This window comes from Rhinoderma darwinii, chromosome 3 (genome assembly GCF_050947455.1).
Source record: "Rhinoderma darwinii isolate aRhiDar2 chromosome 3, aRhiDar2.hap1, whole genome shotgun sequence".
In the NCBI taxonomy this organism is placed as follows: domain Eukaryota; kingdom Metazoa; phylum Chordata; class Amphibia; order Anura; family Rhinodermatidae; genus Rhinoderma; species Rhinoderma darwinii.
This window is the reverse complement of record NC_134689.1, coordinates 25,714,979-25,834,364: the sequence shown is the minus strand read 5'-3', so window position 1 is coordinate 25,834,364 and position 119,386 is coordinate 25,714,979. Positions and strand designations below refer to the sequence as shown.

At 43.6% G+C, this 119,386-nt stretch overlaps 3 protein-coding genes across 9 annotated transcripts; 2 read left to right on the top strand and 1 right to left on the bottom strand.

The window, feature by feature from the left end:
• Nucleotides 1-24,390: 24,390 nt before the first annotated feature.
• MYOZ3 (myozenin 3) lies at nucleotides 24,391-31,426 on the top strand. Its single transcript, XM_075859904.1, has 5 exons — nucleotides 24,391-24,469; nucleotides 27,072-27,226; nucleotides 28,250-28,454; nucleotides 30,368-30,545; nucleotides 31,240-31,426. Exons 1-5 carry the CDS (start codon nucleotides 24,391-24,393, stop codon nucleotides 31,424-31,426), a joined length of 804 nt encoding a protein of 267 aa, XP_075716019.1.
• A 13,382-nt stretch (nucleotides 31,427-44,808) lies between these two features.
• On the bottom strand, nucleotides 44,809-76,136 carry DCTN4 (dynactin subunit 4). Of its 4 annotated transcripts, none has more exons than XM_075856153.1 (14): nucleotides 76,117-76,136; nucleotides 72,591-72,661; nucleotides 70,321-70,499; nucleotides 68,336-68,379; nucleotides 66,581-66,688; nucleotides 65,355-65,375; nucleotides 65,096-65,169; nucleotides 61,594-61,706; nucleotides 53,663-53,772; nucleotides 53,502-53,575; nucleotides 53,103-53,157; nucleotides 52,279-52,386; nucleotides 49,718-49,815; nucleotides 44,809-48,567 (listed from the first exon to the last, which is right to left on the bottom strand). In XM_075856153.1, the coding sequence occupies exons 2-14, from the start codon at nucleotides 72,623-72,625 to the stop codon at nucleotides 48,345-48,347; spliced, it is 1,242 nt and encodes a 413-aa protein (XP_075712268.1). In that variant the 5' UTR covers nucleotides 72,626-72,661; nucleotides 76,117-76,136; the 3' UTR covers nucleotides 44,809-48,344. The 4 variants fall into 4 exon arrangements, with proteins under 4 accessions (XP_075712268.1, XP_075712265.1, XP_075712267.1 ...); XM_075856150.1 differs by lacking the exon at nucleotides 76,117-76,136 and adding an exon at nucleotides 75,233-75,423; XM_075856152.1 differs by lacking the exon at nucleotides 76,117-76,136 and adding an exon at nucleotides 74,877-74,899.
• Nucleotides 75,542-110,539, top strand: SMIM3 (small integral membrane protein 3). Of its 4 annotated transcripts, none has more exons than XM_075856157.1 (2): nucleotides 75,542-75,685; nucleotides 109,040-110,539. In XM_075856157.1, the coding sequence occupies exon 2, from the start codon at nucleotides 109,067-109,069 to the stop codon at nucleotides 109,241-109,243; it is 177 nt and encodes a 58-aa protein (XP_075712272.1). In that variant the 5' UTR covers nucleotides 75,542-75,685; nucleotides 109,040-109,066; the 3' UTR covers nucleotides 109,244-110,539. The 4 variants fall into 4 exon arrangements, with proteins under 4 accessions (XP_075712272.1, XP_075712270.1, XP_075712271.1 ...); XM_075856155.1 differs by lacking the exon at nucleotides 75,542-75,685 and adding an exon at nucleotides 78,841-78,941; XM_075856156.1 differs by lacking the exon at nucleotides 75,542-75,685 and adding an exon at nucleotides 89,758-89,895.
• Nucleotides 110,540-119,386: the final 8,847 nt, after the last annotated feature.

Sequence of the window (119,386 nt, the reverse complement as noted above, 5' to 3'; positions counted from 1 at the left end):
GACATTTAGTTTAAGGGGCTGTCCAGGAATATAAAAATGAGAGTTCATGTAGGACATTTTCTTACAGTACTTACCAATAAACCATTTGTTCAAATTCTGGCCCAGAAATTGAGCGCTGGAGATCCATAAATACTGAATTATAACAGAGAACATATTAGGACACTTCAGAAAACTGAACCCCCATAATGAGTAATATGCTCTTTGTATAATATTGCTGTTGCGTTTTATAAATTTTTTTTTACTTAAAGCCCCATTATGTTTTAGTATTTTTGGATAATCTTTGACGTGGCTTAGAGTCACTCTATAGTACATATACCAAAACCTCTTTGAGATAACCACCCAAATGGTCTACTAGGGGGGGGTGGTCTTCTCAAAGATGAGGATCAATATACAAACAATGTAAGGGAATTGAAAAATCTTATCCTGTTCTAGATCAGAGGGGGTCTTCCCCAAAAGGTGGTCTTTTGGGGAAGTTTCACTGGACTCCATAAAGGAGGTTAGGGCAATTCCCCATAATGGGCTGTTGGTGCTATATAAATAGTAGCAGATAGTTGTGACTATGACAAGTTTCTCATCATCTCCAGCATAGCCGAAATCCACGACAACTACTGCTGGTCCTCTCGGTGCTGGTTAACACTTCCACACTTTATTCCACTAGTATTAGGGTATGTTCACACTCTTAACCAAAAATGTCTGAAAATATGGAGCTGTTTTCAAGGGAAAAAAGCTCCTGATTTTCAGAAGTTTTTGAATCAAAGACGAATCGGATGTTTTTCGGCCTTTTACGGCCCGAAGAACGGCCAGAAATAAGCCGTGTGAACATACCCTTATAGTCTTGATATAAGTAGCTAATGCTGTTGGGTAGTTACAGGTGCCAATGTTCAGCCGTGATGAAATTTCTTCATTCTATTCTTAGTCCTGTAACCTTTAAAGGCCGAGCCAAGCATCTGAGGCACTTGTGTCATAGATATTCACACAACATGCATTACAGATATTTAGAAAAACATCCATGAGGGTCAATGAGACATTAATAATTGGAAATAGCTAATGCCCAATGCATATCAGCACTTATAGTCCTATATGATTTAAAAGTTTCTGGGTATGATTGCTATTCCGGACTACAGCCCTCATCTGTGTAGATTAATAATCATGATGAGGACTGTAATTTAAGAGCAACTGGTGTTGAAGAAGCCATTTAGTAGAATAAACTATATACAGCCTATAAATTCACTGAGATCCGATGACATCACTGAGCGACAACCGATCTCTTTAGATTAGCTGCAAACTCTATTTGTTTCAGTCGCAAAAATATTTATAGTATGTTAACCAAGAATAGGTAACCTGTTAATCGAGGTCCATATTTTTGCGCCTTGACAATTGACTACCTGACACTAGTTTCCCAGAATAACTATTTATTGCCACTGATGTCTACAACAAATATTATGATGAGCGTGATAGGATCAAATATTGGGTTGTCCATAGATATATATCAAGAACTAGAACTAGATATTGTGTTGTACCCTTTTCTGAGTGTCTGTCATGTTATATGTGTCACAGAACATAGGGGTCAAAGATTTAAAGGGACCCTGTCATCGAACATGATGTTCGATCTACAGGCAGCATGTTATAGAGCAGGTGGAGCTTAGCAGATTAATATATAGTTTTGTGCAAAAAGATTCAGGATAACCTGTAATTTTTTCATTGAAATCCCTACTCACTATGGGCTAAAGAGTCCAGAGGGCGGACCCAACTATTGATTGGCAGCTTTCCCCATATGAGAGTGATTGGCAGATGTTTCTGTATGCAAAGAGTAGGACCGCCCACTGGACTCTTAAGCACACAGTTAACAGGGATTTAAATTTAATTTACAGATTATCCTGAATCTTTTTACACTATATATCAAACTTCTCAGCTCCTCCTGCTCTATAACATGCTGCCTGCAGATCAGACCGGATGTTTGACGTGACAGGCTCCCTTTACATTGAATGTGCACCATCTTTTTCTAAATATTTCTAACATTCTGGGTTGATTAATTTCTTAATATATCTTTATAGTGGTCAGAGGTTTGTTTTTCTGGTGCAGGGCTCCAAATCCCTGACATTAAATTAGTTAAATGATAACATTCTGTCTGCCGTCAACAACCACTAGGTGGAGCTAGGGAGTTAACTGCATACAACATACATTAAACTCAATAATAAAATACTATGCAATAAGTTCCTGACCTCCCCCTATTGGTGAGTTAAGTCAGCCAAAATGTTATCATGTTGCTCTATGTCCATGCGGGGGATTTGGAGCTCTGGATCAGAAAAACTGAGCAGTGACCACTATTAAGAGTTTAATCAGCATAGAATGTTGGACCAAAAATGACATAATGATAAAAGGTGCAGATTATAGTCGACTGCTGGTCGTCCCCTCTAAATTTCAGATTATTTTGTATTGAGTGCTTGCTTACTCCTAGAAAACTGAATCTAGCCATACGTGGGACAATTTGGTCCTGATCTGAAGAATGCGCTCACATTTTTTTACCATCAGAAAGCTTGAAAGGAGCATTCACAGTCAAATATTTCCCCTGACACAAACAATTTTTCCTATGGTAAGTCATTTGTAGGTTGGACAGAATTATACCCTTGCATTGCCCCACATGTATTGTCCTTGGGAAATAGTGAAGTAAAAGCTAAAAACCGAGAACAGATTTTTAAGTCTATACAAAAAGTTTTCGGGCTGATTCATTAAACATCATTTGTCTGTTGATTAATACATAAATCACATTACGCAGCGTGGGAAAAAGGTTGTAAAAATAAATAAACTATGACGCCCTCTGCTGGGGGAGAAATATATATATTTTTTTAAAAGGACATTAAACATGAAGAATATTTTCATTCGCTACACAATTAGGCTTTATCCATACGGCCGTATTATAGATCCATACAAGGGCCATTTATTTAGTGCTGAATAAAAATAAAATCACTTTTGGAAACGTTTATCTAGTCGTGCAACAGTGCAATTGACAGGCTAATGTGACGGGCCCATTGGCAGCTCTTGGACAGGGGCCATCTACTGCCTGTGTCCAACCTGGTGCCATCCAATCCCGCAGATAACCAAATGCGTATGGTGACAGCCTGACTGGATTAAAACATTGGATTTTAACATGCACAGTTCTTAGTTCCCCTGGGAGATAAGCGTCACAAGTGATGTCTGGCAGCTGCTTATCCCCCTCTAAGTCCAATTGAATTTTAGAATGGCGTAATGCTAGAATCTAATTCTAAAGCAGTTATACTCTTTTTAAAGTGATATTGAGCACCATTTAAAGCACATCTATATCGTATTACATGATCAGGTAAACACAGTAAGTTGTATGCATTAATCTGCTGGATGGACCTGCAATGCATTCTGTGTCTTCGTCTTGGCTAAATGCCCGTGTCATGAGGGATCACCTGGTATATGTCCCTAGATGCGATGTATGTGCTTGCATCATTGTGTGTACCTTGTATAGCCAGCTTCTAAATAAACATTATTTCATGCTTTACTGAGTAGGTGTTCTTTGTGTTATAGTCACAATTCCTCTAAACAAGCATCTGTCACCAACGCTCAGCAGGGAACCTGCCATCCATCGGAAAATCTTGACAAGCAATTTAGGCAGTGCAGAAGTACTCACGTGTATGGTGTAGCAAGGAGATATCAGACCCTCAGTTATAAAAAAAAATATGTTTTTGTTAAAACTATATTTATCAATTTCTTGCAAAAACATCCAAATCATGAATAGAATTTTGACGTTTTTGTACAATAATTGCCTGTTGTTATTTTTTTTACAATTTCTGAATCGTGACATGTTAATACCAAAAAAGAACAATATACAAATAGGAAGACAACTATACTTTTGATCATCGTGTTATTTTTAGGTCCACAATTCTGTCCTAATTTATTTAAGGTGGTTTTCCAGTCATAAGAAATTGATAGGCCATCAACATCTGATCGGTGGGGGTCTGACTCCCAGCACCTCCGCAGATCAGCTGTTTTAAGTGGGGCCGCAGCTCTCGTACGAGCGCTGCTTTCCCTCCATTCCTTATCTGCTCATACTATAAATCGATAACACACTTGTAGTGGCGGTTCACAGTATTACAGCCTACGGCCCCTTCAAAACAGTTGATCGACGGGGGTTCCGGGAGACAGATCCCCACCAATCAAATGTTGATGGCCTATCCTGAGGATAGGCCATCAATTTCTTATGACGGGACAACCCCTTTATTTAATCTCTCTTTATAGAGGTTGGAGCTCAGTTTGTCCGATACAGGACTCCAAATCCAATGTATAGAATTTAACAACTTCTCTACGCCAGTTTTTGATGACATAGAACAGTTTGACTTTTGAATTGTTTCCAAAAAGTAGGCAGGAAGGGGGTGCAGCCAGAAACTCTTGTACATTTTAGCAGATTTCACCGTGCATGGTTAGTCGAAGTTGCATCAAATTTATTAAGAGTCATGCGACATGCGAATAAATTTGACAATTTACTCCAGCTTGTTTCCTATTAAGACTGGCATATAAAACGCCAGTCTTAAAAAATTACCCCATAATGTAAAATTATAAAAATCTTAACACCTGCAGCTGCCACTAGAGGAAGCTTAGGAGCTTACTGCTTACTGTTTTATTATTGAGATCAATGTATAAATAGTATGCAGGAAGTTCCTAAACTCCCCTTAGTGGGGTCTGCAGGCAGCAACATGTTATATTTTAAATCTAGGTATTAGAAGGGATAGGCAAGCAGGTAACGGGACTGGTGGCTTGGCCTATAACAGTGAAGGGATGTCCAGAACACCCTGGGCTCAGGACAGAAGTGACGTTGCAACCCCTTTAAAGTCCGGAAAGAACGTCATGGACAACAGTAATACACTTAGGGTATGTGCACACGATAACGTCAATTACGGCTGAAATTGCGGAGCTGTTTTCAGGAGAAAACAGCTCCTGCATTTCAGACGTAATTGCTCGTACTCGCGTTTTGCGAGGCGTCAATTACGTCCCAAGAGTTGTCCTGCACTTCTTTGACGAGGCTGTTATTCTACGCGCCGTCTTTTGACAGCGACGCGTAAAATTACAGGTCGTCGGCACAGTACGTCGGCAAACCCATTGAAATGAATGGGCAGATGTTTGCCGACGTATTGGAGCCGTGTTTTCAGGTGTAATTTGAGGCGTAAAACGCCTCCATTACGCCTGAAAATAGGTCGTGTGAAACCAGCCTAACAGTTCCTTACTTGCCTCTGAAATCTCATACAGAGGTTGAACAATACACTGGTACAACATTCTTTTTATTACCGCAACTATACACACGGGCTGGTGGTTATAATGGCTGCTTCTCCCTTTACTCGACACATTACACCTGTTCGGGCCTGTTCCGAGCGGCTCTCGCCACACTTGGCATATTGCAGGCATCAGTGGCTCCCACCCCGCTTGGCTAATCGGCTATCGCTAGCCCTTGACGGCTTCCACCCCTTCCGGTATTTTTGGCTCTGCACTCACACCTACTAACTGAATTCCGGGTGGCCACCCATAGCAATTACTCCACCAATATGTTTAGGAGAACAGTCCGTTGTGAGCTTCTTAGAGGAGGACATGTGCCCTTGCTGCTCACCGGTTTATACACCCGACTAACTGGCGCCAATACACAGCCCTTTTATAATGTTTCATGGGACTTCACCCCATTAACATCAGAGGGGCGACTACAGCATCACATTTGAGCTTCTAAGAGGCCTTACCATGAGGGACGTAGTACCTCCCCAAAATAGCATTGATCCCACCTCGATCTGGTACCCAAAAACACCAACCACCCAATACATAGCTTTGCTGGTTAACTACAATAAAGGTATTAACCAAAAATACTCCGACACCCAGGGAAATTTATTATCACCCATACTTGTGCGAAACATACACATTATTAGTTACACATACTTTAACTCCAACGTTTACCCCTCTTACATATGTCTAGGGGTGCGAAGTTCTGTATCAGAAAAACCCAGCTCCGATCGCTCATATATATATTAACACAGAATTATGAACCTCTTTAGATTTTTTTAAGGATGGACTGTTACTTGAAAGGGGTTGTCCAGTTTAGAAAACACATTGTCTTATATCGTATTAGGGAATTCTGAGTTAATAGAGCAAGGTCCGCTGTTCAGAATAATAATCTCTCGGTCTGAGCGGAAACAAAGTTTATCTCTCGCTCCGGAGGACCTGTCCTGTCCTGCATTACACAGACAACACATTGATATAAATGGGTACTTGTGTAATGCTTCATTTACCCTGTGGTGGTGCTGCAGGGAACTGGAACACTTACCGCCAGGTTCCCCCATGGATTACAGCTGATCGCTGGGGGTCATAGCAGGGGGGCACTTTGTGATCAGCTTATTGTCAAGGGACCCTTCTAACAAGTAGGGATTGTCCAAAGTGAAGAACCTCTTTAAGGTCATTTTACACGCAATAGCTTTTCAAACAGCTGACGAACTCTCAAAAACAGCGGTGTGAAAAGCCATCGCCAAAGATCTGATGATGATTTTCATCAGGACGATGCTCTCTGTCAGAGGAGAGGAAATTGATGGACGAGTGTCATTGTTGCCTATTGACGCTCTCTCAAGAAGGAAACGGGGCAATTTTGATACAGTAAGTGCATTACAAATCTAATCACATTCCGAGGTTAAAAGCACTGACATATAAAAGTTTTGACTCGTAAAACCCCTGCATGATAAGGCCAACAATGGTCCTAGCAGGTATTAACACTAAACCAAAAGTAAGCAGGGTTAGAACAATGTACCTGTGGGTCACCAGATATTTCAGAGCACTGTTACTAGATCATCAGATTCAGGAAACTGTGGGTAACATAACACCCCTTCATCACCAGTATCAAATTCCAATAGTAAGTGGGTCCATGGAAGGGGAATTTTTTACCAACTTTTCCTATAGAAATAAAGTACTGTAGCATAAAGCTGCACTAAACCACTAATGCTATTGTGAATATTACTTTTGGTTTACCACTTTGGCTAATTAATTATGTAGTTTAAAGGGTTGTACACTTTTAACAATCCTTTTTGTTAAAAGGGTCCAAAAATAAGATGATCACAAGCTGTCCTGCTGTCCTGACAGCAAGTGCTCAGTTCCACTGCAGTGCCACCACAGGAGAAATAAGGCATTACATGGTGCAAATTGAAATCAATGGATTGTGTATGTAAAGCCCAGACATGCAGGTTCGTCCAGAGACATAGATGCTCTTTGTAGTGGCTATACACTCTGGCTAATTGATGGAAGTCCTGAATAGGGAACTTTTCTCTATTAGCTCAGAATGTCTTAACCCGAAAAAAGTAAACAAAATTGGTATCGCTGTGTCCATAAAAATCGGAACTATTACAATATAGCGTTATTTAGCACGCACGGTGAACGCCATAAAAAAATGTAAAACGACAAAATCGCTGTTTAGCTCTCAAAAAAAATGTAATAAAAAGTGATAAAAAAATTACACGTACCAAAACATGGTACCGATAAAAACAGCGTTTTATAGTTGGCAGTCAAGGGACCCGGTACCGCTTCTTACTTAACCCCTTCCCGACCCATGATGTGTCGGCACATCATGGAGCGGGGAGGGGATGTTTGGAGCGGGGAGGGGATGTTTGGAGCGGGTTCACGCGCTGAGCCCGCTCCATACACTGCAGGTGTCAGCTGTGTTTGGAGCGCCGCTGGAGCTGCAGCTAGTCTGAGTTGTTCTGTGTAGTGAATGTTCGTCTGTTTGTCCGTTTGTTGCTGGCGTATGCCGGCGTGGAAGTGCTACTGACCTATTATTCTGATGAGGAGTGGAGGGAGCGAGGACGAGTGTACATGCTGCCCTGGACTGGTCTGGAGTCTAGGAAGGACGCTGAGCGTGCGCAGGTTGGAGGGAGGAGTGCCGAGTTTGACAACAATGGAGACGCATGCTGGGGATGCTGGTTGTCGGGAATGAACATGCTGATTATCTGGTGAGGGCTGCTGTTTCGGAGGTGGAGATTGCAGAGGAGTAGGTGCCCGTGAACCCGGGGGATTTTAGAATATGGTTGGAAGCTGTGACGTGGGGTCTCTTCACTGCACTGCAAGCCACAATGCATGGGAAGGAGCTAGGATTGCGGTCTCTGTGCCTGGACTTGGCCAGCTACCAAGTATAGTGGGAGAAAAAGACTATAGTAAGAGGAATGTGATTGTGGACAGAGCATTATATAAAGTTGCAATTATGTGGGGTTTACTTAGTCCGTACACTAGTGTAGCGTGCTTATGCTTGATTCATTGCAACAGTACCAGTCCAGTTGGTAATGCTTTAACTTGGATTAAGTGTATACCGACTGTTGCAAATATGATTTGTGAAGGGCAAAGTTTTTTTTTACCCCTTCAAATACACAATGGGGCTCCTCATGGCAGGGCTAATGGGTATTGGTCGTGGACAGGGAGTTCTGGAGGGGTTCAAGATTATAATGTGGTTCATCATGTGCAACAACCAGCAGTGGCTAATAAAAATGTACTAAAACGAACAGGCGAAAATTGGAATCAGGTGATACATTTAAGTTATTCTAGGACATAATTATTAATGGTGAAACAATATATGCCAAGTAATATTGTTAAGGATTACAGGGTGCCTAGATGGGTCAGAAAACCCTATAGGAGATGCAGGGCAAGGTTCAGGACCAGATTGAGACTGAAAGGCTATAAACCATTTGTGCCGTCTATTATAATGGGTAATGTATGATCCTTGGTAAATAAGGTGGATGAATTAAGTGCCCTGGTTGAGAGTAATAAGGGTTTCAAGGAGTGTAGTCTTTTTTGGATGAATAACAACCTTACAGATTCTGTAATGTCGGTTCCTGGATTTAGTTTGGTGCGAGCTGACAGAGACGCGCAACTGAGCTGAAAGAAGAAGGGAAGTGGTATAGTGATATATGTTAACACAAAATGGTGCCATAAAGGCCATGTGACATTCGAACAGTATATCAAGTGTCCGACTAGAGGGGTGAATAAATTAGATCTTATGTTCGCTAATATTGTGGGTGCTTACAATTCAGTGGCATTGCCACCTCTTGGTAGTACCATCATTTGGTATTGTTACGTCCGACTTGCAAACCGGGGGTATTAAGAAATAAATTAAAAACAAAGAGTGTTCAGACATGCAGTACAGAAGTGGAGGATGAACTACAAGCATGTTTTGAGACAACTGATTGGGACTTACTGTTTGATTCTGCAGGTGGGTATATTGATGATGCGATGGACATCATATCAGAATATGTTAGATTCTGTACCGACAGTATTGCTCCTACGAAAAAAGGGAAGTGTTACCCGAATAAAAAAAGCCATGGATTAATTAGGAATTAAAGGAGGTATTGAATAGGAAAAAACAAGCCTTCAAATTACATGATGAAGTAACGATTCGGAATGTTCAAAAAGAGGTAAAGATGAAGCTCCGTAAAGGTAGAGAGTCGTATAGGAAAAAATTGGAGAAAATGCTATCAACCTAATGATATAAGACAAGTATGGGCTCGAATGAAGAAAATAACAGGATTCAATTGTAAGAGTAGTACCGGGTAAGGTGACATTGACCGTGCTAATGAATTTAACATGTATTTTAATAGATTTAATGAGGAATGCGAGAACGAGTATAGAGTTGCACTGGGAGCTACCAGTGAAACATCGGGAGGTAATTGGTCTAGAAATGAGGGGGTAGTTGACGCAAGAAAGGTTGTCAGGGAATTAAGAGGGTTGTGAGTTAATAAGGCAGCTGGACCGGATAGTATTGGAACGCGGGTTTTGAAAACGTGCTAGTCAGCTTGGAGAAGTACTATTGAAATTATTTTATTTGAGCATGATGACAGAACGAGTACCTGTATTATGGAAAACTTCATGGATTGTGCCGGTACCGAAAATAAGTAATCCTGGGGAATTAGGAGATTATCATCCTGTGGCACTAAATTTAAACGTCATGAAAGTATACCAAAGTTTGGTTCTGCGGCACCTGTCTGGAATAGTGGGGGAGCATCTCGATCCACTACAATTTGCCTATCGTCGTGAAATGGGGGTAGAGGATGCAGTGATTTACCTTTTGCAGGATCGCCTACTTCAATTTTTCTAGTGCTTTTAATATGATTCGACCTAGTGTGCTGCGAGATAAAATGATTTTATAGGGGGGTTGATCGAATAATTGTGAATGGGGTTTTTAATAATTTAACTTCAAGGCCACAATGTGTTCGCTTAGGGCTATGTATGTCAGAGATACTCTTAAACCATGTAGGAGACCCGCAGGGAACTGTTTTAGCGCCGTTTCTTTTTTCATTGTACACTTCAGATTTTAGATATAATTCATTTACATGTCATTTACAAAAGTATTCAGATAATGTGGTTGGGTGGATTGTTAAAAGTGACGACCGCGAGTATAGGCAGCAGGTGGCGAAGTACTGTGCATGGTCGAAGGAAAATTATTTGGAATTGAATGTAGGGAAAACAAAGGAGATGATAATTGATTTTAGTAAAAAGGAAAGGGAACCCGAGCAGGTTCAAATTAACGGTCAGTTGGTGTCAAGCGTAGATAATTATAAATACTTGGGTGTGTACATGGATGATAAACTGGACTGGAGGAAAAATCTGATGTATTATACAAAAAGGGATGTAGCCGTTTGTATTTTTTGCGCCAACTGAGATAATTTAATGTGTGCACTAATATGATATATATGTTCTATAAATCGGTTGTGGAAAGTGCAATATTGTTTGCGGTGGTGTGCTGGTACGGCAATGCGCAGACTATGGATATTAATAAACTAAACAAATTGATTAAGAAGGGCAGTAGTGTTGTCGGACGCAAAGTGGACCCTGTTAGCGTGTTGGCGGATCAGCGGATTTTAAAAAGTTTAAGAAAATAAGTATGTGTCCAGAACATCCTCTGTTTACCTATGTACATGCCCAACGTAATACATTCAGTAATAGATATATTCAGTCTAAGGCCTCATTTACACGAGCGTAATATACGCGCGTGCGCCGCGCGTGCTTTTCACGCGTGACGTACGAACCTATATTACTCTATGGGACAGTGCAGACAGTACGTGTTTTTTGCTCAGCGCGAGTGCGTTGCGTAAAACTCATGACATGTTCTAAATCATGCGTTTCTCGCTCATCACGCACCCATTGAAGTCAATGGGTGCGTGAAAACCACGCATGGCACACGGATGCTCCTGCGTTGCATGCGCGAATTTCACGCATCACTTGTTCTGTCCATGCAAAAGAGTTTATAAAGCTGGACAAAGCAAACAAAAACCAGGAAGTGCTTGCGTTTTCACTGCGAGTGGGCAAGCCTGTTGTCTGAGATATTACACTCCACTGAGATCTGCTGCCATGCCGCGTGGGATTGACGTAGAGCGCCTCATCAACCTGGTCCAGGGCCATGGGGCTATTTGGGACACTCGCGCGGAGGCGTACCACGACCGCACGGTCAAGGAGGACGCCTGGGAGGAGGTAGCAAAGGAGCTTTTGGAGAGGAATGGGAGAGTGGCCGAACCCGGGACCGCAGTCGGTTGGGTGAGTACCATGTTTTTTCCTGCATTGCAATGTCATCCCTATTGAAGAACTGTGGCCCTGTATGTGTCTTCCGCGCAATTGCCCAATGACCTTTTGTGGAGCAGGCGCATCACCGTGTACCATGTCATTGGCAGGGTAGGGCCCCTCATTTTAGTGAGAGGGCAGAGTTCTTATGGCGTTATATTTGTTTTTCCTCCAACAGTCCAAGATATAAAAACACGGTGGCGGAGCTGCCGTGACCAATTCAGGAGAGAAATGGGGGAAAAAGGACGCAGCGGATACATGTATACCAAACAATTGATGTTCTTGAAGGACATTATGGAGATGCGCACGTAAGAGATTGTGCTTTTGCATGTGTCTAATGTGTGTTCGCCCATGTCCTGTTTGCCATCGTGTTGTTGTGGGCATTGCTCTATATTCTGTTCTAACGCAGTTTTCCCATTATAGAACCACCGACAATTTGGAGGACACCGCTGAGGACACGGACATCGGCGAGTCTCTGCCGCAACCTCCTGCTGCCCATGTCCTGCCCCTTAGCCCGGAGCCAACACCCCCGGACCCCGCCCCTGTCCAGTCTGCACGGGCCGTCGTCTCTCCGGCTGAGGAGCGCCCCCTGCGTACCACAACTCTCCGGCGCCGTGCTCCACAGCCCTCCGCCGGTGTCCAAGTTGATAGCCGGGTGTTGGAATTTCTGAGCCGAGCTGCGGATGAGGACGGCAATGACTTCTTTGGCCGCAGCATAGTTTCCCTACTCCGCCTGGTCCCTATGGATCGCATGGCCCGGCTACAAGCGTCGATCATAACCTTGATCGACACCTCCACACCCCCCCACAATCCAAACCACTGCTTCACGGCCATAGAGCAGTGGCGCGGATTTGCCATGCCGGCCACCACGCCCCAATTGCCGGCAACATACCATCAAGCCACCCAGATGGCACGGCCGCACCCCTATATGCGCCCTATGGCTCCCCACTTCCCTGCCCCAACGTACCACGGACAACATCAGCACTACTATGCTGGCGAGGAACAACCTCCGCAGCTCCAGGTCCAGCATAGTGGTGCTGAAATGCCCGCGTATTCCTCCCCGGGCCACCACTACCAACACCTGTGAGTGTGTTGGTGTCCTGATAGTTTGTTTTACGGGATGGCAATTCGTCCTCTAATGTTGGTTACACCATGTTGGTGTTCTTTTTATTATACAATGTGTTTGTTTATTTTACTGTCCACACCATGTTTCTGTAGTGTGAAATACGAACACATAAAAAACATGGATGTTCATTGTTTCGATTGCGTGTTGTTTTTATTTCACACCCCTCAACACAATCTTTGCCCCACATTTCTTTTGTCTATACCCTCACACACTTCTGGCCTTTGGCCCCAATGCATGCACACGTGTTATGAGGCTTTAGTTCATCTATCGGGGTTTGACATTGTTTGCAACAGGTGAGAACGTTTGGGTGATGTCATGGGACCCGAAGCACACTAAGTACACTTGCAATTGGACTTGCCTAACTTTTGGCCGACCATCATTCTATCTCCAGAAAGCATGTTGCCAAATGTCAAATGTCCTGATAAAACCCCGACAGATGTAAGCTCGCAACCCGCGTCAAGGGTCCTCATGTTTTGCGAGTCCCTAACCCAACACGAACCCAAAAAACTGAAAAAAAACCCTGGCCACATGTGACGTGTGTAGTGAAGCCTCCAAACAACAGACAACCCTTCAAAGGTCATCACGCCCCCACGGTGCGGCTCCTGATGGGCACTCGAAATATGCCACCAAAGTATCCCGCACTCGAAGGCCGGATGAGAGAGATCGGCCGAGAGGAATAACTGGGACAGTGTGGCTGGTGCCTGCATGTGTTAGGATATATTCTGCATCAAAGGTAGCATCATTAATGCGGCAGAAGTTATGCAGAACGACACACGCTTGTATAACACGTGTCACATTCTGCATGGACAATTGCATTGTCGTCAGAAAGACACGCCACCTGTTCGACATAATGCCAAAGGCACATTCCACACATCGACGAGCTCGGCCTAGGCGGAGATTGAACATGCGCCGACGGTCATCCAAGCCCCTTCTTGCAAAAGGACGCATGACTTGCCTTGTCAGGGCAAACCCCTCATCCGCCACGATGACATACGGGATTGGGGGTCCGCTGGAGCCAGGGAGGATGGAAGGTTCCGGCACCGCCAGTCTATTATTCACGAGTCGCTTCCCCATTCTTGATGAATGGAATATGCGGGCATCTGCCGAGCTTCCATACGAGCCGATATCAACAATAGTGAAACAATAATTAGTGTCCGCCAAGGCCAACAATACCATCGAAAAAAACTGCTTGTAGTTATAGTATTGCGAGCCACTGCGTGGGGGCTTTCTCACACGAATGTGTTTGCCGTCTAGGGCACCAATGCAATTTGGAAATTCACTTGCTCTAAGAAATCCCTCTGAAATTCTTAGCCACTGTTCTGTCGTGGGCTGAGGCATGACCGTGGTCTTTAACCTCTGCCACAACACGACACAGGTGGATGTGACAATAAACGAAATGGTGGTCACTCCCAAAAGAAATTCAAAATGTAACGAATGATAACTATTGCCTGTGGCCAGAAATCTAGAAATCAAAGAGAAATAAAAAGAAAGCCACAACACACGTTAGGGGGGGGGGGGGGCTGGTAAAGCAGACAGCGTCATTGACTAAGTAATAGCAGCTGCACACATACCTCAAGGTCACAAGCAGACGTTCCTCTGGCGAAATGCAGCGTCTCATGTTGGTATTCTTGTAGGTGAGACCAGAGCGAATCTGCTCAAGCAGAAGGTCAAATGTGCCCACAGACATGCGGCAGAACGCTTTAAATTTTGCAGGATGCCGTCGTAACTCCTCATACAGGCTATGGAAATGGCCTTTCATCGTACGTTGGGCCACAAGTGGATGAACCCAAATGCGACATCTTCCACGCGTCTGGTGCTGCAGCATGGGTCGACGCTCCCCAAAACGACGCGAGATCATCCAGGCAAGAAGCACACGTGCCAGCGACTGAGAAGGCATAAGTGTGCCGTGCAAAGCCAATTACAACTTCAATGGAGAAACACACACTGGGGTTTCAGCAGAGGCGGAAATTAAGGTGCAAAACCGGCTTTTCCCAGCAAGCAGGGGTTGGGCCAGCTGGCCTATTTGTAGGCTGGCCTCGCATTAATCCCCTCAGCGTTTTTTACGCGCGTTGCAAACGCTGGACGTGCGCGCGTTTAAAACACAAGAACGCTGCGTATACGCAGTGCAAACGCAATGCCAACGCGCGCAGTACGCAGCTTTTTATTCACGCGCAAAACGCACACGCTCGTGTAAATGAGGCCTAAGTGTTTGAAAGATAGATACAGAAGGTCTTTCTTGCCAACTGCTGTATTTCTATTTAATGAAAGTCTTTGAAATAAGTAGGTCTGTAATGTGATTTTTGCTTTTAATTATTTACAACTTTTTATGGTGCTTAATGTATTGTAATGTATGTACTATTGTTATATGTCATATGTTTTGTGGTTACTGTTTTAATTGTTTGTTTTTGAGGAGCAATGAAACGAGTAATTAATTTCCGTTTCGGGGATCAATAAAGTCTATCTTATTTTATCTTACTCTAACGGCCAGGAACAGCGATGGCACTGATCCCGGCCGTATAACTAGTTAAATGCTGTGGTCAATAGCGACCGCGCCATTTATAGGGGTCTTCCCATAAATGTCAGATGTCCACCTCTGGGACCCGCACTTATCTCTAGAATGGGGCCCCCTAAACCACATTCTAGCTTACTCGCTCTGCTGTCTCCCGGCCACTTCCTGGTTAGGTGGTCGGGACTTACGGAAAAAGCCGAGTGCTCACTGAGCTACGCTGTTTCCATAACTCCCATAGAAGTGAATAGGAGTTACGTTAACAGCGTAGCACCGCGAGCTACGCTGTTTCCGGAACCTGGTAGCTCCGAAAACAGCGTACATGGTCAAGTTACGGAAAAAGCGTAACTCGCTGAGCTACACTGTTTCCGTAACTCCCATAGAACTGAATTGTAGTTACGGAAAAAGCGTAGCATGCTACGCTGCTTCTGTAACTGCCATTCACTACTATGGGAGTTACGGAAACAGCGTAGCTCAGCGAGTTATGCTGTTTCTGTAACTCATTCATGTATTGCAGTGTATTGTACCAGTGATCTAATGATCGCTGGTTCAAGTCCCCTAGGGGAACCAATAAAATGTGTAAAAGAAAAAAGTTAGATACATTTTCAGGAGTGTAAAAAAATATTAAAAGTTAAAAAAAACCTTTTCCCATTATTCCCCAAGCACAATGTAAAAAAATGTAAAAAAAGGAATGAAATAAAAAGTGATAAAAAAAAATCATATGTACCAAAAAATGGCTCTCAGAACGTGGTGTAACAGAACTAATTGTTTTTTTTAACAAATAGTTTTTGCTTTGTAAAAGTAGTAAAAGAGGAAATTTTTTCCTATTTTCTGTTATCTAAAGCCTGGGTTCGTCTTATAGTCCGAAAAATACGGTATATGAAAATGAGTTTTTCAAACCAGACAATTCCTTTAAGGCAACACAAGATGGGAAAAATTGCATAATATGGTCACATGTTGGCTGGTAGTATAGGTGGTCACTGGTGACAAAGACCAGGATAGCCAGTTTAACATAGTTGTAAAGCTACCCATGATCTTTTTAAGAAAGTTCCACTCAAAGTGGAAATATTCTTCAGACTCATTATACATCTGTAAAATCTTTAAGTCCAAAGAATTTACAAAAACATCAAAAATTTCTGTAGCACAAAAGCCATCAACTAATGCAAATGTAAATTTCATTGTATGATTCTATATATTTTATTTGAAATATTAACTTTATATTTGAGATTACATTTGAAAATAGTTTTTGACTGTCACCACTCTACGTCAGTAATAGACACCTAGCAACAAGACAGGACAATCTGTAAACTTAAGACCCACTAGAAAGAAGTGGGCCATGATGATTTTTACATGTGGAGTGTCGTCTGGGCTAACTTTACCTCATCAGCCCGTAATAGTGACATTAGGTCATGAGTGGAAGACCCACAACAGATATCCTGAGACAGAGGCAAATGTGAGAAGGGAGAACGAGGAACTAGGCTCCGAACAAGTAAGAGGGTAGAAGGAAAGAAGAGTAACAAATAGAAAAAGACAGTAATAAAGTAACATAGAGGGAGGGGGCACTGAAGAAGGAGATAGACAGGGGCAGATGCGAGACCTAGTAAAGGATAGTAATACAAGAAGTAATACAGCAGGGGACAAGGCATAACTATCTCAACGTCCAAAGGGGATAAAGGGTTGAACGTGAGCAACAGGAGAATATAGGCACAAAAGGAATACAAAAAGATATACCAACGACTATCAAGATCTGAAGAGAAAAGAAAGATCTATAAGAGACATATAGCTGATCGACATCAGGTGAGCTCATCAACTATATTACTATTCCACATGGTGTACAATAAAACGCAGCTATGTGATTAGCACCTTGCAGTATTGGGGACCTGGATGGAGTTTGTATTCCCTACCAATGTTTGTATACGTTCCTTCAATCCAGAAACATGCTTAAGTTAGGTTGACTTACTATAACATTGGTGCAAGTTTCGGAGCATCCTTCATACAGGAAAAAAAAATGATGAGAACTCCTGGGGACTGATGTAGGCGTACATTGAATGTTGTCGCTATATAAATACTAAGCAACTATAATGAGAGTATCGTGCAGTGACACCTGCTCCTTACTATAGAAACAACGAGTGGTGCCAACTTCTTTCTACCGTGCCTGATTTATAATGAGAGTATGTTCTTAGAGTGAATGCAAATATTGAGTATTAATTCATTATCGTTAAAGGGGTTGTCCAGGATGGGTGATGTTTTTTATACTGAGGACATCAGTATATGATCGATGGGGTTCCGAAATCCGGACCCCGCACCGATCAGCTGTTCCAGCTGCCTCCAGGCGTCAGAAGCTATGCAGGGGTCAATGCCAGAAGCAGAAGGCTCTGATCACTGTATAGCAGCCGTACTGGGTTACTGCAGCTCTGCTCTATTTATTTGAACAGGCGCAGTACTGCAGCACGGCCGCTATATAGTGGTCAGAGCCTTCTGCTACCGGCACCGACCCCTGCATAGCTTCCAGGGCACTCGGAGGCAGCCGGTACAGCTGATCGGTTTTGGGTCCAGTTATCGGACCCCCACCAATCACATACTGATGACCTATTCTGTGGATAGGTCATCAGTATTAAAAACAGCCCCCAAACTGGACAACCTCTTTAAGAAGTGGGATTAGTGTCTGGGTTGTTTGGCATTAAATTATGTGACAACATTTTTGGTAAGGAATAATTTTCATCACGCAAAAATTTCACATCAAGTCTGGTTTCGTGGAAGATCTTTTTTAGACCTTGTTCTAAGAGGGACTCTGTGTGCCGCCGTGCAGTCTATTTCCCAATTCTCTTCCTGTGCATGAGGGCTAGGGTTCTGCTCTTATCTATGTCAGAGGGTCTGTTCGGGGCCTCTTACTCTACAGGGAGTAGCTCTATACCATGGAGCCATAGGCACTGTGGGACAGATGTACTAAGACTGGCCAGTCATATAGAAAAGTGTGGATAAATTTGGCGCATCTCTGGCTGTCCTAAAGACAGAAATTTAAATATACGCCTATGAGAATTACTGGCATAAATTATAGTAAATCTGTCAGACCGGTGGTGGCCCCACCTACTCCTGCCTAACCACGCCCACTTTTCCTCACCATTTTTAAAAAAGGATGGAAGGACGAGACATGCATCTTCCGATGGATCATGAGACAATTTATTTTATGTTGGATTTATAAGGAATCCGACATAGAAAAAACCCTCTATGTGACTCTGTTTGAAATTAGAGGCACATGGAGATACATCGGGGCCCCAAAGATGTCTATTGGTGCTCTATTACGTCGCTGTACAACCCAGAGGTTGTTATACGGCTATGTGCATGAAGTTTTATTGAGGCGACTCAATAAATAGACAACTGAAAACTGTATATTAAGAAAAACGTAAAAATCGACAAAACAAAATGAAATGAGAAGTATATTTTAGGTTTCCCTTTTTTCCTAAAAGACCCCTCAATTTAGAGATATCCATTTGCAAGGATGAGGGGCCATCCAGACTGTCTTTAATATGCATGAAACCTGAGGTGATTGCTAAATAGTCATGTTCACGGGAATACATCAAGAGACCAGCGGTCGGGATGTATCAAAACTAGTGCAAAGAAACAGAAGAGTAGTAGTTGTCCATGTCATTAGGTGCTGCTTTCCTTTTCCAAAGGACCAAATTATGGGTGGGTGGGTTGACCCATCATTCACACAACACGTTTGGGTGATCTACCCATTGTTCTTTCTTGGTTGCCGCCTCGGTGAATAGTAGGACTAGAAGAATTGTCATGAGGTGTTGATGGCCGTCTCCTCTATCCCCACTGATGAATTCCCTTCACCTTCTCCCCCTTCTTTTGCCTGAATATTCTTCATCTGTAAAGGGAGTAATTCGGGTAGGAGCTATACGCCAGGGAATTGCTTATAATGCAGTTACCTAATATATTAAGAAGATTCCCTTTTCTATCAAGTAATTGCATAAAACCACAAGTTACTATGTTTTTTTTCAATATATTTTTTATAATTAAACCTGAGCATAGACATTATACCCTAAGTTTATGCTATTAATAGGTATGAGTACATTGTGGGTTATGGACACTATTGCCCTCCATGCTGTGCTGTAATGAAGAAGGCCATAAGACGTCATTGTGCAGAACTAAGCACATTCTCAATGTCTCAGCCAGCTTTATCCAGCAGTCCTAGAAGTCTGTGTGATACAATATCTGGAATCAAATCTGGGGCAAATTTAAAGCTACGGCATAGACTTTTTATGTTCTTTGAAGACAACTTACAGTATCATGTCATAGATGTTACCATATTCAATTAAAGGGGGTTTTATATCTTCTCTTAAGTAAGGCTACAATAACAGAGCACCATGTCTAGTTATTTAACCCCTTCCCCCTGCTTGCATTCTGGGCCCTAATGACCAAGCCATTTTTTACGTTTTTCCATCGGCACATTCGAAGAGCTATAACTTTTTTATTTTTGCGTCGACATAGCTGTATAAGGTCTTTTTTTGGGGGGGGGACAAGTTGTATTTTTTAATAGCACCATTTTTGGGGTACATATTATTTATTGATTAACTTTTATTAACTTTTTTGAAGGGAGGATAGAAAAAAATCAGAAATTTTGCCACTCTTTTTTGAGTCCTAAATCTACGCCGTTTACCGTGTGGTATAAATAACACAATAACTTTATTCAACGGGCTGTTACGATTGCAACGATACCAAATTTGTATAGATTTTGTATGTTTTACTACTTTTACACAATAAATACCCTTTTTTTTCAAAATTATTTCTTTTTGTGTCTCCATATTTGAAGAGCCATAACTTTTTATTTTTTCTCCGATGCAGTTGTATGAGGGCTTTTTTTGGGCGGGACGACTTGTAGTTTTTATTAGTACCATTTTGGAGTAGATGCGACTTTTCGATCACTCTTATCACATTTTTTTAAAGTCGGGATTCACAGAAAACAGCAATTTTTCCATTGTTTTTTTATTTTATTTTTTTACGGCGTTCACCATGCGGGTTAAATAATGTAATAGCTTTATAGTCGGGGGCGTTACGAACGCGGCGATACCAAATACGTGTAACTTTTTTGCTTTATTTTGGGGGGTTTTAATAGTAAAGCAGTTTGTAAGGGGAAAAGCTGGGTTTTAAAAAAAAATCAAATTTTTTTTTATTAACTTTATGAAACTTTTTTTTTACTAATCCCACTAGGGGACTTTGTTATAAAAGCGATCGGATGATCGCATATTACACTGCAATACTTCTGTATTGCAGTGTATTACTGCCTGTCCGTGTAAAACACTACAGGCAGACCTGGGGGCCTTTATTAGGCCCCCGGCTGCCATCTGAGACACAGACACTCGGCGATCTTATTGTCGGGTGCCGGTGGGATGAGAGGGAGCTCCCTCCCTCTCTCCAAAACAACTCAGATGCGATGCACGCTATTGAGCGCCGCATCTGAGGGGTTAAACGGGTGAGATCGATACTAATATCGATCTCACACATTCGAGCAGGGATGCCCCCAGCCCTCAGCTGCCTCTGGCAGCTGAGAGCAGGGAGATTTAACAACTCCCTGCTCTGTTTATTTATTCTGATGCAGCGCCGTATAAAGGCCATTGCATCAGAATAAAGCCCACTAATGACCGCCGTGAAAAGGCCTATCGGCGGTCATTAAGGGGTTAAAGGATTTTTCCGGCTTAGTAAAACCATTTTCATGAGTGGAAAGTGATTACAAAAAGTGTCTTTTGCCCTGGAGGACCTATCCTGCCCTGTATTACACAGATAACCCATAAGCACTGTGTAATGCTCAAAGTCCCCTGTGATGGCGCTGCAGAGATATTAAACACCAGCTCCCAGGTTTCTCCATAGATAGCAGCAAAGGGACACTTTGTGAACTGTATTTTGTTAAAGGTCCTTTTTAGCAAGTAGGGCTTATTCAAAGTAGAGAACCCCTTTAATCCATATACAGTGGAAATAAAAAGTCTACAGACTCCTGTTAAATGCCAGGTTTTTATCATGTTACTAAATCAGTCCAAGATGAATCATTTCAGAACTGTTTCCACCTTTAATGTCACCTATAATCTGTACAATTGTATTGAAAAACAAACTGAAAGCTTTTAGGGTGGAAAAATAGAAATAAAGAACAAAAATAATGTGGTTGCATAAATCTGCACACCCTTAGGCTATGTTCACACGCTTAACAAAAAAGTCTGAAAATACGGAGCTGTTTTCAAGGAAAATCAGCTCTTGATTTTCCGCCCTTTTTTTAAGCAAACTCGCGTTTTTACGGCCGTTTTTGGAGATGTTTTTCTATTGAGTCAATGAAAAACGGCTCCAAAAACGGCTGAAGAAGTGACATGCACGCCGTTTTTCCCATTTAAATCAATGGGCAGATATTTGTATGCGTTCCGCTTCTGATTTTTCTGCCGTTTTTAAGCCGTTTACGCCGTGTGCACATACCCTTAAACTAATACTTTGTTGAATTACCCTTTGACAGTATTCAGTCTTTTTGGGTAGAAATCTATCAGCATGGCACATCTTGTCTTGGCAATTGTTGCTCACTCTTCCTTGCAAAAGCGCTCCAAGTCTGTCAGATTGCGAGGGCATCTACTGTGTACAGCCCTCTTCAGGTCTGGGCTCTGGCTGGGCCATTCCAAAACTTTGATCTTCTTCTGGTGAAGCCCTTCTTTTGATTTGGAGGTTCTGCTTTGGGTCAGTGTCGTGCTGAAAGGTGAAATTCCTCTTCATCTTCAGCTTTTTAGCAGAGGCTGCAGGTTTTGTGCCAATATTGACTGATATTTGGAACTGTTCATAATTCCGTCCTCTTTGACTAAAGCTCCAGTTCCAGCTGCAGAAAAACAGCCTCAAAACATAATGCTGCCTCATCCATCCTCCATAATGCTGCCTCCACCATGCTCCATGATGTTGCCTCCACCATGCTCCATAATGTTGCCTCCACCATGCTCCATAATGCTGCCTCCGCCATGCTCCATAATGCTGCCTCCACCACGCTCCATGATGCTGCCTCCACCACGCTCCATAATGCTGCCTCCACCACGCTCCATAATGCTGCCTCCACCATCCTCCATAATGCTGCCTCCACCATGCTCCATAATGCTGCCTCCACCACGCTCCATGATGCTGCCTCCGCCATGCTCCATAATGCTGCCTCCACCACGCTCCATAATGCTGCCTCCACCACGCTCCATAATGTTGCCTCCACCATGCTCCACAATGCTGCCTCCGCCATGCTCCATAATGCTGCCTCCACCACGCTCCATAATGCTGCCTCCACCACGCTCCATAATGCTGCCTCCACCATCCTCCATAATGCTGCCTCCACCATGCTCCATAATGCTGCCTCCATCATGCTCCATAATGCTGCCCCCACCATGCTTCACTGTGGGTATGGTGTTCTTTTGGTGATGTGCAGTGTTGGCTTTGCGCCAAACATACCTTTTGGAATTATGGCCAAAAAGTTCAACCTTGGTCTCATCAGACCATAACACGTTTTCCCACAAGCTTTTGGAAGACTTGATGTAGGTCTTTGCAAAATATAGCCGGGCTTGGATATTTTTCTTTGTTAAAAAAGGCTTCTGTCTTGCCACCCTACCCCACAGCCCAGCCATAAGAGGAATACGGGAGATTGTTTTCACATGCACTACACAAGCAGTACCTGCTAGAAAGTCCTGTAGTGCCTTCAATGTTGCTGTAGGCCTCTTGGTAGCCTCCCGGACCAAGTTTTGAGGTACGTCCAGTTCTTGGTAATGTCACTGTTGTGCTAAATGTAATCCACTTCTTGATGACCATCTTCAGTGTGTTCTATGGTATATCTAATGGCTCGGAAAGTCTTTGGTACCCTTCTCCTGACTGATGCCTTTCAACAATCAGATCCCTTTGATGTGTTGTAAGCTCTTTTCCCCACCATGGCTTTTGCTGTCATATGCAACAAAGAAAACGTCAGGAAAATCCTAATAGAACAGCTGAACTTTATATGGGGTTACTCAGAATCACTATAAATATTGGCACCTGTGTATTGACTATTATTTGACATGAGTTTAAATGTGATTGACTAATTCTGAACACAACCACATCCCCAATTATAAGAGGGCGTTCACACTTATGCAACTACATTATTGTAGTTTTTTTATTTTTATTTTTCCCCTCTAAATGATTTCAGTTTGTTTTTAAATGGAATTGTACAGATTATGGGCCACATTAAAGGAGGAAAAAGTTCTGAAATTATTCATCTTGTCCTAGGGGTGTGTAGACATTTATATCCACTGTACATATATACTTCACCTCTCAGACGCTCTCTAGACATGAGACTCAGATGTTTGTTCTTAGTATTTATCATATCCAGAGAACCTCTTTAACCATGTAATGCACTCCACAGTAAACATCAATAGATATAGTTCAGTCTTTTCTTTCAAGGAGGGCAAAAGAATCATCATAAAGGGGGGGGGGGGGGTCTGTAAGAACGACTTCCACTCTGGCACATCATGTAATACTGCATTTCTGCTGCAGTGGCTGCAGAAGAAATAATTATTTCAAAGTGGAATTGTTTAGGAATCGCAGCAACTCAGCCAGGAAGTGGAGACCGCGTAAAGTTACAGAGAGGGGGCGCCGAGTGCTGAGGCGCATAATGCATAGAAGTCGCCAACGCTCTGCTGACTCAATAGCTGCAGAGATGTAATGTGTAGGTGTCCCAATACTTTTGTCCATTTAGTGCATGTATGGAAAGGTTTCTGGATACCAAATATGTAGGGATATAACATATATAAAATAAACCGGTCTAGACCAGTACCTATATGACCAATTCTCAATGCATTGTGATGTATAGACCAAAGCAAAGGATTAGTAGATTTTTAGGCAATTTACCAATAATAAGCGACTCACAAACAGAGAAAGATGATGTCACGTATCATCAAAAGAAAGCAGAATTGTCTACTCTGCACTTTCTAATTACCGGCGTTGTTCATAATCCTTCACCCCGAGCTCCAGCACCAACACTAATCCCTCTGCATTCACATATCTTTACTTTCCCATCTTTGCTGTTAGCTCTGTCCTATGTGCACGACAAGAGATAATACATTGTCTGGTGGTAATAAACGGATTAGATAAAATGATGATGCGGTATAATTATTCTTCTTTATTTCCAGGCCGGACAATGTTTCCCACGTATGCAGACCTGGTGAAGGAGAGGAAAGGATTGGCGTCGGCCATAGTCAGGGAAATAAGAGGGGAAGGTAAGAACGATGTGGTTAGAAAATAACTTTACCTGTATGAGAGAGATGCCCCCATAAGTTATAATGCCCTCACATATTCTCCCATGCAGTATAATGCCCATACAGATGTTACCATGAAATATAATGCCCAAACAAATTCCCCCATACAGCATAATGCCCCTATAGCTGCCCCCATACAGTAGAATGCCCACTTAGCTGCCCCTAGTTCCAGTGCCCTTATAGATAGTGACACAGTGCCCATGTAGATAGTGCCACAGTATATTGCCCTCTTGCTGCCACCATACATTGTAATGCCCCCATACAGTATAAGGTCAACACCAATGCCCCCATAAAGTATAATGTCCACATAGATTCTCCCATGCTGTATAATGCCCACACAGATGCCCCCATGCAGTATAAAGCCCAAACAAATTCCCGATTACAGCATAATGCCCTATAGCTGCCCCATGCAGCATAATGCCCCCATAGCTGACCCATACAGTAAAATGCCCATACAGATACCCCCATACAGTATAATGCCCCAAAGCTTTCCCATACAGTATAATGCCCCATAACTGCCCCATACAGCTTAAAGCTCCCCTACAGCATAACCCCCCCTAGCTGCCCTTATACAGTATAATACCCCCAAATCTGCCCCTAGTGCCAGTGCCCATATATAATGTGAAAGTGCCCTCTCGATAGTGTCACAGTGGCCATTTAGATAGTGCCCCTATATAGTGCCACAGTTTCCATGTTGATAGTGCCACCCCCCCCTGTAAATAGCACCATTGGGAGCATAGGCCGGGGATTCCACTCCTAGAGGAAATCCCTGATGTCACTGTCCATATATGGACAGTGACCTCAGTGGCTACTCCTTGAGCGAATCCCCGTTGCCGACTCTGGCTGGGGATGCCGCTCCAGGAGGAGCCACTGACGTCAATGTCTCTAGGAGCGGAATCCCCAGCCAGATCATTTGCAACAGGGATTTCGTGCAAGGACTAGCCACTAATTCTGAAGCAGGGAACTATTAGCTCCCTGCTTCAGAATTAGTTCAGAGCAGAGGGAGCTCCTCCGCTCGCCGAAGTCTCCCCGGACACAGCGCTACTTTAAGCGCTGTGCTCGGGGAAGCCCTTGACGGTACTGTCCATATATGGACAGTGACATAAGAGGCTAATCCTTGAGCGGAATCCCCGTTGCCGACTCTGGCCAGGGATTCCACTCATAAATGGACAGGTACTTCAAGTAGCGCTGTGCCCAGGGAGCCCTCGGCGAGCAGAGGAGCTCCCTCTGTTCCTCCGCTATGAACTAATTCTGAAGCAGGGAGCTGATGGTTCTCTGCTTCAGAATTAGTTTGACAGCGGGACATACCCCCGGCAACCCGGGACAGCGCTTGGACTGTCCCGCTGAACGGGATGGTTGGGAGGTATGCTAACGGGACGCAATTGCAAGGTGATGATGGTTGTCATGGCAGCCTGGGGGCCTACTAAAGGCCCACCGGTCTGCCATATTTGTGTTCCTATTAAGTCCAGAGGCAGGGCTTAATAGGAGCTGGGAAAAAGCACAATATACTGCCAAACATAAGTATAGCAGTATATTGTGCAAGCGATCCAACGATCACTAGTGCAAGTCCCCTAGGGAGACTAATAAAAAAGTAAAAAACTGTTAAATTAAGTTTTTTTTTATATACAAAAAAAATAAAAGCAAAAAAACGTTTTTTCCCTGGAGTAATAAAAAAAAAACATCATTTGTATCCCTGCGTCTGAACTATTATAAAATAACATTATTTAACCCCCACGGTGAACGCCGTAAAAAAACCAAAAACATCAGAATTGCTGGTTAACTGCAAATGGCGTCAGATCACTGTTATGGGTAATTCTCTCACTCTATACAGTCCTCACTGTTCGGTCCTTATAGTGAACACTGTAATCTGGTAATATTTTGAAAAAAATTATATTCGGACAAATCCCACTTCATGGTAAACCTCGCCCAGCAAACAGCGCCCTGTCAAAGCCCTGGCAACTATGGATCGGCTGATTCGGCTCCATAAACGTTTTCAGAAATGTCCGTCAATGACAGCTGATTCCAGGGCAATAGCGCATGTGGTGTAATAAATTTGCTGCACCTCATGACTAGTGTAGATTAGCACCAATATTTTTTAACTAAAAAAAGGTGCATGTCTAAGTTTGCGGAATTCTATGACTCCTTTTATCCACGCCCGAGGTAGGTGTAAAAAGCGTATCAAACACATAAAACATTTGGCTCACGCCATGTACTCCAATTTTTGGTGCAATTTGTGACTGAATTCTGGCGCATAAGACAGTAAATTTCCTCCATATTTTAAAGCCGGATTTTTTTTTTCTGCACATAAGAAAGTAAGAGGTCTCTAAATTTGGGATGTTAGCAGCAAATTGCAGAAAGTGCTGCTAAATTCACTACAGCTAGAAATTTATTGCTACGTCTGGAACTGTAAATATCGAGGCCATAGAATATTCAATGTGGAATGCACGTGTCGTAGAAAGGCAAAGAGCGCCATCTTGTGTTGGAAGCCTGATATAGATTGACACAGTCTACACACCCTCTATACACTATGTTAACTGATTTTAGTTTATTGTATTTTCTACAGCACCTCTGTTGGACCTGGGTAAAAAAGTTAGTGTCCCCCAAGATGTGATGATGGAAGAGCTCTCTTTACAGCGTAACCGTGGCTCTTGTATGTATTTGGAGCGGCAGAAGCGCGTTCAAAGGTTTACCTCAGAGCACCCCTCAAATCGTTTCAATGTAAGTATATACAGGAGAACATTGCACATTTGTAAATGACATTGTGTTCGTGTGAGTCAGTGCTTTGGAGACACTTTCATTAAAGGGAAGGTCCACCTGTTTCAAATAATTAAGAATCTATCATATTGTGTCTGCAGCTCCTATGCAGACCTATGTGTCTTCGTGGTAACAGACTAAAAACGAACCCAGTGTAGTCTGATCCTGCAGCCATACTCCATTCCATCTATTCCCTACTTCTTACTAACATACATTTGGTAGGTAAGCAAGTAGGGAACATATAGGTTTCAATATGACAACAAGATCTGACTACACAGGGTTCGTTTGTAGTCTGTTACCACGAAAACACAACGATATGCATAGGATATGAAAACACAAAACGACAGGAGATTTTTAAAATTGTATAACTAGTAATCCAATCTGCAGTGCAATGCAGAACGCAGACTACTGTACCTTGTTCAGTTGACTACTCTTGCAGAGAAACAGCAATGTTATTCCTGTTAGGCTTCGTTCACTTCTGCGCTAGGGCTCCGTTCCGACTGAGCTTTCCGTCGGAACGGAGCCCTGACAGACAAAAAAGGAAACCATAGGTTTTCATTTCCATCACCATTGATTTCAATGGTGACGGATCCGGTGCCAATGCTTTCCGTTTGTCTCCATTGTGCAAGGGAATAGACTACGCTATTGATTCCATCAGAACGACGGAACCCTTGCAAAATGGAGATAAACGGAAACCATTGGTACCGAATCCGTCACCATTGAAATCAACGGTTTCCGTTTGTGTCTGTCAGGGCTCCGTTCCGATGGTAAGCTCCGACAGAACGTCGGAATGGAGCCCTAGCGCAGATGTGAATGAAGCCTAAGGATTTTATCAGATTTCCCTCATAAAATAATCTCATTGGCATACTTGGTTTTTGCAGTCTTATAGGGTTTTCTGTGTAGGGATTGGTTCAGCCCACAAAATCGCTTTCACCAAAATGTATTTTTGATCAGTACTTCTATTCACAATGACTTTCTGCTTACCAGGTAGGGGGCTATATGAATGCCATTAATGCTGACCAGACAGTTACCAATAATTTAACTGGCGCAGGAGGGGTTGATGGAAAGGAAAACTTTCGCTCAGAAATACACATAGTCCCAGGAAGCAACAGGACTCCACCCAATGTTCCCAAGAAATCGGCAAAGGTCTTACAGATGAAGATGTCTCTGAATCCAGGGGCTATAGCACCAGGTAACTATTTTTTACGCACGGTTTTTGTGAGGATCTGCAAAAAATTGAGGTATTCTGCATCATATTCCCTATTACAGAGATATTCTCCACCAGTATCAAAGCTCATGGAGGCAACATACGGCGGCACCTTGTCCGTATTTAGACCCATGCTTTGTTTTATGGAAATAGTGCCACATGGTGCACAAATAACATGACCAGACAGTTTGCAAATAACAGTGCCATGCAGTAAGCAATTAAAAGTGCCTCACAGTAAAAAACTAATATTGCCACATAGTAAGAAATTACGCGTGCCACATGGAATACAAATAACAAAGCCAAAGAGAATGCAAATACAAGTGTCATTCTGTAAATAAATAATAGTGTCACACAGTACACAAATAATAATGCCACACTGTAAATAAATAATAGTGTCACACAGTACACAAATAATAGTGCCACGCTGTAAATAAATAATAGTGTCACACAGTACACAAATAATAGTGCCACACTGTAAATAAATAATAGTGTCACACAGTACACAAATAATAGTGCCACACTGTAAATAAATAATAGTGTCACACTGTAAATAAATAATAGTGTCACACAGTACACAAATAATAGTGTCACACAGTAAATAAATAATAGTGCCACACTGTAAATAAATAATAGTGTCACACAGTGCACAAATAATAGTGTCACACAGTAAATAAATAATAGTGTTACACAGTACACAAATAATAGTGCCACTGTAAATAAATAATAGTGTCACACAGAACACAAATAATAGTGCCACACTGTAAATAAATAATAGTGTCACACAGTACACAAATAATAGTGCCATGCTGTAAATAAATAATAGTGCTACACAGTACACAAATAATAGTGCCACACAGTAAATAAATAATAGTGTTACACAGTACACAAATAATAGTGTCACACAGTACACAAATAATAGTGCCATGCTGTAAATAAATAATAGTGTCACACAGTACACAAATAATAGTGCCACTGTAAATAAATAATAGTGTCACACAGTACACAAATAATAGTGCCACTGTAAATAAATAATAGTGCGATGCTGTAAATAAATAATAGTGTCACACAGTACACAAATAATAGTGTCACACAGTAAATAAATAATAGTGTCACACAGTACACAAATAATAGTGCCACACTGTAACTAAATAATAGTGCCACACTGTAAATAAATAATAGTGTCACACAGTACACAAATAATAGTGCCATGCTGTAAATAAATAATAGTGCTACACAGTACACAAATAATAGTGCCACACTGTAAATAAATAATAGTGTCACACAGTACACAAATAATAGTGCCACACTGTAAATGAATAATAGTGTCACACAGTACACAAATAATAGTGCCACACTGTAAATAAATAATAGTGTCACACAGTACACAAATAATAGTGCCATGCTGTAAATAAATAATAGTGCTACACAGTACACAAATAATAGTGCCACTGTAAATAAATAATAGTGTCACACAGTACACAAATAATAGTGCCACACTGTAAATAAATAATAGTGTCACACAGTACACAAATAATAGTGCCATGCTGTAAATAAATAATAGTGCCACACAGTACACAAATAATAGTGTCACACAGTACACAAATAATAGTGCCACACTGTAAATAAATAATAGTGCCATGCTGTAAATAAATAATAGTGCCATGCTGTAAATAAATAATAGTGTCATGCTGTAAATGGTACTTTTGGCTGCAGGAATTGAACCGTTAAAAAGGCATTTAGGGTTTGTTTTTTTTTAATTTAAAGTTATAATTTTATTTCCGTCTCTTTTGAAGATCTTTTGACTCCAGTGTTGGATGATATTCTCTTTGCTTGCGCTGGTTGTATGACTACAGTCCATTAGAGCGACTTCTGATTCAGATTATTACTTTTGATCACAGGTTATTCTGGACCATTGAAGGATATTCCATATGAGAGATTTAACAGTACCGCCATCCCGAAATCATACCGATCACCTTGGGTAGAGAGCTACAGTGTTGAGCATATTACAACTGCCACTCAGTCCCTTCCACCTCCCCCACAAACACCCATCAACGTCACATACCGCACATATAACAGGTTTGTATATCTGGGTTTATTGTCTCCTTTTTGTTTATCTGTTCTATTCGGTTATGTCTTTGTTATAGCTGTCTCTGTGATTGCAACATGGCTTCCACCACAGCTCCCGCGGATATGCCGTACACTCTGACTGTTCTTTGTTTATTCTGATATTGCTTCTTGTTTATTAAAGTGAACTAAAATGAGCGGATTCGAGATGGGCCCAGGAAAAAAAAAAACTTTGGACCCTCTCCCTTTAGCTGGTTCCTGCACCATACCATTAACTGCTTATTTACCCTTTACTTTCCCATCACTTCCTATTCCATCTATCACTGCGCCACAAGGACCTAGGGCTTGTTTGCCCCTTACCTGTCCATCTCTTGCCATTACCTAAATTACCAGGACTAGAGGGCTCTGGGTTTTCTTGCTCCTTTCCATCCTTTGTAGGAGAGATGGACTGAGTGTCTCCCCTCTCAATGCTAATGTTGCTGCGATTGAGAGTGATAGCCCTATGCAAGTTCACATTGCCCATAAGGCCCCCTCTATCTGGGCCTCATAACAATTGCCTCGATGGGACGTGTGCCAAGATATATTTACACTCTCATATTATAATATTAGGCAACGTAGGGCACTTCCTATAGACTTCCTATAGAATTTTAATATCAGTGTAAAACAAATTAGATTATTAATACTTGATATTTACTGTTTTCTTCAGAACGCCAATCCCTTTTGGAAGTTTATCCGTAGTTAACGGTGGCGAAGCTCCAAATATATTTGAAGAACTACAGGCTCAAATTGAGGAATCCACCAGTGGACTGGACCTCATGTGTCAAAGACCCAGCTTCAACAGAGCACCACGAGGATGGGCAAATAAATATGTGCCCGAATCTCCGGACTTGTAGGCTTGTACCTGCAGTTACATCATGTTTGTGTTCATATGGAGATTACTATAAGGGGAAAAAAGGCTTATTTGGCATTGATTTGCATTTTTCTGCTTGCTTAATGCGGTCTCTGATGGTAATGTAGGTCAATGATATGTATTCCTCAAAGGGGAGATGGAATAAGAAGAATATTTTGTTAATTTCAACTTTACTGAACCACTTCATGGTCCACAAAAGATGGAGCTGGGCTGTTTGGTATTGGTGAATATGCACGTTGAGGCGGTACTATTGCCAATTTAGGTTGTGTCGGGCAGAACGGGTGTAAATATGGCTCTGTCCCAACATTCAGGGCTAATTCTATATTATACCATGACAGTAGATGTATTGCATGCTACATAAATAATTTCATCTGGTCCACAATTCCATTTGTATAACCAGTTTGAGTTTTAGGAAGAATTAAGATGAGAATTAGGATGAGATGCCTAAACATTCAGTGGTGGCTTAGTCCAAAAAGCTTTTTTGAATGTTCTTTATAGAGACATAAGATAATGTGGTGCTTTGAATGGTCTTCTGGAAGTGTTGGAATTCAATGGATGGATGGACTTCTGCCTAATTTGATACAGTTAGAGACTATCGATCCCTATCATAACATAGAGCTACACAGGACCGGATTATAAAGAGAGCACATGGGGTATGCCCTCGAGCCTCCACCACCTTGAGGATATAGGGGGTCTTCACCTATCTGATAGGTGTTTGGTGATCCTATCCTGTGGGGAAGACTCTCTACTTTAAGGTCTAAGGGAGTCTATAAGTTCCATAGACTTCAGTGGAGAGTGCCATGCGTATGCGCGGCCACCTGTCCTATATGTGGCTGTGATAGGGGCTCAGATGGGATGGGACTTTATAAACCTTGCTCCGAACCCTGGAGGTACACGTTCAATCTCACATGCTATTGTACCATTAAACAATGCCCATTGGCACTTCCGTAATTTTTTGTCTTCCAACAGTTCTTGTCTTCCTAAAATATACAGGGCACAAATCTATGGCTGCTGCTTAAAAAAAACAGAAGTATTCAATCTTTATTCCTGTTTGTCCTAGTTCCCTTAGGACGATTTCACAAGGCCGTAATACACGGACCTCTCACGATTCTACTAGGCCAGACCAATGCAGGGTTCACCTATATCAGATGCATCAGTACAGTTGTTTTTAGCTTGAGCAGAAGACAACAAATTCTGCACCTGTCCGGCGTCCATGGAATGTTTTTCTTTCCGGCGAAGGTTAAACCGGATGCAACTGATACCAGTACTGCTCCCATAGATCAGCGTGGAATCAGTTCTGACATCAGTTTCCCTCCATTCCAGAGGAAAACCACACCAGATCACCGGATATGTGAGCACCCGGTCTTAGATGACCATAGGATCCTATGATAATCTAAGGTTGATAAAGTAGAACTGCAGGAGGTCCAGTTAGGTGTTTCCTAGAAGATAGCAACAGCAAGAGCGGTCATTTTTTACAGTTGATATAGTTGTAGAGCATGAAAAATTGCGGGGGTTCCCCCATGATGAAAAGTTTGGGAGTTCCTGCCCTAAATGGTAACTCTGTGCTATACATATATCTGAACAACCAATACATGATGAAATACCTGTTTACAATCACTGTATTTTCTTCTATCTTTCCTTTATACGTGTATACATTGAGTCAGCCATCTTGTGAACAGCCCATGTACCGGCAGGAGCATGCTCACAAGACATTGGCAATCTCAGGATTATCAAATGACACGAACAGCTAATGTAAATAGACCTAAGACTGCGGGAAACGCAAAGCCTTATACGTCTTTGAATACTAATGAATTTTGGCTGCAAAGGCTCTAAGCCTCGTGTAAAAACAATAGCGCACAAATAAAAAAGGTGGCATATTGCAACCAATCAGATCACTGTTTTACTATACTAAAGACTTGAAAGCTGTGACCTGATTGATTTCTTTTTTCTTGGTTTTTTGTTTTTTTCTATTCTTAGCCTAATGTTTTGTTTGAGTATATATAAACAAAAATTTCTGTAACTTTTTCATATACTTTGTGTTTCCATTCCTAACCATTTTCAAGACCTCTGCTTGCATTTAGTGAGTAGATACAATCAACATTCAGCGGCTTAAAGGGTTATTCCTATCTGACACATTTATGGCATATCCGTGGAATATTCCATAAATGTCTGAAAAATGTGGGTCCCAGCTCCTATGTTAAGAATGAGGGTCCCCCAACCCCCCGTCCCACCTGGTGAGGCTGCCGCCGGTTGCCACATCCAGGCGGAGAATGAATGGAAAGGAAGCTGGGCATTTACTTCTATGGGAGTCCTATAGGAGAAACAGCCAAGGACGCTGCCATCTCTCCATTCATTCTTTGCCTTGATTCAGCGGGCAGCGGCAGAGCTGGTACCTGCAGACAGTTATAGCACATAACCTGGATATGCCATAAATGTCTAAAATCGGAATAACCCTTTAATACTCACCCTAAAAATGGTTGTGCTCACATAGACTCAATAAGTGTATTAAAGTATGTTCGGATTTGTTGCCTACATTGCTGCAACTGTTCTATACATGTGATTGGGGTTTGTAAAAATCCCTGCACATGATGCAACAAATCTGCCGCGTGTGAACATTCTCTTCAGGTGCTGTCACGAGGCACCAATGTAAGCACCAAATTTTAAGGGAATGATCCCATACTGATGGTAATTTAAAGCCTGTATTATACTCCAGAGCTGCATTCGTATTTAATTTATTTGGTAATAGTCAGCAAGCTGTTTGACAGACACATTCTAACAGGTGCAGCAATACAATATTGCTCTATCAGATTGCTGTACGTTGCCTGGTGTAAAGACTAATCTTCCCAGATGGGAACTCACTAGTTTCAGCTCTGTGCAGTCAGTGAACCAGCAGGGAATGCTGTAAGATTTCAGCTCTGAAGTCTGAAGAATTGCAAATGCAGCTCTGGACTATAATACAGGTCGCAGCTCATGATAAGTATTATATGTATTTAAAAAGTTACTCAACTTTTATGTAGAACAATTACATATGTAAAGTTTACAACGGTGTTTGTGATATATAAAACACATATAAATTCCTACATCGAAGCTTAAATGTGTGCACCTACCTTATCATAATGTCATTTTTTAGGACCAACATCTATGCTGTTTGATTTCTTAATATATCTTTATATATTATTTATTTTTCTGATACAGAGCTTCAAAGCGTACCTAACATTTCAGAATAAGCTGATCTATCTGTGTACATGAGGAGTAGCAGGCCATTATATGACTTGTATATGCCATTATTTCGTAGTTTTCCCTTTTGCAGGATGTATATATATATATATATATATATATATATATATATAAAAATATATGTATATATATATATATATATACACACATATATATATATATATACATACACATACATACACATATATATATATATATATATATACAGTGAAGGAATTAAGTATTTGATCCCTTGCTGATTTTGTACGTTTGCCCACTGTCAAAGACATGAACAGTCTAGAATTTTTAGGCTAGGTTAATTTTACCAGTGAGAGATAGATTATATTAAAAAAAAAAAAAACACAAAATCACATTGTCAAAATTATATATATTTATTTGCATTGTGCACAGAGAAATAAGTATTTGATCCCTTTGGCAAACAAGACTTAATACTTGGTGGCAAAACCCTTGTTGGCAAGCACAGCAGTCAGACTTTTTTTGTAGTTGATGATGAGGTTTGCACACATGTTAGATGGAATTTTGGCCCACTCCTCTTTGCAGATCATCTGTAAATCATTAAGATTTCGAAGCTGTCGCTTGGCAACTCGGATCCTCAGCTCCCTCCATAAGTTTTCGATGGGATTAAGGTCTGGAGACTGGCTAGGCCACTCCATGACCTTAATGTGCTTCTTTTTGAGCCACTCATTTGTTGCCTTGGCTGTATGTTTCGGGTCATTGTCGTGCTGGAAGACCCCAGCCACGAGCCATTTTTAATGTCCTGGTGGAGGGAAGGAGGTTGTCACTCAGGATTTGACGGTACATGGCTCCATCCATTCTCCCATTGATGCGGTGAAGTAGTCCTGTGCCCTTAGCAGAGAAACACCCCCAAAACATAATGTTTCCACCTCCATGCTTGACAGTGGGGACGGTGTTCTTTGGGTCATAGGCAGCATTTCTCTTCCTCCAAACACGGCGAGTTGAGTTAATGCCAAAGAGCTCAATTTTAGTCTCATCTGACCACAGCTCCTTCTCCCAATCACTCTCAGAATCATCCAGATGTTCATTTGCAAACTTCAGACGGGCCTGTACATGTGCCTTCTTGAGCAGGGGGACCTTGCGGGCACTGCAGGATTTTAATCCATTACGGCGTAATGTGTTACCAATGGTTTTCTTGGTGACTGTGGTCCCAGCTGCCTTGAGATCATTAACAAGTTCCCCCCGTGTAGTTTTCGGCTGAGCTCTCACCTTCCTCAGGATCAAGGATCCCACGAGGTGAGATTTTGCATGGAGCCCCAGATCGATGTCGATTGAGTCATTTTGTATGTCTTCCATTTTCGTACTATTGCACCAACAGTTGTCTCCTTCTCACCCAGCGTCTTACTTATGATTTAGTAGCCCATTCCAGCCTTGTGCAGATCTATGATCTTGTCCCTGACATCCTTAGAAAGCTCTTTGGTCTTGCCCATGTTGTAGAGGTTAGAAGCAGACTGATTAATTGAGTCTGTGGACAGGAGTCTTTTATACAGGTGACCATGTAAGAGCTGTCTTTAATGCAGGCACCAAGTTGATTTGGAGCGTGTAACTGGTCTGGAGGAGGCTGAACTCTTAATGGTTGGTAGGGGATTAAATACTTATTTCTCTGTGCACAATGCAAATAAATATATATAATTTTGACAATGTGATTTTCTTTTTTTTTTTTTTTTATATATATAATCTATCTCTCACTGGTAAAATTAACCTAGTCTAAAAATTGTAGACTGTTCATGACTTCGACAGTGGGCAAACTTACAAAATCAGCAAGGGATCAAATACTTATTTCCTTCACTGTGTATATATATATATATATATATATATACACATATATACTGTCACCAGCACAGGGATGAGACAATGACATTTACCAGGAAGCTGCAGCACGTCTGTCTGTGTCCTTTTTACTCTGCTCCCCGCTCCCCACACCCCTCTCCGTAGACATGTATGGGCAGTATTTCTGTGTCTCTTTCTCTCTCTGCTCCCTCCTCCTCTATCCATAGACTTGTATTGGCAGGCAGTGAAGAACGATGGCTTGACAACAGGGGGTGGACAGTAGATTACAGGAAAGGAGTCACCTAGTGGCAGTAACTTTACACAGAATTTGCATGGATAAAACAACAAAAATTTTAACAGTAATTACATTACAAGGTCTATCTATATCAGATATACTATTAGAGTAGTATAAATTGTTTGAAAAGTTAGTGTCCATTTAAATCTCCTGCATAGACATAGGTTTAAAACATAACATTCTGGCGGCCTGCAGCCACCACAAGAGGGAGCTTACTGCATACTGATTAACTATTGAGTTGAATGGATAACAGTAAGCACTAAGCTCCCCCCAGTGGTGGCTGCAGATAGCCAGAATTGTATGTTTTAAGTTTATGTCTATGCAGGAAATTTGGAGCTCTGTATCAGAAAAACAAAGCCCTGAACTCTATAAAGATTTAGATCAAAGAATAACAAAATGGTATTTAAGGGCATTCACTTTAAGCTGCCTCTTCTGCCTGCCATTAACCCCATCCCTTTTAATAAACCACTGATGGTTCAGATTGCTTTTGAAACAAATATCCCTTCTAGCTAATAACACTTTCCAGTGGACCAGCAAAATAGCAGGGCGGCTGTATATTTATCTGTCTTTCAATGCTTCATCTATGTCCACTATAAAGTATCTGCTCCATACAGCAAAACAGTGCTCAAGATGCAACTTATTTTAATGCTATTTTTTTTTTTGTGTGCATAAAACTCACTTTTTTGGCTCAATAAAAGCTTATTTTGCAGCTCATTCATGTCTGTTTCATTTATGTTCGCGATTTTATAGTCTATCTCTAGCAGTCCTGCTGGGCTATTCATACAGGAAGGAGATTAACATAAATTATGGAAAGTACATTTACATTTCCAGCTCTCCAAGGCAATTCTGCAATATTTTACATTAGGATGGTGGAAAAAGTAATCTCTCATGAAAGTAAATACAGTGGAGGCAGTCATTATCATATTCCCGCTGGGTTATCTTAGCCGATCCTGATAGGAAGAAATACTTGTAGAGAGGCTTTTTATAGCTCGAGTCGTAAAATTCGTCTGCCTGCACATAAATAGGAATATAAAAAAGGTGGCGGCGTTAGGGGCTATTTTAGAACATTCTTTTTACTAAGCAAAGTGTCACCATCTGTGAGCCGTTAAACTTAGTTTTGGGGTCGGGGTGCTTTCAATCTTATTGCCCATTGGGTTCCAAATTGGCAACCGATGTTTGTCAACCTGTGAAATGGATTAAAGAATATTTAAATAACAAGTACAGCTTTGCAACCAAATTTTTTTTACAACCAATACCTTTATTGCTCCAGTGCATTTAAAATAAAATTATGAAAACAGTTGGGAATATTCCGAATAATCTCCTACTGTTTTGGGTCTAAAGCTCCTATGAAAAGCTATGTGTCTCCATGGTTACAGACTACAGTAGTCTGATGTGGCAGTAACGCTCTATTCCATCTGTCTCAAACTTTTTTTTATAGCATAGCGCACATAGCAATAAATAGAGGACAGATGGAAGGCGAATTAAAGATCTGTGCTGAGTTCATGCTCTATTAAGTGATTCTATCAGATAAGCATTCCTGAAAAATAGCGTTTTTAAAGGCTATGTACAACTTTGAAATTATTACTATTATTTATATTTATTTTAAATGTGTGTTTTGTGCAACTTTCTAAATACTTGTTATGAAAAATTATTTTTACTTTTTAGATACAGCTGCTTTGTATTCTGTATAGAGCAGCTGTATTGTATGCCGAGACATGAATCTGCCAGGTCAGCAGCACTGACGGGTTCAGTGTCAGCGAGTCCTGCGTGTCTGTCATGTAGAATCCACCTGTTATCGATCACATCTAAGTTATTGTTGTGCCCGCAGTCGCTGACAGCCGGTATACCCCACTTACCGACAGCCGTGACTGCAGGACCCTCTCTTCATACCGGTGTACCCCTCCCCAGAGACGGCGGCATTTAGGGGATGCAGCTCTCCACTGATGCCTGTAGAGTGCGCACGCGCGCTCGTTCCTGTCCTTAAAGGGCCAGCGTGCGCACCAGTGCACAGTTCCCTAGCCAATCCCTATACACTCTGGAGTTTAAAATGGGCTCTGCCCTTCCTTTTCTTGCCTGAGTGTTTGTGTCTGCCCATGTTCGTCATTGCAAATGGTCCCTTAGTTGTATCCTGTGTTCCCGTTTACTGTACCCCGTATCCAGTAATTGTGTTTGTTCCAGAGCAAAATCTAGTGTCGGGGCCGAGTGTCATCTGTGCCAAATGTCATCTGTGCCACGTGTCTGCAATGCCTAGTGCCTGCTACACCGAGTGTTTGCCAAATCTTCTACCCAGGTACTCTTGTCCAAAAGACTACCGTTGATTGTAGTTAGGCCAGATGCTACTCCGCTACGACGGAGCGGCCTAGTGGGTCCACATACCCCATAGTCGTGACAGTTTTGAACTTAGAAGTGATTGGTAACAGCTCGATTCTGCATGTCAGAGACACACAGGACCCGCTGACACTGAACACGTCAGTGCCGCTGACGTGACGAATACAGGATTCAGTGCTCTGTATACAGGATATAAAGCAGCTGTATCTCAAAAAGTTAAAATCATTTTTTAATAAAAAGTATTTAGAAAGTTGCACAAAACACACTGATACACATTTTTATTAAAAAAATAAAACTGTTTCAAAAGTGTACATAGCCTCTAAGGCACACTCAAAAGTGTAATGTTTAGGAGTTAAATGAGTTGTCTCAGAATCAACAACTATTACCTATCCACAGGATAGGTGATAATTGTCTGATCACTGGGGGCCTATCACCGGGACCCCCACCAGTTGCGAGAACCCCCACTAATCCCAAACCCCCGTTCCTCCTCACAGCAGCCCCCGCAGTGAGGAGCTAGAAAGGAGTGGCGGTAAAGTATACACGCGCCGCTCTATTCAATGTCTTTGGGACTGACTGAAACGGCCGAGCGCTGTACTAGGCTGTTTCTGTCATTTACATAGAAACTTAATAGAGCAGCAGCGTACATGCTTGACGGCTGCTCCTTTTAATGTCCTCTTCACTGCTGTCGAGTAGTGAGGATGAACAGGGGTTGAGGACACTCCTTCCTGCATAGGGAGCCCTCTCCTCTTGTCCGCATGATGATTGGTACGGTTTGCGTTAAATCAGGGGTTAAGCGGCTGGACAAGGTTTTCTTCAAATCTCGGCCATTACTGCAACACTCCTGCTGGTGATTGGGTGGAAAATTGGTGTGGTCAGCTGTTGTGCCCGCCCGATCATGATGATGTACATCTACGCATTGTGTGGGAACTACATCCCACCGATAAATGATACATGTACATCATTAATAATAATTAATAACCATATGAGAACTATAGAATGGTTCCCGTGTATGGACATCTTAAAGGGGTTTTCCCAGAATAGACAATTATCACCTTTCCACAGGATAGGGGATAATGGTCTGAGCACTCGGGCTCCACCGCTGGGACCCCCCATACCTTACTGAGATAGATAGATAGATGATAGACAGATAGAGTAGCAGCTACAATCAGATCACTTTATTCACTTTCCATCCGCATTGTAAAAACTAAAGTTGGAATCTGATTGGTTGCTATTATTGATTGCCTTTTTGTTAATGGTTTTATAGCTACTGTTCCTGTGACAAAGTGAAGTGCAGCAAAAGGGGGCAGGAGTGTTGTTCATTTCTGCTCTACTAGGCGTCAATGTTGACTAATGTGCACCGGATATTGTAATTACTTGCTCTAAATGTCAATAAAAGATGTCACTTCTTGTCAGGAGCTGTCATTTCTGTACATGTGACATCATCTCATACAGGAGACCATTGTGACCTCACTGCATGATGTCACAATGACATTTCAAGAGTGGAAGATGAGGAAGACCCAGGATCGAGGAAACAGGTACAAGTGGAGATTTCAAGGCGTGAACCTTGTGCTGACACAGATGCTGAACCTCAGCATCTACTGGTTCTAATTGTTAAGAACTACACTTCTTGACTCTTTGCTGCCAGAATCTCTAGAATCGGATGATGAAATCTTTCTTGTGAGGTCACAAGCCGGAATACAGTGAGCTTTATGCACCAAACATGGAGATATCCCAAAGTGTTAGGTAAACACTTAACTGCGGCGATCACGGAGTCAAGCACAAAAGGGGCACATGGGGCAGAGTACATTTTATTTTTCTAGTGCGGTTATAAAAATAAATGCTGAACTCTGATTGGTTGCCATCTACAACTTTTTTTTCTGATATAAAATCACAGAACAGGCCATACTTACTCATAAGGGCAGGTGCACACACCACTTCCCAGCAGGACACAGATATAGTTGCAATATTTGAGGCCTAGTGCATGAAAAGAGATCATCAATTTATATAGTCACTTCTAAAGGGAAAGGAGAACATAACTCAGGGATGTGGATAATGTTCTCTTTACAATTTTATTGAAGGAAGGAGATCTGGACCCTGGAATATACAGTATATTAATGTATATATTTGGTGCCTTCTGATGTCATAACACAGATTATACTGGTCCAGGTAATTTCTTAGAATCAGTGCATTATGACATCAGCAGGTGACAATTGTACAGAACCAGCATCTGCTGTCTGACCTGATAGTAGAGCGGATTATTCTTCTCCTTCACTTCCCCTTTGACCCATCCTATAAGGATAGCAATCATCAATGACCAGTGGCATGAGATTCCCCCTTCCTCCCCCTAAATACAGTGGCCCTTAAAGAACGATTTACAAAAACAGCTTCTGAAAACCCATTTTTTCTAATCTCTGCTAAATCGGTTTCTTTATCTCTTTATAACAAGGAGATACTCCTTTAGTTTAGTGAACTCCTCCATCTACCCATGCTAAGAATCCTAGGATGTTGGGGGTTTCATCAGCATATTATCTATCCCATGGCATCGAAGTTCTGTTTTACAAGACGCTGGGCCTGGTTCGGTCTGCATAGAGGCTGAAGGGATCTCAGTGTAAACCGTGTGCCACATCCAAAGTGGAGGTGACTTAAAGAGAACCTTCCACCTCCCCATACATGTGCAGCTGAATGCAGCATGTAATGGAGAGGGCTGCACAAACCCTGGGGCACTTTACTTTTTTTTTTTCTACCTATCTCCGTTATGTAGATATCGGTGCCGTTATATTTGGCGCCCGATATTTAAATAATCCCCTGAACAGTCAACGGGGCGTGTACCTATAGCTGTGACACTGTCCAATCAGATATGGACAGTGCCACAGCAGGAGAGAGTGTGCGATTGCAGTCTTTAAACCCGAACAGGCAAGGGGGCGTTTCTCTGATACGGACAGCGCTGCGGATAGGCTTGCGCGCGCGCGCTCATCTCTTCAGCTCTTGTGAGAGATCAGTCTTGTATTGTCTGCCAAACGGGCGTGTCACTGCTACGGACAGTGTGAGAGCTGGGGCGCTCTTAGGCTGGGTTCACACGAGCATGTTACGTCCGTAATGGACAGAACGTATTTCGGCCGCAAGTCCCGGACCGAACACACTGCAGGGAGCCGGGCTCCTAGCATCATAGTTATCTATGATGCTAGGAGTCCCTGCCTCTCCATGGAACTACTGTCCCGTACTGAAAACATGATTACAGTACAGGACAGTTGTCCGGCAGCGAGGCAGGGACTCCTAGCGTCGTACATAACTATGATGCTAGGAGCCCGGCTCCCTGCAGTGTGTTCGGTCCGGGACTTGCGGCCGAAATACGTCCGTCAATTACGCATGTAACATGCTCGTGTGAACATACCCTTACAGGTAAAGGGAAGTGAAGAGATAATAGAATGAATGATTTTACATCTTCGGTATATATTATTATATTGTACATTATTACATTTTGATCATATTTAGCTTTAATTATAATTCTTAGTAGTAGAATTTTACCGTTTTGTTAAAATAAAAACTTTTGGGCAATAAATAACTTGTAAAAGGTCTGCTGAGAACTATTTTATGGAGCGCTGATGCCCCAATTTCTCTATGACCCTATACTAAAAGTTGTCATCCCCTTTCCTCATCACGTCACATATACAAAAAATCCCTACCCATCCTCTACGTGTTTAGCAGCATGTTCCTCAATAGCATCCGAGGTAGCGTATTGCCAGAACCTGGACCTTGTTTGGTCCACATATAAGCTAATGGGTTCTATGCACCCTTTAAGCTAGATGCCATGCTCTGCAAGGTGGTAGCGTAAAGAAACTGGCCTAGTCTGGGGGAATGGTATTTCCTGTCTCCAAACAGCCATGCTGCAAAATCCAAGGACGTGAGGTCCAACTGGGAGGGAAGTGGGTGGCCATCAGCCGTGACCTAGTAATAAAACAAACCACAAAAAAAAAACCAAAACGATGACAACCATTGAATGCAATCTCAATTGGAACGAAGACCTGATCAGAAAAAGCTGCCTATATCATATATGAAACCCTATACGATACATATATTACTACATATACATATCAGTTATATAATACATATATTATTAGTTGTATTATTGCCTTAGTCCAGGGTTCTAGAACTGATCGCCTTTTCTCGTGGTCAAGAAGGAATTTTCCCGTGACACAAATTTACCAAACGTGTCCAGGTTTTTTTTTACCTTCTTCTGGATCAACTTTAGGTGTAGGAACTGTAGTTAAATAGATCACGTTTAGAAATCCAAGATGTCTCCTCTTCATTTCTCAATATTATATAGCCATCCTGTAGGATACATCCGTTCTCAGATTTAGAACCCCCGGTTTCTACAATATGAAGCCATACAGAAATATATGGCTGGTAATTTTGCTTTTGATAATAATATGGCTGTATCCATGATGCATATAATATATGGGCCATAATGATGGCCATGAAAGAGCCATACACGAAAAGATATTTGCAGAAAATCCTGTTCATTATAGAAATCGTTCCCATTTTTCCAAATGTCGTTTTTCATACTCCTAATAATTGATGAAAATGGACCTTTCCCACTACTAATGTTATCCACCAATACATCACGTGTGCACACCAATGGTCCAATACAAAATCTAGAGAATGGAAAGTTGTCTCCACTAGATGGCGATGACTCTCTGCAGAAGAATACAATAACCGGAATGACGTCCACTTTGTCTGGTGCAGAAATATAAATACACTTAAAAAATATATATATTATATAATAAACTAATAGAACATTCATGAGATTTATAGTCTCTTTTGTCTTCAATTTAAACTCTGGGTAGTGACTGGTAATGCATTACATGTTCTAAGCCTCACACATGCTCCTCAGTCTTCATTCTGCCTAGATTCACAGATGGGTTTTCTCATACAGCATCGATAGTCTGTCACGTCTGCAGGTTCATCATTGCAGCGGCCGCTTCCTACACGGAGGGTCGCACTCCAAATTCACTTGTAATATATGTGCACTGACTACATAGAGACCAAAACTAGAGTATATATGGTATGTGATCACCTCATTGGAGGAAGCTGCAGTTAGAATCGGGAGGATGCCACACAGTTAAAGGCGTATTCCTATGCCATAAATGTCTGATCTATGCCGATCCAAGCTCTGGGACCCTCACCTATATCAAGAACAGGTTTCGCCTGGTGAGACGGGTGCTGGTCTCCAATTCCTAGCAGGTACAAGTGAAGAGCGGGCCGGGCATGCGTACAGTTCTTTCCATTCTTTTATGAGACTTAGGGCTTATTCACACGAACGTATAATACGTCTGTGCTACGCGCGTCACACGGACCTATGTTACTGAATGGGGCCGTTCAGACTGTCAGTGAATTTCACGAAGCATATGTCCGCTGCGTGAAACTCACGACATGTCCTATATTTGGTCGTTTTTGAAGACAATGGGTTATCCGGATATAGGTGGTGGTCCTAGTGCTGGGTCACGCGTATATCAGACATTCATTTCCAACCATTATAATCAGGAAGTGTCCCAGGAGGCAGTGGGAACAAAGAAAGGTAGAACAGGGTTTAGGGGGCCCAGTTTTAGAGGTGGTGTGGGTTCTAGAGCTGGGACCCACATCTGATATCCAGTGGCTATGCCATAGATGTCCCTGATGGGTAGACCCCTTTAATAGCCATAAATGACACATAGGCGCGCACACTGGCTTATTCAGTTTATTAACATTACTGTACGGTCACAACATTACATATAAGCAATAAGGTGAACCATCTTACATGTGGATGGCAGTTGTCACCAGTTGCTCATCATCCTGCATATAATGAATGTACAAGTGCTGAGCCCCCAGTGTGTCCAGCTTGGAGATCACGGACATGGTCTATACATTACACTAGTAAAGAAATCAATATACTCCACCGACATCTCTACATCATACAGTCCGCACCGTGCGCAGGCCGTTACAATTCCAGCCGGACCAAACATTAACCGTTTCCTACCAGTTACATTCTGCTAAGAGCAGTTACAAAAGTCGTTTCTTATAGAGCCAACTACAGCAAACTTGCATTCAGAGACCAATACAGACGTCAATGCTTTATATTCTTTAGCCCAAGGAGACTGGAATGAAACACAAAGCAGTAAGGATTGTGTGGATACAAGGTGTACAATAAGTAGACACTGTATGTTAATACTATAGTTATAATAAATATAGGCTATGCCTGTAGGTCATGCTCTAGGTGCTGTGACAATGTAAACGTAACGAGGCCGTCCGTGTATTGGAAGCCATTACCTACCGTCAAGGGGCAAATAACTTGGCGAGAAAAGAGGTGGAATCTACTCTGTGATCCAGCAAAGACAACATAGGTATCCTACCATTAAAGTGTCTACAGCTCAAATAAAGACCCGAGTGTCTCCATGGTTACAGACTACAAACCAAGCCTGTGTAGTCTGATTCTGCAGTCCTACTCTTCCATTTTTCCCCCACTTCTTGCTGATCTGCTGAATGTATGGTACCAAGCAGAAACCGAGGGAAGAGTCTACTGCAGGATCAGGGTTTGATGTAATATGTAACCTGGAGACACGTAGGACTGTAGACAAAAAAAAACAAAAAACTGTAGGGTATTTTTAATGAAGATTTCTCAAAGTTGCTTCATTTTTCATTTTAGATATATTGGAGCATTAAAAAAAAATAAAAAAGTTGAAACGGTGGACATAGCCTTTTATTAGCAATGGTAGCTTCTGAGATAAGCAATTCTGAAAACAACAACATATTAGGGAATTGCAGTTTTTACACACGAGCGCAGATTCGCCACACCTGATCCTACACAAAGTCAGGCTCACTGAATATTACATTTCAGGTTATTTCATTGGTTTTTTGGGATCCGATAAGGCTACAAGGGACTTGCAGCCGTGGTAAAAGCATGAAAATAATGCAGCAACCAGAGTCATGGCCTAAAAGCGATTTTCCCCACTAAAGATTTCATGACATATCGAATCGGAACTGCAATAAATGCCTGATCGGGGACCAACTACTCACTCAGCGGTTTCTCGATCCGCCATTCACTCTAAAGGAGAGTGATCGTGCATTTGTGGGCAATTATAAAGTAGAACCCCCCCCCCCCAGCAGAGGCTTATGGCAGATCTTATGGAGATGAGAAGTGTCTGCACTCTCCATTACATGTGATCTATACAGTTTCATCTATAGGGAATAAAGCAGTGATGCGCAACTACTCCCTATGCCAGTATAAATGTACCTGCATAGGACATATCCAGATAATGCTTCACTACTGTATATACCGGCCGTGGAGATGAAGAACCTTTTAAAATGTTCCTGTATTCGTTGTCTGGTTAGGAGACTCAAAAGCACCTAAAGGTTTAGCTTTACATGGACTTACGGTATAGAGTGAATGACAGAAGTCTCCTTACTAAATTTGTCCTCCCTTACAGAAGGGCTAGAGACCATTTTGAATTTCCGAAACAAGAAAATAGTTCTGCCCTATCACTCCAGTGGCTAAAAGACGCATTCCCATGAACTATAGCGAGCTACTGCGTCCGCCACCAAATCAGAAGTAATAGCTATAGAATATGGCGGTAAATTGACGCGTATAATGTATAATTAGCATCTGACATCACTTTCCTCTCAGTAACAAATCATATTGCATAACATATGGATTTAGTGTTTTCCTATATATAGAAAAAAAATGTAACTGAACATGCTAAATATTACAGAGGACATCAAATAACGCCTACAACGTCTGAGGCAAATGTAGAGAAAGTATATGGACTGTTTTCTGGCAGGAAATGTAGTAATACAGTAAGAGGTTAACTGAAGGCCTAGAACCTAAGAATTGATGTTTGTAAACCACAAGTGTAAACTATTTAGTCGGCTTAAAGGGGAAATCTACATTCAAATCACCATGTGATACGCAAGAGGTTATCAGAGGAAGTCTATGAGCTCAGAGCTGAGTGAAGAGGTCATCGTGGTACCCAATCCATAGTTAGCGGTCACTAGATTTCCATATAGAATTCTGTCAGATCCCCAGCTACAATGAGTAACGGACATGTTCACCTCTGCAACCATTTTTTTTTTAATGCTCCAAAACACATAGGAGCTGTAGACCCGAAACTACGTTTGCAAATTGCTTCATGTGGGACACCATGGTAACAGACTACAAACAAACCCTGTGTGTAGTCTGATCCTGTAGTCATATTGCCTTCCATCTGTAACCTACTGCTAACTAACACATTTGGTAGGGGAGGAAAAATGTAGGGGAAAGATGGAAGAGAGGACGACTACAGGATGGGACTACACGCAGGGCTTGTTTGCAGTCTGTTACCAAGGAGACATAGATCTGCCTAGGAGCTGCAGACACAAAACAGGAGGTTTTTAAATCAAGATCATTTGCATTGGAGCAATAAAACAAAGGTTGCAAGCGCAAACAAGCCCTTTAAAGGCATTTGTGAGCACTCCACAGTCAGTTGTCAGGGACTCCTAATGATAACATGCTCTGACAACAGAAGACGATTTCAGGGAGGATTCCCCCTTTAAATAGAACGATCCCTTCACTGTAAACCTTATGTTTCACTTACTAACTCCTGGCAACTTAAATTATACATAAATACTGCATTAAAGCTTATAATAAAAATTTAAAAAAAAAAATTTTTTTTTTATAAAAATACTCACCAGGGCTGTTTGGGTAGAATGCTGCCATTTTGATCACAAAGCAGCAGCTAGTGACACCTGCAGGCTACAAAAATAAATGCAGCTAGAATACCACAAAGCAGCATAAATGAAGAGGCTCTTTTTTCTACAGCAGTAATTTTTGACATTATTAGCATGGGGGAAACCTGAAAAACGGTTCCCCTCCCTGGGAACGTCTACTGTAAATGGCCTCATCAAAAACAATGGCTGCTGCTCAGGACAGATACTTTATGCGAGATGATCTGCAATGACGCTCACACATAATGTTTCCATAGACTCTCTTAGAGGTGTTACGTGGTCCCCCATGTTTACATGTGTCGGTGTTTCATACCTAGTTTGTCTTCCCTTCCAGAGTGAAGGGGATCACAGAGATGACACAATACGTGCATTCTCACCAGTTATGGCCTCGTAGGCACAATCTGTCCACAAACCTCCCGGAACAAGTGCATTAAGCAGCTGTTTCTCCGCACTTGGTCTCCAGGTGGAAATGACCAGGCGGCCTAGTAACCCGTTCCTGCGCAGGAACCAATAAAACTGGTTTCTAAGGGGCGGCAGGTACCACAGGCCCCAGGTCAAGCTCCACGTGATGAGTCAGCCACACAGCCTCAGAGCTGGACTCGTTGTCTTCTGTTGGTCGGATTGGCGTGGGCTGGTTTCTGAAGTCGTGCTTGAGCTTAAAGCTCACGATCATTTTTCCTCGCTCTTGGAGTGGCGTGACCTTGATGAACACTCCCACTTTATTAGCCTTCCTGAAGGCGACAACGCTGTAGAAGAGATGAAAGGGTTATTTGCATAACCAGAGGCAAGCGCTAAAAAAACAAGTGTAACAAATAGTTAAAAGTGACCGCACATGAATGGTGATTCGGAATTGCTTAAAACACGAGCATTTTTGGCCAAGTTATGACCATTTTTGTATTTATGCAAATGAGGCTTGCAAAAGTCCAAGTGGGCGTGTTTAAAGTAAAAGTCCAAGTGGGCGTGTATTATGTGCGTACATCGGGGCGTTTTTACTACTTTTACTAGCTGGCGTTCTGACGAGAAGTATCATCCACTTCTCTTCACAACGCCCAGCTTCTGGCAGTGCAGACACAGAGCGTGTTCTCGAGAGATCACGCTGTGACGTCACTCACTTCCTGCCCCAGGTCCTGCATCGTGTCGGACGAGCGAGGACATCGGCACCAGAGGCTACAGATGATTCTGCAGCAGCATCGGCGTTTGCAGGTAAGTCGATGTAGCTACTTACCTGCAAACGCTGATGCTGCTGCAGAATCAACTGTAGCCTCTGGTGCCGATGTGGCCGACACGATGCAGGACCTGGGGCAGGAAGTGAGTGACGTCACAGCGTGATCTGCCAGAAGCTGGGCGTTGTGAAGAGAAGTGGATGATACTTCTCGTCAGAACGCCCAGCTAGTAAAAGTAGTAAACACTCCCCGATGTACGCACATAATACACGCCCAGTTGTACTTTTACTTTTCAACACGCCCAGTTGTACTTTTGCAAGCCTCATTTGCATAAATACAAAAATGGTCATAACTTGGCCAAAAATGCTCGTTTTTTAAAAATAAAAACGTTCCTGTAATCTACATTGCAGCGCCGATCTGCTGCAATAGCAGATAGGGGTTGCAAAATCTGGTGACAGAGCCTCTTTAACTGTCAATCCCCAAATATTAATACTGTAACTAAACATATAACTGTAGGAGTGTCATCGGTGTGCGGAGAGGCTTCACAACATCTTCTGTCAGCACTGGACTGACAAAACCGTGTGTATGCCGCGGACACAAAATACTCCAAAAACAAAATCAAACCTGGAGAATTAATTTACGTGGAAAGCTTGCTCGCCTCCAAATCACAAATATCGGCACATAAGACTCCAACATATGATCACGTTCCAGCAAAAAAATAAAAAAAACTTACTCTGGATCATCCTGGAAATCCTGTGGTTCTGCCAGTTCATCATATTCTGCGGTAGCGTCTTTCCCGGCCAGAGTCAGCTCCTTTGTTGGTACAAGCACCTGTAATAAAGGTCAAGGTCAGCAGGTTTTCATAGGAACAGAAGTTCGGGAAACGTAAAATTAAATGAACAATGTACTTTAATTAAAAAAACGAAACAAAAACAAAAACAAAAAAAAAATCAATACATCATCGCATCCACATCTTCCTTTATCCCATTGTTTGACGTTGCAATAAAAAAAATAAACAAACCAACCAAACACCTCTAAGGCTGTGTTCACACAGAGTTTTTTTGCAGGAGGAAAATTCTGCCTCAAAATTCCGTTTGGGATTTTGAGGCAGATTTTGACCTTACTGCACGCCGTTTGCCGCGTTTTTTTGCTCGCGCCCATTGAGTGCTACGGGCAAAAAACTCTGCGAAATACACTTTCTCTGCCTCCCATTGTGCGAAGATAGGGCATGTCCCTTCTTTCACCCGCGAGGCGGTTTTACCGCTCTCGGGAGAAAACCACCTCCGCCTCCCATTGAAAACAATGGGAGGCATTTTCAGCAGGTTTTTGCGGAGCAGTTTCCGCGCCAAAAAACTCATCAAAATACTCTGTGTGAACAGGACCTAAGGGGTAGTTTACAGTATTTTGGCGCTGCTTCTGATGCGGAAACTGCGGCAAAAAACACCCTGAAAATCTCCTCCCATTGACTTCAATAGGAGGCAGTGTTTTTTCCCACGAGCGGAAAAACACCCGCAGGGAAAAGCAGCAACATGCCTTTACTTCATGCGTTTCTCTCTCTGATCTTCCATTGACATCAATGGGAGGCAGAGAAAGCGGTTTACGCTGCATTTTTTGCCCGCGGAGCTCAATGGCAGGGCTAAAAAAAATACCCCACAAAACGTGGCAAAACTGTACAGGGCCTTAAAGCGGCCATGGTTGTGATCAGAGTAAGGCCGCATTCAGACAGCCATAACGCGACTTCACATTAGAGTGCGTAGAACGACTGCAAATTCAAGCCTGAACGCCGGTCGTTCGTTCGGGTCAGTAAACCCAAAGTCAGGCCTGTGACTTGCGGCCATAATACGGACATTAAAATGGTTCACTGGATCGGGTCCCTTCTGCCCTACACAAATGGTACCCGTCTGTCCCTAACACACGCTGGCGCTGTGGAGCGGCGGGGGGCTCCATGGTTCATATTTGGTGGAGTTGCCCCTCCCTACGGAATTTTTGGGAGGCAATTCTTCAAATCATACTGGAGGTCTCGGGGGTCTCGGTTCCTAGCTCCCCAGAGGCGGCCCTTCTATTTATGTTCCCTGTGCCACTACACATCTACAGGCGCTCCCTAATTAGGCACCTCCTTCAGGCTGCTAAATCAGTTGTTCCCCGCAAGTGGAAAGCGGCGATTCCCCCACTTTTGGATGATTGGTTTCAGGACGTTGCCTTGATACAACATATGGAACACCTCCTGGCTCAGTCTCCAGCTGCCTCTGCACGATATATAGAAACGTGGTCTCCGTGGCTTTCCTTTCTCTCCTCTCCCACCGACCGCACTGTAGTGGCCTGAGGCCCGATGCCCCTCCCTCCCCACGAGATTTAGTCTGAGGGGGCTGCATGCGAGTGTGGAGGGGATTGCTGGCTTGCTCAGGTATTATTTAGTATTTCTTGCTTTTATGTCTCCATGATTATCCGGAGCTGGAGTCCAGGCTCACCGCAAACTACCCCGATCTCTTCCCTGCCTTGTTTGTCTTCTATCTTGTGTCTATTGTGCGGGGTTATTTGCTTCCTCTGCTGATGCTCACCTGCTATGGCCAGGGCGTCTCAAGATGTACGGGAAGATGACTTATCGCACCCTGTTTTGCTCACCACTTCCTTTTCAGAATTTCTCCTTCCCGTTATGATGCCCGGAGGCTGTTGCGGTGTGTGCTCTTCATGGGTTGTGATGTTTACCCTACTGTATTGGGCTGCGCCCTATTTGTTATGTTCCTTTTATTATGGGGACACAATTCTTCTGTATGTTTTTGTAACTGTTTGTATTAAAACCAATAAAAACTTTGAATTGGAAAAAAATGGTTCACTGGCTGCTTCTCTGGCTTTAGTACCTACACAGTGGCACCATCCTGCAGATATTCCATACTACAGTGCCGATACTGTAATGTGAGCGACACCGTAACATCCACACTTAATCGCCCATGAAAACGGAGCCAAAAAGCTTTGACCAATGAATGAAAGAGGCACCAGGCACTGCAATCCCATCATACACCACACGTCTCCCCTGTGATCCTGCACTGCTCACTACGATAGTTACAGAAACTTACATTGGAGCAGCAAATCAAATGTAGAATTTCTTACGGTGCCAATCTCCATAGAGAATTTATGATTGATCTCTTCTATAAAGACAGATCTGAAGTGTGAAGGAGCAGTGTTGGGTATCTAAATCCTGATTTTCCTATTGACCACATGAAAGGGGCTCCTGGGCTGCGCGGTGGCCATACTGGGTATAGAAAAAGATGGTACATCAGGGGTGTCAGGCTCTACCTTGGCAGTGCTGTTAACGTCATGGGGATCTCCTTCTTCGCAGGGCATGAGCGTTACATGGGTAAGGTTCTCCACAGGGTTAGTCAGTGTCAGCAGCACCTGGCTCTCCTGCAATACAACATATTTATTATAACCAAAGAATATTTCCCACTAGTCAGGGATCCAATGATAGTTGACAGTATACAATGACTGACTGTGGCTGGACTGGTACCATATATTTCCAAACAGGTATTATCTTCATAGGGAGAAGAGGACAGAGAAAGCAAATCTCCGGAGACATGTAGAGAAAAATAGGGCAGCATATTCTGGTTACAGAATTTAATACATGCTTTTTTTTTTCTACTGTGCGCCATTTTCCAGTTATCTGAATATAGGATAGCAAAGTAAGCAGGTAATGAACACAAGGTCTTCATGTAGATTCATTCTAAAAAAATAAATCTTGTACTGATCTGAAGTTACAGCCTATATTATAGTCCATAGCTACATTCACAATTCTGCAGGCTGCCACTAGAAACAGTCAACCAGCTTGTTGTCAGACACGCCCCTTAACAACTTAGCTGAGCTATTATAACGCAGTAGGACAAATGGCACTTAAGCTGATGTAGGGAAAACCACTTCTCAGAAAGCAAAATCACCAGGCCAGGCTGTGTGCAGACAGTGAACAAGCAGGGAATGCTATAAACGCAGCACTGGGCTGAAATACCAACTGTAACTCCAGTTAAGTAATGTAATGTTACTGTAAACCAGTGTCCAAATGTGTACATCTGATTAAAATATAGATTTTACAAGAATTAGTTTTTTTAATGAGAAATGGTGACCCTCACCTTCATATGGCGTAGATTGGGAATGGACATAATTCTTACTTCTGGCACATAGCTCCTGCAAAGAAAAATAAGCAACCCAGTCACATAGTGTAAGTCGTATTCCCCTTTTTTGCCCATGTTACAGGATGGCGAGGCTGGCACACAGCTTGATTTGACAGGGTTGACCCCCAGGAAATAATGAAGTTGCATAAGATCAGAACACGATTACTTGGCAGCTTTCCTTTTTAGTCACAAGTTGTAATTTTGTGACCTTATTTCTCACTGGAACAAAACGGCTGATGAGCCCGAGTCATACGCTCGAGAACGCCGACTCCCCGTTTACTTCAATGGGCTTAAATAGGGTTTCACATTAGTCTGCACCAATATTTCACATCTAAATAGACAATACAAGGAACTCACAGAGCGACCAGCTGGATCTTGAACTTTATAGAGGTGGGGTTGAACTCCGGCTTGCTCAGATTATGTTCACATTTCTAGAAAGAAAAAAATAAATATACTTTAAATAAAAGCAGATATTGGAGTGTGTAATAGTGTAGACATTAGGAGAACATTAGACATACCCGGCAACGGAGAGAGCGCTTTATTAAGAGATGCTTGTGGCGAGGGTGAAGTTGGGAGGCACATATGGGTTGAAAGTCAGCCTGCAGCAGGCGCTGGTCCAGAGTGGTAACTATAAGTAAGGAAAACAAGTAGTGGAGACTCTTCAGGGGGTTGTCCAAAAACAAACCCAATTTTTACAAAAACCACTGACTTCACTATATATTAAAAAAAAAAAAAAAAACCTTTCAATCAGACTTGCCATAGAAATTCTGCAAAGGAAACCGGCCACCAGATAATTTCAATGTTAAAATCCGGATGCCTTGGAAACCGCATGACGCTCGTAGGGTATCGTGCACGGATCCAATTAATTAGAATTGGACTTATTGCACGATACTCTTAGGACGCCGTATATTTGCCACAGCAACTCTACAGCCCACCCTGCAGGGGCATCTGTCCACGTGTGATATTAAACCGAGTAGGAGAGTATAACTGGATTAACACTTTAAAGGCTAAGTAAACCTGAAGCTTTTTTGTTTTTTTTATTATTAATAAGATTTATATGTAACGTGATTAAAGGGAAGGTGTCACGAAAAAAAATATTTTTTATAGGTTATTGCTTTTAGTAGGTTATTAAAATACATTTTATTTATTTGTGTTTTACTTTTTATTTCTTCTCTCTTTTTCTTCACTATGGGGGCTGCCATTTTTTTTTTCATCTCTGTATGTGTCGATTAACGACACATACAGAGATGGAACACGGCACATACATCCCCATAGAGAATGCGAATGGGAGCCGTTCCATTCACTTTAGCGTACGCCGTCTGTGGAAACGGCGCATGTGCCGCTCCCACACAGTCCAAAAGGAAAGTCTTCGGCAGAGCGACATCCGGCGCCATTTTGATGTGGACCGGAAGCCGCGGCCGGACAGTAAGATGACTACTTCCGGTCGCGGCTTCCGGCCATATGTTCAGAAGCAAGGTAAGTTATGTTTGTGTATGTTAGTGTTATACTGTGTGATTACCACTATATCTAATCCTCCTACACTGTGCATTCGCTCAAAAAATGGCGGCACACAGTGTAGGAGGTTTGAACATTCAACCCCCTCCTTTCTCCTGGCACTAGCCAGGATAAAGGAGGGGGGATTGTGTGAGGACACTAGAGCGAGTGTGTCTTCTCCAATTTTGCAGCATAAAGCAATGAGGTTGCTTTACCACATGCCAATGCTGCAATTTTGGGAATTGCTCCCTCTAGTGACCAGCACATGGAAAGGTTATAAATTAGAATCTAATTTATAATATTTCCTGACTTGTGAAAAAATTAAAAAAATTTGAACAATGTCTAATCATGTATACACTAACTGTTTAACTAAAAAAATATATATTTTTTTCTAGCGACACATTCCCTTTAAAAACATTTTTTAAATCTATAAAAAAAATAAAAACAATTATTTTGTGATACATTTTCTATGTATACACTATATATAGAAGCGGTCTCCTGGACAGACAGCTCGGCTGACAGCGGCTCCTGTGTGTGTCGAATGGCCAGATTCACACGAACGAGTGCAAACTCGGACGTAAAAAACTTCAATCTTTCACATACGATTTGCACCCATTTTCACAGGTCCCAATAGACTTGAGTCTATCGAGGGATCCGTGAAAACAGAAGCAGATAGGACGTTCTATTTTTCAACAGATCCATTCACATAGTCCGTTGAAACAGCAGTGTGAACGGCCCCATTGAAATACATGCGGTGTGATGGCCGTCACACGGATGTATACTACAGTCATCTGAATTCGGCCTAACACACAAGATAACCCCCAATACAGATCATATCCAAGTTCATGAACTTAAAATCAGTGTAAGGGTTATACTGTGTGTTCACTACAAAGGTTTACATTGCCTTTAAATTCATAGTGACATCACATCATGTAAACACAGCAGACAATTCTTGTCATGGGACAGTCGATCACTATGGACAAATACGCCCTGTAAAGTTTGGCCATTGCGCTCCTCTAACGTCACGTCATCACATTGTCATCATAACACTGGAGCTACTGAGGAGGAGGATGAAGCCCAGCAGCAAAATTTAAATGCTAAGAATATAAGAATAAAGTGATGAGGGAGCTTCAGGGGATTTGTAAAATTAAAGGGAATGTGTCACGAATTATTATTCTTTACTTATTTTTTTTAAAGTAAGTTACTTATTATTATATTTTTTACGTTTTTTGCTATATTTTATTTTTCTTCCACATGGTGGGAAATATTAAAAATTAAATAATTTGACATGTCTTCCAATGTTGGCCACCAGAGGGAGCACTTCCCAGAATTACAGCAAAGTGAATAAGGGAAAGCAAGCCGACTCACAGCTTCTGTAAATGTGGGAGGGAATCTCACCCCCCCCCCCTCCCTATTTTTGGCTACAAGACAGGAAAAGGGGTCTTCAAATTGCCAAGCATTGTCCGGCTCCCATTTTGGGAGAGCTTTTACAATGCAGCTGGTAGAATCTCTAGGACACACCAAATGGCTAAGAAAGATGAAAGTCAAGAGGGAAGCCCCTGTGGTGAATGACAGGTTCACACAGCGTGTATTTGACGAGTTATTTTTGCGCATTTTACTTGCCAAAACCGCTTGATTACACTTTCCATTCACATAATTGGTAATGGGCAGTTAGTACATACAATGAGCTTTTACACACGCGTTTTTAAAAACGCGTTGTGTAAATAAAGTAGTGTCGAGTCAATTCCTTTGCACGTAAAACGTGCCAAATGTTCCCACAGTCAATGGGTGTCCTAATTATGTGCCAAAATGCGTGCATAAAATGCGTAAAAAAAGCGTCAAACGCTTGATTAAGCGTCCCATTTACATCAGCGGGAAAGCAAGCGTTTTTAAAAAAATGTGTTGCGTAAAAAAGCAGTGTTGGATCAATTCTGTTGCCTAAAATGCGCCAAATGTTCCCAGAGTCAGTGGGAGTCCTAACTACGCGCCCAAAAACGTGCAAAAAGCGCACATAAAAACAGCATAAAGCACCTCGCAAATAAAAAGGGAAGTGTGCATGTCCCCATAGAAATGAATGGGCCAGTGTGCTATAAACAGTGTGTGTGAAATAAATAAAGTCAAAATAATATTTTATTAAATAAAAACACAAATTTATAAAAAAAAAATAAATAAATTCATGACACCTTTCCTTTAAGCTCCACATTGGCCACACACACACACACCACATTTGTCGGATTTTGGGCAGTGATTTAAAATGTATGGGGGCAGGGCAACAAAGCATTTTAATATGCTGATCCTTTGCTCCCTTGGGAGGTCAGCCAGGTTCGGGTCTCAGACAAACTCTTTAACCCCTTAAGGACGCAGCCTAGTTTTGGCCTTAAGGCTCAGAGCCCATTTTTCAAATCTGACATATTTCACTTTATGTGGTAATAACGTCGGAATGCTTAAACCTATCCAAGCGATTCTGAGATTGTTTTCTCGTGACACATTGGGCTTCATGTTCGTGGTAAAATTAGGTCGATATATTCAGTGTTTATTGGTGAAAAATTGCAAAATTTAGAGAAAATTTTGAAAAAATTGCATTTTTCAGAATTTAAATGCATCTGCTTGTAAAACAGACGGTTATACCACCCAAAATAGTTACTAGTTCACATTTCCCATATGTCTACTTTAGATTGGCATCGTTTTTTTAACATTCTTTTATTTTTCTTGGACGTTGCAAGGCTTAGAACATAAACAGCAATTTCTCATATTTTTAAGAAAATTTCAAATGCCTTTTTTTTAAGGTACCTCTTGAGTTCTGAAGTGGCTTTGTGGGGCCTATGTATTAGAAACCCCCATAAAACACCCCATTTTAAAAACTAGACCCCTCAAAGTATTCAAAACAGCATTTAGAAAGTTTTTTAACCCTTCAGGCATTTCACAGGAATTAAAGCAAAGTGGAGGTGAAATTTGCAAATTTCATTTTTCTTGCTGAATTTCAATTTTATTCATTTTTTTTTCTGTAACACAGAAGGCTTTACCAGAGAAACACTACTAAATATGTATTGTCCAGATTCTGCAGTTTTTAGAAATGTCCCACATGTGGCCCTACTGCGCTCGTGGACTAAAACACAAGCCCTAGAAGCAAAGAAGCACCTAGTACATTTTGAGTCCTCTTTTTTATTACAATATATTTTAGGCAGCATGCCAGGTTTGGAGAGATGTTGAGGTGTCAAAACAGTAGGAATCCCCCAATAGTGACCCCATTTTGGAAACTACACCCCTCGAGGAATTCATTTATGGTTGTTGTTACCATTTTGACTGCACAGTTTTTTCACAGCACGTATTTGAATTGGGCTGTGAAATGAAAAAAATGTCATTTTTCCAATAAAATGTCATTTGTGATCAAAATTTCTTATTTTCACAGGGAACAAAATACCCCATTTTGTTGCCCAATTTGTCCTTAGTGTGGCAATACCCCATTTGTGGTGATAAACTGCCGTTTGGGCCCATGGGAGGGCTCAGAAGGAAAGGACCACCATTTGGCCTACTGGGGATTTTCTAGTGCGAAGTCATGTATGCAGAAGCCCCTTAGGTACCAGTACAGTTGAAACCCGCAAGAAGTGACCCCGTTTTAAAAACTACACCCTTAAGGCATTCATCTAGAGGTGTAGTGAGCATTTTGACCGGAGACCTACACCCCATAAACTGTAATGTGGGTTCTCCCGGGTATGGCAATACCCTACATGTGGCTGTTATCAGCTGCCTGGGCATACGGCAGGGCTCAGAGGGGAAAGACGAGGGGGGATAAGCTGTGCGGAGTGCATCAGGGTAAGTAAAATTGGGGTAAATTATAAACCAAGGGATGTATGATAAATTTTAAAACACTCTTTCATACAGAGCTCTGGTTATTCAGGACACGTGTCACATTGATATATTGTGTCCTCCCTTATCGCCCTCTTATAGCAGACTTTGCACCTCTATTGACTATTTCCCTTCTTGCCAGTTTGGGGAACTACTCCTGGAAAGTGTTTCCCTGGTACGATGCGTGTGGCCTCGCTTCCAGAAGTACTGGGTGCCCCCCCTTCTTGGTCCCTAAAGATTAGGTTCTTGATAATCACCTCTTGAAATTCCAGGAAAGTTCCCGTCTGGCCTGCACATCGATGCAGCACGTACGCATTGTACAAAGCCATCTGTATGATGTGCCCGGCCAGCTTCTTATACCCCACCGCATGGCGCTGTAGGGCTTCAGGATTTGATCTGACAAGTCCATCCCTCCCATGTACCTATTGTAGTCCAGGATGCAGTTTGTTTTGGGGGTGGCCTTTCCTTCATATATCCTAAACCTGTAGGTATACCCGGATGCACTCTCGCAGCTTATACATCTTCACGCCATACCTTGCCCTCTTACCCGGCAGGTACTCGCGGAATTGAACCCTCCCTTTAAAATGTACCAGGGACTCATCAATAGAAATACACTTCTCGGGGTGTATGCTTGGGAAAACCGGGCACTGGAACGGTCTAATAGGGGTCTCCGTTTATACAAACGGTCAAAACTGGGGTCATCTCGGGGTGGGCACGGCTCATTATCAGTATAATGTTAGAAGCGAAGTATTGCCTCATTTTTATTTTTTTTTAGGTTCCAGTTCAGTTCTGAAGTTGCTTTGAGGGGTCCATATATTAGAAACTCCTATCAAACACCCCATTTTAGAAACTAGACCCCTCAAAGTATTCACAACAGCATTTAGAAAGTTTATGAACCCTTTAGGTGTTTCACAGAAATTTAGAGCAAAGTAGAGGTGAAATTTACATATTTTTTTTGTCAGAAAATCCTCTTTATTCCATTTTTTTTATAACACAAAAGGATTTATCAGAGAAACGCAACTCAATACTTATTGCCCAGATTCTGCAGTTTAGAGAAATATCCCACATTTGGCCCTAGTGCGGTAATGGACGGAAGCACCGGCCTCCGAAGCAAAGGAGCACCTAGTGGATTTTGAGGCCTCTTTTTTATTAGGCACCATGTCCGGATTGAAGAGGTCTGGTGGTGCCAAAACATTGGGAACCCCCCAAAAGTGACCCCAATTTGGAAACTAGACCCCTTGAGGAATCCATTGTAGTTTTCTTGGGGTGCATGCGACTTTTTGATCAGTTTTTATTCTATTTTTAGGTGGCGTGGTGACTAAAAAACAGCAATTCTACTATTGTTTTTTTATTATTTTTTTTTACAGCGTTCACCGTGCGCTATAAATGACACATTCACTTTATTCTGCGGGGTGATACGATTACGGCGATACCAGATGTTTATAGTTATTTTTTATGTCTTATGGCGTTTGCACAATAAAATACGTTTTGTAAACAATCATTTACTTTTTGTGTTACCTTATTCTAAGAGCCAGAACGTTTTTATTTTTCAATCAATAAAGCCGTGCGAGGACTTATTTTTTGCGTAATGAACTGTAGTTTCGATCAGTACCATTTTTAGGTACATGCGACTTTTTGATCTCTTTTTATTCCATTTTTTGGGAGGTGAAGTGACCAAAGAATTGTGATTGTGGTACGGTTTATTATTATTTTTTTTTACGGCGTTCACCGCGCGGGATAAATAATGAAATAATTTTGTAGTTCAGGCCGTTACGGACGCGGCGATACCAATTATATATAGTTTATTTGTTTGTTTATATATTTTTATTAATAATAAAGGACTGATAAGGGAAAAAGGGGGATTTTTACTTTTAATACTTTTAAATCTTTTATTTTCTTATTTTTACACATCTTTTTTTAACTTTTTTTTAACTTTATTACTTTGTCCCACTAGGGGACATGAGGGCAGGAGGCTCTGATCGCTATTCTAATACACTGCACTACATGCGTAGTGCAGTGTATTAGAACTGTCAGCTACTCACTGACAGCAAGCATAGTGGGTCCTGACGTTGTCAGGACCCACTAGGCTTCCGTCTATGGCATAGCCGGACGCCATTGTTTGGTGTCCGGTTGCCATAGTCACCATCGCCGGCCGCTATCGCGTAGCAGGCCGGCGATGGCAGCTTAACCCCTAAGAAGCCGCGATCTCTATAGAACGCGGCTTTTAAGGGGTTAATCAGCGGGGACACAGCGATCGGTCCCCGCTGTAGGAGCTGTGACAGCTGCTGAACAAGACAGCAGCGTCACAGCTCCTGTATGTGTCGGGAGGACGGCCGAAACGGCCGTTACTCCCGTGACGTACTATTACGGCATGGAGCGCGAACGATACAGCTGCCATGACGTAATAGTACGTCAAGGAGCGGGAAGGGGTTAAAAAGTATCTGTGAGTAAAAACCACAAAACAGATCATGTCCAGAGACCATCTCTAAGCAGTAAGAAAAAAAATGTCAAAGTGGTTTTTCATATGTCCCAAAATGGAAGTTGCCCTGATTAATAGGCCATTGGCGCTTAATGAAGTCATGACTAAGACCCACCCTTGCATGCCCACATGAATCAAAATGGCTCATCACGGTCGCTGCTAACAATCGGCAAATGCAATTGGTTACAATGCTTCAGAATGTCTAAAAGGATCAGTCACCTAGAACTATTCAGAGCTTTGTCCCACCTTTAAGGCCCGTCTACAAGAATTGTTCCCAATGATCTGAAGGACATTTCTAGGAGGATGATCATTGCAACTGGCGGTAACGTGTTTCACCCTGGAGAAAAGCAACAACTTTCACAAAAACCGTCTGCTAGGCAACGATGCCAATTGTAAATGGAATGGTTGGTATGAGCAACCTTTACAGACAAACCATAGTCTTACCAATTATACTTCCCTGCAATGACCCTGGCAAATTATTGTTACACCCGCTCGGCAATGACAGAAAAGTGATGAGAATTGGCCAATGCAAATAAGTCTTATTTACGGTTAACTTCCATAATAAAAAGGTTCAGATTTTCAATGAATGACGAAAACAGTAAAAACACAGGTGGATGGCGGCCCCGTTACCTTCTGTTAGATTGATGGGTCTAGTATAATAGTCGTCAGGTAAAGGTTCCACTTCCTCCAATGCCTGCGCAGGTTCAATCTTTATCTCTTTCTGATCTTCTCCTTCTTTCAGTCTGGAAATAGAAGATGTTTTACGTCAGAACTAACACAAGCAAGAAGGATAAAGGATGGCTGGAAAAACAGTGTTATGCAAGTCAAATATTTTGCTATCCATAGTGGTTACAACTAGGACTCAGATGAAGGATTGCAGAATATCAATCAGACATTTGTTAAGACTCCTACACAGATCATGGAGTTATTCATTCATTTAAACTTTAGTTAGTATTTTATGTCCTTATACCATGACCAGAATGTTAATAAATCATGACTATACTACTAATACTTATAAACATCAGCTATAAGCCCCCCTTCCTTATGGAGGATCACTTGCCTTAAGGACCTATTACATAGCCCGATGCCAGCTGTAAAAACGACCGCCGGTTGACAAGACAGCTCGTTGATCGGCGCTCGTTTGCTCCTTTCACAAGGAGCAATGATTAGTTACGTATGGGGATGAGCGATCGTTCCTGTGATCGTTCATCCCCATACAATTCCAACATACACATACGAGATCACGCTTGCTCTGCTGTAAGTACCACACAAACGTTACCGAAGTGTCGGGATTGTGAATAGACATCCCGTCCTGGCTGGAAGGAATGCCTATTCACTGTCAAGACACTTCAGTAACGTTAATGAGTGAGTATGTGACTGCACATAGTGATCTAGCAAGATCACTATGCGCTGATTACATGAATGGAGAGAAGTGCATGACGCTGATTGATCACTGATTGGTCAGCGTCACACACTCCTCTGTACAACGCCCACTTGCTCAAAAGTAAAAACACGCCCAGTTGTCCATTAAGAAAGTCATTAGCATAAAGCTAAAATCGCTCCTAACTTGATGAAAATAGAGTTTTTCTAAATTAAAAAAAAATACTGCTGTCATCTACATTCAACGCCCATCTCCTTATGTAGGAGAGAGGGCACTTATAATGTGGTGACAGAGCCCCTAAGTTTAAGTGGGCAATTACCGGATAACCATCTTTTTCCCCACTGGTGGTTTAGTAGCTTGTACTTTATAATCAATTCTATCTTTGATGTAATGAAAATCAGATTACCATGCACAGACTTACTGGTGAGCTTGTCCTTATATATAGTAGACAAATTGAGCTGCAGTGTAAAGCACAGGGAAAAGGCAGAGAACCTCTATATGAGGAGACAGATTTCATACTATCTCACCCCTTCTAAAGGATAAGGCTGCTAAGCTGTAGTGACTGATCATAGCTGTATCCTAATGGAGCTGATCATCCATTAGTAGGTAAACCACCAGGAGCGCACATTTAGTTGCACTTGGTCACAGAGAAAGGGAGACTTGGTAAAATAGAAGACTATGCAAGTCCTAATAAGAAATCTATATGCTAAAGAGGCCAACCTAAAAGGTTTTGGACGTCATATGCTATGTGTATTTGACGTTTGTCACCATTAGACAATACCAATTAGCCTTAAAGGATTTATCACACTATGCATTTATAGTATATTCCTATAACTTACCATATACGTCTATTGGTAGAACATAGGTCACCGTATTGCAAGCAGAGATGGCTGATGGTGACCAGATCCAGGAGGTGACTAGATGGAGGGAAGCACGGACACCTCTCCATTTAGTCTTCTGGAGGTGGCCGCCTCAGCTTGTATTACGGGGTCGGGGGATCCTTATTCTTCAGATAGGTGGGGTTCACCTACTTTCATTATGGCATATCCGGTCATACCCATTAATGAGTCCTTATTAAAGGAACACTCCAGGCAAAATGTATACACTGTTATACTTAATGCAGGGCAGGAGGCAGATGCAGCGCATGACAGAAATATAAAAAATAAAAAAAGAATATTCTTGTATAATGCCCACCCCCCTCGGGCCATGCACTAGGTATAACACAGTATATCAGGTATGGCTTTGGTGTTCCTTTAAAGAGGCTCTGTCACCAGATTTTGCAACCCCCTATCTGCTATTGCAGCAGATAGGCGCTGCAATGTAGATTACAGTAACGTTTTTATTTTTAAAAAACGAGCATTTTTGGCCAAGTTATGACCATTTTTGTAGTTATGCAAATGAGGCTTGCAAAAGTCCAAGTGGGTGTGTTTAAAAGTAAAAGTCCAAGTGGGCGTGTATTATGTGCGTACATCGGGGCGTGTTTACTACTTTTACTAGCTGGGCGTTCTGACGAGAAGTATCATCCACTTCTCTTCACAACGCCCAGCTTCTGGCAGTGCAGCACTGTGACGTCACTCACAGGTCCTGCATCGTGTCGGCACCAGAGGCTACAGTTGATTCTGCAGCAGCATCAGCATTTGCAGGTAAGTAGCTACATCGACTTACCTGCAAACGCCGATGCTGCTGCAGAATCATCTGTAGCCTCTGGTGCCGGTGTCCTCGCTCGTCTGACACGATGCAGGACCTGTGAGTGACGACACAGCGTGATCTCTCGAGAACACGGCTGTGTCTGCACTGCCAGAAGCTGGGCGTTCTGAAGAGAAGTGGATGATACTTCTATACACAACGCCCAGCTAGTAAAAGTAGTTAACACGCCCCGATGTACGCACATAATACACGCCCAGTTGTACTTTTACTTTTCAACACGCCCAGTTGTACTTTTGCAAGGCTCATTTGCATAAATACGAAAATGGTCATAACTTGGCCAAAAATGCTCGTTTTTTAAAAATAAAAACGTTACTGTAATCTACATTGCAGCGCCTATCTGCTGCAATAGCAGATAGGGGTTGCAAAATCTGGTGACAGAGCCTCTTTAAGTCTAACTAGACCTTATCATAGTGACATGTCAGAAGTTTTGATTAGTGGGGGTCTGAGCACGGAGACCCCCACCGACTGCCAAAACACAGCGGCAGAAACACTCAGGTGAGCACCATGCTGCTTAGTTTCTTATCGGCTTTCCTCGAAGCGGTGTACCGGCTCAATAAAAAGTCTGTACACGGCTCGCTTGGCTTTCCGATCAGAAACGAAGAGGCACAGCACTCACCTAAGTGTTTTTGCCGCTTTAAGAGATTGGTGGGAGTCTCAGTGCTCGGACCTCCACTGAACAAAACTTCTGACATGTCACTATGACATGGCAAAAGTTTTTTTAGAAGTTTAGTTACCCTTTAATAAACATTGCCACTGATCTCTAAGACACCCCTATGAATATTTCTGAAAACCTGATAGTTGTAAGTGATTTTTTACTTTATACACCCCATTCCCTATGCTCTGTTAATGCAGATGAATGCCGGAGTGGGGTCTCCTGCTTTGAACATCCCTTTAGTAACCAGAGCAGAGAGCCACAAAAACAGCCTTGACAAGACGGATACTACCCCCAGCGAGAATAGTTGATCCTGGGATCCCATCACTTATATTTTAGTACATGCGCTATAAAGAAACAAGACCATATTGATCAGTGGTTAATTTACTTACGTCAATCCAGCCAGAGGTGTAATAGGGACTCCCGGTCTTTGACGCTGTAGTCTTGTACCACGGCCATATTTGTCCTGAGGAAAATGCAATAAATTCTGTTAGGAATGCAAATCTGGAGCACAGAAAGTCCATGTAGAATACTATGCGTGAAAAGCAATGACAAGTGTAATGCAGTATTAGGTGTAATGGCGTGCCGTATGCGGATCATTACGAATGGCGAGTTCTTATGAACAGTCAGATGAGCAGGCCATGAACTTACCGCTACATGAATAGTGTGTTGCTGCAGAAAATTATCCAATATTTACCAGTAGAAAGCAATTTGGTAAAAAAAAAAAAAAAGACAGATTAGAGAGCAATAGTTTTGTTCTATACACATACATAAAAAAATACCAAGTTGGTAACCTCGCTTCAAAGGCATCTCCAGGCGGGAGGCTTATTTCCTTCACTATATGGGTGGCGGGGATCTGACAATCATATTGTATTCACTGGTGGTTTGCATTCTATCCTTACTGTAATAATCAGCTTTCCATGCACTGACTTCCTGGTGGGCGTGCGTTATGCACAGCAACCAACCTGAACAAGCAGAGCTGCAGAGTAAAGCATGGAGGAGAAGTGGCCGCCCACGCCTCTGATGAGACAGGAGGGGCATTTCAAAGTGCTGAAGTTCATGATTACAGCAATCCATCAAGGGTCACAGCAAAGACTTTTTCGATACGATAAAGTGCACTGCAGCCTCATTCAAGTCTATAGGGGATCTGCCAACATTTAGCTCAGAGATGAAGTCGTTACATCCCTGATCTCAGTAACAAAGTTAATCCTCCCCCTCTATTACAGGAGCCCCCCAAACCCGGAGTCGCTTGCCAAAGGGCAATTGGCTGCTGGAACCCTCAGTGATTAGATGATGTCACTTGGTAAAGCTGCCAGAAAGTACACATAGTAATACACAATTGCACAAGGATTCAAAGAAAATCAGAGGGAGAATCCATGTGGCATGCCCTGCCCCCTTTGAGTTACTTTAAAGGGTGTTTCCCATAATCAATATTACAGGATAGGTGGCAGTCCGACCGCTGGGAGCCCCACTGATCACAAGAACGGACTTACCTTGCCATTCCAGGAAGTCCCATATGAATGGAGCGGTACTGCACATGCTCGGCCACCACTCCATTAATTTCTCTGGGACTGCCAAAGATGGCGCTTGGCATGCCCATAGAAATGCATGGTCGAGCATGCGCATACAACAGATGGGGCTCCCAGGAATGGCAAGATCAGTGGGGCTCCCAGCGGTCGGACCCCCACCGATCAGATGTTTATCTCCTATTCTGAGGATACGGGATAAATATGGATTATGGGAAAACCCCTTCAATTTGTAGTTATGTCCGTGTTTGTAGATGTAGAGAAAAAAAATCTGGTGCAACAAATAAGATCTTGGTCATTACTGGTCTTCTGCACTCTAGTTGACTATTACCTTAGTAATTTGGTACTTACAGAGAAAGCCAGAGGCATGTAGTTCCTACGCCGCACCAGCTTTTTGCGGTCACGTTCAATCTTTTCTTTCTGTGCCAGTTGCTGGTAATACTCCAACAGTTTGTTAATCTTGAGAAAGAAACGTTAAAGTTTTAGAAGAGCTGGAGCACCTGCATCATACAGATAAATATTATGTCATCAGTAAATGTTATAAATAATTTTGACCCGTTTAGGTGGCAAAGCTTATATATTCATGAAAAGCTCTGCAACTGTTCACCATTATCAAGATCTCTACCTGCTGTCACTGAACGGACCATTCACATTTACAGCCAGGGGATGAAAACTTTTCCTGATCACGTCATGTAGCAGAACTCTTGTACCACATTGTGCTTCTGTGTCAGACATGATCAGGACAGGAGGTCAGCCTCTGGACGTACTGGTTTTGATAAATCTTCCCAGTTTGTTTTAAGAGGGTTGTCCAATCCCCCAAAAAAATTTTTTTAAAAAAAATAAAAAAAATGGATGGCCTGTCCTCCGGATAGGCCATCAATATCTGATCGGTCAGGGTCCGAGTCCCAGCACCCCGCCAAACAGCTGTTTTGAAGGGACCGCAATACTCGTACAAGTGCTGCTTCCCCTTGATTTCCTTTATGGCTCACACTGTGAATCGCTGACACACTTGTAGCGCCGGTTCACAGTATTACAGCCTTGTAACATTGAAGTGAATAGTAGAAGGCTGTAATACTGAGAACCGTCGATACAAAAGTGTCAGCGATTCACAGTGTGAGCAGTAAAGGAAATTAAAGGGGGGGGGGGGGAGAGCTTAGCGGCCTCTTCAAAACAGCTCATCAGCCTGGTGCTGGGAGTCGGACCCCGACTGATTAGATATTGATGGCCTATCCTAAAGATAGACCATACATTTTTTGGGACTTTAAGACCCTTTTAATTTCTTTCTACTTCAGCATCAACCAAAATAGCCCTAATGTCCCAAAGAGTGGTAAAATACCTTATAATTTTGGATTTTTTGCCCGGTTCACACAGAGATTTTTGCAGGCAGAGAAAAATCTCCAGGAATTTTGAGGCAGTTTTTGAACTGCTTGCACATATTTTTCTGCCATTGAAGCTAATGCAAGGACCGTGGGCAAAAGACGCCACGAAAAACGCTCAGAAACTAGCACCGCAGTTTTTTTCTGCCTCCCATTGATTCAATCGGAGGTCAGAGGCGGAAATCGCAGCAATAGAGGGCCAAAAGTCACCTGGGGGAAAAAAAAAAAAAAAAAAAACGCCTCTGCTTCCCGTTTAAATCAATGGGGGTGATTTCGGACAGTTTTTGGCGCTGATTCCGAAACAATATCTAGGTAAAAAAAAAAAAAAAAAAAAAATTATAAAAAGGTTTTATCACAGGCTGGAAAATTATTTATAACTAAGCTTCCCACAGGAAAATAAATAAAGAAATAAATAAAAATTCTTGCCCCCTATTGTTCTGAATGTGTTAAATTTTGCGGCTTTAAACCAATAAACAAAGCTGAATTGCATAAACTGCGCGCTCTGAGCTCGGTTCTCCATGAGTTGGTCTTTTTTAATGCCTCACATCCCAATAGAGAGTAAACAACAAGCTGCCAAAAGCATTTTTTTTCCAAGCCATCGCCTTTCGTTTGTGCTGGATTATTTGTTCTGTGCCAGTAGGTGGTTTTGCCAGCACGATGTAATAATCCATAGACGCTACAAGCCGGTGTAACAAGTTCTGTACTGTATACATAAACCGTCTTTACATACCCTCTGGGTGTGCGGATTCTCCGGCTCCTGCCAACCACCGCTGGCTGCAAAACAGAAGCAAAAGATTTTACAAAAGGAATCAATAGACATAAATAAGGAAGTGATGAAGGACGGATAACGCCAGGTGTCAAACCAACATCCTCAACGAAGCATGAAATACTCCACTTAGAACTTACCCGTGGTTTGGTAAAGACATTCTCCTGCAATTCTGTTCCCTGTATGGTCTACAGCAGTGGTGCCCACCTGGCAGCATTTGGGTGTGCGTGTGCGCGCGTGTGTGTGTGTGTGTGTGTATATAGTGCCATAGAACCGGAAGCTAAACTACTAAAAGTTAATGATCAGGGTAGAACACGGAGCAAAAACAAAAGGACCCGCATCTGTTCTCTCTCTTCCCTCAGAGCCAGGAAGCAGGAGAGCGGGCAGGGGCACCCACTTTTTAGGGACGGCACTGTAGTCGACTCGGTTAATGTTCCACCAGGACATGCAGACAAGGGCGCTGTTTATATGGCTACATTTGCCACTTGTGTTTCTTCTATTAAGAAAATATATAGTTAGAAAAAGCTTTATATGGTGGGAACTCAAACAGCAAATACAGCCATGTAAACAACCCCTAAGTGTCTATCCCCGGTACCTGCCCTCATTGAACGGGATGGCCGCCCACTGATGAAGTCAAGGTTGACCACTACTGCCGATATTAATGTATACAACTAGAGAAATGCCAATTTAACTGTGCTCAGCTATGACATTAAACAGCTAAAAAGAACACTATAAGAATCATACTCAGCCGTCCAGCCAAAATTGCACAAAAAAATTATGGGGGTGGTTTTCTCAAAGAAAAAGGTACACAGAATGCAGGTTACAGTTCCTAGTCCACAGAATGACCCCCTCTTTCATTCCTAGTCCCCAGCATAGCCACCTGATGTGCAAAGCAAGTATCTTCTTCCTGGTCCGGTGATGTGGCGTGGCGTGGCGCGGACCAGATTGTTTACAGTGCATGTAAGCCCAATATGTGGTATTATTTGCTCCAAAAAGTTGGGAGGGGGGAGTGTCCTTCTCGAAGGGGTGGTCTTCTGGGGAGGTTTCCCTGTATTCACTTTTTGCTCTGCATGATGCTGGAAATATACAACTTACTGGTGTTCTGTAGGGGGGAGCTAATGAGTCCCCCTAACAATTGACCTATGTTGACGCTCAGCATTTCACCTTAGCTCTACACATTTGAAGCGGTCTAAAGACTGAAATCTTGTCGGATACCGGCTAATGCGCTTAGCAAACAATTCATAGATCGGTCAAATGATTTCTCCTAAATCTTAATTCTGCAATCCACACATTAATAAAAGAAGATAAGATGAACAGATCCCACATTACTGTGCGTATATAAGTGACAGTGAAGACCAGTCCAGGGCAATGAACACGCAGTACTATTCAGAGTCATCCTTTTGGTCCAGATGTAAAACTACAAGACACATCAAGACTACAAACACAAGCGTGCAAATAAAACGTAAAGCGGTTTTCCAATAGATGGCCTAATATTAGTAAAAGCCATTAATGTATGACAGGCGGAGGTCCGTCCCTCAGCAAGTCATATTAATGCCATTTAATCAGCACTCTAAGGCCTAGTTCACAGATTTTTTTTGGCACGGTTTTTTACACGGAAACCGTGCCAAAGAAACGCACGAAATCGCCTCCCATTGATTTCAATGGGAGACGGAAGTGTTTTTTTCCCACGAGCGGAAAGAAACGCTCGCAGCAAAAAGGTGAAATACTCTTTCTTCAGGCGATTCCATCTCTGATCTCCCATTGACATCGATGGGAGGCAAGGAAAGAGGTTTTTGCTGCGTTTTTTGGCCCACCGCACTTAATGGCCGTGGCCAAAAAACGCAACAGTAAGTGCAGGCAGGTCAAAATCTGCCTCAAAATTCCTAAAGGGTATGTGTGAACAAACCCTAAGATATATACATTTTAGTCGACATATTTAACATACTCACCCACTGACTTGTCTGCCATCCCAACATCTCTAGAGGTCCAGCGGCAAAAGCCACAAGCGAGATAATAGGCTTTCTTCATGGTTGTTTTGGCCGGGTCATCTGGAAGGGGGGCTGGGATGCTTGTAGCCCGAGTAGAGAGAGTGTGCATACAGCAGGGGCAGTCAAAGCAGTTCGCACACCTGCATAGTAATAGACAGAAAGAACATCAGGGCACAGTCTAATATTTCTATCAATAAGGTTTCATCGACTGTCTAATGGGGTTGTCTCACCAAGAAGACACCCCAGCGATCATTTGATCACTGCAGCTCCGGCTCCTAGAAACTCAATAATCAGATGACATCCCAGAGAGAAGGTTCCTATGGCCACACGAATAAAATATGAGATGGTGCCCGTGAGAAACGATGTACATTGAATGACCAGAGTCTGCCAGAGCGGAAGCCGCTCTCCACTCCGGCTCATAAAGTCATGTCCGTATACCCGAATAGAATGTGGAGTGATTGTCTTCATGAGAACACCTTTAAAAGGGTTTTTCCAACAATAAGAAATCTCAAAATGATGCGAAGATTTGTTATTGATTATGACCTCACATGACCACGGCAAACAATTTGTCGCAGAACGTTACTACTTCACAATGAAAAATATTCCTACAGAGGCAGAAACGAGCAGGTGATGGATTGTGTGGAAAGCAAAGAAAATTCTGCAACGCTCTAATAAAATATTCTGTGTTTGAAACCCTCACGATTTTCAAAATCTGATTGCGGTCAGTGAATAGAGACATTCAGGTTACCATCCAGACACTAAATCTTCTCCAGATCATGTCCTCGCAGCTGCACGGCTTGTTCCATTAATTAGGGCACGTTCCCCAGTTGCAGCGGAGGCCGCATGCAGACGACACCATTCCCATATTCAGGGGGGGTTGTTTTCAAACAGCTTATAAATTGGCCACATGATTTTGCCTGTAATAACAGTTATTCCAGCAAAAACACGCAGCCAGTAACAAGATTGTTATTGCCAAGATGGTTTTGTGGGTAAACCGATGGTGTTACTGAATAAACCGTGCTCCCAATTAACAAGTTTTTTAGAAGAACCCGCCCATATCACGCGGCTGCCGCAACGAGGGAACATGCCCTTAAAAGGGTTGCCCAGGTTGGCGGCTGTTTTTCATACTGATGACCTACGGGATAGGTCATCAGTGTATGATCAGTGGGGGTCCGACACTCGGACCCCGCACTGATCAGATTGTCCAGTTGCCTGTGAGCGCCGGAAGCTACGCAGGGGGTCGGCGCCGGAGGCAGATGGCCCCGACCACTGTACAGCAGCCGTGATGGGTTACTGCAGCTCTGCTCCTATACACTTGAACTATACAGTGCACCTGGCCATCTGCTTCCAGCACCGACCCAGCATCGCTTTGGTGCCAGGAGGCAGCCAGAAAAACCGATCAGTGTGGGGTCCGGGTGTCAGACCCCCACCGATCATACACTGATGACCTATCCAGTTATCAGTATATTATTTAAAAAAGAAAAAAAAAAAAAAGAAAAGGAAAAGCCCTCAACCTGGACAACCCTTTAAGGATTTCCAGGTTCTGGATGTAGACAAGAATGTTTCCGTTCACTGGCTGCAAGCAGAAATACTGAATGAAAAAAAATTAAAAGTAGTATCTGAAAGGGCCTTTTTGAACCTCTTCTATGCTGAGATATGATCACTTGAAGTTATAAACCCAAAGCCTGAAGAAAGATTCTGATGGAAACATTTCCAATTTTCACTTCTGTCAGATGCAAAGTTTTCTTAAAATCACCCAACACATCGATGTCCCTACATATACAGAAGCCGCCTACTATCCAAGCCAGGTAGGAAGTAGATAGAGCGGTATTTAGTGATCTGAATCAAAACACTACGTGACATCACTGCAGCACCGGACATAAATCAGAAGGCGACGTCACCAGGACCTCTCAGGAGAACAGTCTCAGGCTTTGGGCCTGTAACCTCAAGTGATCACATGACAGAAGATATTAAGATTTTTTTTACCATTCTCTTCACGTAGGTCTCAACTCTGTAAAATATTCTGCCATGAATAAAAAGACTCACAAATACAGAGCTGCTCTGAAGATTAGAATAGCAAAGCCCAATAACAGGTCCAATAAAGCCCAGGAGAGTAAACTACGCCCAACCTTAGAATCATACAGGGAAGTTATAACGTAAGAGAAGCGAGACGTGAAGAAAACTAGTGAAAACGGGAACGTGAAATACAAAGTGGCGGTAAAACAACTAACCTGTTCTTCTTCAGCTTGGCCTCAGCCGATGGCATATTCTCTAAGCAGCTGGGACAATAGTGAGAGTCCACCTGAAAAATAGCATGGAAAACAAAAATAATGATGGGATTGTTCACCAACTGCTCCTAGTGACAAAATATTTGAAGAGTGTTTGTCTTCAAGTAAGAGCTCAAACAGGACACTGAATAGTCACCCAATTCACACAACCTGGCACCCGCCGGACACCCTCTTCCTCACATTGTTTTGGAATAGGGGCTTAAAGAGGACCGGTCACCTCTCCTGACAGGTCTGTCTTAGTAAATACTTGTATTCCCCAGTGAATCTTTTCTCAGAACTCTGCATTGTGCTGTTCCTCTGTTACTCCTCCTGGAAATGTATAAATCAATCAACTGGGCGTTACCATTCCCCCTGTCAATGGGGCATATCATAGCACTGATTGGACAGTATCAGACTGTAAGGGGACACGCACTATTTGAAAGGAAAATGGTAACAACCAGTAGTCAATCTCTTTCAACATTTCAAGGAGGAACAACAAAGGAATGGTAGAAAATGGTTTAAAAAAAAAAAAAAAAAAAAAAAAAAAAGGATGCTCCAGCATTGTTATTTCAAGTAGAATACAAGTATTTACTAAAACAGACATGTCAGAAAGCTTTTAGGTCTGACAGAAACAGCTGGCGATCGGTGGGGTTCCCAGCGATCAGACCCCCAATCGATCTAGCAGTTTTCACCTATTAAGTGGATAGGTGGAAAATGCTGGAGGCTAGAATACCCCTTTAATAATTCATCAGCATCTTAAAGCAATGCTGTCTCTTGACAGTGGCACTTTAAAGTGTAACTAAACTTTTAACATGTCATAGTGGGGTCCGAACACGGAGATCCCCACCGATCACTAAAATGAAGCAACAGAAGAGCTCGACTCCGAGGAAAGCCGATCAGAAAGGAAGCAGCACATCACCCACCCGAGTACTTCTGCCACTTTATTTTAGCGATCGGTGGGGGTCTCCGTGCTCGGCCCCCCACCTATAAAAAACTTCTGACATGACAAGGGTTATTTCCATCTTATAAAGTGATGAATGGGGCCACGTTGCCCTCTCTCTCACAGCTGGTGGACCGGAAAAACAGTAAAGGGGAACCATCGCTAAATCTGCTAAAAATCTCCGCTGCGGCCACTTCATCCCCAGGATAGGTGGTGGTCTCAGAGGTCAGCCACCCAAAAATCATAAAGTGAGGGCATATCCTAGCGATAAGATGGGAGTACCCCTTTAAGTCCTCTTAGACATTCCCTTCAGTTGTTTGTTAAAGGTACAGTATTAGGTTAGGAAACATGGCTGCGATCTTTCAGATCAGACAAGATCGATTTGATCCCATCTGATAATATTGTGTCCCTCAGGATAAGCGGAACCTGATGTATCCTGCAGCCCCTTCTCTCTGCTCCCACTTTAGAAACCGCATGCCTATTCAGCCTATCGGGACAGGCATGTTTATGATGGAGCTAGGGGATATAGCCATATTGTGCAACAGTTATTTCTTGTCTGTGGCCTGCTGGCTGTCTAACAATATAATATGTATGGGCCCCCACCCACTTTTTACCCGAAAGACAGACGTCAGGGCGGAAAGACAAATCGGTCATACAGGATTTCAACATGTCCAGTGCAGGAGATAAGCGGTTTTGACTTCATCAGTGCCTGGTGTAATAACTACATGTCCCAGAATGCTCTGTGCAGACCGTGAGCAAGCAAGGAATTTTTGGAGATTTCAGCTGTGAAGCCTGCAGAATTATGAATGCAGCAACAATCCAGGAAGCCATTTCTCGGTCTGATACGGGCTAAATTTCTGTGATAGATAGATAGATAGATAGATAGATAGATAGATAGATAGATAGATAGATAATCTCACACACAAATTTAGCCCGTATCAGACAGAGAAATGGCTTCCTGGATTGTTGCTGCATTCATAATTCTGCAGGCTTCACAGCTGAAATTTAAATTCAGAAACATATATATATATAGCCATGTATGACAATCATTGTGATGGTCTGTCCTCTCCCTCCAATCACATAATACGGGATGCCGAACATGGCGCCTATATTCTGCTGACAAACCAAAACAGCAGCTGCATGGGATTTTATTATAACTATTTTGCACTATTACACAAACCCCTAAGGTAATAAAAAGGGAATAACACAGATAATTGTATATAATGGAAAGGCAATGCCAGGTATTAGTGAAAACCAATCCACATGTGGAGCTTCACATTAACTACAGAATCATTTTAGGCCACGTTTACATTCCTGTCTGGGGTGTCCCTGGGAGGAAACTGGCGATTATAGGATAAATCAGCTAGGCCTGAGACCCCGGTCTTTCCAAGAAACGTAGCCTAGACCCGGTGCTGCATCATTCCTGCTTATGTGACAGTAAGTGACAGGCAGCTGTCCAATCAGCACTAAGAATTTACCGACAAACAACCAATGACAGCACGAGTCCTGAAAACCAGCCTCTACAAAGGCGTGAGGCTCTGATTGACAACTGAAGATAACCAATCAAAAAGAAGCTTGGACAGTTTCCTGTGAAGCTATTGGACGGCATCAGTAGAACAGTTTCTAATGATGCCGGACTAAAGAAAGCTGTTGATGGCTCATTTACCTCGTGAGAGACGCATTCTAAGGAGCGGAGTTCGCTGCAGTATCGGCAGAAATACAGCTGCGATAAAGGAGCTCGAATTTCCTTCTCGCCGTGAACCAAGTACAAGACTCTCTCCAGCTGCATTAGAGACGCCATTTTGCAAAGTTCCCCTCCCTCAAGGTCACGTGACCAGGGCGGACCCAGCGGTTTAGGCTCCGGTTACGTAATACATCTAGATCACGTGATAGCAGTTAGATTTTCTTTGTTTTGACGGAAGTAACTTTATTAACAACATTAACATTCACACCAGTCGCAATCTTTTTCTTTTCTTATTTTGTCCTCCTTTATACACCATTTTACAAATTACATGAAGAACTAGCCTACATAAATACATGGTGTCACTTATGTGGTGCTGATCTCGAGTTACAGCTTTTATTATATTATAAACCTAGAAACGGAGTCCGACACACCAAGGTTTGGTTAAAAATGACAAATTTTATTAGAACAGATAACAAAAGACATTTAAAAGTTAAAGATGATGGCCACAGTGTGAAAAGGATGCCAGACAGTGATGTAGGCAATGTTAGAGTTGTAATACATTAAATAACAAAGTGACAAGGGGAAGAAATGAGCAATTCCTAATTCATAAATGAATGAATAAATGAAATAAATAAATAAATAAATGAATAAATAAATATATAAATAAATAAATATGAGTGTAGCTATAGTGCACACAGTCCTGCACCCAGTGTAATGGGTGAGGATCACACCAGGCGGTGATATTAATCACAGCCAGATGCAGGAGTTGGAGAGAGCAACAGTCCACTCGCACATGTATAACCATCAAAGGAATACATGCATAGAAGGAACGGCTGAAATAGCTGAAATGAAGCAAAACGTCTTACCCATGTCACAGTTGGCACTGTCTGGCATCAACCCCTTTTCCCAGCATCCCTTGCTGTCACTCATGTTTCAATATTGGCTTATGTTTATTATGTGTCAGTCTTGTTTTCCTTTGCATCAAGTTTTAACCCCTTAATGACCAGCCTATTTTAAACCAAGCCATTTTTTACGTTTTTCCATCGTCACATTCCAAGAGCTATAACCTTTTTATTTTTGCGTCGACATAGCTGTATAAGGTCTTGTTTTTTGCGGGACAAATTGTATTTTTTAATAGCACCATTTTGAGGTACATATTATTTATTGATTAACTTTTATTAACTTTTTTTTGGGGGGGAATAGAAAAAACCCTGAAATTTCGCCACGCTTTTTCGCGTCTTAAATCTACGCAGTTTACCGTGTGATATAAATAACACAATAACTTTATTCAGCGGGTTGTTACGATTGCAACGATACCAAATTTGTATAGTTTTTGTATGTTTTACTACTTTTACACAGGAAAAACGCTTTTTTTTCTAAATGATTTGTTTTTGTGTCTCCATATTTGAAGAGCCGTAACGTTTTTATTTTTTCGCCGATGCAGTTGTATGAGGGCTTTTTTTTTGCGGGAAGACTTGTCGTTTTTATTGGTACCATTTTGGAGTAGATGCAACTTTTTGATCACTTTTTATAACATTTTTTTTAAGTCAGGATTCACAGAAAACAGCAATTTTTCCATAGTTTTTATTACATTTTTTACGGCGTTCACCGTGCGGGTTAAATAATGTAATAGATTTATAGTCGGGGTCGTTACGGACGCGGCGATACCAAATATGTGTAACTTTTTTAATTTATTTTGGTTTTTTAATAGTAAAGCATTTTGTAAGGGGAAAAGCTGGGTTTTTCATTTTTTTTCACATTTTTGTTTTAATTAACTTTATTAAACTTTTTTTTCACTTTTTTACTAGTCCCGCTAGGGGACTATAATATGCGATTCTCCGATCGCTATTATAATACACTGCAATACTTTTGTATTGCAGTGTATTACTGCCTGTCCGTTTAACACGGCCAGGCATCTGCTAGGTCATGCCTGCGGCATGATCTAGCAGGCATTCACTCCAGGCAGACCTGGGGGCCTTTATTAGGCCCCCGGCTGCCATTAGAGACACAGACACTCGGCTATGTTATCGCCGGGTGTCAGTGAGATGAGAAGGAGCTTCCTCCCTCTCTCGAAAACCACTCGGATGCGGTGCTCGCTATTGCGCACCGCATCTGAAGGGTTAAACGTGTGAGATCGATACTAATATCGATCTCACCCGGCAGAGCAGGGACACCCCCAGCCCTCAGCTGCCTCTAACAGCTGAGAGCAGGGAGATTTGACGCGCCCTGCTCTGTTTACTTTATCCTGATGCAGCGCCGTAAAAAGGCATATGCATCAGAATAAAGCCCGTTAGTGGCCGCCGTTAAAAGGTGTATTGGCGGTCACTAACGGGTTAAGATCAAATCATAAGATGTTGCACGCCATTTGTTAAATTGGTCACATTTTATTTTCAGGTAAGATGTGCTGCTTATGCCAGCCTGCTGGTAAGGTGCAGATACGGAAAGTGAAGTGCACACAGTATACACCGTTACTTTCACCCAAAATACACCAAACAAGTGGCACATGGAGCATGATACATGTGCGCCAATGTCTGCACGGAGCTTACTCTAGTGAGTTTCATTCTGGGAAGTGTCATTTTTGCACATACTGTACTTTATAACTTTTGAGAAGTTACATCAGAGGGATTTTAAGAAGCGGCTAAATTCTTTACCACATGCCTTGGCTATTTATATAAGAAACGCCCTGAACCTGAGGAATTTGACTCACAAGTAGTTCATATGACCATCTTCATCACACCCAAAAATGAACACAGAACCCTAAACAAATACAGACCAGACCCCCTAAATGAATACAGACCCCCAAATAAATATTAGACCCCCTAAACTCATAGAGATTCCATACCAGACTTTGCAGATATTCACCTTACTCTCCCAGATTCTGCCACAGACAATGTCCTGGCCCCTTGAAATTAAAGAGACCCCCTGGAAACGGCTTATTCTGTGGCGAGCTGCTCGTTTCCCTGCAGGAGACACTTGAAGAGAAATGTCGTATTTCATGGCAGCCATTTAAATGAATGGACGTCCATGTAATACATGGATGGCTGGAGTCCACCAGAGTGAGAGCTGCTTGTTAGTGGCTCTTCACTGTGGCTGGTAGAGGGTCCTGAGCGGGGGGAATCCTTCTCTATGGTGTCCGTAGCTCTGCATTTAGTGTTAGAAATGAACACGTGGTAACACAGGCCCCACTAACTTGTCAACTAAAATAAACAACCGACAACAGTTTCTTTGTATAAAAAATGGCCACCATGTTTATTAAGGGTAACATAAGCTAAAAATAATTAGAAGAGAATAACCATTACATTAAAACATGAAAACTAATAAAATATAAATATTTAGACCAATAAAAACCAAGTCCGCCCAGCATTAGGTGACAAACTCCTCTAACAAACATTGTGACAGGAAGGAATCCAAGACAATAGGGAGGGAGGGAGGGTCGGCGACGGTCCAAATCTTCAAAACGGGCCGCTTGACCACGACGAACCTCTTCTTTTATATCCCATTTTGAATGTCCAATCAGCTGACCTTGTCCAGAAATTTTCCTGGAGATAGAAACTTCCAGAACCTGCTCATGCAACTGCATAGCTGACCTGGGACCAATCAGCTGGGCCCAAAGAATAAACTGCCCGGAGACAGAAACATCTGGAAACTGGCTCGTGCCATCAGCACAGCTTACCCGGGGGACATCAAGATGGTAAGTACCATTCTAATATAAAGACAATAATGGGAAAAAGAGGGGAGGGGGAAGAAAAAACATACTGAAACACCTACTGTAATGCTTATAAAAACCTTAGGGGTCCGTGCGACCATGTGCCCCCGACATTAAACAAAACCATATCACATACCAGCAATGTTAGTAATGGAAGCCGAGTTATGATGACCATTTTTACGGAAAAGTTACACAACATTATAATAGTATATGAGTCTTACGTTCCTCCGAATGGTCACCGGACGGCCAGCATCCAAGGACATACAGACCTGGCTGGCAGTCGTGCAGCTGCTATGGGGCTCAGGTCAGGTTAGCCAGTGGTCAGTGCTAATCTTTCCTAAGAGATAGGAATGGGGTAGTGTGACAATTAGGGTATGTTCACACGCAGTGGTTTCAGACGTAATTCGGGCGTTTTACACCTCGATTTACGCCTGGAAAAACGGCTCCATTACGCCTACAAACATCTGCTCATTGCTTTCAGTGGGTTTTACGATGTTCTGTTCCCACGAGGTGTAATTTTACGCGTCGCTGTCAAAAGACGGCGCGTAAAATGACGGCCGCGTCAAAAGAAGTGCATGTGACTTCTTGGGATGTTTTTGGAGCCGTTTTTCATTGACTCCATTGAAAAACAGCTCCAATAACGTCCGTAAAATACGCAGTGAAAACCGCGAGTAGTTACAAAAACGTCTGAAAATCAGGAGCTGTTTTCAGGCGAAAACAGCTGAGTAATTTCAGACGTATTTTGCTAGTGTGTGTGAACATACCCCAAGAAACATTGGGGCCTTTTGTCCTCGGATCAAGGGGATTGCTGGCCCAACTTTTCTATATGTGCACCACTGCTATCAAGCCTTTCAACTTCTATTCCCAGTTACATTGGGGCATATTTACTAATACTTTTGCACCGCCGAGCAGTACACCGGTGTGCGCAGTTTAAAGAATATGGCGCAGTTCTTGAGCTACAATATGTCATGCTTTTGAAATCCCCGCCCCCTCCCCCAACACTTTGCAAGGGGCAAAACTGACGCAGTTGCAGTGATAATTGCCTTATTGTGTTGTTTAGCCAAGCCCCAATGCATCCTATGTCAAATGCCATGTCAGAACAGAAGATTAAAAATGGCATACATCACTTGCGCCATTTCACTTTAAAGGCTGTGTTCACCTTTGAATGATTTTTTTTTGTATTAAATCAATGTTTTTCTGTTTTTAAGCATTTTTTTAATTGACTTTTATTAAAAAAATGTTTTACTGTTTACGTAATGTATCCTGGATACATAGAAGCTGTGTCGTTCTGATCAACTTAGATGTGATCAATATTAGGTGGATCCTGTGTGTCAGAGACACACAGGACCTGCTCTCAACCAGCTGTCAGTTCAGCTGCACTGACGGAATCGGCTGGGAGAAAACACTACAGCTTCTATGTGTACAGGATGCATATAAGCGTTATGGTAAAAACAGCGAAAACATTATTTAATATAAGTCAATTTATTAAAGTGCTCAAAATCACAAATAAACATTGATGCAAAAAAAAAAAAACATTCAAAGGTGTACATAGCGTTTCAACCATTTTTCTGAAATAAATATTAAAAATATAATGATAAAATATATTTGATATGATATATTTTTGCCTACTCTCCCAGAATACTCCCAAAAAAGGGGAAACCCGATAAACAGTCACGTAGTACGCCTTGGTTCTGCAGTCCTCTTCACTCCTGGGCAAACAAACCTGACATCAGGCCGCACGCTAAAGGAGCGAAGAGGGGTAACAAACTGCAGGGTCTGGTGTCTGTATTATTATTTATTGAGGAGACTGATGTCTGTATTTATTTAGGGGTCTGGTTTAGGGTCTAAATGTAATTTTGGGCTCTAGCGACTGTATTTATTTATAATGGCATTTCAGTAGCGTAGCTAGCTAGGGTGGCCCCGGGCCTGTCGAGATGGTGGGGCCCAGGGCCGGTACCCCAACGGTGGCATGTCCCGGTTTCAACTGTATATGTGTCCTCAGGACGCAGATATAGTTGAATCCAATGCTGGAGCAAGAAGCTGACGGCTCCTTGCTCCAGCATTTACTGTGTAGTAATGCCAGCTCCAGCTGTGAGCGGCTCGACACAGACAGGCGCGATGCAGTGACGTTATCGCGCCTGTCTGCGCAGAGCCACACACTGCACAGAGCGGAGGGTCAGACGTATCTCCTCCACTCGTCGTGGGAACGGGGATAGGTAAATATTTATTTTATTATTTTTTTATTAGGCACTATGGTGAATTATACTGTGTAGTGGCAACTAATGGGGCTTTATAGTAGTTATGGGGGGTGCCGAAATGGGGCATTATACTGTATGGGGGCAGCTATGGGGGCATTTTACTGTATGGGAGCAGCTGTGGGGCATTATACTGTATGGGGGCAGCTATGGGACATTATACTGTATGGGGCAGCTATGGGGCGTTATACTGTATGGGGCAGCTATGGGGCATTATACTGTATGGGTCAGTTATGGGGGAGCTTTATACTCTATGGGGGCATTATACTGTATGGGGCAGCTAGAGGGGTATTATACTGTATCGGGCAGCTATGGGGGGCTTTATACTGTATGGGGCATTATACTGTATGGGGCAGCTATGGGAGCATTATACTGTATGGGGCAGCTGTGTGGACATTATACTGTATGTAGGCAGCTACGGGGCATTATACTATATGGGGCAGCTATGGGGCATTATACTGTGTGGGTGGGGCAGCTATGGCGACATTATACTGTGTATGGGCAGCTATGGGGGCATTTTACTGTGTGGTGGCAGAAATGGCATTATACTGTGTGGTAGGAACTATAGGGTCAATACTGTATTGGAGCAGCTATGGGGCAGAGGCAGTTACGGGGGCATTATACTGTGTGGAGGGCAGTTATGGGGCCATTTTACTGTGTAAGGGCAGCTATAGGAGCGTTATACTGTATGGGGCAGCTATGGGGCATTATACTGTGCAGGGGCAGTTATGGGGGTATTTTACTGTGTAAGGGCAGCTATTAGTGGTGGTTCATCATTAGGGCTGTTCGGGCGGCCGCCCGGGGCCCAAGGCTCCCAAGGCCGCCCGAACCTCACGGGCCCCCTCATGCTCAGTGGTGTCGCTAGCACCGGAGGGGGCCCCGGTGCTAGCTGCAGCCACATTCACTTGTATCTGAGTCCTCAGGACTCCAATACAAATGAATATTAAAGGCTGCAGGCCACGTAAGGCCTGCAGCCTATAAGTCACCAAGAAGACTCCCTGCGCAGGCCGGCGTGATAACGTACTGCATCACGCCGGCGGATGCGCATGTGTCCGGCCGTAGCAGCCGTCACAGGAAGGGGGCAAGGTAAGTACGATATATTTTTTTTAGGGAGGGGGCAGCGCTGCGTGGCCCTATATACAAAGGGGGGAGCACAGTGTGCACTATATACAAGGGGGGAGGGGAGCACTGTGTGGCCCTATACACAAAAGGGGGAGTGCTGTTTGCACTATATACAAGGGGGGAGCGCTGTGTGCACTATATACAAGGGGGAGCGCTGTGTGGCCCTATATACAAGTGGGGAGGAGAGAGCTGTGTAGCCCTATATACAAGGGGGGAGCGCTGTGTGCACTATATACAAGGGGGAGGGGAGAGCTGTGTGGCCCTATATATAAGGGGGAGCGCTATGTGGCCCTATATACAAGGGGGGAGTGCTATGTGGCCCTATATCCTATATACAAGGGGGAGCACTGTGTGGCCCTATATACAAAGGGGGGAGTGCTGTGTACACTATATACAAAGGGGGAGCGCTGTGTGACACTATATACAAGGGGGAGCGCTGTGTATCACTATACAAGGAGGGGAGCGCTGTGTGGCCCTATATACAAAGGGGGAGGGCTGTGAAGCACTATATACAAGCAGGGGCTGTGTGGCGCTATCCACAGGGGTGTGTGTGTGGTGCTCCCTACAGGGGGGTCTATGTGGAGCTATTTACAAGAGGGGGAGGGCTATGTGGCGCTCTCTACAGGGGGCTGTATGGCGCTATCTATAGGGCTGTGTGTGGCGCTCTCTACTGGGGGGGGCTGTGTGGCGCTATCTATAGGGGGCTGTGTGTAACGCTCCCTATGAGGGGATGTGTGATGTGGTGCTAGCTATAGGGGATGTGTGATATCTATAGGGGGCTGTGTGTGACGCTCTCTACAGTGGGCTGTGTGGTGCTATCTATAGGGGGCTGTGTGTGGTGCTATCTACAAGGGGGCTGTGTGGCACTATCTATAGGGGGCTGTGTACGGGGGATGTGTGTTGCGCTATCTATGAGGGGATGTGTGATATCTACAGGGGGCTGTTTGTGGCACTATGTACATGGGGCACTGTGTATGTGTTGCATTACTTTACAGTGTTTGACACAATTATATTCAGGGGTACAGTGTATGGTATTATTATATTCAGGGGCACAGTGCTTGGTACTATTTTATTCAGAGGTGCAGTGTTTGGTGCTATTATATTTAGGGGCACAGTGTGTGCATGATAATTTTATTTTCGTTTATAGGTGTGGAAATGTTGGAAAAGTGGGGAGCCGAAGACATCTGAGCTGCAAATTCTGCAGAAATGGGTCATGGCCGGGAGAAGTCGTCATGAACTCTTGACCGGATGGAGAAGAAAAGAGGGGAAAAAATACTAGAATCTGAGACGTCGTAACCTGTGAGTCACTAGATTTATAGAGAATCTGTCACCTCTCCTGACATGTTTATTTTAGGAAATCCTTGTATTTTACAAAAAGTCTTTGTGCAGTCCAGGACTGATAGACGTAACACCCATTTGTTAATGCTTGCACAAAAAGTTGGTATTAACAATAGTTACGGCGGCGGTGCGGAAGGGGGGCCCAAGTTTGGGTAACAGCCCAGGGCCTATGGTCTACTTAATCCGTCACTTGCAGCTATAGGGGCGCTATATATAGGACAGCTATAGAGGCATTATACTGTGTGGGGGCACTAATAGGTCATTATACAATGTAGAGGCAGCTATGGGTGAATTATTCTGTGTGGGGATGCACTTTAGGGGCAATATACTGTGGGGCCACTAAGGGGTCATTATACTGTGTGGGGGTCACTGGGGGATCATTATACTATGTGGGGGGCACTAAGGGGTTATTATACTGTGTGGGGGCAGCTATGGGAGCATTATCACTGGCGTAGCTATAGGGGTCGCAGCGGTCGCAATTGCGACCGGGCCCCGAAGTCAGGGGGGCCCACGGCCCCCCCACAACATCAATAAAAAGTTACTATAGTAACTCGGGCCGCGGGCCCCTGTTACTATAGTAACATACTTTACTTACCTTCCTGGTTTCGGATCGCAGCGGAGGTCCGGACGTCAAGCGCTGTGCGCAGCGCATGATGTCACAGCGCTATGCGCCGCGCACAGCATCGAGACGACAGAACTCCCGCCGCGGCCGAAGAGGAAGGTAAGGTTAGCCCTGACTGGCGGGGTCCGACTCCCGGGACCCGCCAATCAGCTGTTTTGAAGGGGTCGCAGCACTCGTACGAGAGCTGCTCCCCTTCATTCCTGTCACTTCATTCCGGTCACACTGTGAATCCGTGTCGGCGATTCACAGTGTGAGCGAGTAGTGAAAAGAAGGGGAAGCAGCTCTCGTACGAGTGCTGCGGCCCCTTCAAAACAGCTGATTTGCGGGTCCCGAGAGACACATCAGCTATTGATGGCCTATCCTGAGGATAGGCCATCAATGTTTAGGGACTGTACAACCCCTAAGCCTACGATGTAGCAGGCTTAGGGGGCCCATGAGACAGGATCACAGATTGTGTGATGCTGTCTGCTGGGCCCTGTATCTAAGCCAATCACATGGTAGGCTTAGATACATGGCCCATGCGTGATCCTGTCTGCTGGGCCCTGTATCTAATCCTATCCATAGTTTATAGGGTTGTAGTGCTATAGATATGCTATGCTGTCTCATATACACACTTTTTTTTGGGCGGACACATATGTATTGGGGCTATTTCCCCTGACATTTTAAGCCCTGAGGGTCTGTTCACACGGCAGCGTCTGTTACGGCTGAAATTACGGTGCTGTTTTCAGGAGAAAACAGCACTGTCATTTCAGCCGTAATGGCATGTGCAGGCGTCTTTCGCTACGTCCATTACGGACGTAATTGGAGCTGTTTTTCTATGGAGTCCTTGGAAAACGGCTCCATTTACGTCTGAAGAAGTGACAGGCACTTCTTTGACGCGGGCGTCTTTTTTACGCGCCGCCTTTTGACAGTGGCGCGTAAAAAAAAATGACCGTCGGCACAGAACATCGTAAGACCCATTCAAATGAATGGGCAGATGTTTGCCAACGCTTTTGAGCCGCATTTTCGGACGTAATTCAATGCTAAAACGCCCGAATTACGTCCGTAAATAGGGTATGTGAACCCAGCCTTAGTGACGCCCCCGGCTGCTAGTGCTGCATTGTTGGGTCACTTAGGAGACCCAGCGATGCAGCTGAAAGCTGCGGACCATCGGCCATGAGAAGTTTGCGGGGGGGGGGGCCCAGTAAGAATTTTTGCATCGGGGCCCATGAGTCTTTAGCTACGCCCCTGAGCATTATCCTGTTTCGGGGCAGCTATAATGGCATTATACTGTGTGGGTGGTGACCACTAAGGGGTCATTATACTGTGTGGGTGGTGACCACTAAGGGGTCATTATACTGTGTGGGTGGTGACCACTAAGGGGTCATTATACTGTGTGGGTTGGGGCCCACTCAGATGTGTTTCACATTCCCCCCCCCCCCCCACCTGTCCTAAATTCCTAGCTATGCCACTGATCAAATGCACTACCTGTAATTTTAATATCTTAGTTTGGGTGGTGGTAAAAATCTCATCGCTTCTCGCATCGTCCCTGATATAGCGAGAAGCATTTTAATGACAGACTCACAGAACAATGATGGAGAATTTTCAGATTATTGCCAAATGTTAAGGGGTAACTAAACTTAAAAAAAAACTTTTGACATTTCATAATTTTCGATTGGCGGGGTTCCGAGCACTAAGTCCCCCACCAATTCACTAAAACAATTCCGAAGAAGCGCTCGGTTGAACGCTGTGCTGCTTTGTTTCTGATCGGCTTTTCTCGAAAAAGTCGAGCAAGTGGTGGTCAATAGAAAGTCTGTGGGTCTGTACACCACTTGCTCGGCTTTTCGAGGAAAGCCGATAAGAAAGTAATCAGCACAGCACTCACACAAGGGCTTCTGCCGATTCATTTTAGCGATCAGTGGGGGTCTCAGTGCTCGGACCCCCACTGAGCAAAACTTCTGACATGTCACTATGACACGTTAAATTTGTTTTATGAGTTTAGTTACCCTTTAAGAAAGCAATTCTGATCATAAGTATATAATAAAGAGTTGTGGTTTATACAGTTCTACGTATTAGCGCAGGCTCACCAAAGGTATAATTGTAAACGCATTTAAATATAAATGCACTTACAAATATTCTGTAGACTTCTGTTTGACCTTGTTCTGGACTGTTTCGTGAGGAGCACATGCTGCATGTAAGGCTACTGCAAATTAGACCATCTGCACAATACGCAGGGGCACATGTACTAATATAAGAGTAGCCTCTATAAGGTACCGCAATGTCGGATACAAATGTAGTGTTTGCTGTATATAGCTTAATGCATAGCGCACTGCCACTTTTTTCAAGAACAAAATGGTGGAGATGTTAATAAATTAATTGCACGCAGAGCCGGATTAGAGGGAGGGCAAATGTGGCACATGCCCTAGAGCCTCCACCACCTTGGGTACCTAGGGGCCTCCACCACGCCACCCTCAATAATGGTCGTTCAGTTATTTTGTGTCTTAGGGTATGTTCACACGAGGTCATTACGTCTGTAATTGACAGACGTATTTCGGCCGCAAGTACCGGACCGAACACACTGCAGGGAGCCGGGCTCCTAGCATCATAGTTATGTACGACGCTAGGAGTCCCTGCCTCGCTGCTGGGCAACTGTCTCGTACTGAAAACATGATTACAGTACGGGACAGTTGTCCTGCAGAGAGGCAGGGACTCCTAGCATCGTACATAACTATGATGCTAGGAGCCCGGCTCCCTGCACTGTGTACGGACGTAATGACCTCGTGTGCACATACCCTTATTGTATAAGCATTTATTTTGAAGTTCTATAGAGAAGCACATGAAGAAAAAAAACGCCATACCTAAAACATGCTGCATTTTGATAAAAACACCACTGACACCAAAAGACTCCAAAATTCTGTGTATGTAGGATTTCTCAGATTTCCCTATAGCCTTCGAACTAACATCTGGCCGAAGCGTTTAAACCCCCCCCCCCCCCCCCCCCAAAAAAAAAACTTTTAAAAAACCCAGCCTTCTCCATAACTCCCATGTCCTTAGTGGATACAATTGACAGCGCTGACTAGGCAAAGGAATCATCAGTTCCTTTCCCTGCCATTCAGTGCCTTTCTTGAGATGCAGGCATCACCTGTGTCCCTCCACTTGAGCAAGCTTGGTTAGGAGAGATGTCTCTGGAGGACGGCTTGTGAATGGGGACAGGTGAGATTGCCCCACGCCAAAAGAGCACAATCTACAGGGAACATTGTCGCACTATCTACATCTGTGGCATTATCTACAGGGGCACTGTGGCACAATCTACAGGGGCACTATGGCACTATATACAGGGGCACTGTAGCACTATGTACATCTATGGATTATCTACAGGGACACTGTGGCATTATCTACAGGGGCACTGCATACAGCGGCACTGTGGCACTTTCTGAAGGGGGCTGTGTGTGGCACTATTTATATGCACACTTTAGCACTATCTACAGGGGGCACTGTGGCATCTACATGGGCACTGTCATTATCTACATAGGCTCTGTGGGACTATTTACAGGGGGCACTGTGGCAATATTTACACAGAGCACTGTGGCACTATCTACATGGGCACTGTGGAATTATTTACAGGGGAAATTTGGCCCTACAGGCGGCACTGTGGCACTATCTACTTGAGCACTGGCCTTATCTACGGGGTGCACTGTGGCCTTATCTACAGGGGGCAATGTGTGGCACTATCTACAGAAAGCGTTGTTGCACTATCTACACTGTGGCATTACCTACATGGTAGCTGTGGCACTATCTAGAGAGGGCACTGTGGCATTCTTTACAGAGGGCACTGTGGCACTATCTACAGGGGGCACAGTGGCAATCTCTACAGAGTGCACTGTGGCACTATCTACAGGGGACACTGTGGAACTATCTGCATAATCACTGTGGCATCTACCTACTATAATACGGCCCTGATTGCACGTAGGGTGACATAAAAGCCACACTACCTGTTTCCAAATGGGTGTACATGTATTCTGTGTGCTCACATTGGTACACTGCTTCTGGCTAACCGAAATCCTGCCTAATGGCAGAGATCATAAGAAGCTCTGGTCTTTTCTGTTTAACTTGTCAAACACCCCAATAATAGATGAACGAGGTCTTCACCTTTGGCATCATAAATGCTGGTGACGTCTTCAACTAAGATTTCCTTTGTGATTGAAAAAAACATTTTAGTTGTAAGGCCCAAACTTAAGGCCCTATTACACCACCCAATTTTGGCCGGTGCAACGAGCTCCTGTCACCGAGATAGCTCGGTGAACGGCACTCGTTTGCTCCTGTCACAAGGAGCTATGTATGGGGACGAGTTCTCGTTACTCCGATCGCTCATCCCATTACATTATTATCATGTCGGCAGCGCGTCTCCGTTTACACAGATGATATGCTGCCAATAACGATAGTATTTCAGTTTTTTAAAACGATACGATCAGCAGATCGTTCAACTGATGATCTCTACCCTGTTTACACAGGGCAATTATTGGCAACAAGCGTAATTTTTTTTAATAAAAAGTAACTTTTTTTAAAATGTAATTTTACCTACAATATACATAATATATAAAAAAATAATAATAAAATAAAATGCAAATTCATATGTATCACAAAAACTAAGGCAAATAAGTATTACTACATAGATGCGAAAGATGTAAGCAATGAAATGGTTAATGGTAAAAACATTAAAAAAAAAAACGTTTTATTATCCTTAGGTCCAGAATTAGCCTTTTTAGTTTTAACCTCAAGGTACTAAAGGGGTTCAATGTTTGATTGGTGCGGCTCCAAACTCCAGGACCAATGCTGTACGGAAGAGCCGGTGTGTGTCTGTAAATGATAAAGGGGACACGGCGCTCACAGGATTTCCGCGGCTCCTTCATTTTGCTGATCGGTGGGGATCGGACCCCCACCAATCAAACATTGATGGTCTATCCTAAGAGTAGGCTATCGATGTTAAAGTAATGGAGAACCTTTTTAAAATAGCATTAAACCTAAAGGACTATAAAAGATGGGTGACAAATCTTGTGGGAGCTGTAATGCCAATCATTTTGTTTGTCATGCGGCTTTTCTAGAGAAGTAGAAATGACTAAGATGTGGCTCAATTAAAATGTTACCTACTGTACAGGCGAGAACAACCCAAGGACTAACAATGTAGGAATTAGCGTCCCTTTAAAAGAAACTGGAGGGCCCTTTAAGGAATTGTTTAGATTTGGGAGTGCAGTTGAATTGTCATTCCCAAGTTCACTCAGTCCTATGCGTAGTACATTCTGCAATGTTTCCTTAGAAGACTGGCAGTGACCGGCTTGTGTCAGTGTGCAGATTGTATCTCTATCACTAGGTGGCTTGTTCCTCTCAAGATGAGAGACTTGGAGTGCTTTTATCTCTGGAGGGAGGGGGTGGAGGAGGTACCCCTCCTCCCCTCAAGACCAGGCACATCCCCGAATGATACAGAGAAGGAAGCACTGCAGGCACATTGCACAGCACAGGGATCCTATAATGTTCTTCTGCGGGGCGAGCTTCCTTTCCTGAGTTACAAAGTCTCAATCGCTTCAACTTTCCTACAATTGGTATTCTATGAAGCAAATCTAAGCAGGTAAGTCACAAATATAATCAAAGCTGCATCTACTCAGTCCGTAGGATAACTAATAAAGTAAATGTGCATAGCGAAGTCTATTCTCTAATCTTAACTAGATAATGGTTCTGAGCAGAGTGCGTCTGTACTCCAGAATGGGTCAGAAACCGAATGATTTTCATACGTTAAGTCTGAAAATGATGATTTTTGTTCATAGCGTCATTGTTTTTGTGTTCATGTTATCAAAAAGATCACATACGATCAGTCGAAATTCTTTGATGGTCCTGTGATGGTACATTGAATATACTCATACAGTAGACGGTCAAAGACGTATAGATTTTTATGTTTCTTTTCTGAGTCATTCTATTTATTTCTAGTGATGATGGATCGATCAAAAATGTGTTCATAAAATCTATATCTATATGTACTCTTTTTCTCTATCTTTAGCTATTATTAACCCTATGGATCCTTTGAATGTTTATTCAGAGTTGTAGCTAGGCTTTCCTTAAAGGGCAACTAAACGTTTGACAGACATGTCATAGTGACATGTCAGAAGTTTTGATCGGTGGGAATCCGAGCAATGAGACCTCCCCCAATGGCTAAAACTAAGCGGCAGAAGTGCTCGTGTGAGCGTTCAGCTGCTTAGTTTCTGTTCGGCTTCTTCCGGAAAGCCGATGTATCGGAGTACACGCTCATAGACTTTCTACTGAGCCTGTACTCCGATACCTTAATTTCCGGAAAAAGCCGTACAGAAACGAAGTGGCTGAACGCTCACACGAGCACTTCTGCCGCATTGTTTTAGCGATTGGTGGGGGTCTCAGTGCTCGGACCCCCACCAATCCAAACCTCTGACATGTCACTATGACATGTCAGAAGTTTGTCAAACGTTTAGTTACCCTTTAACTCAGGGCAAAAATTCAGCTTTCTGCCCTGTATTAATATATCCTGGCCGAGGCAGATTGGCTTGTTGCCCCCTTCCCCCTCGACATCCAGCACTTAGGGCCGTCCATGTCCGGCAGACACAAAGTATAAAAATGAACATGTAACAAAATACAAACATTGCCAATTCCTCAATTCAATTAATTTGGATTGGGATCAAATACTTTGTATGGATTGTTCTTACAACACTAGTATATTCCATAGGAATGCACAGATGATTTGTAGCCCGTCAGGAAGACAACAGGGAACATTTCTAAAAAGTGACATTTTGTCAATAATTCTTTGCCGGCAAAGATTTGCCCGGATATGAGCGAAATTCTAAAAAATGGGTACACATGTGTGTGACTTTGGATCCAGCATTATATTGGAGGGCATATGTACAAAAGCAAATATGGCACAAATGTCACTAAATATAATGTATATTTAATCTACACCATCCCTTTAAAAAAAAAGGATTCTTCACTTTTTATGCCAACCGCAATTTAGTAGTCGTAAAATGCTGCAAATTTGTTAGACGTGCGATAAATTTTGGAACAAATTATTGTTGTGCAGGAACACCAGCCATGAGGTGGGATATGGTAAAGAAATGTTTTTAAGGCTTTATTCTCATCACGTTGTGTAAACACGCTCAGAGTATGCGCTTGGAAAGCTTCCGTTGCATATGCAGGACGTTGCCATAGCCATTTGGCTATTAGGTATAGGTTTATGGCCTCTGTCTCGGTGATATGTGTCAGCATTCCTTTTTTTGTTTTCTGTGAAGAGAATCACCGCAGACTGCACTTTCCTATACTGCGAGACCCCGAAAAAAACATATACGGCATGGTATAAGTTCTTTTAACATTGGGGCTTGTGAGCGAGATATGCATCTGTATGGCTATAAAGTGGCATACGTTAGTTTCAGGGAATATTCGCCACCATTTTGATACATTTTCACCAAGTTAAATTTTTATACACTAAAAAGTTATGCAGTTTTAATTTACTTTATGTTATATTCCCTCGCCGTTTTCAAGCTCTAGGTTTGCGTTTGGTAAAAGTAATCATTAATTGTTTACATCTAGAAAGTGAAAGAAACAAGCACATATCTCATTTGAAAATGGTCAGGACAGGTTTTGAAACTCTGGATGTAAACAAAAAAGTTCAAATTCACTGACAGTAAGCAGAGATCTTGCAAAATTGTAAGGAATGGAAACTTAAAGTATTTTAGAATTCTGCAAAACATTTCCTTATGTAACAAATACGTTTTAATGACAGAAACCTAAACACCCCTTTAAGGTTGCGTAATGAGCAATCTTATCTTGCAACAGTTGCAGTAGGTTGAAGTACAACCCAGGTAGGATTGTCCCTATTGTTTCGGCTAAAACAACAAAAACCTTGCGGAACGGAGACCCATTAGCAACGAAAACATTACCATTGAACCTAACGATGTTGTGAACAGACCCTTAATGACCTTTTTTAAGCGTTTTTAATCATTTTAGAGGACAGGACATCTCATTATTTAATTCCTAGGGGACAACTCAATGTGATCTGTTGATTGCTTTCTATACTGCTTTGGTAAAACCGACAATCTATTAAGGCTCGGCCTAATAGGCATAGAGGCCTGGGGGCCTTTGTTAGGTCCTCGACTGCCACAGAGGCGTAGCTAGGTTCTCCTGCACCCGGAGCAAAGATTCAGATAGGCGCCCCCCCCCCTCAACTTATTTCCCGACATCTCCTTCCCCCTCGCCATGTTTGCTTTCTCTACCAATCAACGAGGTGATTTTTTTTCTCACAATTTTTGTAATGTAACTCAAGCATAAAACCATTTCTACATTTTACAAGCCATATAGCTATATAAGGGAGTTAACATAAAAATAAATTAAAAGAAAATAAATTAAAGAGGCCACACACAGCCCCCTGTAGATTGCGCCACACACAGCCCCCTGTAGATAGCGCCACACACAGCCCCCTGTAGATTGCGCCACACACAGCCCCCTGTAGATTGCGCCACACACAGCCCCCTGTAGATTGCGCCACACACAGCCCCCTGTAGATAGCGCCACACACAGCCCCCTGTAGATTGCGCCACACACAGCCCCCTGTAGATTGCGCCACACACAGCCCCCTGTAGATTGCGCCACACACAGCCCCCTGTAGATTGCGCCACACACAGCCCCCTCTTGTATATAATGCCACACAGCCCCCTGTAGATAGCGCAACACACAGCCCCCTGTAGATAGAGCCACACATGGCCCCCCTCTTGTATATAACGCCACACAGCCCCCTGTAGATAGCGCCACACATAGCCCCCTCTTGTATATAGCGCTACACAGCCCCCTGTAGATAGCTCCACACACAGCCCCCCTTGTAGTTAACGCCACTCAGCCCCCCTGTTGTAGATAGCGCCACATAGCCCCCCTTGTAGAAAAAAGCAAAGGATTGGAGCAGTACTGTGAACAAATGCCTGACTAGGCTGGTGCAAAGCTTCAAAAATAAAGGAGTGACCTCTCCTTATGTGTTAGATATCCAAAAAAGGGAACGTGAAGCAGCACTCAAATAAAGTGAATTTATTCATCCAACATCGAACCACAACGTTTCACCTCCTCTATGAAGGCATTTTCACTGTTGGATGAATAAATTCACTTTATTTGAGTGCTGCTTCACGTTCCCTTTTTTGAATAGCCCCCCTTGTATTTATCGCCACACAGCCCCCCTTGTAGATAGTGCCACACACATCGCCCCCTTGTAAACAGCGCCACACACAGCCCCCTTGTAGATAGTGCCACACACATTGTTCCCTTGTAAACAGCGCCACACACAGCCCCTCTCTTGTAGATAGTGCCACACACATCGCCCCTTGTAAACAGCGCCACACACAGCCCTTCTCTTGTAGATAGCACCACACACATCCCCCTGTTGTAGATAGCGCCACACACAGCCCCCCCTTGTAGATATTGCCACACAGCCGCCCTTGTAAATAGTGCCACACAGCCCCCCTTGTAGATAGCGACACACTCCCCCCCCCTTGTAAATAGCGCCACACTCCCCCCCCTGTAAATAGTGCCACACCGCCCCTCGTAAATAGCGCCACATTCCCCCTTGTAAATAGCGCCACACTCCCCCCTCTTGTAAATAGCGCCACACTCCCCCCCTTGTACTTAGTACCACACGGTAAACAGAGCAGAGAGCGGTAGCCTACCGCTACCACTCTCCACTCTGACGTGACACACCAGAGGAGCCGAGGAGGTCATGCGGTGCAGGCAGTGGTGGAGTTCCTTCGGACTAGGGTCGGTGACAGCCCGGGAATGGACCAGTGCAGTCACCTGACCTGACTCCTCTGACCCCATGTCACTGAGGTGAGGTCATGTGAAATGTCAGGTGGCTGGACTGGTCCACTCCTGGGCCGTCAAAGACATCAGTCAGAACACCGCCGCATGAACTACTGGCTCTTTCTAACGCTGATCGCTGCTGCAGGTGTCCGACATACAGGGCGCCTAACAGCAGGGATCAGCTGCTCTGCGGCGCCACCCCTTCCCCACCACCCAGTTGCGCCCAGGGCACATGCCCCCCTGCCCCCCCAGCTACGCCCCTGGACTGCCATGACAGCCATAGACACCTCACAATTTCATCAGGGGGATACTGATGGGAAAATAGTGGGAGCCCACCCTCTATTAAACTCCTTAGATACCCTTGCACTTTTGATCGCAGCATCTAATGGGTTAAATGAGAAGGATCAGAGTTATCTCCAATTCCAGACATTTCTGTGTCAGAAAAATGACAACTACAAAGATATTTTAAGAAACTTATCATCACAGAATGTAGGACCTGTTGAGATTAAAAATACCAAATTGTGGGTATATATTATAGCTGTGAAATTAAGCTGGAATTAAAATATTTGCTAGAAGTTTTTCGGTGCTGAAAGCTATTTTCCCATTGTAAGTAGCAAACGTCAAGTTTTCTATGCAGTGCCTGAATGACTTTGGACAGCTGCCTCAGGTGACCTTGCTGCGCCTCCTTTATTACAGTAACACAGGAATCATGTATTGCTTATTTGCCAAAAGCAATTCTACCAGCTGCATTTTGCAGGGGAGGACGGACACCAATCCCTAGCTGAAAGTAAGAGCAGCCGCAGAGCATTTCATTTTCCTGTGGCTGTTCTCCCCTTTTACTCAGATCTCTCACGCATATATAGATAATAGTAAGAGGGAATTGCTGATAATGATTATTTCTGGCAATAAAACAGAACAGCCTCAGGGCCGCAGCTTGTGTATTTGTGATCTAAATGCTGAAATGGTAGAAATGGCACCATAAATGTGTGTATGTGTATCCATATACAGTAAAACCTCTTCGAGGCAACCACCCAAAATTGCACAGAAAAATGGGGCTGGTCCACTCAAAGAAAAAAATACACAAAAGGCAGATTAAATATTGTAATACAGTCAGCAAACATATCTCATTCTTAGTCCCCAGCATGACTCCCCTCTAATTCTTAGTCCCCAGCATGGCTCCCCTCTTAATCCTAGTTCCCAGCATGGCTCCTCTCACATTCCTTGTTGCCAGCATGCATTGCTCCCCTCTAAATCTTCCCCAGCATGGCTACCCTCTTGGTCCCCACTTATTCCTGGTCCCCATTAGGGCTCCCCCTCTCATTCCCAGACCCTAGCATGGCTTCCCCCTTCTTAGTACCCAGTCAGGCTCCGCTCTTTATATCTTCTCTGACTGCTAACCTTGGCACACCAGTGGCAGTCTGCAGGCACAGTTGCTCAGCAATCTAGCGATCTGTTCAGTGCAGTCTGACATGTGCTGCACCATCCCATGCTCTGACAGCCTCCCTTTTTCTCCCTTCCTTTCTTATGGCGCTCCGCGGTGCTGGAATTGCTCCTCCTCTTGCTCTCTCTACCCCAATGATGTAGCGCGATGTTGGCAACTTTCTCCCCTAATTTGCCAAGCAAGTTTCCTCCTGCTCTCTGGTCCGGTAATACGGTGCGGGGCGCACCTGCATCCAGATGATTTACAGCGTCCAATATGAGGTCTTTTCAAAGGGGTTCCCACTGAAAAATTTGCTCAAAAAAGTGGTATTTCGTTGGATTAAGGGGTTGTCTGCTTATAGAGGGGCAGCTTCCATAGACTATAATGGTGGGAAAAAATTTATCACATTTCGGTCTGGATAGGAGGGATCTTCTCAAAGGGGTCGTCTTCTGGGAGAGGTTTCACTGTATAAATATGATTTCATCAACAGGTTTCCTTTAAATGAAGCAAGCTTGTAATACGTGCTTGTCCTCACATCCACGTGTTTTGCCCAGGTATTTTACATGTTATCCTTAAAAGAAGAGTCATCACCCAAGTGACAACAGCACCACTCATATGTGTTGGATTGGAGTGACATCACTTCTTTTGTCAGGTGCTAAACACACATTTACGAACACACAAACATTTTAAAAACGGCATTTAAAAATGGTGTGAACTTTAGAAGAATTCTTAAGTCACCCATACATAAGATTTGATCGATGATCAATGAGACACAGTTTCGGTAACCCCAGAGCACAGTCGATGGCTGATTAATAGCATAATGTTTGAAAACTTTTGGGATACTAAGTTCTTGTGATCAACACAAGCGCTCATTTAGGGCTTTTGCGTCGGCCAATTTTCAGGCAAACGAGCGTTCACAAAACGCTAGTTCTCGATAATTGCCCTGTGTAAACAGGGCAACGATCAGCTGATGAACGAACAAACGCTTGTGCATCGGCTGATTGTATCGTTTACGCAGCCTAAAATATTATCGTTGTCGGCAGCCCATCTCCCTGTGTAAACAGAGAGACGCGATGCGGACATGATAAAAATGTATGGGGACGAGCGATCTGAGTAACAAGCACTCGTCTCCATACATAGCTCCTTGTGAAACGAGCAAACGAGCGCCGATCAACGAGCTGTTTCGTTGATCGGCGCTCATTTACACGGCCCTCATCGGTCCGTGTAATAGGACCTTAAACATTTATGGGTTGATTGTAGCTTTAAAAGGAAATATCAGTCTGTCTGTAGCCGGCTTTCGTCTCATACTGTATGCTGTAATGCATTTGAAGCTGGCTAGATGCCTTAGACATTTGCTGTCCGGTCATTCTCTGCACTAATGATTTCATTAATATTCAGAAAGTGTTTTATTTTTAAGACGACTTCAAATTATCTACATTCAGAAGAAAATGGATGATAACTTACTAGTAGGCAAGAAAGAAATGTTCCCATATCAGCTTTTTGATTTCAGTGGGTTCTGTGTATGGGTCCGTTGGGTGTATTCAGACATTGCAGTTGAGGTGCGGTTTTACAGTTCATTGCCCAGTTGTGCAACTAGCAGAGGGGAACCTCATTAAAACTGCAAAAGGACGACAATTCGCAGTAAAACCTTTTTTGCGGTGCGTTTCTCAGGCATGCGGCAAGGACCGCACCTCAACTGCAACGTCTGAATAATCCTTTATACATGGAAAGATAGATTGCTAAAATGAGCAAAAATCAAGGATTTTAGCAAGTCGTAAACCTTCCCAAGACTTGCATTTATATTTTAGAATAATTGGGTATTATTTTCACACCTTGTCTTTCCTCCTCTCATGCTGTTTCAATTACAAACAGGCAGATGCCGGTTTACACGAGGGGATGTACTGCCGACAAATGATAATTTTTGAGTCAGCATAAAAGATGCGTTCAACAAGAAACAAGCAACTTATTGCTGAGCGTTGGTTCGCTGCAGTGGCGTAACTACCGCGGTAGCAGCCGTAGCGGCTGCTACGGGGCCCGGGGCTTGAGGGGGTCCGTTCCGCCCATATGCTCGCTGGCACCGCTAGCAGCCGTTATGGCTGTTACAGCAGTAGCGCCGTTACTATGGGGCCCGCACCGCCGAGCCTCCAACAAGTATGGGTCGGGCCCTCTAATGCCTGTAGGCGTCGGTAGCACCGGAGGGGGCCCCGGTGCTAGCGACAGCCAAATACATGCATTAGCGCTGAATAGCGCTTTACAATGACGCTGATTGTCTAGCAGCGCTATGACGTCATCGCGCCGCTTCCATGCTTGAAAGGCGCTGATTGACGGGGCAAGTCATTCTGCCCCGCCAATCAGCGTCATTGGACGACGCGTCGTTCAGCTCCTGCAGACCTGCTCAGAAGAGAGCAGATCTGCATCGCCAGCGAACAGGAACGGGATCATGTGAATATGTTTCTTTTTTTTTCTCATAAAACTGTTAATGGCATTATCTATAGAGTTATAAGGCTCTATCTACAGGGGGGTCGTCTATATGTGGGCCACTATATACAGGAGGGTGGTCTATATGTGGGGATGTGGGGCACTAGCTACAGGGGTGGTCTGTATGTGGGGCACAATCTACAGGGGGGGTCTATATGTGGGGATGTGGGCCACTTTATACAGGGGGGTCTATATGTGGGCCACTATCTACAGGGGGGTCTATATGTGGGGCACTATCTACAGGGTGGTCTATATGTGGTGCACTATATACAGGGGGAGCTATATGTGAGACACTATACAGGGGTGGGCTATACGTGGAGCACTACCTATAGGGGAAGCTATATGTAGGGCAGCACGGTGGCTATGGGGGCACCATCTACAGGGCATGGTGTGTGTGTGTGTGTGTGTGTGTGTGTGTGTGTGTGTGTGACAGTGTACTATTATAATCCGGGACACAGTGTATAGCGCTATTTAGAGGTGCAAGAGGTGTTGAGAATTTTAACTTTGTTTACAGGTGCAGAAATGTTTTAAAAGTGAGAAGCTGAAGACATCTGAGCGGAAAACTGCAGAAATGGGTCATGGCCAGTTGAAATCCATCATAGAGGTCTGGACCGGAGGGAGAAGAAAAGAACTAGAATCTGAGACATCACCGGTGAGTCACTTAATGTAAATGTTTATTCTGGCTCTAATCAGTATTGTAGTCACTGTGTGATCTGCAGCGAGATGATGGGTGGTATGATTATGATATGATTTTTTTTGTGAAACAGCATCTCCCAGCATATCCTTACCATTGTTTGGGCCATGCTGGGAGATGTAGTTTTACGCCATACAAACCTATACGGCAGGGGTGGCACTAACTTGAGCTGTATTTGTTCTGGTGCTGTATATATGTACTGATCTTAGTTCTGATGCTGTATGTAAGTACTGAGCTTGGTTCTGGTGCTGTATATACATATGAGATTGGTTTTGGTGCTGTGTATATATGTAATGAGTTTTGTTGTTCTGGTGCTGTATATATGTACTGAGCTTGGTTCTGGTGATGTATCTATGTACTGAGGTTAGTTCTGGTGCTATATTTATGTACTGAGGTTTGTTCTGGTGCTGTATATATGTATGGGCTTGGTTCTAGTGCTGTATCTATGTACTGAGCTTTGTTCTAGTGCTGTATATATGTACTGAACTTTGTTCTGGTGCTGTATATAAGTCAGAGCTTGGTTCTAGTGCTGTATTTATGTACTGAGCTTTGTTCTAGTGCTGTATATATGTACTTAGCTTGGTTCTAGTGCTCTATTTATGTACTAATCTTGGTCGTGGTACTGTATTTATGTACCTAGCTTGGTTCTAGTGCTGTATATATGTCAGAGCTTTGTTCTAGTGCTGTATTTATATACTGAGCTTGGTTGTGGTACTGTATATATGTCAGATCTTGGTTCTGGATCTGTAGTTATATAGGACATATTTATAATAACAAAATTGCAGGGCAGATGGAATTGTTCTCAATTTATTGTATATTTAATGGGAATCTGTCAGGTAGCTTTAACCCCTTGAACCGCCACCATGCAGTAATACATGACCTGACAATATTTCCAAACATTCCCTTGTATGTTTTTTTCAGATGCAGCAAAATTCTTAAAATCCACTTTTAAAACGGCACACACTATATGCTAATTACTCATTAGAGGGTCATGGGGCGGTGCCGCTATCCTGAAGAGTCACATAGTACTGACTCCAAACCCAACTTTCCATGTTTGAGTGACATCTCCCTGGCTGATACAACTTTCTTGGATGGGCCATTGCCTTGTACACAAGGGGGGGGGGGGGGCTGTGTGGCACTATACACAAGGGGAAGCTGTGTGGCACTATACACAAGGGGGAACTGTATGGCACTATTTACAAGGGGAGGGCTGTGGCTCTGTCTACAGGGGGCTGAGTGTGGCGCAATCTACAGGGGTCTGTGTGTGGCACTTTCTACTAAGGGGGGGTTGTGCTGCACTTTCTACTAAGGGGGGCTGTGTGGCACTATATACAAGGGAGGCAGGCTGTGTGGCACTATATACAGTGGGAGCTGTATAGCGCTATATACAGTGGGGGCTTTATGCCAATATCTACAGGGGGGCTTTATGGCACTATCTACAAGGGGGAGGTGGGGGCGCTATCTAAAAATGGGTTGTGCCACTGTCTATAGGCGGGGCTATATAGCACTGTCTACAGGGGGGCTGTATGGCACATTTTACAGGGGGCACTATTTATAAGGGGGGCTGCTTGTGGCACCCGGGGGGGGGCCCCGGTCAAGAGTTTGCTATGGGGCCCAGTCTTTCCTAGTTACGCCCCTGGTTCGCTGCACATATTTACAATGGACAATGATTGGGAACATTCGACCTAACGATCGTTTGGGCGATTATCGCCCCATGATCGGTTATCGAGCAGTTTCCATTGTGGAAACAACTTTATTGAGTGTCCAAGCTATAGGTCCCCCCAAGATGAGCTGTATTTTTCGGGACCTCATCACACTATGGATAACCCCTTTAACACCTCTTGCACACGTCCGAATTCGGGCCGTGAAAAACGGTCCGCGTGTCGGCCGCATTTCCTGGCCCGACCGCGCTACAGGTGAACGGGACTCCTGGCATCATAGACATTTTATGATGCTAGGAGTCCCTGCCTCCCCATGAAACTGCTGTTCCGAACTGAACAAAATTATACAGTACAAAACAGCAATTCCGTGGAAAGGCAGGGACTCCTAGCAACATAAAATGTCTATGATGCCAGGAGCCCCATTCACCTGGACCGCGGTCTGGCCGGGAAATCCAGTCGACACTCGGACTGTTTTTCACGGCCCGAACTTGGTCGTGTGCAAGAGATGTAATGAGGAGTTAATTTATTGGTTCTTATTATGAATTCAAAGAAATCATTCTCCGCAACTGATCTGTCAGAGGCTTTTAAAAGTTAAAAATAAAAGCTATTTCTGAGATAGTAAAAACAATGTTCTCATTTAGCTCAGATCAAAAAAGCCAGTCCCACGCAAACACATTTTTTAAGTGCAATTATCTTCATGACATAGATGAAATCACACTTGGAATAATTGCTTACATCCTCTGTTTCTAAAAAATGAACACGATTCTCTGTCCACGTTTGCTGAAGTCAAGCGCATCGTCTGCCTTCTGCTTGTTTATCTGTGGCCAAACAATCATCTCCTAATTGCTAGACAAACAGAGTAAGGAAAGCAGCAAGCAATGTATATACAGCAGTGAGGAAGAACAAACACATTTATCAAGTGATTTTATATCCTCTGAGAACCATAAGTATCTACTCATTTGCAATTAACATTTACAATATTTGATCCTGATGAAAGTTATAGATAGGGCGCATCTACTCCTATGTAACACTTAAAGAGGATTTGTAACGAAGCTCCTTTAATAATGGCACATGTGCCCTGTGACGGGTGGTTTGGCACATGCAAGTGCACTGAAGCAAAACATGGCACCGTAAATGGGTTGTCCAGGCAGTCGCCGGTTTTTCATACTAATGACCTATCCACAGGTCAGTTTATAATCAGTGGGAGTCAGACACTCGGACCCTGCACTGATCAGCTGTTCCGGCTCGGGGGATCGGAAGTCGAGTTGCACAGCCGTCTTTGATGATGATACGACTCTTCGTCACGTGATTGACCCCGCTGTACTCTATGTAATCACTGTACTACTGCTTCTGCTTGTACATAGAGTACAGCGGGGCGATCACATGAAGAAGAGTAGTTTTGTCATCAAAGAAGGCTGTGCAATTAGACTTCCGGTCCCCCACCAGCGCTGTAAAAATCTATGAGATTCTCAGAATCAGCGCGACGGGGGACCAGAATGTATATTAGTGAGTACACTGCTAATAATTTTTGGTCCCTACATAACCCCTTTAACGAATACTGTTGTAGGATGCATCAAAATACGAGAGACTGAACAGCATCCGTCTGGGGTTCCTTGGGTCCACCAGACAACATTTTTCTGAGGGTGAAGCCATACAGAATATGTGTTATTGAACACACAAGACATATCATAGGTCATTTGTGTATGATAACATAAGAAATTGACCATAGAGGCAAGTGATTGGATAAAGGGGGCTTATCCTCTGCTGAACCTTTGGGGCTCGTTATTGTGTCAGAGCCTTGGCCCACCACAGGATCCTTTTATACACTGATGGACTGGCCTTTGCTGTGTGTATCAGCTGTATATGGAGGTGTTGTTCGGCCAATGTATGGGCAACAAAATGCATGCCGCTTATAATTTGGAACTGTATGGCATGGTTATTTGTACACTGGTTGAGGGGGGTTAACAATAAGTACTGCACCTAACGTCATTCAATGTAAGGTTGACCCTGCACTGAAACTTGCCCTAGGCAGCACACCCTTCGGCAGATTGGCTTTTTCTTTGTAAGGTGCCATGGGTGTATCCATTTGGTCCTTCTTGGCCAATCAGCCAAGAGTTCCCATTCATTTATATACAGGTGCACTATGTAGCACAGTATCACCAATGACTTGGGTACCTTACCAAATTTAAAGAGGGTCTGCCACCATGACGGATTCCCTTTTAATAAATAAGAATGAACATGGAAGCCTAAACTTCTCTGAACTGATAAACCGAGACAGTTTGGTTGCAAGGGGCATGAATAGTGACCCCCTTCAAAATGTAAGAACCCCCATCTACTGGTATTGCTCCAATTCACTACAGCTTGTAGTGTGACTGGGAAAGGATACTAAGAGGTTTTAACATTTTGAAGTGACTACCCTTATGTGGGGAGCCTTCCTACTAAGTCCCGTTTATGTATATATACTAGATTTTTTATACTTTTTTTTGAATAATTTACTTTGACGACATTAACTCAGATACATAAACACTAGATCTGCCCTTGGTTAACATTTGTCCAAGGCAGTATTAACAGTGTTAGTTAATAATATTCCATATTAACAGTATTATCTCTATGTATGTTTTATATGAGATCATTATTTGTGATGCTTTGTAATTTCAATGCTTTAGCCATTACATTTCTTTAAGGATGTGTCGGTACATGCTAAAAATCTCTCTGCAAGAGGGATAGAGACTTCATAGAGAGCAGGGACCTCTGCAATAATATGGGCTTGTGATTAACTATAATAACGTATGTCAAATATGCAATGTAGGACTGGGGTTACTTGGGCCTACCAGAGGAAATCAGGGCCCATCCCCAGCTATACAGATCCACTTTTAATTGCACTGTAATCTGTGTTATTTCATTGCGCACACAGCACATATAATTAAGATCTAATAGGTTATCTGTGAATCATCCCATAAGAAATAGACCCAAGTGGTAAGTCATTGACTCCTTTATCAGCTCCATATGGGGTTGTCTTCCGACCCCTTATTGGACCTTTAAGGTTCAATATTGTGTCAGAGTCTGGACCCACCAGGGGATCTTCTGGTATTGTGTTGGACCAGTCATAGCCTGCAAATATGGTATCTGTAACGACTGCAGCTGCGGACCGCCACTGCTCCCCATTGTCGGATGGCCCGTAACCGCAGTCTCCTGGCTGCCTTCCAGTGTCTCCCTCCCCGGAGTAACCAGCTCATGCGGCCTTCCCGTCCTGGACTAAGTATTAGGGTGCACTTACTAAAGTGTCCCTAATCTATCCCCAGATCACCCTGGACTATAAAAATGGCTCCGCCCTTCCCCTTCCTGCCTGAGCATTGTTGTTGTCTAACCATTTTAATATTGAAATTGGTTCCTTAGTTGTATCCTGCTCCCAGTGTTCCCGTATTCCGTATCCTGTTGCTGTATTGTCTCCTGTTCCTAGCCTTTAGTTGGAGTTGTGTGTATCATCTGCCACGTCTGCTGTCATCTGCCACTTCTGCTGTCATCTGCCACATCTACTGTCATCTGCCACACCTGGTGCCTTATACCATGTCTGGTATCATCCGCCATGTCTGTCGTCATCTGCCAGGTCAAGTACCACTCGTGCTAAAGCCTCTGCTACTGTCTGAACTCTTACTCTCGTGATAAGGACTTGCATAGACTGTTGTCTGGCCGGCTGCCACTCCGCTACGGCAGAGCGGCCTAGTGGGTCCACATACCCCTAGATCGTAACAGTACCCATGATGCTGGTACATGCTGGTACCATGCTGGTACCCATGATGCTGTGCAGTCAGCATGTCCTTGATGACCACTGCAAGAGATGCAGGGCAAGATTCTCAAAGTCACCTAGAGTGATATCTTTATGAAAAAAAAGAAAAAGAAAAGTATAATAGTCATCAATAAAAATGTCCAATAAATATAACAATCTAATTTATAAACTAGGATGAGAGGATGGGAAGCTCTATTCCATACACAGGTCCAAAGAGGCCTGACAACACCTGTGCAAGGGCTTATGATGATAGCTTGTTGATACCCACCCTCAACCCACCGCACCAATAACAGTCCGAAACAAGCCCACCTAATAGTAACTTCACCCCTCCTGCTCCTTAATGCCAGAGGCTCCTGGCATTAACTATTTAGGATGCTTTAGGGTCTCCCAACAATAAGCTGATCGCAATGTTCCTCTTCTAGGACTTCCAACGACCTGTTGTACTCTGTACCTGGCAGCGAGTGTTCAATTTCCCTGCAGTGCCACGACGGGGCAAAAAAAAAACAGTACACCGCTCATATAGAAATCAATGGGTTGACTGTGTAATGCACAGACATGCTGAATCCTCCAGGGGACGAGATCTGCTCTCCGTCCTGGCTAATAGATCATTAGAAGTGTAATAAACCTAAAAAGCCTACCTTTAAAATTACTTGTAGGTGCTACTCTCAGATAACTAAGGGCATCCCATTAAGAGAACTTATATTTGTACATTTTAGTACATGGATGTTATATAATTTATTATCAGAGGTTTCCAGTAGGTGGGAAGCACTTAATCGACTAAGCATTGGCGGTCAAAAATAAAATGAAATAACTATAGGGATGGAAGAATTGTAGAATAGAATATACAATGTACATCTAAGGCTGTGTTCACATCTGTGCTGGAGACTCTGTAGCAGATTTAGTCAAGGAAAAAATAGTGCTGCTCTTCAAAACGATGGAAACCTCAACGGAACCCTATTGATTCCATTGTAAGTCAATGGGATCCACCATGCATCGCTGGTTCCCGTCGCCCGCCGAATTCGGCACTGCGTCGTGTTTTCAGTTTTAAACGGTACCCATAACACAGATGTGAACAGAACCTAATACAAAGATTATATACATATAAGTTAATTGAGCTGATGGATGACTTACTGAAAAACAGGTAAAGCTGACGATAGGCTGGGGGAAGGGTTTTCCCATTACTGTTTTCTGGCAGACTTTACATTGATATTCATATACACCAATAACATAGACAAGTGCTATTATCAGTAATGTGCACTTAGCCCATAACAGGAGTTTAAGAAAATCGATTTTGTTCCTCTTTTAAACCCTTTTTATCTGAGGCATCTGTAACTGAAGCCTATGGAGTCACTGTTAGTGGACTGTCATCAGCAGCTGAATTAGGCAAGTGCACGTAAAATATTAAAAATAGGGGAAATTACTCGAATATTTCGGTTTTACTTCCCTTTGAATGGTCATAAATTATGTTGAGCTGTCAGCTGGACGGCCTTTAAGTGACTTGCCCCGGGATTGACTGAGAGGTCATTGCTTATTTTCTCAGTGGAACTTTTTTGAGAGAAAAGAAAAAGGGAACGCAGCGCTGAACTGTTTCACAACAGTGAATGCACAGATCGAGCTTTAGAAGCAAAGGCTATTTTTAATTTTTTAAGCTAATTTACTTCTAGATATCACCATTAAGGCTCTTTTACCCGCGCCAATGATCGGACAGACTAGCGTTCATATGTAAACAGGGCAATGATCAGCCGATGAACGAGCAAATGCTGGTTCATTGGCTGATTGTATAGTTTATGTAGCAAGAAATATTATCGTTGATGGCAGCACATCTCCCTGTGTGGGTAGTCTGTGTGGGTAGTCCCCCCCCCCTTCCCCTGTTGAGTGAGTCAGATTTAGGTAGGGGCGTTAGTGTAGGTAAGGGGTGTGTTTAGGTTAATGGGGTAGGGTATATAGGGCCACTTACCTCGGTGGTCATTTAGAGTTTATATTTTTGTCAAATTTTATTTTAAATATCTATTGAGTTAATAAAGCTGTGGCCGACCCCCGGGTCAACCCCACATTCAAAGAAGTTTAAGTGTCAGTGGTTAATTTATTTGAGGGTATTTAAGTAGACTACCAGGGGTTATATTTTTGCTATATGCACACAGTCCCCATACACAGGGTGGACATATGATGTGTCCGCCGCTGTACTGCCCCTAAAGACCTCCATCTATTAGATTCTTGTCTGTAGATCCCGGTAATAACCGGCAGGTTTTCATGTAATAACACAATGGTGGGTCCAGTGCAAAGATTTCATGAATGGGACCCTCCAACATCTAACCATAATCCCAATATTTGAAAATGGAAAAGAGGTACAAATCTCCCTCGCTGCCCACTAAATTACCCTTTTAGCCTTTACATTCTTTTAAAGGGGTTTTCTTATTGTGGTGACCCATTTTTACACTGAACCCACCTTACAGATGCTTGCTTTGGAAAGGGGCAGGCTTCAGGTGGCCAGTGTCACGGCGCGGGGTGTGGACCCACTGGGCCGTACCGCGTAGCGGGATAGCAGCTGGCCAACTAGATACAAAACAATGTCTATAGTCCGGAAAGGGTACCTGAGGTAATGTAGACAGTAGTGGAGACACGACTTGACTCTCACCGTAGATGGCACAGTAGATGCAGCAGAAGACACCACTTGACTTTCACTGTAGATGGCTCAGTGGATGCAGCACTGGGAACAGGAAAACACTGGGAACAGGAAAACACTGGTAGACCATTTGCAAGACAAACTTTAGGTATACAACAATGCGCAGGCAAGGATCAAGTGGGCAGAGCCCTTTTTATAGTCCAGCAGCATTCTGGGCTAATTATTGAATAATGACAGCTGAACGCGTACTGGACCTTTAAGGTCGTGGGCGCGTGCGCCCTGCGTGAAACAGTCCCAGAACCCGGAAGTGAGTGCCGGCTTCCCCCTGGAGGGAGATGTGGCCAAGAACACAGATGTCCATGGGGTCGTCAGAGGGTAAGTCTGAATGACGGTCCTCGGCCCTAGACGTTACAGCCAGTTGTACATGTTGACCATTTAAATGACTAGTTCTGTTTGCAGCAGGGGACCCCACTCTTTGACATCTACATTCCCTAATAGTATATAAGGACAGGGGCTGTATTAAGACAAACCCTTACACTATGTTCAAGCCGCAGATGCCAGATGACTGCAGGGAAAGGCTGGAAGCAGGGGCCAGGGCAGCGGAGGTGGCAGGAAGACACAGGAGGCCTACTGAGGAACATGTTGGCAAGTGGCACGCAACTAGTACTAGGGCCTAGGGAAAGAAAACAAGATGGTGCTTGACATGTGATGTCACTGATGCTACAGCCAAAATTTTCCCTATTGTTAATGCGGCCCTTAACCTCCCTGCACACCTGTCAGCAGACACATGCTGTTGTAGTTTTTCGTATTCTGCTGAAGGGTCTGCAGGGAAGCCTCTGTAAATGTACCAATACTGGTAGCGCTGCAGATTTTTTTTGGGATTGATACTGTGGATAAAATGAGGATTGACTAAAATAACATTATATTAGGCAATAACCATTTAAGAAATGTCATAATATATCTTTTAATGTGGCTCCGGTGTAGAGCTTTAATGCCATGGCTCTGACAACATCTATTATAGGAGATGGAATAGTTGGAACTATGTAAGGCCGGTAAATAACTTGCGCGCTTATGATTGATGTTCTGCAAGATCTTCTTAGGAATGTTTACAGTGCAGTGATCCAAAAAGCCATCTGCAACCCATTAATTCAGCTGTCAGTATGTGAATTAAAACGCAGTTATTTACTAACAATGGTGCTGTGTACGTGTACTCAAAGTGCTGCTATGTAACCAGAATTCTCTATCTGACAGCCGTGTGATGCCGAAGTCTGAATATGCAAAATACAGATCTATTACTTCCATTTACACTGATCTGTAGACCTGGTTATTTATGAACAGAGCAGATTTTGTTGAGGCCATAATGCATTGCAAAGAGGCATAAAGAATACAAAAGTAAGCTGGAGGACTTCATGCGAATTAAGAAGATTTTTATGACAGAGCTCCAGATAATGTGGTAAAATGGATACATTTCTCAAAGACATTGTCCAACCATTTTATACCTCTCAAATGCATCCAAAATAACAAAATGAAGCAACTTTGATTAAAAATATCTTACCGTCTTGTGTATATAGCTACTTTACAAACCTATGTGTCGCCATGGTTACAGACTACAAACAAATCTTGTGTAGTCTGATTCTGCAGTTGTGTTACTCCCGTCCATCTACCCTCTATTTTTTGATAATATACATTTAGTAGGTCAGTAATAAGTAGGGGACCGATCAAAGTGAATATGACTGCAGTATCAGACCGCACAGTCTATAACCATGAAGACAGATAGGTTAGCATAGAAGCTGAAGACACAAAGTGGTAGGATATTTTTAATCAAGTCTATTTGCAAGGTTGCTTAATTTCTTTTATTCTAGTTGAATTGGAATAAAACACGTGAACATGGTTGGCCTATCAAATTCGTGTTTTTCCAGAATGTTCTGTGTAGTCTTTGGGTTTTCAAGCTGATCATGATTACGCTGAATGCATCTGTCCTTCTTTTTGCTGGTTGTCCTGCTGAACCACATATTCCTTCCAACGATGTTTTCCAATGAGCTTCTCATAGTATGTCCTACACTCCATCATAGGCTAAACTATATGACTGTCTGCGACAGGTTTACACTGCACTGGTGTAAGAAAAGTGAGCAGTTTATTAGAAAACCGTTTGGTTCCCTATACTATAAATAAATGAATTAAAAAAGAACGTAATTCCCCTTTAAACTGCGAGCACGTCATGATGGATCCTCGTAAATGACTTTATTTTTGTCTTGCAGACTTTGGTATCTACACCACAAGCCGCTATGAACGATCTTGTGACTCCAACTCCGTTAGAGATCCCCAAACATATACTGGACATATGGGTTATCATTCTTATCATTTTGGCTACCATTTTGGTGATGACATCACTTCTCTTATTTCCAGCTGCAGCCGTCATTATGTACAGAGTACGGACCCATCCAATCAGAAGTAGCCGATAGCACAAATGCTAAAACCATATTCTGGATATCGGTATCATTTTGTGGACACAAAGGACATTTTGAAAGCAGAATTGTGAATGGGGGGGGGGGGGGGACTCTACGAAAATGAAGACGCCATTCCCTCCTCCCCCTGTAAACTGTGATAGCTGTTTAAGTGGTCTTGAGATGGTTAGAGTGCCTAAATATTCCTTGTCCAAGCATCGGTTTCAGAGAGACCTTCTGCATCTATACCTGTTCTCATACTTATCAACATTTGATTTCCGAATTGCCCCCATTTATCATGGGAATGCCCCTAAATTAGCATAAACTGTTAACAAGTAGGCCTGTGGCTGATCCTATACATTACATATGGACACAGGTGACAGTATTAAATGCAATGTCGTGAAGAAGCACTAAGAACAACCCCAAAATATTATGTCCACAAATTATTTTACTTATTTAATGGTCACAATCAATATTTTTTTTATATATTTTTTAAGTCATTTATGTATTTTCTATTTGGAATCAATTGTATTTTTCAGAGAAAAAATTATTCTGGTGAAAAGATGTTTTTCCACTATGTCATACTTGTGGTTTACTCTGGAAATATGATGACTCTATTGACTCATCCAGTGATGTAATAAAATATCCAACTAATGAGAAATGAAGAGGAGCACATTGTTTACACCACTAGTATACGTTAGGGAAATCGATTTGCGTAGTGTCATATCATCCATAGAGGGAGACCACGTGACTCCTATTGGGCCTGTAGGGAGAGCAAGCCTGGCACTGAATTGTTTCCCCTCCTCAAGCCACCACTAGGGGGAGCTCACTGTATAAAGATTTTTACATCTCCATTTTAGCTCAATAGCATCTGTATAAATCTGTATGCAGTGAGCTCCCCCTAGTGGTGACTGCAGGAAGCCAGAAATTTAGAATTTTATTCTCTAACTATGTGAATGTAAGCAGAGGAAAACCTGCGATTTAACCCTTAAATAGATATGTTACAAAATTACAGTGGGTATTAACTTTAATTTAAAAGTAGCACATGTGTCGGAGCTCTGAGTGGGGCCCATTTTGAATTTTGGTATGAGGCCTTAGGATTTCTGTGTGTGCCCTGGATTTACCTAATTTGAAAAAATTGTGTGAAATTATAAAAATGGTCTACTTTTTTTTAGCCATAAACAGCGCTACTTTTTGCCACTCTGGTTGTGTCTGGTATTGCAGCCCAGCCTCATTCACTTTGATTTCCCTTATGAAAATTCATTTAGTAAATTCATTAATTTCATTATTAATCCACCAAAAAGAATCAAAATGAAATCGATAGAATTCATATTTACTAACACTTACATATCTTACACTGTCTGAGAGGTACAAAATCAAATCTACGCTTGCTAGGCTTTCTACTTAATAAATTTGACTTAATCTACTGTACGTCTCTTTGGACATCGCACTTTTCTTGTCACATTCCAAATTTGGCAAGTGATGAGAAAAGGCACAAACTTTTTTTTGTCGCAGCTTATTCCGGAACCTGGCATAAACTGCATGATAAATTTGGGCCATTGACTGTTCAAAACTGACAATCACTGTGACTGCACGTCCTGTTGTGGTCGAGCAACAAAAGACAAAAATAACAATATCTCTATAAATAATTGAATACAAATAATTACCAACGTTTGTCAGCTGCTATGAATTGACATTAATATACCCCAATAGGACATATGGAAAAGGGTTGTCCTATTCACATACAGGATGTCTGATATCTCGTAATTGGAGTACTGTTTAATTTGTGTATTCGTTTTCATTCCTGTTTAGGTTGTTTTCTCCGTTAATTTACACTTAAAGAGGCTCTGTCACCATATTATAAGTGCCCTGTCTCCTACATAAGGAGATCGGCGCTGTAATGTAGGTGACAGTAATGCTTTTTATTAAAAAAAAAACTATCTATTTTCACCATGTTATTAGCGATTTTAGATTTATGCTTATGAGTTGCTCAATGGACAACTGTGCGTGTTTTACTATTGACCAAGTGGGCGTTGTACAGAGGAGTGTATGACGCTGACTAATCAGCGTCATGCACTTCTCTCCATTCATTTCCTCAGCACATAGGGATCCAGAAGAGGCTGGACGCAGCCTGCAGGGCTTAAGGGGAAGCCTCCATGACCTCACTGGTAGGGAAAGGGTTAATAGGTAAGGGAGAGTTGGAGGGAGAGTTAGGAGGAGGTGGAGGAGGGACAAGGAGGAGTCAGGGGGCCGTTGCTGAGCTTCCCGCTGTTTGCGGCATTGAGCCGGAAGCAGCGGGAGGAGTAACACAGGGAGAGACAAGCTCCCCGTTGCCCGCGCTTATAACAATGTCGGAGGCCGTATTATTAGAGCGGCTGCGTGCCGCTGATGTGCACCACGGTCCCGGATGGCTTGAGGAGACCGTGGCTGCATTAACTAGGATCCCGGACGCCGTTTCGCCACGCCAGGCCCGGCGTTCGGGGTCTGTTGCAGGGGACAGGCTCCCCTCCCCCGGCCCCCTTACTAGCATTACTATGGCGGCGGGGGGGGAGTCGGCAACAACCGCTCCTGCTCGGAGCAGGCTGAGAGCGTTGCCGGGGGTGACGGCGACTCAGGCCGGGTCGACCCGTCCCTCCCGGCGGTCCCGACCTCCAGAGCGCCTCAGTCCTGAGGCAGTCCCGCGGACACGGCGTCGCAGAGGGAGCCCGATCTCGGACGCTGCAGGCCAGGCAGCTGGGAGGACCGCCCCTTCCCAGGCCCTGCGTCCTGGCAGGAATCCCAAGCCGCGACGGGGTCCGGCGGTAAGCAGGGAGTCGCAGGCCGGGCTCCCTGTCACCCCTCCCCCATCGGATGGAAGATTCGGAGGACAAGGTACGGCCGCCCCGCCTGGTGATGTTCCGGCCAGGGGGCAGGCTTCTTCAGGATCAGCGAGACGGACGTCTAGATCTGCAGCGACGTCGAGGCAACAGGTCCGGTCGGAAGTCTGGGTCCCGGCGGTCGGGCGGCAGGTTGCCGGCCCATCGGTCAGCGCGTCCTCATCCCCGTTCCGAAGATGTCGTTTGGATGGACAGTCGTCGGCGAGAGAAGAGCTGGAGGAAGGTGAACTGGACGTGTATCGTCGAGGTCAGGATGGTCCGGCTGACGGGAACACAGCGCCTGTGCAGCCCGGTGAGTGTATAACTCCATCATTGTCATATCCAGCGATTTTTATGTCGGGTATCGGCGGGGGGGCTGCTAGCGTCGCATCGGTGGCCGGTAGTGGCGCGGGCGGGCGCGATGGCGCGGGTTTGGCAGACTTAGTGGGTTGCTTGAGAGAGCTGGTCGGGCGCCTAGATAGGGCGGTGGCGCCGGAAGTCACGGAAGTGTCCCCGGCGGTAGTTTGGGAGGGTCCCAGGGAAGGGGGATTGTTACAAGCGCGGCCCGTAACGGCGGTTAGAGAGGCGGTCGCGGTGTCGGTACAGACCGAGGCGCAAAAAGATGGCGATCGGGTGCGTATTGATGATCGCGCTCGTGGGGAGGTGTATGTGTGTTTCGAAGGTCCGTTGGGGGCGCATTTAAAGCAGGAGGTGCGTGAGCGGATCTGGAAGGACGAATATGTAGAGATTTTTTCTCTCTTGCCGCTCGCTAAATTTAATTTGGATAAGAGCAAGCGGGACGAGAGTAAAAAGGACGAGGAGGAACGGCGGCGGTATAGGCTTATCCCGCAGACGTTCGTTAATTGGTCGCAGGCGTTCGCCATATTAGCCAGTGTGATAGGGGAAAAGGCGCCGGAAAATTGTTCGGCGTTGTTTTGTTATTTTGATGCTATTGGGGAGGCTCATAGGGCGTATGGGGGCCAGGCGTGGCTGCGATACGACGAGCAATTCCGTCAGCGAAAAGCGGTTCGGCCGGCGATTCGGTGGGACCAGAAGGATATTGCTCTCTGGTTACGGGTTACGGCTCCGGTTAGGCAGTCCTTCCCCGGGAGCGCCGGCCAAGGAGGCCAGTCTAGTCAGGTTGGACAAGGCGGCGGGGGAAAGGCAGGGTTTTGCTGGCAATTTAATGAAGGCCAGTGCAAGTTCGGGGCCACGTGCAAGTTCAAGCACGTGTGTTCGGAGTGTAATGGTGCATCACACGGGGCGGCGAAATGTATGCGGAAAAGGAGGTCAGGGAACCAGTCCTCCGCGGCTGGTCAAGGGGGTGTCACCGGTGAGGGTGGAAAAGATGGCCCCTTATCTAAATGAGTATCCGGACAGGGCGGCGGCTAAGTTGCTTTACGAGGGTTTTCGTGTTGGTTTCGTTATTCCCCGCCTCCTTATGAGGTTCCGGTTACGCGGAGGAATTTAAAATCGGCTTACTCGCATGCCAAGGTCGTGTCGGACAAATTGTTAAAAGAAGTTTCGTTGGGTCGCATGTCAGGGCCTTTTGTTGAGTCGCCAGTAAAAGATTTAGTTGTGTCCCCGTTGGGTATTGTTCCTAAGCGTGAGCCCGTAAAATTTCGTTTAATTCAACACTTATCGTATCCCAAGGGTTCGTCGGTAAACGACGGGATAGATCACGAGTTGTGCTCCGTAGCCTATACCTCATTCGATGAGGCGGTGGGGTTAGTGCGGGCTGCGGGCCCGGGCGCGCTGCTAGCAAAAACCGAAATCGAGGCGGCGTTCAGGTTGTTGCCAGTTCATCCAGAAAGCCAACGGCTGTTGGGGCTGTCTTTGGAATGGGGCCTTTTATGTGGATCGGTGCCTTCCGATGGGGCGTTCCCTTTCTTGTGCGTACTTCGAGGCGTTTAGTAGCTTCGTGGAGTGGGTAGCGAGGGGAGTATCCGGGGTCGACTCGTTGATCCATTACTTAGATGATTTCTTGTGCGTTGGCCCGGGGGGTTCGCCGGTTTGCGGTAATTTGCTTTATGCACTACAGAAGGTTGCGAGGGATTTTGGGATCCCTTTGGCGCCAGAAAAAACGGAGGGCCCAGTAGCGACGATTTGTTTTTTGGGAATTGAAATAGATTCGGTGGCAATGGAGTGTCGTCTCCCTGCGGATAAGCTGGGTGCTTTGAGGCTGGAGGTACGGCGGGCTTGTAGACTGAAGAAAATGACGCTGCGGGAGCTTCAGTCGCTGCTGGGGAAGTTGAATTTCGCCTGCCGGATTATGCCAATGGGGAGGGTGTTTGGTAGACGGTTGGCAGCGGCAACGGCGGGAGTGCGAGTGATTTGAATAATTTTACGGATGCGGCTGGGGCGGGCGGTTTTGGAGCTTACGGGGGAGGTCCGTGGTGCGCAGGTCAATTGCCGGCTAGTTGGGTGTCCAGCGGACTCACGCGGAATCTGGCCCTGCTCGAGCTGTTCCCCATCGTGGTGGCGGCAACCATTTGGGGGGACAGGGTCAGGGATAAGAAGGTTCGTTTTTTTTTTTTTACTGCGACAACATGGGGGTGGTGCTGGCCATTAATAACATCACGGCGTCCTCTCCTCCTGTAGTTCAATTGTTGCGACATTTAGTGTTGGTATGTTTGTCGTTGAACGCGTGGGTGGTGGCGGTGCATGTGCCGGGGGTACGGAATTGCATCGCTGATGCTCTTTCTCGCTCGCAGTGGGACCGGTTTCGGCAATTGGCACTGGGAGCGGAACGTCTCGGTTTGGCTTGTCCGGAACATCTTTGGGATCTGGTCTCGGTCCCGTAGAACAACTGATACAAAGGTCTTTGGCGCGCACGACGTGGAGTGCTTATTCTGCTTGTTGGAGGCAGTGGGAGGAGTGGGTAAGAGAGTTGGGTGACGTCAATACGGATAGAGACAGGTTGGTGGCACTTTTGTACTGGTTAGGGGACGCCTGGGAGGCGGGGTTTTCAGTGGCAAAGGTGAACCGGTTCATATCTGCGGTGGCGTTTGGTTTCAAGTTACGAGGCTTTCAAGATGTATCTAAGGAATTTTTGGTGCTACAGGCTTTGAAGGGGTTGGGCCGAGGTAGAGGGGAGGCGGATAGTAGAAGGCCTGTGTCGTTTGCTTTGCTTAGCCAAGTAGGGAAGGGTAAGCTGATAGTTTTGTTCGCCCTCCCGGGGTCGGTTATGTGCCCAGTAGAGTGCATGCGGGGTTTTTTAAGCCGCAAGCGGGGTCTCCAGATTTGCCTTTGTTACGCCATGTGGACGGGTCGTTTTGTCCAGGTTTCAGTTTGGAGATGTATTTAAGGAATGTCTGACGGCGGTTGGTGTCGCGGCGGGCTCATATTCATCTCATTCCTTCAGGATTGGCGCAGCAACTGCAGCGGGGCGCTGGGGGTTGGATGATGAAGGGGTGCGGCGCATTGGTCGTTGGGAGTCCAACTGAGTTAAGTCCTATGTCCGCTCCATTTGTTATGAGGTTGTGGTTAACGCTTAAAAAATGTTTTGTATGGCAGTGTCTAATTGTTTTCCATTTCAGATTCGCCTCCGTGTTTGGTGTGGTTGCTGGGTCATTCGTACGTGCACTGGGTCATTCGTACGTGCCCGGACGGTCGCCAGTTGCGCATTCCGCGACAGGATGCGGTTGTGCATTGGCTGGGATTTAGAGGTATGTCATGGAGCAGGGGGTTGGCAGAATTCCAGACATAGGCCCGGCTTGATAGGGTTCCGGAGGTCTTAGTGTTGCACGTGGGTGGGGATGACTTGGGAGTCTGCCCCTTGCGTGAGTTGGTGCGGGATATCAAACACGATATGTTGGGTTTGTGGGTTTCTTATCCCAAGTTGGTGATAGTGTGGTCGGACATAGTCCCGAGGAAACATTGGCGGTTGGCTAGGTCAGTGAAAGAGTCAATAAGGCTCGCATTAAAAGTTAATCGGGCGGTGTCCCGTTTCGTAGCAAAAATCGGGGGCATTTGTGTGCGGCACAGGGATTTGGAGTCAGGAGTGGGGAACTTCTGGAGGGGTGATGGGGTTCATCTGACCGAGGTTGGCATTGATCTTTGGAGCTTGGCGATAGCAGAAGGAATAGAAAGGGCGGTGGTGGTGTGGCGGAACTCACAGGCTTAAGGTGGTCAAGGCCTGTTTCGCTGTGGCGGGGGGAGTCCTTGAGGCCAGTCAGTACAAAATGGTGGGGGGGTCGCATCGGGGGTATGCGTCCCCCAAAAAAGGTACATGGTTGAAGACTTCATCGGGTGTTATCCCTTTGAAGTGGTCTTCTGGTAGAAGGTATATCACTTGAAGGCTTCATCGGGTGTTATCCCTTTGAAGTGGACTTCTAGTGGTCGGTATATCACTTGAGGGCTTCATCGGGTGTTATCCCCTTGAAGTGGACTTCTAGTGGTCGGTATATCACTTGAGGGCTTCATCGGGTGTTATCCCCTTGAAGTGGACTTCTAGTGGTTGGAGCCATCTGCAGAGGTGAACGGTGCTTCCGAGCTGGTTTACGGCTGGAGGTAATTGGTGGTTTGCAGATGGCTAATTCGGTGTGTTCTTAAAAAGGAACATCTGAAGGGGCTTCAAGGACTTCCTCTGCTCGGGTTAATGTTAACGTTAAATTGTTATGTACGATTCTGACCCATGTTGGGTCAAGTGAATTATTAGGAGGAATTCTCTGGTGGATTCCTAAATAGTTATCCGAATGTTTCGGATTTAAATTGTTTTGATAAAACTGTGAAATTAATAAACGGCTGCTGTGGCCATTTCACATCCAACCTCGGTGTCACGTGTCTTTCCTAAAGGTGGGGGTGGAGGGATAAGATGGGTAAGGGAAGGTTCATTAACACACGACTCTACTTAGGAAGGTCAAGAAGAGGCTGGACGCAGCCTGCAGGGCTTAAGGGGAAGCCTCCATGACCTCACTGGTAGGGAAAGGGTTAATAGGTAAGGGAGAGTTGGAGGGAGAGTTAGGAGGAGGTGGAGGAGGGACAAGGAGGAGTCAGGGGGCCGTTGCTGAGCTTCCCGCTGTTTGCGGCATTGAGCCGGAAGCAGCGGGAGGAGTAACACAGGGAGAGACAAGCTCCCACCCTCCCGCCCTTTGTTTGTTACCCCTGTGGGGCTTTATGTACGTCCGTTTATGAGTGTTGTCTTTGTTTTGTGTGCTTATTTAACATGTTTTTCCTTTTTTCCCGGAGTAGGTTCTGTTGTCATGGCAGCTGGCGGGGGGAGTCCTTGAGGCCAGTCAGTACAAAATGGTGGGGGGGTCGCATCGGGGGTATGCGTCCCCCAAAAAAGGTACATGGTTGAAGACTTCATCGGGTGTTATCCCTTTGAAGTGGTCTTCTGGTAGAAGGTATATCACTTGAAGGCTTCATCGGGTGTTATCCCTTTGAAGTGGACTTCTAGTGGTCGGTATATCACTTGAGGGCTTCATCGGGTGTTATCCCCTTGAAGTGGACTTCTAGTGGTCGGTATATCACTTGAGGGCTTCATCGGGTGTTATCCCCTTGAAGTGGACTTCTAGTGGTTGGAGCCATCTGCAGAGGTGAACGGTGCTTCCGAGCTGGTTTACGGCTGGAGGTAATTGGTGGTTTGCAGATGGCTAATTCGGTGTGTTCTTAAAAAGGAACATCTGAAGGGGCTTCAAGGACTTCCTCTGCTCGGGTTAATGTTAACGTTAAATTGTTATGTACGATTCTGACCCATGTTGGGTCAAGTGAATTATTAGGAGGAATTCTCTGGTGGATTCCTAAATAGTTATCCGAATGTTTCGGATTTAAATTGTTTTGATAAAACTGTGAAATTAATAAACGGCTGCTGTGGCCATTTCACATCCAACCTCGGTGTCACGTGTCTTTCCTAAAGGTGGGGGTGGAGGGATAAGATGGGTAAGGGAAGGTTCATTAACACACGACTCTACTTAGGAAGGTCATGTTAGATCCTTATGTGCTGTCTTATACTAACACATTAACGGCACTGAACTGTTTAGACAGTGAATAGACATTCCACGGGATGTCTATTCACAATCGCTGCACTTCGTTACTCTTTCTGTGGTAGTTACAGCAGAGCAAGCGTAATCTCGTGAGATTACGCTGTAAATGACAGGTTACAACGAGATTACGCTTGCTCTGCTGTAACTACCATAGAAACAGTAACGAAGTGCAGAGATTGTGAATAGACATCCCGTGTAAGTATTGTTAATGTGTTAGTATAAGACAGCACATAGTGATCTAAAAGGATCCCTATGCGCTGATTAAATGAATGGAGAGAAGTGCATGACGCTGATTGGTCACTGATTGGTCAGCGTCATACACTCCTCTGTACAACGCCCACTTGGTCAATAGTAAAACACGCCTAGTTGTCCATTGAGCAACTCATTAGCATAAATCTAAAATCGCTAAATAAAGTGGTGAAAAAAGATCGTTTTTTTAAATAAAAAGCATTACTGTCACCTACATTATAGCGCCGATCTCCTTATGTAGGAGACAGGGCACTTATAATATGGTGACAGCCTCTTTAAGGGGTATTCCGGTCTCAAAGAATGAATGTTTTTTTTTTTATCATTAAAAGTTATACAAATTTCCAATATACGTTCTGTATTAATTCCTCTCGGTTTTCAAGATCTCTGCTTGTTGTTATCCAGTAGGAATATTTATAGTTTACTTCCAGTGGATACATTTCTGTCCATGGTCATGTGATGGACACACAGGTGCCGGGATTGTTAGAAGACACAGCTCTGATACACATACTGTAACTGTAACGAGCCGTGCACCTGTGTGTCCATCACATGACCATGACAAACTTATCTAATGGATATAAACAATAAATGTTCATACTGGATGACAACAAGCAGAGATCTTGAAAACCATGAGGAATACAGAAAGTACATTTATCAGAATATTGACCAGACACACACAATGATATACAGTTCCATGTATTGATTGGAGTAAGCAAGAAAACCGACAAACAGTAGGTAAACACGAAGGTGTTGAATGAAGGTAATAACAATTGACTACAGGACCAGACTACTCACTGAATTTGTAGTCTGTATCCATGCAGACACATAGGTCTGCATAGTAGCTGCATACTATAATATTATTATTCATGATTATTTGTAAAGTGGCTTCATTTTATATATTAGATGCATTGGCGCAATAAAAAAATTACCCACTAAGATATTTTGCGATGATGGAAAGAATTTGTATTGGTAAAAAATGTTCCTTATTGTAGCAAAATAAAAAACAGTCATTCTCCTTAGGCTAGATACACAGAGCCACAATAGTGTCCGTATTACAGACGCAACACCTGGAC

What these genes read in the sequence shown, in the direction of transcription:
- DCTN4 (XM_075856150.1), bottom strand. Translation starts at nt 75,367, where the DNA reads ATGGCGTCTCTAATGCAGCTGGAGAGAGTCTTGTACTTGGTTCACGGC. An exon ending in CCAATCTACGCCATATGAAG is followed by an intron (nt 52,387 to 53,102) that starts GTGAGGGTCACC and finishes GTTGTATTGCAG; the next exon opens with GAGAGCCAGGTGCTGCTGAC. An exon ending in ACGTTAACAGCACTGCCAAG is followed by an intron (nt 49,816 to 52,278) that starts GTAGAGCCTGAC and finishes CCTTTATTACAG; the next exon opens with GTGCTTGTACCAACAAAGGA.
- MYOZ3 (XM_075859904.1), top strand. Translation starts at nt 24,391, where the DNA reads ATGTTTCCCACGTATGCAGACCTGGTGAAGGAGAGGAAAGGATTGGCG. An exon ending in ACCCCTCAAATCGTTTCAAT is followed by an intron (nt 27,227 to 28,249) that starts GTAAGTATATAC and finishes TCTGCTTACCAG; the next exon opens with GTAGGGGGCTATATGAATGC. An exon ending in TCCAGGGGCTATAGCACCAG is followed by an intron (nt 28,455 to 30,367) that starts GTAACTATTTTT and finishes TTTTGATCACAG; the next exon opens with GTTATTCTGGACCATTGAAG.